We start from the raw sequence: 118,121 nt of genomic DNA, 5'->3' as shown, positions 1-118,121 counted from the left end.
GGGAAGAGACAGTATTCTCCCCTTGTTTATCCCTCCGATTCTCCCTTATATCCACTTGACACTGAGCAGATGTGCATATTTTGCACTTGTAGCCTTTATTTGTTTTGGCTGAGAAACCAATTTTTATTTAATTATTACATAATTTTTTGGTACTTTTGTACCTTGCAAGAAAGGGATTTACATCCTGGATACCTGCTCATCCGAGCAGTACAGCCACCTCTTCTTCTGTTTAAATATTTCTGCACTCGCAGATATTAATGAAGTCACTAAGAGAGAGAAAATCTGAGTGCTTAAGCAAAGTTCAGTTGCAGTCACCATTAGGAAAAAGGCAGTATCTATAGTAATAGATTAACAGAGGTCAAAGTACAAATTACAGATGCTTGCATTTTTAATAAAGTACAGTAAACACACTTCCCTTGACAATTACATTTAATAGTGCATTTTATTTACATAAAACATACAATACACTTTCTCCTGCCTGTGAAATGTAGATCAAATTGTACTTCAATTACATGCTAAATAAAAAACAGATAAAAATTATTATTATGGCACGTCAACAAATACATAAACAAATAACTCTTTAACACAGGATGAGTGTTAACTTTTCTGTAGGCCACCTTCATCAAAGTGCAAAACGTTTGCTAAAATTAGACTTAGTCAAGAGTTACAAGAGTTGCTGATATTGAAAGTTTCATTGTCCAGAAAATATTACCCTGAAATTATTTGTGCAGATTGTGCTCTCACTGAAGGTTTTTTGTGTACTTTTTTTTTGCTACTTTTAATGCTATTTTCTGAAAACCTCATTCCTTTTGAACTGCTATTTTGTATAGTCCTGACTGGCAGCTAAAAAAAAACCCTAAGAGAAGTGAAATGTAAACAATAGGCACCTAAATAGAAGAAACCCTGATAAATTCTAGGTCTTTTAAGTGGCCATGATGCCTTCCTGTAGTAAGGCAAATGCATTTAAGAGATGATTTTTAAAAATATACTTCTGTTGCAGGGAATGGGTTTAACTATCCCTCAGTACTAAAGCCATGGCAATATGTTACTATATCTACTTTATGCCGTTACTTATTTTTGACATGGTGCTCATGTGGGCTAAACATGCAAAACCATGGCAGAATCTGGCCTTGAACTGATAATGGAGGAGAAAATACTGCAATTTCTGTTGTTAGTTAAGAGAACCCATCTATACATTTCTTGGAAATAGCAGAAATTTTAGGTTCATAATTTACCAACTATTTTACCGTTTCCTTCTAGAGTCTTGTCCCCCCTCCCCACCTTTTAAAAGGATTTCTATTAAGTACAAGACTTTTAGTAATGTTTCAAAATTAACTAAGCGTCTACAACACGAGGACCCTCCCAAATCCAGTGACAAGTGACCCCTTTCATCTCCTTTGTCATTTCTCCAATGGCAGGTGCATTGTGCATCAATTACCTAGGACATTTGGAATCTGTTGTTGCTTACATTTGTAGTGGCAGTGCAGTAGCAGCGAAAAGGTGTCGTTCTTAAGAAATGACCTTGGACTGAAGAAAAAGGAGGCGTTGCCACTGGAAACGTTTAAGCACGGCGTGGTTCTAGGCGATGAGACATCTGTGATAAAGTCCTCTGGTTGTCAATCACATTTAATTGCCGTATGTAACTTCGGACATCCTGATGGTTCTTATTTGCCAGAGATGCATCAGGGTCTAATGAAACAGAAATGAACGCGCCTTTGGTATTTTTAGTCAAACTGAAATCTGTGCAGAATATACAACTTTCTTGTCACCACTAGCAAAATCACTTGTTTCATTTTTTAATATATATACTTCATTCATAATCAGCCTTTCTTGTCCAGGCTCAAGATTACTGACAGAATTAAAAACAATGCAATAGGACTGGTATAAAACATACAGCCACCTGGCAATAAAACTGAATTATGAAATACAGAATAATGTGCAACAATATTCTATATTAATATAAAATAATATAATACAGAAACATGTCATATGGAGAAACTTTATACATTATTTTAATAACTCAGATAACATTCACAATGGATCTATAATGTCTCAAAATTGTACAAGTTTTTTTTCTCCTAAAAAGACCCAGTCAAAAATTGATGTCAAAGGAAGCAGACTAGTCCCATGGCATTAGAAAAAAATGGCGCATTTGAGTCGAGATAATGTAGATGTTACAATACTTACTGAAAGGCTGGCTTCGACAGAATTTCACTGTTCTGACAGTGTTGGAAATCATGCGCTAAAAGGTAAAAATAGTAATAATTAGATATATATAATTACTAGCTTGATACCCATGCTTTGCTATGGTATTTAACTACTTTAAATCCAGATATAATACTTATGGGCATGTAACATTTTTTTGCTGATACACCTGTCCATGAACTTTGAAGGTCGCCATGAAGCCATCTTATAGTACCTGTTTGGTCTCAAATGATGTCATGCTGAAGCAGCCATTGTACTTCCGTACACGGTCCACGAAATGGACATGGTTGAGGTGGCTGCCCATTACCAGGCTGTAGAGAAGCTGGGGCAGAGGTTTGAAGAGTGGAAGCTGCACCTTGCCATTGTTGCAACACATGCCGAGGGTCTCCTCCTTCCACTTGAGGGCATTGCAGTACTTGCATTTGTGGGTCATGGTAGCCACAAATGCCTCATAAGCCACATCAATATCATATGCCATGCCTGAGTAATCCTTGACCTTCCATGGAAGTGAGTGCCTCTCTACTCGTCTTCCAGGATTGCTTTGCTCATAGAGAGACTCTGCTGCTCTATGCACCTCAGGGTGATCTTGGTGGTACTTGGCCACCGCTGCTCGGTGCACTGCAGGAGTATGATGTGCATATTTCTTTGCCACATCTCTAAGTTGCTTCCTCCTTTTAGCATTGGTGTCTGCACAATGTCTGCCAGGAGGCTTCTTGGGGGCAGTAAAAGGTGATGCCTGCGAGAGGTGTGAGGTGGAGTTAGACTGAGGGAGGTGTGGTGGCCACTTCATGTGGCAGGTTCATGTGAGAGGCTTGCATCGAAATGGCCCCTAGAAAGGTTGTGCACCATCTTCACATGAACATTTAAAAACTCAGTTGCCATACTGACTTTTAAATAAAATCCCTATTCAGGAGTCTTGTACCACCTTTCTTCAACTGTCTGCAGTTTCCTTTACCTGATTTTTACCTCAGAACACAGAGTTCCACAGCTGACCAATCTGGGGGGGAGGGGGGTACAAGTAGGCAGGAGCCTGCCAGCCACACAGGGAAGCCGTATCCCTTTGGGGAAACACATTTTATCCTTTTTTAACCTCTTAGGGGGTGAATTTCTTAAAATCCCATTTTAGTGGGAGTTTACATCATGAAAGGAATGTTCTCCCCAAATTTCATGTTTCTAGGTCCAGGGGTTTGGGCTGGGCGTTGATGAGTCAGTCAGGACACTTGTCTTTATATAGAGAGATGTGTGTATACGTATACACACATTCATATACATATGAATGTAAGTATATGTGTGTACACACACACACGCCTTGACCTGGCTAGCCTCATCTCCAGACTAGCCTGATCTCATCAGATCTTGGAAGCTAAGCAAGATTGGCCCTGGTGGTTAGGATTTGGCTAGGAGAACACCAAGGAAGTCCAGGGTCACTACATGGAGGCAGGAAAAGGCAAACCACTCCTGAATGTCTCTTGCCTTGAAAACCCTACAGAGTCACTGCAAGTCAGCTGTGACTTGACAGCACTTTACACACACACATTATAACCAACAATGGCTACAAGTTAAAATTGTCCTGCACTTGGAAAACTAACATATCAGGAAAGGTTTTAGCCTTGTATCTTCCCTGCTGTGCTCCTGTCCATATGTAGAATGTGCAGGAACATGTAAACATAACGGACTTAGATCCACTTAAATATTCCTGCAGGCAGAAGAGAGGATGATTTCCCCTCTGCCTCTAACTCCCCCTCATGCTTTTCTTGCTGGTACCCTGTCTCCTAGACAGGACATTATAGGGGGAACTTTGAACTGCAGCAGCAAGAGGAGGAGGTGAGAAAGCTGTGCTTTGTGGAAGGAAATCTCTTCTGCCTATGGAAATTACTGGAGGTTTCAATCCTTGCTGTCCTACTTGCATTTTGAAGTCCAGGACTATACCACACGGCTTTCCTATACAGATAAACCAGCTCTTAGAGGCCTTGTACAGCAGCATTGGACATAAGATTTTCCCTTGCAGGCTCAGCCCAAGGTCCACCTAAATATTCAGCATTTTGTTTTGAACTGTGGCTAAACAAAGGCTCCCAGAAGCTCACAGGGAAGGCAAAAAGCCGTGATGAGCTTCGCCTTTTCTTGTTCTCAGAATCTGGTATCCGGAAATACACTAGGAGTTTCATGGCTGTTTAGATTTATCTTGATGAATTTGCTTAATCCTTTTTTATACAACAATACTCTCAAGTTGCTCAGTACTGAATTGTTTTTTTAAAAAAATTCCTGTGTCAACATAAATATTCTGAAAACCATTCTGTATCAAATAACTAGAAATAGAATATGATGGTTCCATAATTTTGACCTTCCTCTACAGAGAAAAAATCCCAATGTTCCTTGATATTAGTAAAAACAAGAAGTTAATTTATGATCTCGTAAGTTTCACATGTCCATCACATAGCTGATGCCCTCTGGGGCTTTTCAGTACTGGGTTTTCACAACAGTTTGGCTTTTTAATCAGGTTTTCCTCTCCCTTACACAGAGTATCTTTTACTGGTCATTACTTTCCCAGTTTTAATTTGAGTAGGTCCTGTGTTTTTCCAGATCATTTTTGTGATGGGTCTGAAAATCTATAGGGAAACCGTTTTTAAAAGGAAGAGTAATAACCATCAAACAATACTGTGGGTAAGGAAGGGGGAAACCTGTAGTTAAGAAGCTAAGCTGAGCAAAAATCTGGAGTGGTAAGCCCTGGGTTATTGATCGCACAGTCCCTTCTCTTAAGTAATTCTACTTTAGAGTTGATTGTTTTTTATTTTATAAGAATATAAAATATAATAGCTTTCTATTACTATATAGAATAGCTTTCTTACTATATACTTTCTTACTATATAGAATAGCTTTCTATTACTATAATTCTTTGCTGTAAGAGTAAAGGGGAAAAAATGGTGCTAGATTTTGAGAAAATGAAAATAACAGGTGGCATGAAAGTACCAGGAAGCAAAACTGTTGTAATGCTGGATCTCTCAATTTAGCGTTGGTTTGTGCTTTTGAACTCTGTTACTGGAAAGCTGTATCATCCTAAATTTGGATATATCCAAAATAGAATCAACTGTTATGAATCAAACAGAATCAACCATGAAGGACAATGATTACTTTGACTGTGCAATCCTAAACAGAATTATATAACTCTTTGAAGGCAATGGGCTTTGACCTCTGAACCCAATGAAATCAATGGGCTTAGAACTGTGATTAGGACTGCATTGAGCCTGCTATAAGCATGCCCACATACAGTTATCCAAGTTCAGACTGTGCACAGCCTCTAATAGTGGCACCAGGCCACTGCATTATTTCCTAATCCGTTCCTCGACCAGGCTTCAAAACATTATCAATATTCATATGTACCATACAAAAAACGACTAAGGCTTTAAAGTCACATCGTTTTTGCATAATCTTTATGTTCCAAAACAGAAATAATGCTTGCCCCCCTCTCCCCCTCCCCTCATATGGTTCAGTGTGTGAACTTCATTGTGCGGATCCATAAAACCTGAAAACCAATATGCACAAATTCCCTAATCCTCATTTCACACCTCAAGGATGAAGAATCTCAGTCAAAAGAACCAGTGGTCGGTGGTGCTATTCCATCGTGCCATGGATGGAAGAGTTTGTGTGGCAGATCCTCCTTGGAACAGCCCACGGCTGCCTTTGGCACGGGCCATAGTAGCGATACTTAGGGAGGTACAGTATATAATGAGGCTAGTTGCTCTTCCTTCAATGCAAAGGTTTTCCAAAGAATGCTCATCTATGTCTGTGTGCATCACAGTCTTCCAACAAGAAGACTATTGGGAATACTTGTGAGTATAGCATTGCTCTGGGGAGGCCTCCACTGATCCCAAGTACTTCTTTGGCCCACCTCCGGCCCCCCACATGCTCCGAATTCTGCACAGGATGGGAGTTACTGGCTGCAACAGCAATGCACCCGTCTCTTGGACCAAGCAGAATGGACAGCCTGATGCTGAGTGCAGAAGCAGTTATCTGGATACTTTGAAGCACTGGAATAGGTAAGTCCAGATGAAAAAGGCAGTACTCCTGTGTGTCTGAGTCCTGCAGGACATTGAATACGTCCTTGCTACTGAGTATTTTAATATATGCAATGTGTTTTTAATTTATTAGGCTACTGGCATTTTAGGGTGCTTTTGCATATCTTTATAACATTTCTTGTACTTGCGCTGGTTTTTGAATCAAGTTGTCCCTGGTTGTTATTTTTAATTATTGTTAAGATTTAAAACCAAGAATGTGGCATATAAAGGCACCAAATAAATAAATATGTTTCAGCAGTTTTTCTCACTCTTGCATGGAAATGCACACCTCTCCAAATCCCTCCTTTTAGAAGAGCTCTGCCTTCTTATTATATCCGTCTATCACCCTAACAGTAGAAGTGCCAGATATTTGAATGCTTAGAATTTCCCAAGAAAACCCGCTAGACTGAAGGGTGAGTCTGTAAATGAGGTGATGCAAACAAGTTTGGAAAATGCTGAGTGCAGGTAAAAAATGAAAGCAAAGTTGGTTTGGGCAAAGATCAAAGGCCAGTCCTCCCAAAGAGCAAAAGAGGCATTCCAACCTAGACCTAGACAGCATCACTTCAGAGTGCAGGTGGGTCGGAAACTATTCCCTGATCATCAAAAAGGATATGTCAGAAAGAGATTAAGCCAGAATCCTTTCCTCCTGTCATTTAGTTTTTTGTTTTCAAGGAGTTTCTTTAAATGGAGGGTATTTAATCATCTAACTCTCCACAGGAGGTACAGATTTACCACCTCAATTGTGTGATAAGTGGCCTTGAGCAGTAAGATCTTTATCACCAGTAAGAAAAAACAAAGGTTATTGAATCTGTTGTTAAATGCAGACAGTCCTTAAAGGCTTCGGGAGAGCTGCTGTCTGCTCAACATGCCGTATCGAATCCATTTGCTAAATTAAAATAGTTTTTAAATGGGTGTTAAAACAGTACAGTGCCTCGACCACGACACAGTTCATACTGGCTTGTATGTAGGATGTTGCCCTCTAGAGGCTCATTCTGAGATAATTTTCACTCAAACAGTTTAAAGAAAAAAAGATCGAAAAAAACGTTCTCTTAACTGATGGGTATCGAGGAAACCTGTTTTCTAAGGAAGTGGGGAGATCAATAATTGTCTAACCATTGGAAACAAAAATAATACCTGCCAGCGAAATTGGCTACTAAAAAAATAAATAACAGAAAGATAAATAATAGTGCGATGAGAGATTCTACGACGGCTTCACTTGTAGATGCTGTAAAAAACTAACAGGAAGGGAAGCAGGAAAGAGGAAGGGAAGGAAGGGAAGGCGGAAAGAGGAAGGGAAGGAAGGGAAGGCGGAAAGAGGAAGGGAAGGAAGGGAAGCAGGAAAGAGGAAGGGAAGGAAGGGAAGCAGGAAAGAGGAAGGGAAGCAGGAAAGAGGAAGGGAAGCAGGAAAGCAGGAACTTTTATCCATCCAGGATAAATTTTTTTCCTGGATGGATAAAATTGAATTATCAGCACATTTCTAACCTCAGAGTTATAAATGTGTTGGAACCCAAGGCTGTTTGCAACTCTGAACTGATGGTGATTCTGAAAGCTCCCCGCCTGCTCCTCAGCCGCCCATCTTCATGACACCGTGGGCTGAATTTGCAGATGCCTCTTTGCTGCTGTTCGTGTGAAAAGCAGGAAGGCAGTTTTAAAAGTTTCTGAACTGAGAGATGGCTATGCAAGGTTGACATTCCAACCATTCTATGCTTTGCTGTGTATGTTATTTTTTTTTAAATATCCAAAACCGACCACGGATTTCAACAGGTTGTGAATACCACAGAGAGCTAAGTCTTCACCTTTATATAGTGCATTAAAATAGATTTTTTTAAAAATGCACACTACATACCATTTTTTCAAAGTTTACTAGATTATCGATGAACGTCTTGTTTCCTTCATGAGTAAATGTCATGTCTGCAATGTAAATAAAAGCAGAGCCCATATAACTATCAGCAATTAAGTCGTGGCATTAAATTCAAGACACTTACAACGTGCACACAATTTCTCTGTTCAGATACCCAATTACACAGCATTTGCACATAAAAACAGTAACATTTAATGCTGTTTGTAGATGTGCAGAAAGCTTCCCCCAGCTCCATCTTAACCATTAAATGCTGACAGTGATACTTAAAGGTATTCAATATCCCTTTTCTTTTCTGCTGGTACAGTTTATAAAAAGGGGACAACCCTAAGCAAAGATACATCCTTATGAACCCATAGATATCCATGAGCTTAGACTGCACCCCGAACGCCCCATTTGTTATCTCTCATGTTACTGTTCAGTCATCTTGCTGAATTTCCACGCATTACCTTTTATAAGTAAAGGCATAAATGGGATAATGGGAGGTTCCAGCTTAGCTACGGTGAGTCTGTAGGCCCGATGATTTCTTGAAGGGTCCTAAGAAAACAAAAACTGCTCAGATGCTTGTATTTGCAAACAATACTTGTTAATGTTATTACACAGCAATGGCCCTGAGGCCCAATTTTCAGAAAAGACTTTCTTAAAAATAAGGACAGCCACAATTAACAGCATCAGTTTGTTTATTCTGCATAAGTTCTGTGCTCCATAAATTACAAAGTCATTATTTCTGTGTGTTATCAAATGGGAAAGCAACAGGTATAGTGGAAAAACAATATGCATATCTGAAGAAAATTCTCTCTTTTTTTTCTCTTTTGTGCCTCTGCTGAGTCATGCCTTGAAAAGCTGTAAAACCATGACTCTGTAACAATAATGCATGATAAAATCTAAAGCCAGAATGTACAATCAAGCAGAGATATAAAGGGACGATACAGTTGTCAAAATTTCCCTGATCGACTTTAAGCAGGGCGCACATTTACTCAGAATAGGTTCCCTGAGAGCATAATTTATTAGTCATACATGCCTGTTTTATCAGCACTATAATGGGCTCATAAACTCCTTAAAGTCAAACAAGGACACATAAAATGTTGAAAACAGAGCAATTCAGATCAAACCCTCGGAAACAGAACGGATCCGTAAGATTCTTGTTGCTATTTACCATTAAGCTTTCAAACTCTGCATAGATCTTCTTGAACTTGCTTGGAAGTTTCTGTCAATAAAAACATAATAATAATTAGAAATCTTGTGTCAAGTCAAGGTTGATTTGCCCTTGTTTTTTCAGCTAAACACTACTCCCCCCCCCCCCGCCCCGCTCCCGAGTGTAGCACACCCACTTCCACATGCAAGGGCAGGCTTAATTGTCAACACAGCTCCTTCCACACAGCCTCGAGATGGAAAAGACTGTTCCTTTGCCACCCTGTTTGTAACAATGCAGCAAAGAAAAATACAGTAAGTCGCCTAGCAACCAGATTATAAATAGAGACCCATGAAGCTTGGAGCGGATTTGGATCCCAACCGGCGGGGAGGGGGGGGACGGGGACGGGAATACCTAGTGTGGATAGTTTTTCTTCTTGGTCCTCAGTAAGTTACGTGTCAGCAAAGGAATCCAATTTTACAGTCTGGATCTCCCAAAAAGATTTTCTGGTGGAAATGTGCTCTCTTTTTATGGCATTTTTATTTAACAAAATACCCAACTAATCCTGCAGTCATAGCAATCTGGCTACATCGTTTATAGAAAACCACTGCACACATTCTATACTTGTTTTGCAGCCAGGAATGCTAACTGGGCGATGCATTTTTATCCCACTCTCTCTAAGGAGCAAAAGGCAGCACTTATGCCCTCCTCTACGTTGGTCTTCCCAACAAGCCTGTAGAGTAGACTGGGCCGAGAGAGTGTGACTGGCTCATGTTCGCCCAAGTGAAAATCAGGGCAAAACAGGAACTTGAACCTGGATCTCTCTGATTTTAAAGTTCTGCTTGGACAAGTATGCCATATTGGCACACTAACCCTCTTGCCTTGGTTATGATTAGTGAAATATTAATGCCGGTAGCCAAAGGCTTCTACAGTGCAATCCTAAAACAAGTTACACTTTTCTAAGTCCACTGAAATCAGTGGGCTTAGAAGGACGTAACTCTGTTCAGGAGTGCATTGTTAGACTTATTCTTCTTGACCACCAGTCCCTAATGATACATGGCACACTGCTTTTGAAACTGAGAGCCAAGCTACAAGTGACGAATTACACTTGCCAGGCAAGTGTAATTAATCACTTGTAGCTTGGCTCTGAGAGGAGTTTCAAAAGCAGATTGTGATGTGGTGGCTGTGAATCAGCCAATCAAAGGAGAAAAGGTCAAGCATTCCACTGCTATGCCGTCACAGGAGCATAAATTCAAGTTAGATCTAACAAAACAGCAACTAAGCTAAAGGACAAAAGTTACTATTTGGAAACTTCCAGTGCAATCCTATGCAGTTAGTCCAATCTAAGACTACTGAAAATGGCCAACTAAGAGGTGCACAGAATGTATCCAACCACTTAAGGAGGTAGGGTCGGCCCACTGCAATTGTTTAGGAATGCTGGTTGCCGATGAAGGTCTTGTACAGCACTGCTACTGCCTGGCGAGCACTTACCTCCCAAGTCAGGGTCAGACGGCTCACGGCAACATTGCTTAGCCCCATGATAATAGCAAAAAAAGAATTCAAGTTTTTGTATTCCTTGCAGCTAAAACAGAAGAGATGGCAGAGTCAACAGAAAGGAGAAAGAAATCAAGAAAGAGGAAAGATAAGGCCTTTTTCGTTTTGCAAAGAAAATCTAGTTTTGCACATGCTCTTAAAAGTTAAAAAACGTAGCATGTGCGAATAATTCGTGAGGAAAGTGAGGCTGGTACGAAGACGGAGAATCACAGACAGACAGTCCTGACACACGGAACAGTCTCTGCAGTTCCAAATGAGTAAAGCCTCCAGAGTGTGGAAATACAGATTACATCTCACAGGGGAACACAGGATGCAGAAGCAGTGACGTGAAGAGTTAGTAACTGGGTTAGTCCCTGGGTGAAAACTGCCTGCCTAAGGGGAGGGCACTACCTGGTCTCACAGCTGGCAATGAAGAGCTGAAAGAGATGGCAGACACAGAACGCGTCAAACCAGTTCAGGAGGTAGAGCCAGCCCAGTGAATAAAGCAATCATCTAGGAATACTGGATGCTCATGAAGGGCTCGGAGGCATGCAGTTTCAGCAGATCCCCATATAGCAGGTGGGTACAGCAGCCGGACCACAGTCTTCGGATGCATATGGAATTCAGTGGTTCCAACTGAAGGCATGCACATACGTGTGGGCCTGACCAAGGCTTTTAATGAACAAAATCTGCACTCGCTTATTCTGAACAAATTGTGGTGTATCTTCCTTTATTAACTCACATTCACTTTACATTTTTGCTTTTACAAAAAAGAAACCTCTGTTGCCATAGTAGCAATTTTTATTGCAAGAAAAAACTCCACAATACTAAAATAGTAGAAAAAAAACCCCACCACATCGCAGTTTATATTTGGAAAATCTTCACACCTTCCCTGGTAGGCTACCTTTTGCTCTTTAGTTCACCAAAGCAGTGATCCAACAAACATGAAAGCCAACAGGATATCGTCAAGTGCCCATATGAGATTAATCTTATTGTGACACCAGGAACCTATCTAATGGTTCACCTCCTGAGCAGAATTTTTCCCTACTATATTTCTACTTATCAAGCATAAAAATTATTTAATTTTGTTAAAATATGTATGAAAATTGTTCATATCATGTATTTAGTAACCCCCATCCTCATTTTTGTGCTACCCATTAGGAAAAGGATCCCATTTTCATTCTTCTGCATATGTGCTACTGCCCTCTACTGTTCAAAATGCGCAACACCTGCTGTGTACAAGCAAGTTTGAAGCATGCAGTTTCATACAGGTTAAAAAAAGAGGAATGCTCTTTGCAGTTTAACTGGCAATGCTCTCAAAGTTCATATCCTTGAGGCAACACAGGGTCTCACTAGTGTTGCAACCCTTGATAATCAGGTATTTTCCATATGGGATGCTTTCGGTACCTTGGCGAGGTCTCTCAGCACTTGTATAGTTAAATTCTGCTTACACTGAAGATGCTTTTATCTTAGAGAATGTAGACCTTCCGAATGGTCCCAGAATTTTTTTAAAAAATCACTGTATAATGCTTTATACATTTGAATATTCCTATTTACATGTTATCACTCATTTTTGTGATACTCCAAAGACAGGGCAGTGAAGTTATTAGAGTGTGTGTTTGTGAGCAACAGAGGTTCAATTTCATCCTGAACTACAAAGAGGACATGTAGGTCTTGAGTAATTAACCACTCAGCCTTCCCAGACAGCTCAAGAGAATCAGAATCCAATCTGGGGTAACAGATTCACACAAAAACAAGCAGTTATATCTATTCTCAGAAACCCAGACTGATTGTGTGCATGTAAACTGCTCTCCTCTGAAAAAAAGTGGTTACCAGGTTGTGGCTGATGCAAGCTAAATGTGCAATCATCACAAATTGCACATTTGACTCCTCTGGATGTTTGGATCTTTGTTGATACGGTTGACTGTACTTACTGGGCAGCTATCTTAATAAACTTCTTCAGGAGCTGAACACGTTTGCTGAGCTGGGAACAGAGACAAATCTCAGTGACTACCCAGAACTGGATTTCATTAAACCTTCGTAGAAATAGGTCCAAATTTGCTGTGGTCTTTTTAAAATTGTGCCTTCCAAATGTGTGGTAGACCAGTTCCAGCTGGAAAAGAAAAAGCGAGAGGGACAAATGGGAGGTACAGAGATGATCTGAGTTTTTAAAAACGGAGGGACAAACTGATTTCCAAATGAAATTTGCAACATTCTTGTTGTGATCCAGCTGATAAAAGGCTTCTCCAAACAAAAGCTGCCACCAGGAATAAGCCATGGATTCATGCATTCCCTCACCTTCCCCCCACCCCATGTGCTGATTCCTGTTGTTCCGGATGTCCATTAGCCATAATGTACCAGGCATCTAAACTGGACAAGGTACAGATAGTCAACATTGTCCTCTTTGTGGTGCCTTCTCTTCGGGTCCTCTGGCTGGCAACACTCAAGTTACAGGGCTCTTTCTGTGGCGCTTCCAGTCCTTGGAAATGGCTTCCTAGAGTGGGTGTGGAAGGTGTTTTTACTCTCTGAATTCAGGGAGGTGTGTAAAAATGTTTTACTTCAAAAGACATTCAGTGGAGGGAAAACCCATTTTGGCAGATCTGGCTGTGTTCTTATCTTGTATGTTGCTCTTATTTTGTGTGGCACTTCTATTTGGTTGGAGGGTTGTTAAGTTGTTTTTATGTATTGTGCATCTTGTCATTGCTTTGTGAGCTGTCCTGAGCTTTTAGAAAAATAAATTAATAAATCATGAATTGCCCGCAAGCTGTGATTTGAAAACCACGGCTTGAAGTTAATTTGCAAACTCTGGTTTGGAGGTAGTCCTAGTTCGCACTAATCAAGTGGGGAGGGTATCAGTGCAGAAGGGGAGAGAAGAGAAGGGTAGCGGGGAGCTGCAAACCCAGAGTACTTGAGTGGTCTTGAGGTGATAATTTGAAGGATTGCTACCATTAATTCAGCTAAACCTCCAGGCTGACACTCTAAGATCTGCAGACAACCAGTGAGATGTATTAAAAGCATAAATGTTGACTGTACATTAATGATTTATAATGCTTTCAATCATAAACATCAAAGTAATTCAATAGTTATCTTGTTGCTATGTTTCATGTAAATAATTTATACTGTCGTCAGGCCTCTTGCTCTATCTGAAGTCCTTTCTATTCAACCTTAGAAGGATTGCTGTTCAACCTCTTGCAATATAAATCCAGAAAAATCTCTAACACGGTATGTTGCAATGTATGTTGTGAAGCACACTGTTTGATAAAACATACTTCTTCGTGACACATTCAGAGGTGTACACCCAACTAAGTGTTACCCCAGAAGAGATGTGTGGTTTGTCTTTTATCCAGTCTTCTATTCAGCCTCTTTAGACTGCAATTCTGAGTGCTACCTTATAAGCAAAAAAAGCTGAACAGTTAAGGAGCAGGCTTCAGTAATGTGTTAAAATGTGATAAAAGCACTGCCACTCCATCTGAAGCATACAGTCTACCTCTGCAGTCTACTACCCCGTTCTGCTCCGAATATAAGCTAGGCCACATCAGCTGATTCTGCACATATTGGATAATGCACTTTCAATGCACCTTATCAATTGTTTGAGGTGGATTTTTTGTTTCGCACACGAAAAAATCTGTTCCAAATGATCTGTAAAGAGGATTGGAAGTGCATTATCCAATGTGTGCGGAATCAGCCATCCTTAGATGGAAAAACTTGACATGGAATAGATGGGATACATGAGTTCTTATTACCTCATGCACACAGTTGAAGAGTTCCCACTCATACACTGTCATTTGGTATGCCAGGTCTTTAGAGCTCATGAGCTCAAACGTTCCCATAGTTCCGGTTGAGGGTCCTTCTTGTTCCTGTAGTGGTGTCTGTGGATGAGAATGATGATGCTTTGAGATATTTATTCATCTGATCTCTCCTTGTCTCTTAACAACTCTCTTTTTAAAATGTAGTAAAAGTGAGAATATAAGGGCTTCTTCCAAAGTCATGGGTAACCCCATTACAAGTAGATTGTCATGTGAGATGATCTCTCTTTTTCTCTCTCTCTCTCACACACACTCATGTCTATCTTACAACATCTAAACATGTTGTGAAGCAGACACATGAGCGATAATCACCTATGATGATGTCCATAGAAATCTCACTTTTTCCCATATGCAGAACTTTTTAACATTTGTCAGACATTGTTTAACACTGCCATCTTAAGCAGAGATTCAGCCTTCGAAGTCCCTTGATTCAAAAGGCTTAAGAAGGCTTAACTGCTTGAGATGGCACTCAAAATAACTTGACAATCAGCAAAAGTAGTTAATATGTGTCTTTGAAAGTCCTTGTTCATACATGGTATTTAGAAGAATGATGCCTGAGGCCTGCCGTCTCCACACTGAGGCCTGAAGTTCTAATCAAGCTCCCAAGTGGCATTTTGACAGGGCTCAGAGATGCTTTGGTTTGATTCTTATTCAACACATAGCTTAAGCCCCATTTAGCCTTGCACTTTCTTGTATAGTTTAGGGAAGGCTTCTTGTTCCACACGTGGTTTTTGCTAAGGAGGTCTCACGCTTTTATGCCGCCGCAATGCTGTTTGTAAAGTAGTAAACGGCTGAATTTTATAATCAGCACAGACAAGACTTTAGGTTAGCACTATTTAATAACAATTCTTACAAGATGATTTCCAGACCCAGAGCTGGGCCCTATGAGTGATTCCTGCATACATAGAAACATATGGTATCCCTTGTAGAATAAGAAAAGTACACATGTGATATACCTTGTGGAGCAAAAAAAATGTACCATCTGCAACCAGCAGGATCCAAGCTCTTGTGAACAGAGGGAGCTGGCAGAAGTGGATCTTTCCCACCTTTCTGTCACCCCTGCACTTCCCATAAAGCTGCTGCTGAGGACTGGAGGACACTCAAGATCAAAATACCGTATGGGGCGGGTCTATTGCTAAAGAACTAAGGAGGAATCATACAAAGTTACACATGCCTCTCACTCTTGCTTAAGAAGAACAAGCTATGTGAACAGAACCAAACCTCTTGCAGCAATTTCGGTTAGTTCTTGCTCCGGCTTCCCGAGCCACGTAGTATATTATTCCGGAGGATTTCCCACTTCCCTCAGGAGTAGCCTTTTCAGCTTGGTACATGTAAATTTGAATTGGTATGAGTGTACCAAGGCTGAGAGCCAAGCTACAAGTGACAAATTACACTTGCCTGGCAAGTGAACAGACTCACGTGTATTCATCCCTGTTCACTTGCCATTCACTTGCGCTCCACTTGATCAAACGGAGCGCAAGTGAATGGCAAGTGAACAGGGAGGCATACACATGAGTCTGTTCACTTGCCAGGCAAGTGTCATTCATCACTTGTAGCTTGGCTCTGAGAGACAAAACAGAGGTCACGCATACCAGAAGGTATGTGTAAGGCACTCCTCCTGTATGCACACTAAAAGATAACAACTGAAAATGGCTAACAAGAGTTGGTGAGATGCAATTTCTGAACAGGGGATTGTTGAATGTGTGCATATCTCATTTGCTGTGGAGATATTTGTTAACTACAGTAGTACTGCATTTTGAAAAGAAGCTCTGTTCAGAATGCCAGCCAGGAAGAACAGCAATAAAAATAGGAACTGTAGAGCACACAACAATATATATAAAAAATAAAAATAACTACATCTACATTACCATGCATTTTGTCCCAGTATAGAAAACTGTATTTTACTCACAATTTCTACAAATGAAAACAATGTATTTGTATGGAAGTTTAGCAAGAGAAACCAAATAATATATTGTGTGGTTTGTTTATGTATTTTACCATGTGTGTAAAATACAACACCTACCTTATTAAAAGAACAAGGCAAGCATAAAAATCCTCTTTTTAGTTTTAATGTTCATAAATTGAACCCCTGAAAAAGGACCCATGCTCTCTCTCTCTCACACACACACACACACACATACACATAGGGAGATGCAAACTATTTTGCGGGTCTGCCACATTAGTCTGTGCATTTTCAGAGAGAACTCCGCATATGAAACAGAAAATATAGCTAATAGCTATTATTACTGAATAAAAGGGGACCTTTAGCCATCATTTTCAGTTTCGTCACCAGTAATTTCAGTTGGGACCCAGTGATAAGTACGGTTATACTTCTAGTTGCTTGTTATTCCAGGAGAGGGCAGTGCAGTTCACGGACAATTTCCCCCCTCCAAATTTTCCATACTGCTGGATACTAAATAAGTACCAATATAACCAGAAACATGTGCCATTTGTTTAGCAGACTGATTCTTTCTTACTGCTCAACATATTTAGAAGGATGCTGCCTGAAATGCGCTCTCCCACCTTCTCCTTTAATGTGCTGGCCATCAAGACTGCACCTTCCCAGTCTGGGCACTCCTCTCCTAGACACATCTATGTATTGTCATAAAATTTGAATTAGGCGTAAAACAGGAAAAATCCACTGTCTTAGGTCCGAACTGTCTGTTCTTGAATTGTAGAGTCTATCGAACATGTTCTGCTGCACTGCCCATTCTACAATAGCATCCGATCTCACTATATAGCTCCAATCTTGTCAACTTTGCCGGGAAGATCTGTCTCCCTCTTCTTGCAGACTCTTCCCAGGAGATAACTTGCAAAGTTGCCAGATTTTGCCTTCAGCCGTGTGGGATACACAAGTGGCTGACTGAGCCTCAGTAACTTACTTCCCTGTTGGAGGAAGGTATCATCTCCCTGCCCCCCCTACAACCTGCGCCCACAGTTCTTTGCTCGTTGCATTGCATGTGACCACCCTATTCTTATTTTTATTGTTTTTTTATTCTATTCTTCGTTTACTCTCCGGAGCTGATTCTGTATCAAAATAAATTGATTGATTGAATTGCATGAGAAAACTTCACTGTGCATTAAAAACCTATGTACATGAGATTTTACACACTTATTATAGGCTTGCTTTGAAGTCATGCCCACACATTAGTAACGGTAGCAAATACGTATGTGGTATGATTTCGATATCAACATCCCCCACCCAGGCACAGGGAAAAGCCTGGGGACAAATATTATCCAGTCTGGGACACTAGGATCAAACAATTGAAATAAAAGCACAAAGAGTTCGACTGGCTTATGGCCAGGCTGTAAACCTATAGTAGTTTTTATCCTAGCTAATCTTGGTACTCTGTTTCCTAAGGCAGTATCCTCAGAAGCCCTAGCACCATCAGGAGCAACGGGATGCATCAGTGGAATGTTTTTAAAAGGTTTACAGCAGCTAGCAAAAGGGAGAAGCTACTTCTTTCTTTTAAAAACTTATCTGTTCAGTTACTGACGAAAAAACAGAGCACCGAACAACTCCAGCTCTACTCCCTTCTCCCCTTCCTGCACTGTGGCTCTCTAGGTGATAGATCTAAAATGATATAATTAAATTATACAGCCACAATGGTTTAAACAGACAGGATAACTCCTTGGCAAATAGTTTGTGGGTAATCATAAGTGATAAAAGCAGTAACCGGTCACACACATTTGTGAACTGGTTATCACTGATCACCATACACAAGGGCTTATCATTTTTTCTCATGTGCTGGCAATGCCCACAAGCAGGAGACAAGCTTTAATAATTGGTCCTAAATGCTTCTTGCTCTGGCAATGGAAGTACCAGGGTCAGACTCTTAAAAACTCTCTGATGTTTTCAAAATAAGGGAGGACTTACCGGGAAAGTTCCTGGCTGGTGGCCAGGAAGGGGCAGAGCATCACACTAGCTCAATGAGGGCTACAGCAGTCACTTGAGAGCCAAGCTACAAGTGACTCCTTACACAGGTTGGACACTTGTTAGCTTACCTCAAGTTTTGATGGGAAATGTAGGCGTCCTGGCTTTACAGCTTGGCTCTCCATTACAGCTGCAAGACCAGGACACCTACATTTCCCATCAAAACTTGAGGGAAGCTGACAAGTGTCCAACCTCTGTCAGGCGTCACTTGTAGCTTGGCCCTGAGCTTAGTCCCTTCAGCCAAAACAATGACTACTATCAGTTCACAAGTCCTCTCTTCCTGCACTGGTTGCTAGCAGTGCAAGAGGAGGAAAACAGGGCCGATTCCAGATGGCTAACGTTCACGCGGAACGTTGCGCCTCGTTGCGGGGAAAATGCGAAATATCGCGTTTCCTTGCGCGAGTTTTGCGCGACGTCGCGCAAAACTCGCGCAAGGAAACACGATATTTCGCATTTTCCCCGCAACGAGGCGCAACGTTCCGCGTGAACGTTAGCCATCTGGAATCGGCCCTGGTTCATTATTGTTGCTGAGGGGTCTGAGTTCGAGTGACCCCTGGAGAGCTGGTTTGCAGCACCACAAGGGCCACCCAGCTTGGCTTGCCCACTTAACCTTCCCAGTCCACCCTGATTCAGATCAGAATAACACACTTTCTAAAGATTTTGCTGGATCCGTTACAAACTATTCCAAAGGAAAAGACAGCTTAAAGCATTAAAAATTTGAGTGTACGCCAGGTAAAGTTAAAATATTTAAAATTACATTCATTTTAACAGCAGGCACAGCATACAAAATTACACATTCAGACCAGGAGTGAATAAGCCCCCTGAAGGCACTCATGCTAGACTACCCTCAGTTCGCCCAAAGTGTCCCCTGACTTTTCAGACAACATAAAGTGGGGAAGAGGAGACCTAGAGACCGGAAGTATGGGTGCAGATGCACATTATACCCCAAACAAATTTGTTTAGCCCAATAGGAACAGGGTTAGTGAATGGAGGTAAGTAGCAAGGGACAGTCTGTTTGCTGGGAAGCTCGGCAAGATTTTCTAAGCTCATCATCCTGTATAAGGGCTGTCTCTTTCATGCTGTGTTGTCTAATTTTATGAAATTGAAATTATTTTGAAAGAGAAGAGAGCCAAAAGAATCCAGCACCTTTGTGGACTTGAGGAGACACTGGAAGAAAGAACAGGTTATTCAATTGAACTGACAATCTGTTGCAAGTTTCTGCTCACTGTTATGTGTTAGCTGTACATTTTGTTGCATTGTTCCATTTGGTAGAAGGCTTGAGTTGAAAAACAATTATTTTAAATTAATCTGTCTTATAAGTTCTGTTTCTGATTTAGCTCCATAGAACCCACAGAGGCAGAGTTTATACACGCAGAGATGATATGCTCCTGCCAAGTCTCTCAGCCAGCATGCTGGTTAACCAAGTGGCCCCGTTAACCAAGCACTGATTAACAAAGCTTTTACTATATTTGCATCTTGTCTTTTATTTTATATGTGAAAGCAGATGTTGTTCTAAGACACAGCTTTGCACCTGAAGCAATGGCGTGGTTTTCTTTTTTTTGCAGTACCTCTGAAAGAAATGAAGTCTACAAAGTGGCTTATTAGAAACAAACCAAAGGGCAGGATCAAGGCTTGGAGCTATAAGGATCCGTGCTAACACCACTTGGCTATGAAAGTTGCTTTTAATGAAGTTAAAAAGAACAGAAAAGGCACAGTTTTTTAAAAAAAATCATCTAAGTCTATAAAAGTGGACCCCCTTAGAGGATGATGGAATTGTTTCTGGTAAGCTCTTGTAAACATTTTCTTGTGTTTATGGAAAACCAGACTTCTTAGAAAATGTGAACATCTTTTATGATTTTAGTTATTAGAGCACTGGGATGCTATTTTAAAAGCATTGTGGCTGTATCATACCCAAACCTATATAATATTTCATCTCATTGCATGCAACTGCTTTTTATAATTACTAAAGGAAAAAAAATATAACACAGTGATCGCCAATCATTTTCACATCAGAAACTGGGGCAATATAATTCTTGCATATCTATAGAGGGATCTGATATCTAGTATGAAATGGGGGATAATAAATGCCCTACTTTATAAAATTATTGTAGTATCTTTATCCATTGTGACGGTCTTCTACAACCCTCTTGTCTACCATGTGCTTTGAAAATCTAGAAAAAACATTTTATTATAAAAGGCTGAAAAGAAGAAAAATGTAGGTTAAGAAAGATTTGTGTCTAGGATCTAGTTCTCAAGAAAGCCTCTGATCAAGGATGCTTGCCAGAGCCTATCATACTTACATACCAGTGAGTCAAACTGGTCTCGAGGGCACGCAAAGAGACGGCCATTAACACTGAGAGTTGTAAATACCGAAACATCATTGGGTTTGAATACCACCTTTTCTGTAAACATAAAAGCATAAGAGGTATGTTGCAAAATTTACAGTTTTCAAGGATGTTAGCAACAAACTTAAGCAGTCAAATGTACCACTGGTATAAAAGAGAATGGCAGACCGGGACAGAACATTACTGCATGGGAGTTATCTCTAGTATAAACTTACAATGCAATCCTAAGTAGAGTTACTCCAGTCTAAGCCCACCGATGTCAATGGGCTTAGACTGGAATAACTCTGCTTAGGACTGCACCGTCAGTCTCATGACTGGACTATCAGTGCAATCCTAAGGACACTTTTGGGGGGTAAACCCCTTGGAACAGACCAGAGTAAGATTCTAAGTAGGCATGCTTATGATTGCTGTCTATGAATATTCTGTTGCTAGGGTCAGACTAAATGATGAACTGTGTCAAATTTCCTAACAAACCAGGCTGGCACCAGACCAGAAATTTCAATCTAGGGTTTGCAGTTAGCTTGTCAACCACAGTTTGTACTAATTATGGTTTGTTGTGACTTTCAAAATGGTCTGGAATTTGAGTGTGTGTGAGAGCATAGTAGTGGTTGACATTGTAGATGATACCAAATTTTTCAGAATGGCGAAAACCAAGGTGGATTGTGAAGAACTACACTAAATTGGGTTAGTGGAAAACTTTGTGGCAAATGGTTTAAAGTATGTAACTAAAAGGCACCTCCATATACAGAAGCAGCAAACTGCTAAATACCAGCACTGGAAGGCAAAAAAAGGGGAAGGCCTTGGTTTCAATGCCCTGTCTGTCAGCTCTAGCGGTGTGCACAGGGAAAAAAATTGGTTGATTCAGTTCTGTAATTCCGAACTGGAAAACAAATTCGGAATTCAGGGAATACCGAATTCATTCTCCAGTTCGGTTTAGTAATACAGAGCAAATTCAGTAAAATTCAGCCGTTGTTTCGTATGGAAAACACAATTTGGAAATTTCTGGTGGCCTGGGTGTGTGTGTGTCATTTTTGACCAAATTTCACCAACTTTGCAGGGCACCTACTCCTAACTGTTCTCTAACAACCCCCAAGTTTCATGAAGGTTGGACTACAGGGGGCCATTTTATGCCCCCCCAAAGAAGGTGCCCCTAACCACCTCCCATCTCCATTATTTTCTATGGAGAAAAATGGATGCTATCCAGGAGGCTGCAGGGTGGCATTTTGCAAGCATTTGCAAGAATTTATTTGGTAATACAGATTTAAGTTTGGTAACACCCAATTTCACTGAATCAGGTAAAATTTGGTAATTTTTACAAAATACCGAACTCAAATTGCACATCCCTAGTCAGCTGTCTAGGGCAAGTGATTGGCTACTGTATGAAACAAGATGCTAGACTAGCTGGACCACTAGTCTGACCCAGCAAGGCTTTTCTTCTATTCTTATGTCTGAATCAACCATATTTTGTTAAATAGCATTGGCCCTTGCAATTATCTGGACACAGAGATGGAAATAGAGGAACGATGAAGAAAGGTTAGTGGACAAACTGTAGTTTACATACAATCATAAGGTTTCTTCTTTCCTGTTGAAGATTTGCTTATGCTTGTGAATTTCAATGGCTTCCCTGTGCAGTCTGACAAAGTAGTTGGAAGTATTGTCCAGTATTTTGGTGTCTTGGAATAAGATACTGTGCCCTGAACATAGCCTAACTCAAACAGGGCACAGTATCTTATTCCAGGACACCTTAAGAATGAACAGAGCATGGTTTCCAGTTCTGAAAAACACCAGGCTAACAAAACACTCTATACCCAACAATAGCCCTGCAGAGAAGATTAGCACATCAAGCACCAATCCATATGCAAAAGAACCTCCTCAGTATACAGTGAAGCCTCCCGCCATTAGCATTCCACACCCTGGGAAACTCTTACAGGATGACTCAGCTCAACCCCACCCCTCCTGAGTAGATATAAATGACCTGCCAACATCTTTTCTACACTGTGACACTGAGAGATCTCTGTCTTTTGGTGCTACACCTCTGAAGATGCCAGCCACAGCTGCTGGCGAAACGTCAGGAACTACAATGCCAAGACCACGGCAATACAGCCCGGAAAACCCACAACAACCATCGTAATCACAAATGCCCATGTTTATGTAAAACATAGACAACCCTGAATGTAAGATAATACCCCTGAAAAAAGGGTATACACAAAATGTTTTCTGTTACTGTAAATAATGATAATTTGTAGGCAAATTTCAGATTCCCCTCTCTTTTTCTTGATGGCACATGAAGGAAAAAGCCTATCTTCCTTTCAGGTAAATTAGGGTATTTTCAACTGTGAATGCAGTTCATAAACCTGTCATAGAACAAGGGAAAAGCAAGGTTCCTAGACCTTATGGCCAAGAATTTATTAAAATATAGTAGCAATGTTTGTAACATGGTTGAAAACCTAGAGAAGACCTGGTGAGTCATTTAGGGATGCTGGTCTTTTTTGTTCTGCCTGTTTCTCTGTCTCCTCCTCTAATCTCCCTGTTCAGCAATGCCTCCTTGTGATGAACTAGGAAGAGATCAGGAGGTGTGAGAATGCCTTAAATGTGGGGGTATAGGAAAGCCTGGGCCAAACTGCAAGTCTTCAGTCTTGCATTCAGAGGTGTTAAGATATATGGCCTGTGATAATCTTGGGAATGTGAATAAGTCACTATTTACCCTGTTAGAAAGAGCAGAGAGCCTATTTGTACTTTCTGGTGGAGAGAAAGGCTGAGCCTCATTTCAAAAAATAAACAGCACAACTTTTTCCCTGCCACAAGAATATTCCCCACCTTTATATCGGAGTGGGGACATTTATCAGCACAAAGCTACCATGGTATACAGACGCAATTTTTTAAAATTATCTGGGAAGGACTGAACCAGACTATGACATCAAATTCAATTGGCTGCCAACTAATTAAATAATTTAACTTGATTAACCATGTGCCCGTTGCATCAATTAATTAGTTAATTAAATTTAAATGCATTTTCATATTTGAGAAACCTCACTGTAGGTGGCCTTTCTGAAGCTAACATGCAGTTTAATAAACAAGCTTCACCCCTCATGGAAAAATGGCAAGGCCATCTTTAATACTATCTTTTGCATTCTCTATGACTATAACATACCAGAACCAAAGTAGCCTAAAAAAAAAAAAACAAGTATGTCCATAATGAACAGCCCACCAATTAAAATTGGCTTCCACAGAGTAATCAGCTAAGATTAATGTAATGATAAAATCAATGAAAGCTTAAGTTTACAGATCATCCAATAATGTAATTAGGCTACGTACCTACTGTACAGAGTATGTTGTTATCTGAAATGTGAGACTTCTGATTGCATATGGTGAGGGGGGAGGTGAAACATGAAAATTCAACCTTGTCTGCCTATGAACTCTTCTGGAGGGAGGGGGGGCAGGGGAGAAAAAGTCTAGTTTGTCATATGTTAAAATTAATTTGAAAAAGTCTTTAAAAACTCAGTGTGAGTCTTTCCATTCCATCATGGTCTGCTGCTTCAAGGTAAATGAGGAGTGTTAAAGATTATGCAAATGCCTTACCTCCTCCGGAGCTCATCTTTACTAATATCAAGCCATCTCCAGAGCCCAGTTTGTCAGCCACTGCACTGATGACTTCTTTAACAGAAGATAGCATGGGGATTCGGATAGTGGTATAGGTGTGATCTACGCAGTACACCTTGAACAAAACTTCAGACAGAAAGGAGAGACCAAATTAGTAAACAGTGGACAGACAGTATGGTGCAGATTACAAAGGACCTCACTTCATTCCTAATGTATCAATGGCCATCAAAACATACCAAAGTCTTAACCGTTGTGCCTAACTCACAGTGCAATCCTACGCAGAGCTACATGCTTTAATTTCAATGTATTTAGAGGTATATGCTTAGGATTGCACTGTTAAACTAAGGCAAGACAGGAAGCAAGAGTTTCGACCTGACTTTTCACATTCCACTTCACTATTTTAAATTACTTATTTTTTCAGATTTTTATCCCACCTTTCCTTGAAGGAGTCAGAGCGCCATATGTGTTTTCTCTCATGCTCCAGTTTTATCCTGATGATCATTGTATGACTGAGTTCAATGAGGTAAGGAGGACAGAAATGGTTTAAATAAAATAAAATAAAGGAACAGTGACCAGCCCAAGTTTACCTACTGAACTTCACAGTGTAATAAAGATTTGAATCCATGTCTCCCTTGCCCTACTTATCACTCTAACCACTACACCAAGAATATCTTCATAAAATGTTAGCTCCCAGTTATCGATAGCTTCCTGCCCTTTGTACTTATTTGTTATGCAGAGGGCCAGAGAGATTAATCCTTCTGGCTTTCCTACAAAACTATCATGTGAAGACCTTAAAATCATGCCATAGGTGTGCATGTTCCTACCATTTTTCATAGTATTTGCTCTGAGCGATCCTGCACTGAGCTTATATTATGACAAGTAAAAGTGCAAAAAGTAACAATGTAGCTGTAAAAAGAAATGGCTTAGAGGTTTTAATATGTTTGGGGAGTACGGATACTATGGGTTATTTTAAGTCTTAATCTGAGGCTGATTCCGCACACGTTGGATAATGCACTTACAATGTACTTTATCAGTCGTTTGAGGTGGATTTTTTGTTCCGCACACAAAAAACATCCGTTCCAAATGATCTATAAAGAGTACATTATCCAATGTGTGTGGAATCCCTTAATCTTACCAAATTTTGGAATATTTAGATTTGAAAGATTAACAGTGAAATCCTAAACAGAGTTACTCCAGTCTAAGCTCATTGATTTCAGTTGGCTTAGACTGGGGTAACACTGCTTAGGATTTCCCGGTCAGTTTCTTTCAGAGATTGTTCCACACTGGAGACAAAATGGGAGTCATCCATTAAAACCCAACCTTACTAATGAAATTCAACAGAAATATTGCTGCTAAAATAATATTGCTGCTTTTAAAAAAGGGTATAAATGGTATAAAATACCATGAAAAACTCTGAATAAAAATGGGCATTTGCCAAAGAAAATGGGACAAAACCAGTCTTCCCAGCCAAATATGAAAATTAGAAGAATAATACATATTTATGCATCTCTAAATTTAAAGTTGTAATCCTAAAAATACTTTCCTGGGAACAAGCCCTGCTCAGTAAAGTGGGATTTCAGTGGGATTGCTCCTAACAAGAGATACACCCTTCGAAGCCCATAGACTTCACCGGGCTTAAAAGGGTGTAACTCTGTTTAGGATGGCTCTGAAAATCACTCAGAAATCAAAATAAAAAAGAGTCCAGTAGCACCTTTAAGACTAACCAATTTTATTGTAGCATAAGCTTTCGAGAATCACGTTCTCTTCGTCAGATGCATGGAGGGCAGAAGGAAACTGGTCAAATATAGAGGAGGAGAGGGGAGGGGAGCGGGGGAGGAGGAGAGGGGGGATGTAAACAACTCCTTTGATATGGATATGCAGACAGCTCCTTTTCGTGTGGGGATCAGTTTGCTTGTGTAAAGGTTCAAAGGAGTCAGAAATCAAGACGCTCATAATAAATTGTTGAAGTTTATAAAAGAACACTGCACACTTTGTTTTGACTGAATCTTTGGAATGGTGTACCTTATTAAAAGATATTTTGATTTAGACTACAGTAGATTCTGGCTGAAGTTAGTTGATCTGTAGTGCAGTTAATGATGAGGTGTCAGTTTGGTCCAGAGCTTAGAGAATCATACCTTCAGGCATTAGTCAGGCTTGGGTGGGCCACCTGAGTTTCATTCCCCATTAGCACCACCAGGGCTTTTTTTAAGCGGGAACGGGGTGGAAAGGAGTTCCAGAACCTCTTGAAAATGGTCACATGGCTGGTGGCCCCGCCCCCTGATCTCCAGACATGTGACCATTTTCTCCGAGGGCAACCCACTGAGTTCCACCACCTCTTTTCCCAGACAAAAGCTCTGAGCACCACAGTCAAATGATCCTACACACGCACTTACTTTCATCACTTCCCCTGATGGGCTGCCGTTTCTGAGTCCTTTCATCACTCGTATTAAAGTGCTGCAAAAGAACTTTGTGCTGGAAAAACAAAACACCATCCTGGTAAGTGTGAGGAAAATTTTCTCAAATTTATTGTACATATTGATGATACTCATGAGAAAGGGAGTAACAAAATATCCATATATTTGAACACCTGCTTGTGGCATTGCTCTGGATACAGAAGGGCAGCTTCACCTATTACTCTTTTAATGTGTACAAATGGTTTACACGTATACATACATATGTCTCTCCATGACAAACATGCGTTTTCTAAAATGATATGGATACATATGACAGGATTGACTGTGACACGTGACCAAGTCAATGTGTGATAAAGTTGTAGCTGGCACAGGAACACATGGTAAAAAAGGTGATATTTTGATTATCTCATTTTCCCTTCAAGGAGGAAATAAATAAATCCCTGCTGTTATCTTCACAAAGGCCGCTGCTAAAGAATGCCTTTGTTCCTCTTGTCCATAGTTGAGTCCTACTCTCAAACTACTATATCGCAATGGCTCTCCAATGGAAATGTGCAGTAGTTGATAAAATGAGTATTTTTACTCTTATAACCAAGTATTAAAAACTCTTACCTTTTTCTGAGGCGCTTTAGCATCCTCTGATCTATCAAAAGCAAATAAAACATTTACTGAAATTCTTTTCGAAGATTTGATCAGCAATCTATCAGTTTAATTATGTGTGCTTTACAAAACATTCAGACAAAACTTTCAAAACTTTCAGTCACAGACAGTTGGCACTCAGATGTCACAACGAACTGGGGTTTTTACTACGTCTGAATGCAGCCCCTAAGGTACTTCCAGACAGATGAGTTAGTGAGAGTTGGATGTGCTGACTGAAGTCACATGGGAACTCTGCTTAGTCGCTGCTATTTTGCTGCCACTAGCATCACAGCAGTGAAGGCAGAATCAACCTTCCTCTTCCTCTTCGGGATGCTTCCTGTTCAATTCCTTGTGCTGGCAAAACAGCTGCTGGAAAAGTTCCAGCTAGAATGCTCTAACCACATGACATGTAAACATATATAACAGTACACTAGGGGGGGAAAACCCGCTTCTGGACATGGAAATTTAGAGTGGAGAATGGGGAGAGGCTGTGGCTCAGCAGCACAGAATATGCTTTGTATGGAGAAGGCCCCAGGTTCATTCCTGAGACACTGAATCAAGAAAGGATCAAAAGAATCAGGTAGCAGGTGATGTGAAAGACCTCTATCCTGGAGGTGTTGTGTTATCTTCTGGGCATGGAGCAGGGGTCACTGGAGCAGAGTGTGTGTGTGTGTGTGTGGAGGGGGGTAGTTGTGAATTTCCTGCATTGTGCAGGGGGTTGCACTAGATGACCCTCGAGGTCTCTTCCAACCCTATGATTCTATCTGAGATCCAGCAGAGCAGCTGCCAGTCAGACTGGACAAGACTCACCTTGATAGTCTAGTGATCTTTCTCAGCATAAGGATGCTTCATATACTTAATATGTTCAGAAGCAACAGAGGAGGGTTGGTTCTTAACCCTTTCTCTGCCCACTCTCTGTTTAAAATTGCTACAACCCCCTCCACTTTCTCCCTCACAGGGCTCAAAAAGCGTGTGCAGAAACTCTTATGGTGCCTTCACCACCACACTGTCTAGTAATACAACATGCGTAACATGTCTCCAATGAGCTCCAAGTCCCACCCACTCCAGCCCATTGTTCCACTTCATTGGCTGCTCCTTGTGAATGGAGGAGAAACTGAGAGTAACAATGGTGTGTCATTAACTGTGTAATACCAAATGTTATCAAACAGAGAGGGGAACCAGAGGAGACGTTGCTGTATGTTTCAGCTAAATTCTTCATTGGTGGCTGTTCTGAAAACGGGAATGCTTTATTGACAGTGGTAGAAATTGCTGTCAAATCATAGCTGACGTGGAGACACCTGCTGGGGTTTTCAAGGCAAGGGACTAAGGGCCAAGCTACAAGTGACGAATGACACTCGAACAGCAAGTGAACAGACTCACATGTATTCCTCCCTGTTCACTTGCGCTCCAGCGTAAGTGGAGCGCAAGTGAACAGGGAGAAATACACGAGTCTGTTCACTTGCCGTTCAAGTGTCATTCGTCACTTGTAGCTTGGCTCTAAGAGAGGCGGTTTGCCATTGCCGGCCTCTGTAACACTGGTCTTCACTGGAGGTTTCCTATCCAATTAGTAACCACAGCCAACCCTCCTTACCTTCTGAGATCTGACGAGGTCAGGCTTGCCTGGGCTATCCAGGTCAGGGCATAGCTAGTATTAGATATATATTAATGGTTACACTTACATTTGTTTCATAGTTTTTTCCAGCTCTGGGAGTTGGTCTTTGAGTGCTGTAATCATCCTCGTATCATCTGATACAGATACATAAAACTCCTGTTAAATGATAAAAAATAATCTTCAAACAATAATTCAAAAAAATTGTTGATTTGTCAAGATATAATATCATGGTAGCCATGGTGCTGAGGAAAAGGGAAGTTAACTTTTCTACTCTAGTACTGTTTTCTCAATCAAACATGATCCCCATGTTGTGTTTTTAGCCCCAGTAGGGAAAAAGACAGGTACCCTTCCATGGCTGTCTTTTTTCCTTACTGGGGTTAATTAGCACCCAAGAAGGAAGGTTTCAATTGGGAAAATGGCACAGGGAGAGAAAAAGAGTTAAAACACTCTCAATCCCTATCAGCTCCTCCTTCCATTGCTTTTCAAAGGCAAAAAGATAAATAAGAGTCCCAATCATGAAACTCCAGTATCAGATGTAGTTTGACTCTGTAAACATATCCAAACAATATGATTTGTCACTGTTGTCTTGCAATCCCATCAATAAAAGTATTTTTTTCTTTGATTATCAAATAAAGGGAAGTTTAATATACTTTCTCAGCTTATGGTGTTTTTTTAAAAACCACACCATGCATCGAATATTTTTATTCTTTCTGAAAGATGTGCTACTAGCAATTACTAACTGCAGTTTCTCTGCGAAGGAACGCACATTGCTCTATCCAATTAATGTGTGGGTTAAACATACAGGTCCCATATCTTCATAATGGCCGTATTATAACAACCATTCTAACCTGATACCCTTCATATTACAAAACAGACACCGTTTTTCAGTGAGCTGGTATCTTTCCCCCCCTTACAACTGCAGCCATAGTATAGAGGGTTGCAAAATTCTTGGCAGATAGAAGTATCTCCTTGGAAGGCGAATTCTGGTTGGGGAAAAAAAGCCTCAGTACAGTACTTTTGCCTCTCTTAGAGTGAACAACTACAGCAGCTGTGTCCGTACCTCCAGAAATGCCAGGGCAGCTTCATCTTCTTGCAGGAGATCTCCATATAAAACACCCCACTGCAGAACTAGGCGGACCACTCGCCGTTTATTGTTTAGGGCATAATCCATTTTTTCTTGTTCAGTGCCTTGGGAAGGCTGGCCGTGGTAAGTGTCAAAACGTCAAGGAGAACATTCAAATCAGCTACTTGAAAAAATGTCCTAGAATTTCCCACACAGGACATATTTTCAGTACATTATTTCTCAGTCACTAGGAAACGTAACTGCCCAGGAGGAAATCACACAAAAACCCCAAGATTTTCATGTGTTCCCTGGTTTAAAGATTTTTTTTTGTCTTTAGATTCTTGATGGGGGGTGGGGTGGGGAGGTAACCTAACAGCCATTTCATCTTAAATGACAATTGATCAACTGTTCATATAATGAGGAATCGGTTCAATTTTTAAGTTATCTAAGTTGCCAATCCTCTTTCTGTTGTTGAAAAGAGTGGGAACACAACTTTTCCTGCACCATATATTTGAGGCAATGTCTGATGAAAAGTTCCATCCATGTAGGTCTATACATCCCAAAACCAATTTGTCCAATTCTCACCCTACTGCTCCCCCAAAGGTGAAGCAAAGAGGATCTAGTTAGGTGTATGATCTAGGCTTATTATTGTCACCAAGAAGGCAAAGATACAAATCAAAAAGCACAACATGAGCACTGAAGATAAAATGAATAATGCAATGTTATTTATGATTATGATTATTTATGGTTATATAGTTGTAATATCATAATCTATGACACAGTAATATTATTGCACTAACAATTTCAGTAAGCAGAGTTTTGTGTTCTTCAGATTGAACTTCTGATTCCTGCCTTTGTAACATAAGCAGCTGATTTCTTCTGTGGGCTCAGTGTCAATACACGCCCCCCCCCCCAGACACCTCCAAGTGTCTATAAAGCACCATGACTGAGACACTAAGCAGATTGGTGGGGAAACACAACAGGACCTTGGAAAGATTTATTTTCCAATTTTAGTTATTTTGTGAAATATTTAAGAAAGTACAAATTCATCTTTCCCCCCAAAACTGGAATCCCAGGTGAGCAACAAGGTTAAAACATTGAACATCGGTTACAAATAAAATAACAAAAAATAACTCATGGAACAACTAACATTAAAAAGCTCTTCCTCAACTCTTCCATGAGGGCCTTCCACAAAAAAAGGGGCAACCATGGAAAAATCCCATCATGAGCAGGAGTCAGTTGACTGCACCTGGAGCAGGGATACGAAGCCCAAACCTGCTGCTGCCCCATATGCCACAGATGATCATATTGGCATCCTTCAGGTATGTGGGTCATAAATAACTTTAAAGGTAAGCACCAGAGCCCTGCATTACCAATCAAGAAATAAATCATAAACAATGAAAACTTTGCAAAATGTACTTCTTTGTTGACTTCATTTATTTGTTGATTGATTGCTTCCAGAGACTCGAGGCAGAAGTGGAAGTGGCAATTGCCGTTCTGGAGTAGTCTCCACAGCCAGTCCCCTTAAGAGTACATTTTATTATGCCAGCCTTGAGGTTTTTATTTAACATGTAATAATCACTTGGTTTTCTTACCATAATTCTGTTCATCAGCATGAAAATGTGGGGAGGTGTTCCTAAGCTTTCTTGACCACTGCTGCAGACCAAGTGAAGTAGGGCTGGTTTAGGTTTCCAATACCAATACTTTTATTCAGGGCTTTTTTTTCTGGGAAAAGAGGTGGTGGAACTCAGTGGGTTGCCCTCGGAGAAAATGGTCACATGGCTGGTGGCCCCGCCCCCCTGATCTCCAGACAGAGGGGAGTTTAGATTGCAATCTCAACTCCCCTCTGTCTGGAGATCAGGGGGCGGGGCCACCAGCTATGTGACCATTTTCAAGAGGTTCCGGAACTCCGTTCCCCCACGTTCCCCCTGAAAAAAAGCCCTGCTTTTATTGTTGAGTGATAGCATTAGTTTGGGACTCCGGTAAGGAATGGTGGTAAGAGGAGACAATGCATATATTCACTGCCTCTCCCGTGGGGGTAAGTATCTGGGGGATGCTGTTCTCTTTTATTACAATGAAGTCAGTCCCTTCATATTCATCTTCCTCTAGGGCACTTTCTCAGAGCATTCATTCATTTAAAATCCCTCAGTGTCATTTATTAAAAATCCCTTTGATGACTTACAAAACAATGGGAAACCATAAGACGTAGTGGTTACTACATCTTATGGTTTGAGTGCCAGATTTGGATCTGGAAGGCACAGTTTCAAATTCTCACTCTGCCACAGAAGCTTATTGGAGTAACTTTGGGTTAGTCACACACACTCAACATAACCTCCCTCACGTGGAGATAGATCAAGATGGGAAGCCATGTTAGTCTGTCTGTAGCAGTAGAAAATGGCAAGTGTTAGTAGCACTTATAAGACTAACAAAATTTATGGTAGGGTATGAGCTTTCGTGAGTCACAGCTCACTTCTTCAAATACAGCGAGAATATGAGTCCATCTGTACTTATATCTGGGAGAGTGGAGTGATTTCAGAAGCCGAATGACAATAGCTGGTGAATGACAATAGCAGGTGTGATTGGATAGGGTGGGGTAGGCAGAGGGGTAGTGGATGTGGAGAAATCAGTAATGAGACAGAAAGTCTAGGTCTCAATTCAGTCCAGGTGGATGCATTAGCTTGAGTTTCGTTATCAGTTGCAATTCAGTAATCTGTCTTTCTAATCTCCCTTTGAAATTCCTCTTCAGGATAACTGTTACTTTTAGGTCAACAACAGAATGTCCTGGAAGGTTAAAATGTTTCCCCAATGATTTTTGAATGTTTTGGTTTCTGATGTCAAACTTATGTCCATTCATTCTATGTCAAAGGGACTGGCCAGTTTGTCCAGTATAGATGGTGGAAGGGCATTGCTGACTCGTGATGTCATAAATCTGAGCAGGATGAGCAGGAGTATGAACCCGAGATGGTAAGGATGATGTTGTTGGGTCCACTGATGGTGTTGCTAGGATCTATATGAGAGCAAAGTTGGCATCTTGGTTTGTTGCAGGCCTTGGTTCCAGAGTCCATGTTAATGTTAAGTAGTTTATTATTATAGGTGAGTTGTCATTTTAGGTTAGCAAAGAGAAGAAACGAATACCAGCAGGGTGAATAATGGTAGTGATGGGCAGAAGAAAAAAAGACCCATCTGACATTCCCCCCCTCCCCACAGTCTCTTTTCCCATGCACATTCTGGACCTTTCAAGAGCAAAGAAGAGAAACGGAACTCTAGATAGTTTCAGAACAGCATTTTCAAAAAGCAGCCAATTCATTCAGGTATAAAATTCTGTCATTTTTGAAAGGGCAAGTTTTGACGGGGAAATGGTTTGGCATAGCCTTAGGTTTATTGCACGTTATATCATCTATCTTGAACTCCAATGTCACGGTCACTAAATATGAGCCTGCAAACATGGGTTTGACTTTTAGTCCTGCTCTGCTCAGAATGCAATACTAGGCAGATTGTCTGACTGGCTGCTAGATACAGTGAGATGCTCATGAATCAAGGGGAAATTGAATGCAGTGGTATCCTGGGCCTTCCAGGTGGAATTAATGGCCCAGAATATTTTCCACATATGACAGTTCTGACAAGCAGAGAGCCCAATATGAAGATAATTTTAAAAATAAAGTGCTTCCTTCAAATCAAAGCATGAGAGGTCTGATATGCAATTTCTGATATGACTCCAGAGATTTTCAACTGTTCAAAGGGGAAAAAAGAAAGCGAGATAAATATCTCTGATCTCCAGAAGATACAGTAATGTGTACAATATAACTAAAATGGTAATTTAAGGGGGGGTAAACATTTAGGAAGTAGGGCTTAATAAACTATAATTTTAAAATGGTTTTCTTTAATTCATAATAATAATTAAAAAAACCACTAGGAAATTAGACATTCTGTCAGGACTCCAACTACAGAGATTTGGCTGCAGGGATCTGGGGATATTTATAGCGACCAACATTTTAGTTTAGAAAATATTTAGTTAAGAAAAAGGAAAGTTAGACAGATGACTTTATGAAGGTGGAACTAAGAAATGATGTGGCATTTCAGCTTTGGTCTCTATAATATTTTAGAAATCCAGAAACATTTCACCGAGTCAATCTCCTCATGCAGTTTCACTGTGCAAGCACTGTAATTATTTAATATCCTTTAACCTGCTTATTAAGTGACTCACCACAGGCACTAGTAATTTTTCCCCTATTTCCATCGTTCCTCTACTTATTTTTAATTCTGCTGATAATTTCTCCCATGCAAATGCTATCACAGGAAAACCCAGGGGGAAAAAAAAACCCTTTCTTAAATGTTCAAGCTGCATATCTATCAGAATAATAGCTGTATGTATAAATAAATGCCTGAGAGGTTGTAATTTCTAAAGTATTAATCAACAATGATGTTGTGACTGAATACTGATTTCAGCAAATTTGGTTGCTTAAAAACTGAAGCAAGTGATACCTCCTTCAATGCAATCAGGTATCTAATTCCATTCATGTGTAGGAACCCCCAACCCTGTGTTTATCATCATGGTGGAAGGATATGCATGGGTGCAGATGCATGTAAAATGCTAAACTTGACATATATCTTTATACATACAGATAGAAATACATCTTTCTACTTGTTGGCCACATTTTGCTTTAACTAATTTTTGGAAAGCTATGAATTCTAAAAGAGCAATACTGACAGAGAAGGGTGCAGTTCTATCCTATAAACCTTTTATCTGTTTAACTATCATGGCTTCTCCCAAAGAATCCCGGTTATTGTAATTCATTGAACATGCTGAGAATTTTCCACAAAGCTGTAATTCTCAAGGTTCTCTGGGGAGAGGGAACGAGTGTTATACTAGCTTAACCCTGCGGTATACGTGGTCAGGGTACCTTATGGTCATACCAATGAGGCAAAATAGTGGCTCCTCAGGGTTGTTTCAGTTCAGGAAAACAGCATGAGAGGATAGACCTCCTTGCCCCTGCCCCACAGCCTTAATATGAAGCAAGGCCCTATACACCAGAAAATTTAATTTTAAAAAATGCTGCAAGCTTTATCCATGGACAGTGCAATCCTATGGAGTCTAAGTCCATTGACTCGAATGGGCTTAGACTGGAGTAACTCACCATAGGATTGCACGGGGAGTGTAGTTGAGCCGTTACTTTGCTTCTTAACCTTCATGATAGACCATGCAACAGCATTCAATACATTATGCAAACTGATGTAGGAATCTGTTCTAATTAATGGTCTGTAATGCTGACTGAATTTTAAATGTTTTAAATTGGTTTTATGGATATTTATTGTGGTTTTAAACGATGTGATCCGCCCTGAACCCGCTTGTGGGGAGGGCAGAATAAAAGTCTAAAATAATAAATAAATAAATTTATCTACCCCCTTGCCACTCCAAAGGCTGAGCTGCTTTCTCAAAGTTTCTAACCTACCAGTTGAAAAGGCAACAGAGGGAGAGAGAGAAAAGACAAACAAGTGAGGCAGGATGAGCGAAGGTGAACCCGGCTTTCCAAAATCCTTGTAGTCACATACTGGAACAGCATTTCAGCTTTTGAAAGAGCAAGTGGTGATACTCGCCGATTCTCCCTCCCGCTGCATACCCTCACTAGGCCCCCATGCTGTTCCTGGGGGTCTGCCAACTTCCTAAGAAAAGTTTCTGGGGGTTCAGTGGGCGGCAGCAGGAGGGGGAAGCAGGGAAGTCCCGTGCTGTGAAATCTGCAGATGGCTAGATACATACTGCTGTTTGTTATTACATCCAGCGGTTAATTTTTCTCTATTAAAGAAAAGATATGGTTTAGTGACACCCATCATAGTGGAAAACACAAAACGTGGGAAAATATGCCCCAAAGTTGTTTTTTTTATTCCTTGTCTGCTTGGTTATCATCATACATGGAACTGTAAAACCAGTACTTCAGTGAGAACTAAATCCTCTCACCTTCTGGAAACCCAGTAAGATAAACCCATCTGCTTGTAATCCATGTTCTCAAAGTGTGCAAATTACAAACAGTCAGAAGTAATTCAATAATAAAAATAGGGCACACTTCTAAGTATGTAAATACGCCAAACTTCAGGGGCTGTGTGCATCTTTTTGAAGGAGAAACTAAATCCAGCCACTCCATTTCCTTGGAACCTAGTCACTTTCCTACCTCCGCTCTTCCTTCTCCAGTCCTGGGCGCGCACCGTGACACACTGCATCTAATTCAGAGGTAGAGCAGACGTGAGCAGCATGGGTACAATTATTCAAATTTAACACTATTTGGGGAAAACTCTAAAAATGGTTTTCGGATCTGGGAGGAAGGAACGCCTAGGAATTAAACCTGTCAAGTTATATATTGAGACAACAGTGCTCAACAACAAGACAGTATGGGGCATCTAGACATATTTTAAATTGGTCCCAGGACCGATGAAACAGTCTCTTAGGAAGCAATCCTAAACAGATTTACTCAGAAGTAGGCCCAATTTTATTCAGTGGGGCCTACTGCCAGGACTACAGCTTTATAGTGCAATTGTAAGCAGAGATTCAACCTTCTAAGTTCATTGAAGTAAATAGTCTCGAGGGCTGAAACTCTGCTAAGGATTACACTGTCCACGAACCTCTACTTGTCGCAAACTAGGGCTATGTTTTTCTGATTTCATTACCTGATCAATTGCAAGGATCTGTGCAACTGGCATACTCACCTCTCAGGAAGCTGATTTTTGAAAAGGAAAGCAAATTGGTTTTTTTTTTAATTTCATTTTTTTAAATTAAAAAAAGGATATTGAGCCATCAAAGCTGGACAAAGCTGATTATTCGGCATGAACACACAGTGCATCATAACAAAATCATGAACACCAGGATCTGTGAAAAGAACACCAAGGTTATATTTCAAAAAAATGCTGTACCATGATAACTTTCTATTTGAGGGCACCTCTAGATGATACTTTTCTGCATGTGCTCATTTTAACACGCTCCCTGCAGTCACATGGCAACTGTGGGGAACTGCGTCTTTTATTATTTATTTATTTACCTCATATACACCCTGCCTTTCTCCCGTGTGTACTCAAAGTGGCTTATATTATTCTCCTCTCTCCCATTTTATTCTCACAACAATCTTGTGACGATTTTTAAGCTAAGAGAGGGTGACTGGCCCAAGGTCACCCAGAGAACTTCCACGGCAGAGTGGGAATTTGAACCTTGGTCTCCCAGATCCTAGTCTGACACTCTTAACTGCTACACCACTCTGGCTCTGCTGTTCATGGATTCTCCACACAGACCAGCAAAATCAGTGAAATAATTCCTCTCCCACAATTTTCACACAAGAAAATTGCATTGTGGCAGTGCAGGAAACCAGCCCCCCCCCCCTCCGCCCAGCAACACTGTTCCCAGCCCATTTGGGCTCGCCATTTTAAAAAAGAAGCAATTCCCCACAGATGTTAAAACGAATGCATGCCCATGTAGAAAACTATCACTTAGATAGGCCCACAGTGATAAGTTTTGTTGGTTCCCTAAATAAGACTGATGATTCAGCTTGTTCAAATAGTTTTGTACTGATGATTAAACATATAATGTATTGGGGAGCTGGTTTGGGTCAAATTGCACTGAACGTTCCATGAATGAGTCCTAAAGCAGTTGGGAGCCTTCTCAAAAGCAGGCACTCACTTTTTCCTGCCCTTTCAAAACCACTCTGCAACCCTGATTCAACCTGGGGCCCCACATGCCTGCTTTTGAAAAGGTAACGAAAATTCTTGGGAGTTCATTTACAGGACTCCCAATATCTCATGCATTTTGGTCCTGATGTGTACATTTGAAAGGCAATACAAAACAAACATACGGGAGAATATTAGGTGTACCATATATAAAATATCCAGCTAACTGAATTTTTTGAGAATTCAGTGTTGAGTTTCTGTTGATACACAGTATAATGCCCCTGAAATATATGAATTTCAGTACACATTTGCGAATTATGCAAAAACCTTGTACATGTTTTCGGTAAGAATGTTGCACTGATTACAGGTTGGTTCGCGGGAACATGTAATTTTACTCAGAGCCAGATGTATTCTGATGTTCTGTGGGAACACAGAAAGACTGCAAAAATGGTTCTGTCTATGGAATGCCCCTCACTGAGTGTCCTGGGGGCCATCCTAAGAAGAGTTATACCCTCCTTAGTCTATTGGCTTCCATGTATGTAGAAGGATGTACCTCTGCTTAGGAAAGCACCATTAAACACTTTTTACCTCTCTTGAGCAGGGCCGTTTCCACACTACTCACCTTCATCTGGAACGCAGCAGGACGTCGTGAAAAAACCATGGAAGATAGCGTCTTCTCATGCAAGTTTTGCGCGACATAGCGCAAAACTCGCGCAAGAAGACGCTATCTTCCGTGTTTTTTTTTCACGACGTTCCGCAGCATTCTGGATGAAGGTGAGTAGTGTGGAAACGGCCCAGGTGTGAAAAAACACAATGCAAATCTAATGCGTAAGTATTAGGTTACTTTATGTGAAAAGAAGAAAGGGAGTTTTAAATGTGCTTGAACTGGGTGTCTGATAGCTGGGCAACAATGCAGATTCATGACTGCATTTCAACCTTCCTGTGCTTTACGATGTACTTGCAATTTCAGTCAGCTTTTTAAAACAGAGCAACTTTCTAACTTTCTTGGTTTGGAGACATGTGAAATAAGGATGCCAGACAGAAAATACTGTGCACAAATTGGAAGTACGACTTGCGTGATTGATCAAAGTGGCAACATTTATTGCAGAATCTGGGTTACTTTAGTTTAGAATTTTGACCTTTAATAAAACCATAGAGTACATTCAGCTCTGAGTGATGTATCTGGATCTAATTCTGATTTGCTCAAAGATTATTTCCCAGAAAAATGGCATTGTAAAATCCAAAGCAACATAAAAACAATTCACTACAGTTAGTCTGTAGTGTGTGAATTGGTTATTCTCTGTACAATGTCAGTCTGGTGTTGCGATTGTGTCGGAATAGGATTGGGAAAACCTTCTTTAATCATGAAGTTCATTGGATAATCTTTGGCCAATCACTTTAACTTACCTCACAGAGATTATATGTAGATAAAATGGGAATGGAAGAACCATATATGCCACTTGAACTCTGTGGAAGAAGGGCTGGATAATGTAACAGATAGATTGATATTTTCCCTTAAAGCTGTTTCATGTATTACGTTGGCTGGTCCTCTTTGAGAATTTAACTTTTTACAGAACTGTTCTGTTTGCATGGGAAGCATAATCCATGCCACAAGTAGACATCGGTCAGTTTTTAACAGCATTATAAAGCTGCTATGATGTCATGAAATGTTTGCAAGTATTCTAACAGTGTGATCCTATGCTGAATTACTCCAATTTAATCCCATTGATTTCAATAGGATTGCACTGTAAGAGTTCATCTTCCTGAAAATGTCTTTCATTAATGATCTGGGATGCTAAAAGAGGACACAGGAATTACGGAACCTAAACAGAAACAGGATAGGTAAAGAAAAAAAGGAGCAGTGAGAATGAGAAGCTGGAGAAGGTGAATGGAGAAAAAGGAAAAGAGGAAAAAATGGCAAAATAGATGTTAAAAAGGCCCTAGAGAGATGATGAGGTATATGCAGTTGGCAAGAAAGGGGGGCTATGAGTTGTTGGAAGAAAGGAGTGGACAGCAGTAAGAGCTTTGGAACATTGTGTGTTTGGGCCAGATTGAGCTATGGGGCCAAATAGATATTGCCAGGGGTCATTTAGTAGAAAAAGAGCTGGAGGAACTCATCAGCATAACTCATTAGCATATGCCATGCTCCTTGCCATCACCAAAGTGTGTCATTAGCATAACTGATTCGCATGTGCCACACCCTCTGACATCACCTATCCTGGCTGTTTTGAACCCAATCCTAGCCATTCAAGGCTGAAATTGGGCCCAAAATGGCAAAAAGGGGCTGAAAATGGCTGAAAAGGGGCCCAAAATGGTCAGGATCGGGCCACTGCTGAGTGGGAGAGTGATCTAGCACCCATCAGAGGCCCGATTTGGGCCATTTTGGCCCCAATCCAGGCCAAAGGGCCCAAAATGGCTGTCAGGTGGGTGGGGCCACCTGTCATGTGACCCCTTTGGGGAACTACCGGAACTGCTTTCCTGTGCGTTCCCCCTCAAAATGAGCCCTGGATATTGCTGAGGGCTACTGTTTCATGTTTTCTTTAATCATCCAGACAAATCTTTGGTTGCAAACCTCTAATAAAATCAACAACTGAAAAGTCTAAAAGCCTTGTGCTTTCCTCATGGAAATCAACTGGCTCAGATCAAAATATTAGAGTCACTCACGCCATCAAGTACTTAAAAATAGCTTTCAGTTGAGTCTTCTGCACGCCATCCAAATAATCTTATTCAAGGCACTGTTCTTCTGTGCATAACAGAACTGTTTTAGATATTTCTTTTTCATTTGACTGCAAACATAAAAATGTAATTAGTCATTGCAGATGTTTGTGCTCCTGTGACTGAAAAGAAAAAGAGAAAAAACAATGGCCTGGCTGAGATCCTTTGGACTGATTACAACTTCAGCTGAAAGCTGTTTTAAAATACTAACGGGCTGGGTTGACCTAATATTTTGATTTGGTGGCTGAAATTGCAAAGTTCTATGTTGACAAACGGAACACTGCCCCAAGATACTTTGGAAAATGATTTCAAAAGAGGATGTTTTATTTTTACAAAATGTACCCAATAGAAATTAAAAATCTGGCACCAAGTTTTTAAGTCACTGAAGCAAGGTTGTGTATGAACTGATGGAGGCTGCCTTATACTAAGTCAAACATCTGGTTTATCTAGATCCATGTTGTCTTTTCTGACTAGTTTCATATGAAGAACGGTCTTTCTCAACATCTGCTACCTGATACCTTTTCAACTGGAGATATCAGGGACTGAAGCTGGAAATACCTGCATAGAAAGCAAAAGCTCTACAGCTAAGCCATGGCTCCTGTTCCAAAGAACAGCATTCAAAGTGGCACACAGCCTCGATAAAATAAAACATCCAGTATTGTATTTTAGTCATTATGGGCTATTTCTAATGTCTACAGAAAGCACCAATTGTGCACATTGCAAATGGAAGCTTTGGCTGCAATTCTGCACAATTAGATTGTTTATATCCCTAGGAAACAGAATTTAAGTAGGCAGCGTGAAGGATTGCAGCCCTCCCTTCCTGTATTAATGTACAATTGCAAAAAGGCTTTGAATCAGACTACCTGTTCCTTCGTTTGATTCAGGACGCATCGTTTCTAGGAAGTGTTCTAAAATTTTCTCAGGAGTTCCTGACATCACAGTGTACCTAAACGAGGAAATGGGAAACTATTGGTTAAGAACAAGTTTGAGCCTTAGGGAGGAAGAAGCGGGAGGATACAAATGTATCAGATAAATAATACTTAATGTAGGTAAAGTTATTTAGCTAGACAACTCATATAGACAATTTTTTTATGTTTTGATTTTTAGCACACCTGAATGATTCTAAATTTCATAATGCCAAGTAGTTTTAACACCTGGCTTAGGCCTTTTCCGCACTGGCGATTTACTCCTCTCTTTTTGAGTGTTCACTCCTCAAGGATCAGATTCATTTGAGCCACCTATCTTTCCACACACAGCTTTTAATCCCAGTGCAGGTGCAATCTTTTTTTGTCTACATTGCCCTGAAATAAAGAGGGTTACAGAGTGAGGTGTGGATGTCACTGTTAGCATCACTGTCGGTGTCACTGCTATGACATCAATATGCTGGTGTTTTAAAAAAAAAAATCCCAGACACACGACAGCCATGCTATGAGTACCCATTTTTGTTTAGGATTTATGACCCCCTCCCCACTGTAGTCCAAACTGGATAGCCTTGCCCAGGCTGACCCAGAGTTGGGAGGCAGAGGCCAGCACCAGGGGGGCAAACCAACACAATGCAATAACAATGACATTACGATATTATAACTTCATTACATTTTCTTCAAAAAATAAGACACATCTTCGAAAAGGAGGGGAATGAGGGAAAGAAGATGGGGAAGAGGGATGGATGAGCCGAGAGGGAGAAACCAATAATTGAGAAGTGGCCTGCAGAGAGGGGGAAGATAGAACAGTGGGCAGAGGGGGGGGGGAAGAAAGGAAATTCTGTATGATTGAAAAAGCTGACTCAAAACGTCGAGAAAATCATTGCAGAAAAATCACCTTCAGAAAATTTGAAAATGCTCACTGAAATTTGAAAGGGGAGTTAAGTGTGCGGAATTCAGAAGAAAACCCAAAGCAGCGTGGGGCCAGAACGGGTGAAAATCGTCCATGCAGAAAAGGCCTTACAGTGCAAGCCTGCAAGTGTTTACTCAAAAGTAAATCCCACTTTATCCAATGGGGCTTGTTTCCAGGTAAGTATGCACTGGATTGCAGCCTTAGGTTTACTGTCTTCTGTTTCAGATTGGTTGAGGATAATCTGGGACTGAAAAATTACAGGAGAAATATGAGTTAAGGACCTAAGAAGAGTCATATGGAATCAGGCCACCTAGAGTCCAGCATCCTGTTTCATACAGTGGCAGCCAACCAGTTAAAGGGAAGAGTAAAAAAGAAGAACAGGGAATTGTTTTCCAATTATCGCATCAAGCACTGGCTGCTTGCTAAGAGCGGAGTATTCACGTCCAGGCAGCATCACGGAGAATGTGGCCCCTGCCATAATCTTGCGGTAAACCACTCAAAGCTCCTCCCATTAACCAATCCTGAGGGTTTTTTTAAAAAAACCTTTTTTGCTTTTGGCTTCCTATACAATGCTGTTACTTCTTTGACTATGCATTTGTATCTGCATTTTCTTTTTCGAGCTCAGCGTGAAGTGATGTTTTGTGTTGACCTAAAGCTGGAAAAAACATGGACTAATCAAGTGCTGCAATGAGACTGATAGAGGTCTCAGAGCTGCCACATCTGATCTGGTTCAGACTGCATCGGAGAATGGCTGTTCCACATTTCTATTTCCTAGCTGAACAAAGGGATTTCTTGCAATGCACCACCCGGTGCTCATAACTTTGCATCATTTTACTGCATTCGAGTGCGTGTGGGGGGTATGAAGCTGCCCCACTGCAAAAAGAAGCTCCCGCTGAGAAATAAGTGGTGGAGCTGGCCTCTGGGAGCTCCTCTGCACTTTGAGAAGTGGCCGTCACACAGTTCTTTTAGCTGCCAGCCCTTTGGGAAGAACTGCATTGATGTCCCATGAACACAACTCCTTGTTAAACCAAGCGCACATTTTGCAGAGATATTCTCTTGGAGAGTAAAGCAGAAAGAGAGGCAAAAAGAGTTTACTTTGCTGTACTTTGATTATGAAAGCAAAAATGAAAACACTGGCGGTGAAAACTAGTTGGGAGGTGACAAGCTCTCTGCACGAAATCTGTTACCAGAGCATGTGATTGCCCAGGAAGACAGAGTTGGTAGGCTGATCTGTGCAGCAAGCTCTTCAAACAAAATGTCAGATGGCGGAAGCAGAGACAGAGAACTGCTGAATATGAAAGGGACCCAAACAGCATTTCTAGCAATGTGCTTCCCAGACTAAAGCCAACGTATCTATAGTGAGAGGGACCAAGGCATCATATCTTACACACTGGCCCCAGATGTGTAGAAATGTCTTGTGGTGGTGAGCTCGGAGCTGCCTTCTCATCTTTATTGTCTCTGTTTCCTGATAGTAAGAGCATATAGAGTTATACTGGTTTAATGGCCACTCTTTTCCCAGGAAATTCTTGGGATTGTAGATCTGGGAGTGGGAGAGAAACTGAGGGTTTCTCATTGACTTGCCAACTCAATGTTGGAAAATTCCTGGAGATTTGGGGGGCGGGGTGGAGCTTAGGGAGGGCATGGTTAGGGGAGGGGTCTCAGTGGGGTAAAATGCCACAGAGTCCTCCCTCTAAAACAGGCATTTTCTTCAGGGGAACTGATCTCTATCAGCTGGTGATCAATTGTCATTCCCCGCCTGGAGGATGGAAACCCTAGCTCATGAAAGCATAATTTGCAGTATTGTTTAGGAAAAATCAGGCCGGTTGGTGGCATAAGAACATTACTTCCTAATTTAGACAAGATCTGTAATAGAAAGAAAAGTAAGTTTTTGAGATAGCATAGGGATACGTTCTGTTTCCTTTTTCTGCTGAAACTCAACAAAGATGGCAGTGATTCCAGGAGGGGATTTCTGGAAGGCCATATAATAATTCTAAAAATCTACTTATAATTGAGAGCCAATAACCAAGAACTAAATTTGATCCAAAAAGAGCCGAATATGGATATGAAAACCATGAGGGTTGCCACAACCAAGAGAATAAAATGAAAAATGTGTGCAAACTGGCCAACAGCAGCAAAGAAGAAGTCAGCTGAAGGAATAAATAACAAATAGCAGCAACCACACAAATGTATTTCCAATGTGTCAAAAATTGCAGAAAATGGGAGGAGCATTTTGATATGAAATTGAAAACAAATGTAACAAGCAGTTTCAACCCAGTCCTAACTTTAATAACTATGTAAGAGGGAGCTAGAGAGAGAAACGAACACGCAGAGAAATCAATGGAGATTTTGAAAAATTAAATATATATTTGTATATAAGTTGCAAGATAAAAAATTGGCTAATGCCAGTTTAAATTGGTGCAGTTGCATTGCCTCAGGATAGCTGAAAAAAACACCAGGGGGAAAACCCATTAAAAAAATCTGGTCCCAAGAATTCGCAGGATACCACTTGCCTGACTCTATTAACTAAATCACTGCTTGCCCTAACAAACAAGATGTTTGCACAAAATGTAGAAAGAGCTTACAGAAATCAATCTGTGCAAACTGTATCATTATAAAGCTGTACCATATGGTGGACAATAAAATACCATATTAAAATAATCTCCAAAAATAGTAATAGTAGTTTCATGTACATGTTAGTACTTACAGAAGAAACCTCAAAGTAGAATGAAAACACAGAGGGGGAGAAGGGGAAATCTATGCCACATTTCATGGTCATGGTAGCATGGATTTGCAAACACCTGAGTGTGCAATGTAACTTTACTTTTGGGTCCACACTTCACAGCAGAGGGACCATAGCTTAGCAAGGGTCTGTAGGAAGCTCCAGGATCCCTCTCTGTCATCAATGAGTGAATGATCTCTGTTTGATATTTTGAAGAGCTGATGCCAACAGAAGAGACAGTAATGGGCTAGTTGGATTCACAGCCAGTAGACATAGATGCTTACTGGCCACTCCAACAGTCTAGTATCCTATATCTGTCTATGAACAAGAATGGGCTCTGTGGAGGAAAGGCACAAGAGCAATCAGAAAATACTCCACTTCTGTCTGTTCATTCTCACTATGATGTGATCATGTCTGTGGTTGAGGCCCAGGAACATGAAATCCAGTAGTTGGTCCAAAGAAGACAAAGTAAAAAAGAGATGCAAGAATAGGTGCTGGAGAACAGTGCATCTGGTGGTAAATTGGCTGGGAAAACTGAGTCGGATAGATAATGATATATTGGAAGAACAAAGATCCGGGTAGTACCAGGATGCATAGGACATAAGTAGTATGGCCAGGTTCGGGGTACCAGACCAAAATGGCAGTGACTTTGACAGAAGAACAAATGGAGCTTAAGCATCAACATAAATAAGTGGCCACAGCCCTCAAAGGCAGGAAACTGTCAGCACAAGGCAGACTTGGCCAATAAGGTGTTCCTTGACAATATGAAATGAGCCTCAAAGGGATCGTAACACTAATACAAAAACACATGGTTCACTTCCACTATGGTTAGTTTGTGAAGGCAAGATTCAAATTGCTGATGATCACTTGAATCCCCATTTGCTTCCACAAGTAATGGTTTCATTGCTTCACTGTGCTAGGGAACAAGCCAGGATTAATCCCAGGTCTCATGCAAAAGCAAAACCATAGTTAAGATGAACTGTGGTTAATAAACCAACTTTGGATAGGCTTGCCAACTCTGGGTTGGGAAACTGTTGGAGATTTTGTGGTGGAGCATGGGAAGGGGAAGGACCTCAACTGGGTATAAAGTCCACCCTCCAAAGCAGCCATTTTCTCCAGGGGAACTGATCCTATAATCTGGAGATCAGTTGCAATTCCAGGAAATCTCCAGGCCCTACCTGGAGGCTAGTAACCCTAACTTCACACCATGGTTTCAGATCCTGGTTTGGGGGTCGCTAACTAACCATGACTGGTAAAATGTTCAGTAAAATGTTCAGACAAGCACTGTAACCACAAATAGTGAAACTAAACCACAGTTTCACATGATGTCCGAACTGAGTCATAATCAGAAAAAAACCTTAGCCATATATTCCTCCCGTAGAAGAAAAATTGTCCCTCTAATACAGCCAACTAGTTTCTGCTGCTTTAGGAAATTTGAGTTATGAGAACGGGATGGCTGTACATTAAAAAAAATCTCAAAAAATCAACATGTACTTGTATCAGCATCAGTATTTCAGTCCTCCACTATGGCAACTAGGTAAACAGTTTCAGGAGGGTAGCTAGCTGTGTTGGTTTGCAGTAGAAGAGCAAGATTCGAGGCTGGTAGCATCATAAAAACCAACAAGATTTCCGGAGTATACGCTTTTGACAATCAAGCTCCCTTCATCAGATACAAGCAGGAATAGAGATTCTTGAGCCCTTATAACCCAGTCAGATGGTGGGAGAGGTGTTGCAAAGAAGGAAGTCAGGATGCAGAGGTACAATGCAAAATGTGATCAGCTTGATTAGAGAAAGGGGTAAATGCTTAGCAGTAGGAAATGTAGAAAATTAGCATCTGTAGTAAGATAAGAATTCTACATTTTTATTCAGCTCTGGGATATTACAACAAGTTCATTCATAAAATCCCCCTGGACTGAATAGGGACATAGGATTCTTATCTTACATCAGATGAAGATGAACATTTTGCATTGTACCTTTAAAGATTCAGTGATCTCTTCCTACTTGTATCTGACAAAGGCAGCTTTGATTCTCAAAAGCTTATACCACAGAAATCTTGTTGGTCTTTAAGTTGCTGCTGGACTTGAAGCTAGGTCAACAGCTCAATTTGAACTACAGTTAATACAAACAAGGTGCTTTTCAATAGTACATGCCCTTTAAAAAGTTTATTTCAATGGACTCTATCTGAGCAGTTTCATCTACTCCGAGTTGTGTCAGTTCTTCGGATATTTCACCTGAGGCTTCAAATAATGGGGTTTTTTTACATTAAAAAAGAGATTTCATAATTGTCCTCAAGATGAAAGCCAACATATCCCAATTCTTCCTAAATCCATCACCATCTATAGGAGTTGGGCCCAGCAACGTAATGAAGAGTGAATAATGGACAGTAATGCATTATGAGAATTGGAAAATCCAAAATTTAAAATATATTCCCTTAATAATTACACCATGTGCTTTTTTAACTGTTCCCAGTAATTACCCTGCTTAATTATAATACTGTAATTACAATATTTCTGTTGCATACAGTGAACATATACAGTGAGAACTATGTATAATTTATTGTGGGAAGCTGAAGGACCCAGACAGGGATGTTTGAAGATGATGTATTATGCACTGCCAGGCATGTGATTAGCTGATCATTTTTTTTCACATCTGACACACTGCATTCTTCCACAGACAGAAAGAACATACAATTGTTTAAATCATAATATCATTAGAAATGCATAATTGCAGCCTAGAGTTGATGCTATGGAATGAAAACATACTTGTGTTGAAGAGGCTGTGAGTTGCCTTGATGGGAAGCTCTGCTTCCAGCGGGGACCTTCTCTAGGACCAAGACATCTTGGTCATGCTCCTTCAGTCTTACAGTGTTCGCCTCAACATCCTGAAATACAATTTTAATAATTATCCTCTAGATATAAATAACTTTTTAAAAAAGAAACATGAATGGATTTCATACACCCTAAATAAAGAACTGAACAGCAACGATGTAAAGGTTCTACTTTGCCAGGGAAGGGGAAAGATATGGGCTCCAATACAACGGAAAGTTGTACTTTCATCTCAGTGAAATCTAGTTCAAGCTAGACTGGGGACACTGAGAGATCTCTGTCTTTTGGTGCTACACCTCTGAAGATGCCAGTCACAGCTGCTGGCAAAATGTCAGGAACTACAATGCCAAGACCACGGCAATACAGCCCGGAAAATCCACAACAACCATAGTTCAAGCTAGTTCCATCAAATCCAGCCCCCCCCCCCCAGCCCTTTCTAGAGCCCGTTGTATTTTTTGCTACAACGGGCTTTGTTGCTAGTTTTCAATAAGATGTAAGGGGGCCAACCAGAAACTACTGCTTCATTTTTCCATGTCCATCCTCCTGCATCAAATCTGATGCATTCATATGCAACCCTTTAATTAGTGGGAAATGAATATCACTTTTCTAGATCAATCTTTTCACAGTTCCAAATGATGCATCTACTGTCTACTTTTCTGGTATTGTAATTCTTCTTTTTTCAACTTGTAGGTGCATTATGATTCCTTGCAATAAATGCTTAATAAATGCTGGATAATAGTATTGGTACTGGAACAGCAGTAACAGCAGCAGATTGTAGCCATGGTGTTGGATTTAGCATTTCCACAAGGACAGATTTGGGCGGCTATTTTGGGCTGCTGTGGGAGGGGGAGACATAGAAGTCATGTTCTGTGGGGAAAAGTCCTTCTGTCCATAGAAACACTCCATGGCCAAGCATGAATAGTATAGCTCAGATACAGACCATATTTTCCAGTGACAGAATGAAACTTTCCTGCCTCCTTGCTCCTACTTCAGCCCACTGATCTCCATGAAATGCTGTTACTAGGTGATAGGGGACCCAGAAGAATGGCAAGAGGGGATGTCTGCAGCTGATTAAGTGGAATCCATGAAAATTGCCAATTTAGTCTGGATCCAACCCTATACAGGTATGTTCAGGGGTTGTCTCAGAGAGACTGCACTAATTTGCCATCTTGTTTACATCAGCAGTGGAGCAGTTTCTGCATGCCACAACTTCTACTTAGGTAGGTACACAATTGTTTGCAAGTATTTGAGGGTAAGCTATTAAGAAGGGGAAATCAATCGGTGTCCTCTTTAGTCCACACTTACCCTGAGTATTCTGTTAAAATCTTCCTTGTCTACCCTCAAGAAATGGCAGTTATCTTCCCGTAGAACAATGGAAGCTGCTCTTGGAGCATCGTTTACTAATGCTAACTTGCCAAAATCATCGCCTTCATGTAGGGTACATACCACACCCTAAAAACAACAAAACATTTATACAGAGAAACCATAATTTAGAGTTCATTCCATTGACAATCCACACGCAAACACCAGCTTTCCAAGCCAAATACCATAACAAACACATCTGGCAGGAATTCAACAGCCAAAATAATGACTAGATAACAATACATGGCAGCTGGTTATTACTAATACTAAAGAAAGGCAAGGGCAGGAAAAGAATGGGATTTATTGCTTGAAATTTTATTCAGAGAGAGAGAGAGAGAGAGACAGACTTCTGGCTCCACTGTTCATGCTAAGTTGCTATTTTGTTTTTTTGTTTGTTTTTAAGTCAATGCTTTTTTAATCAGGTTTCTTGAACAACAGAGTTTCTTTGGCAAAGACTGCCGGCCTCTGATATATAGATCATACTTATGAGCCAAATATTATTAGTCACAATGTGGCTTTCAGTGATAGAGGAGTTTATGAGCTGTAGTTTTTTCTTAACCGCAAATGAAAATATTTTGTTTTGTATTTAAGGTGTCCATCCTCTCTCTTTAAATGTGAAAACATTTACAATTTGCAATTTACAGGCAATATAAAATACAGTATACACTCATAAATCCATTTATTTATACTGTTTGTTGTAATACATTCTTTTAAAAGGTAACAGGTTTTTAAAAATGACACTGGGACTGTTATAAAACAAAAGTAGCTTACAACAGAGAAAGTTATTTGTGCTTAAGTCCTGTTAAAATTAATGAGATAAAATTAGAGTGGATAGCATGAGCAGGGTCTATTTTTATAGAGATTTATTTACTTGAATGTGACTAATTAAAATGGCAGGACTTAAAAACTGAGGCATACAAAAAATATGCCCAGAGTTGAAAATGGCAGTTCTCTGATACAACAATTATATCATTTTGGGAGGGAGGCAGCTAATAACAATCTTAAACAGAGTCATAGCCTTCTAAGTCCATTAAAGTCAGTGGACTTTAAAAGGACATAACTCGTCTTAGGATTACATTTAGCCTAATTATTTGTACTAGCATATGTAGTTGCAATGGTTCATAGAGCAATAGCATTATTGTTGTGTGTATGTCTCATGAGCTTTTAGTGTTGCGGATAATGTTAAGACTGTCACTGATAAAAGCCCGTGAATACTTTGTAACTTCATCACAAAGCCATTGAATATTCTAAGTTTGCATTCATGTATCTAATATAAGAAGGGTAATGCACTTTGTATTATAATGTATGAGGACAATGATATATTATGGGTTAATAAAACTTAGAATGATGACTCACCTATCAATATCAGCCTTAACAGAAATAAAGTAAGTGCCACATGTTAAATAGTGGGAAGAAGCTATCAGATCTCCAAAGAAAGGGCCTTAACTAACAAATTATCCACTTCAGAACAGTTGTACATGAATTACTGCTGCAATGAAAATGATCGATCTGTGTACAGGAGTTGTCAAGCTGACTCACTAAGAAAACAAAGGCATGCAGCTTATGAAAAAAAATTCATGGGCGGGGGGCGGGGGACAACAAAGAGATAATTATGAATGTATTTTAAATCAATGAAATGAAAAGTACATTATTAAACCGATATGATGTCTGACCTTACTGAAATTAACATTTAACATTCTTATTTCAAATATGCCCTCATTACTAATTAAAAGATTATTCTTAAGTCATTTCTTGAACTTTAAAAATAATACATGAAATTTTTAAAAAGATAATACCTTGCCATAAATTACAACGTTTACCGATCCCTTTAGAATAATGTACCAAGAAGTTCCTTCTTCTCCTTGATTGAATACTAAAAGAGAGGGAGAAAAGATAGATTGTTTCGTGGCCCAGTCTCTCTTACAAGGTACAATTTGAAAATAAATTGATTTTCATAGCCTATCATATAAACTTTGCAATAACTGTTGTTGCCGGCTTTTAAATAAATGGTTTTAGAAAAAGATAGACATTTTATTCTGAAATAATTCAAAATCTATGTTTACAGAAACGATGTCACTTCTAGGGCTGTAATCCTAAACAGTTATTTTGGATGGAAGTGCCACTAGGGACATCCGAATAAACTTCAGATAAAGAATTTGAAATTCCACTTCTGTTATTTGAGTGTCCAGTGGGTGTTATCTACTCATTTCCAAATTTTTCTCCACAAAGAAGGAAAGAAAACGGTGGTTTCCAACAAAATCAAATCCTTTACCACCATCTCCAGTTTTTATGTAGCACAAAACAGCCAAGCTATATTCCTGTGTTTTCTGTGCCCGGGATCTGAATTTTGACTTCTAATACAAAAAGGTCATTTGCTCAATACAACACACTTCTGAAACTCGCCGCCAAACAAAGGAATAGTGGCATAGACCACGAGGGGCTGCTGGAGAGGAGCCTGGCCCCGCCTACACTCTTTCCCCTCTCCTCACTGCAGGCGCCCCTCACCATGACGTGTCACTTGGCCTCTCCCCCAGACTCACCTCCTGGCTGCAACTTCACCCCCTGGTAAGCCTGCAGGCCCCTTTCTAATTAAACAAAATTCATTTGGCTGACACAATACACTCCTGAAATGCGTAAAATTCACTTCACTTACAGACAGTTCCTGCTTTAGGATGCGATTCAAACACTAGAACGCCTGAGAGTTCCCGCTTTACCTTAAAGCAAGACCAAAAAAAATGTGTTTTTACAACTCTGACTTGTGAGATTCCAACTGTGACTTGTGTGAGGTCATCTGAGTAAAACAGCAAAGCAGCATCAGAAGTACAGTTCAAGAGAAGAGAAGAAAATTTAGGTAAGAGGCGTTCCAGCTTGCACTGAAACGAGCCATGCAGTGGTAGCCGTAGCTCAGTAGCAGAGCCCATATTTTGCATGCAAAAGATTCCAAGGATCAATTTCTGGCACCTTCAGTTTGGGCGTTTTGCAAAAGGCAGTTCCCCACCTGGGACCCTAGAGAGCTGCTGCCAGTAAATGTCGGCAGGTCTGAGCTAGATGGTCTAACTTGGTTAGCTTCCTACGTCCCAAAGAGAAAAGAGTATATTCACTATTACATTACTTGTTTGATTGAAAGAGGAGACAGAAGAAATAGATGATTGCAGCTGAAAGGCTCCTCTGTCAATATTAGATTCCCTAGACTGGACAGGCACTTCACATAAACTAAAGGATACTGAGGATTCTGTGTATCCAGGCTTTTATCTGTGGGACAAAGGCAGTACATTTTGGCTATCACAAGCAAGCACCAGCTGAGGATAAAGGGTTCCTATGTGGTCAGCAAACAGTGCTGTTGAGTGGAGACTGTGAGGTTGGCAGGGCCAGCATGGTGTATGTTGCTATTACCACCCCTTTTTGCATCCCCATGGAAGTAAACATAAATCAGCCCCAACTTTATTAATTTACCACAAATGGGAATAAATGCAAAGAGACTCACTGTGGTAGAAAGATGAGATAACGCCTTGATGTGAAGAAGTTCTTCATATATAATTTCTAGGTCATCCACAGTTCTCTGGCCTGGTCTGTTAAGCAAAAAATATACACATTGAACACACAGAAAAGAATGCCACAAATCAAATGTTTTAAGTATACTGCCTGGCATACAAGATCAAGATAATTATGTAGTTTTAAAGTAACTTGAAATTTTTAAAAAAGAAGAATTCTGCAGTGTATGCTGAACAGATTATATTTTATTCTACATGCTCTGGGATTAGTTCACTGTATTTACAGCACTGTGCAACAGTTCTGTGTATGTATAATTTATATTTATGCTGCCTTTTGACTACTGCAGATTAAAAAGTTAAAATACATCAGCAATTAAAGATAAAATAAAAATACTAAAATACACAAAAATACATAGCAAATGCTTTTACAGTAGAGGGTAATAACTTGTATTGTCTTTTTAAAAAAACTACTGTTTTCAGAGCCAAACTGCATATTGATTAGATCTGACTTCTTATTGAAATGGAGCCACAGGGAGGGATCTGCTAATATTCTGGGGCGGTGCTAAGGACAAAGCTGTTTAAGGGCTGATTTCTACATTATGGAATATTCAAGTTGAGTTCAGGGTCCCCATATTGGGTCCTGAGTAACAGTCGCATCTGAGTTCCTTAGTTTTCACATGTGCAATGTCTGATTTAGATTGCATCTGTGCAGCACGTGGAAAAGGGGCTTCAGCTTTCTCTCCCATGCTATTTTCCTGACCTGAAATCATACTATTTGGCTCACTGTGGGAAAACCACAGGAAAACTAATGGGTTTTCTCAACAAGCCAAATAGTGCCACCTCCCCTAGAACACTTTGGGTAAGGAAAACAGCATGGCAAGGGGGACGGGGGCCCTTTCTCCAGGTATGCCACGGTCACAATCAGAACTGGGCACAGCATGCAGGGGAATGGAGGCTTTCATGTTTGTAAATGCAGAGATTACATTACTGAAATCTAGTGTTCCTAGAAGGTCTCTTTCACTTGCTAGCCAAGCCAGTGATGACTGTTAGACATTGCAAAGACATTGCAAAGCCAGTGATGACCGAGACATTGCTGAATACAGGTATGACTTAAAGAGTTGCAGCTTATTGATCCTCTTTTCACATAATGCAGCCGACGCTGGTTCGGTCATGAGACTCTTGCAGGCTATCACATCATTTACTAGATATCTAGTTCAAACAGGTGATGGAACACATCTGCTGGCTACTGGGGGTTTTTTTATACCTGTTTATTTCCCTTTTCTGATTTTTATCGATTGGGATAACCTTTTTGAATGACTTAAATTCCAGCACAAACTTACCACAGTTTACCTCCTGGGTACATTTTCTACATGACCCACAACTGCAACTGTAAATGTTTGCGAACTCTAACTGTTGTTATTCTTACTCTCACATTCGACTTCACCCTCACCAAGCCTTAAGCGACAAGGAAAGGTGGGATATAAATATTTAAATAAATAAAATAAGGGCTTTGCTACTAAAATCCGAAGTGTACGAGCCACAACAGGCAGTGCAGCATCTGTTTTAAAACAATTACCATAACAATATTAATATTAACAGGGCAATCCTATGTCATTACTTTGGTCACACCATCCCTTTCTGAAATTTACCAATAACAGCCAGTGACAAGGAGCAAAGACCAGAATGCTTAGCCTTTATGACATCAAGCTGTCAATTGTACCTAGAATAACAACAACAAAAACCCACCAGCCCATCTCTCAGTAATAACAAGAACCATCCTAAATAAGGCTTCTCAGTTGAGGCATTACAGAAAACTATCATTCATATAGACTACATCCTCATAACAACTTTCATTAATGCTTATTAATAAAAAAGGGAGAGACTGGCCAAAAAACAACACCCTATGTATTTTTAAAGAAACACACAGGGGTGTTGTGTTCCTCCAACCCTGATTCTCTGCCATAGTTTCTAACTAAAGAGACGTATTAGGCTTCTGATCAAAACATTTTCTCCACTTTTTGTTTTCTTGGTGTGTTTAAGTGAGAGAAAATTAAAGATTTTGCATGGGGAAATGATTTCTATTCCCTTTTCGTCCAAGGAGGTATTCCAAAACAACCCAGTAACCCAACCCAAACAACCCAAGAAAGGTTAAGCTGAGACCCAGTGACTGGCTCAAGTCCACCCAGCAAGCATCACGCCTCGGAAGGTATTTAGATCCCCCCATCTGACATTGTATCACATTCACAATGAAGACTAATAAAGGACAGTGCAGCAAACAATAGTCTTGCCTGCCTTAGCAGCAGCCCTCTGACATGAGATCTTTCTTCTCTCTCTAGGACCTCATGAAAGTGAAGCTGAACTTGGGCTAACTAGCTTCACAAATCCCCTTTCACACTGATTTCAGTTCAACTGAATGCTATTATTCCCTCCCAGCAGCAGACTGGGAAATGAAAGTGGCCCTGGAGCAAGCCAAGTTGAGTGGCTACAAGCCAGAGCTGCAGCATTTCAGTTCGGCGGTGCAAACAATGCTTACTAGCACACCCATCAGTTCCTCCTGAAAAACGGCAGCAGTGCAGGAAAAGACAAATGGTGAATAGATACCAGTTACCACTGCAGATGAAGGGCCCCTGGGGCTCTGGCAAAGTTGCTGGGGCTTGGCTTGCTCTTGGCTCCCAGCGGTACTCCACAGCAGTGGCCCACTGGGAAATTTCCCTGTAAATTTAATGGCCAGTTCACCCCTTCAGAGTCAACACTGGTTCAGAAACTTTACATTTGGGGAGTTTTTTAAAAAAAAATAGCTGAAAATTGAATATATAAATAATGTATAAAGCTTATATAATGTATAAAGGAGACCAGGAGAGAGGCAGAGAAGGGTTTGTTGTGCCCGGCAATATTTTCACGCAGCAGCTGCAGTATTTCTGATTTGCCCAAAAGAAGTGGGTTAGAAATTCTTATGTAAATATAAGCAGACCTGGAGATATCATACAAAATACAAAGTGACTTTATCTTACACATCTGTCCAAAAAGCTTTTTTTCTTTTCTTCAAGAGTATCTTGAAGAATCTTCAAACTTTTCTGGAAGCCCACAGTTGAGGCCGGGAGTCTCGAAGCCCACAGTCCATATAATTTTAATATTTCCATAGTATTTAACTTGAAGATACTAGGAGTGATATCTGGCCTAAAATGCTCATGGCAGAAAAACTGAAAAAAAATCTGTATTGGATTTTAACATCTGGAAGCTAGATATTAGTGTAATTACCTGTGATTAATGGCAAACTTTTGGGAGGAAAAAAAAAACCTGAGATTTTACTGATTTTAAAGAGGTTAGCATAAATTGGTATAAGGGGGGGGGAAAGAAGGTGCTTCGGTACCAAATGAAAATCCCAAGTTGTCTTCAAGGACATCCAGTTGCACAGCATATAAAGAGAACCCCATCTTGAGCTTACAGTAGAATGGAACAGTGCAGCAAGATCAAGTGAGTCTAGGCAATTTCTTCATCAGATGTAACTGGGGAAAAAATCTGCCACTGCTTGAACCTTCCTCTTGAAAAGGAACAGAAGGTCTTCAGGACAAACAGTTAAGCTCAGCTTGTGTGGAATGTGGAAGACTCCTGCCAGGAGATGATGCCTCAAGCAGGAAAACGCTGCAAGCTCTTGCTCTATCTTCGCCTTCTCTATGCTCATCTTACTTTCTAAAATGCCAAGGAGCTCAGAGCCTTACAATACTCCTTTGGGTAGGTTAGGCAGAAAGAGAATATGTGTGACTAGCCCAGGGTCCTACTGAGTTTCACGACAAAGTGGTTATTCAAACCCAGATCTTCCTAGTCCTAGCCTAGGATTCTAACCCCTATACAACACTATACTCTTGGGGATGAGTAAATTATTGTCAAGCACCAGTTGCTGGAGTGGAAGAGAAACAGGCCGGCTGGGCTTGTTGTCTTTTCTTTGCTGCCTTATACAAATGGAGTTTAGCAATGGCTCCCTCCTTCCAAAGAATTGTGAGGCATTATTTTTCATTGCTGTTCATAATAGCAAAAGCACCTACACTAACAGCCTAGAGGTCAAAGAAATGGCATTTGTAACATGTGAGTGACAGCATTCCTCTAATGAATCTACCTTTTTGTATGTGTGCCTTTCCTGTAATTTTTACTAACAGTACTTCATCAAAGCAGGTTTGCGTAAAGGATTTCTTTTGTGGCTTTGCTTTTTCGTGTGTGCAATTGTTGAAGAATTAGCCAAGACAGAGTAAGTTCCAAAATGCCAACTGCATACGATATATTGTTGAAGAGGGTAAGTATTCTGATTATGTATTCTTGAGCTTTCCTTTAGCATGTGTGAAAATATCAAATATCAGAAGTGGCAGGCAGTTGCAGAGGAGTTCCCCTTTTTCCGCTTCTCCAGGCGTCACAAGAGATAATACCAACCCTCACAGCTTCTGTAAGCCTATGTGGTGCCCACTGATGTAGATTTCTAGAATTCCTGCTGTGTGAAGACCTACTTTCTGCGGCAAACTCATCGGGTGAGCAACGGTCTGTTACAGCCGGGGATAATAAATGGGAGGTAGATGGAGAACCAAGCTGCACATTAGCAGAAGAAAAGAGAGTTCAGGAGAAATTATATGATCAATAAACACCGTTGACTGTTTGAGTAGTCCATCAAGGTCACAGACAACGAGTTTTTCTATTGCTGCTATGTGGACAAGAATAAAGAATGCCCCTTAGAATCAAGCAGCCACTGTGGTGCTTTCTGTTCAGCAGCCGGCTCTTTTCTGCTTGAACAATAAATGTGGATGAACTCCAATTCGCAAAGAAAAAGAATTCCAGGGTGAGAGATCAAGGTGGCATCCTATACATATATACATATATATATATATATATATATATTAGATTTTGGGGCACATCACTGCAGACTGCTGTACAGGGCTTAGCATATTGTTGGAGTTGCATATTTACAGATCTGTCTAGATCTGCAGTGATGTGCCACAAAATCTAAAAGGTATAGAAAGGCCACAAGCACTGCGTATGAAGACATCATTTGACTAAAAGATTATCCATGTGTAGGATGCTGGGTGAGTAATCTCACTAGCTGCTGGCGGCTTATAATGTTGTTAGGTTCTTGCAGCTTTTACTCTTTAATTAGTCACCTGGAGTCTGAAGCGATAGAGTGGGGTATAAATATTTTAAATAAATTAATAAAGAGAAGGGTTTAGCTGCCAGTTTCAACTAAAGCAAGCCCATTCCAATACTATCGTTCTCTCAACCAACACCACTCCATAAGATAATCTACTTGTGTCTCGATGGTTGTTGTGGATTTTCCAGGCTGTATAGCCGTGGTCTTGGCATTGTAGTTCCTGACGTTTCGTCAGCAGCTGTGGCTGGCATCTTCAGAGGTGTAGCACCAAAAGACAGAGATCTCTCAGTGTCACAGTGTGGAGAAGATGTTGGCAGGTAATTTATATCTACTCAGGAAAGTGGGTTTGGGCTGAGTCATCCTGTAGGAGTGTGGAATGCTAATGGAGGGAGGCGTCACTGTATCCTGAGGAGGTTCTTTTGCATATGGATTGGTGCTTGATATGCTAATCTTCTCTGCAGGGCTATTGTGGGATGTGGAGTATTTCGTTAGCCTGATGTTTTGCAGGGCTGGAAGCCATGCTCTATTCATTCTTGAAGTCTCTTCTTTCCTATTGAAATTGTGTTTATGCTTATGAATTTCAATGGCTTCCCTGTACAATCTGACAAAGTAGTTGGAAGTGTTGTCAAGTATTTTAGTGTCCTGGAATAGGATACTGTGTCCTGTTTGAGTAAGGCTATGTTCAGCCACTGCTGATTTTTCAGGATGGCCAAGTCTGCAGTGTCTTTCAAGTCCTTTTATTCTTGTCTGGATGCTATGCTTTGTGGTCCCGATGTAAACTTGTCCACAGCTGCAGGGTATACGGTATACTCCTGCAGAGGTGAGGGGGTCTCTACTGTCTTTTGCTAAACGTAGCATCTGTTGTATTTTTCTGGTGGGTCTGAATACTGTTCGTAGGCTGTGCTTTTTTTTTCTTGTGTTTCATTCATCCATTTTACTTATGATGTGTTTGGCAATTATCAGACCCCTTGAAAAGGCTTGGGAGGTTCAGACATTGAGCCTTGGAGTACCAGCACTAATAGATTCTACCCCAGGCTGTCACTGCTTAACGCTGCAAAGAAGGAAGAAACCTGTTGTACTTTCTCACCAATAAATTGTGTTAATGGGATGCAAAATTGTAGTGCCCCTTCCCTTTGCAATGCAGCTGCTTAGCAGAATACAGATGGGAAGGTTACATCTATGCCATACAGGTTATATTTGGGGAGAAGGCATGGTTCCTCTTTAATCTCTGGAAGTTGCTGCATGTTTTCTTTTTCCACACACAGTACTAGTTCATTTATGGCACAATCCTAAACAGAGTTACACCCTTTTAAGCGCACTGACTTCAATGGAGTTAAAAGACCGTAATTCTTCTTAGGATTGCACAAGGACAACCAAAACATGCTGGTTCAGGGGCACTTGAAAAACTTTAATGATTCACTCTTTATTTATACTCTGATGTGTACCTAGAATAGGCTGCCTTGGTGCCTTGCTATAACTAGATCCCAACCCACATCAAAGAAAGTGGGGAAAGGTTGCCAACAAGCCAGAGAACAACTGCTTATAGCTTTGCTTATTGTGACGAGGCAGATCAGTCTCCAGAAAGGCAAACTCTAGTCTCCTGAGATCTTTTCCTGCCAAAGGGTTGAAACATACATCACTTACTTATTTCTTTAAAAAACTGAACACCACCTTTCTACCCAACGGGTAGTTCACAAGAAAATCGAGTAAGATCGTGTAGACATAGCAACAATCATCGTCACAAAAACATTTTAAAAAGGCAGCATCCCAAGATTAAAAATGCAGGAAATAAAGCCCAGTGCCTCAAATGACAGACAAGGCACCCATGAAACATCTCTTGGCATTCTATAGACTGAAGGCAACCCCAGGAGAAGCTGTCACATGACTTCTGCTGCCGAACATGTATCTTTGGTGAGGAAGATACATGTGTGATGCAGAGCTTTAGAACCAGTTATGCTGCTCGGAAGCAAGAAAAGCAGAAGCACAGCAGGTGGCTATGGGAGTCGTCCATAACTCAAGTAGGATATAGGAACAGCCAAACTCGGCTGCAGTAAATTCAAGCAACGCAGATGTGTAAATGGTTTGGCTTTCTACTTTCATGAAATCTGTGCAATGTTTTTAAAAAACACCCTCCCGTTTCAGAGAAGAGCTCAGCGCTTACAATTCTATTCATGTTTCAAAAGATAGCGCTGCTTCCTCAATTTCCACTCCACATAAGCAATATAGACGTTAGACAGTCTGACATTTTCTGCTTGCTTAGGTTTCATGTAGTTACTGTTTCCCCTGCTCTTTTAGGTCCCTCTGCCTTTGCTCAAAATTGGCACTACTGTTACAATCCAAATCCCGTCAGAGAAGAAAATTACACCGAGGAGAAGCTGTTAGCCAGCAGCAAACTTAATACTCACATAGTGCAGAAGTTAAAGGAGCAACCTTACTGGTCATAAACTTAGGAATCTAGGATCACGGAAACTTAGGATCAAGATTTCTATAACGCAGCCTTTTTGCACTGGATCTGTATGAAGTTTTGCCAGGTAACACCCCTCACTGCACAGATACTGTCTACTAAATGTCAAACAAATGGGTTAAAATTTCTTGCTTTGGGGATTTCAGACACAGTAGTAGAAATCTGAAAAAGCAACAAGCCATAACTAACACAGCTGCTCTTTTAAAGGCATGTTATAAGCTTTAAAACCAACTCTGCTTTGCTTTAAGTTAATGGTTAAAATCAAGCTCTAGAAGCCCGTTACAGACTTTTTGTGAGAAACAGAAAGAGATGAACTAATGATCTGCACTTTTGAAGATTAGGGAGAGGGAAAGAATGTCTAGATGGAAAGGAAAAGCAGCTACTTATGCTAATTTTAGAGGTAATATATAATATGTAACGTTGTCATACCTCTTTAAATGGAAAATTGGTATGTATTCCTATCCATATTTTTTTCTTTTTTCTTTTTTCTTTCTTTCTTTATCTTTTTTGGTCTTTTCTTCTTTGAATTTATCTTTTAGAAATATGTCTTTCCCCCCTGAATTGATTTATTTAATCATGGGGGATCAGGGTGCCAGTGTTTGCAGAACTGATCTTTTGGATATCTTACATCCAAACTAGGGAGCATTCCACACAGGGCTGTAAAACGGCACTCCTGCTATGAATGCAGCAGAGAGTGAGGGCCAAGCTAGAAGTGACGAATTACACTTGAGTGGCAAGTGAACACACTCACATGTATTCCTCCCTGTTCACTTGCACTCCACTTGCTCTCCACTCGATCACGTGACTGAGTGGAGTGCAAGTGGAGTGCAAGTGAATGGGGAGGAATACATGTGAGTCTCTTTACTTGCCATTCAAGTGTAATTCGTCACTTATAGCTTGGCCCTGAGATGCAGGCAAGAGGGGGCAGCCTCCACACATTACTCTCTGCTGTCCCTTGTGATTGGTCATTGCGGCCCAGAAAAATTGAGTCAAGAAGTGACACTCTTGCCCCCCTTTCCCACAGCCACAGTTAAAGTGACACTGTAGATCAGCTGTGAACTAAAAATAAAAAACCCTCAAAGAAGCCCATGAATGAGCTGAAAGTGAGGGCAGAAAAACAGCTTATCTCTGCCATTTTGAAGGTGCCACCACCACCTGCGTAGAGTTCCTGTGGGCAGAGCTTTGATATGGACATTCTGCCTGCAGCCACCATGCTATTGCCTTTTAAATTCAAAGCAAAAGATGGAAAGGCTCCGCAGCTGCACACAACACACTCTAAAGGTGCTCAGTGTAATATGGTGGCTCCCTCCAAAAGGAAAGACATCCCACCGGCCACACAGAGCAAATCCACCTCCCCGCCCCCGACCATGGAAGTCACCTGGGTCAGGCCTCTATGGTTTATCCATGAAATGTCTGGAGCTTGGGGTCCTTCTCAGAATCCTCAAAGAACCAAGCAATACGGTAAGCAAGAAACCAACCCTATACTTAGCACACAACAAGTGCTGATTATAACTACCCTTCTCAGGTTAAACTGTGCTGGATTCATAGTTTTTAAATGTTTACATTTATGTTTCAGTGAAAGCTAAACAGCATTAATGCTAACAGCTAAATCAGCAAAATACAGATTAAAACATAAAAAATGCAATTGGGATTGTCATTCTTGAACTGATTTTTTTTTTAATTGTCAAAGTAATATTTCTTTTAAATTGTCAAAGTAATATTCTTCTAGTAGAATGCTGCAGATGTGTACATCTCACTGCACACCTCATTAGAAGTTGGCCTTCTTGTTTGCTACGTTGAAGAAAAGAAGCTAATTTTACATTTATCACAATGTGTGTGGGTTTTTTAAAACAAAAACCTCCTTCCCAATAGTAACAAGTGTCTGCCAGTTTTCCCTCTTTCAGCTTTATTGTTTTTTAAAAAAACTACAGACATTCTTTCATCATTTGACAGTTAAAATGTTGCAGTTAATGTAATAAATAGAGAATTTTTTAAGTTGCCTGTCAAAACAAGTGACACATTTTGCAAGTGAGTTTCAGATTTGAAACAATAGAAAGCACCTTTTAAAAGCAACAGCTTTATTATACAATCAAATGCTCAAAGTAATCTTTTCAGCAATTTTTTTGTGTGTGGGGGTGGTGGAGGAAATTGCATTATTTCTTTCACGGCAATTATGTGAGTTTTGCATCCTCTGAGAGAGTCACAACTCAAAGGCAGCAGCTGTGCCGATTTGCAAACTGGGTGTCTTTTCCAAGTCAACTTCCAGCCAATGTACTATACCTCTTGTACATTTTAGTAAAATGATTAAAATATCTAGTTAAAATGAACCTGATTCTCACCAACAGCAGATGGAGTGGTAAGGCAACCCTGTGTCTGGGCTGTACAACTTTAGACTGTAGAGATTAACATGAAGAAATCCTCCACCCTCCACCTTCTGAATTCCTACACAAAGAAAACCTGCACTTCAGATAGTAGACCTTCTCCCCAATACCTTGCTTTTTTATGTTCTTTCTGGAGGAGCACTATGAAGTTATATCATCTAGGTACAGGTTATCGCCTCACCTGCCATTTTCAAAAGCCTGGCCTTAGTAAAGATATCCAAGATTCAGAGATGGTTCAGAGCTCTTGACATGGTCAAAAAGGCCATTTGGGACTCTTCTTATATTAAGATACATAGGTCCTGTGGGCAGTATTAATCAAACCTCGCCGAGGTGATAGTGGAGGCAATGGGAGGCAGGCAAGAAAGATCAGCTGCCTACAGGAGCTTGACTAGCTACTTAATCTCTGTATGTCAAAATAATTTAGAGTTATTAGATAGTAATACTTTTGTGAAGAGACACTATACCTTTTGGCTTGGCATTTCTTGTTCATTTGTAACTTTTTATACTCTTTCTTAAAGTGAAAATAAATCTTGGAGATTAGTCTTCCCACAGAAGTAGAACATTCCAAGCACTTGATATCAGAACACTCACAATCACAATTTTTTTAATGATGGTATTGAATTATTGAAAGTGGTCAGCTGGCCATATAAAAAAGCTGTGTGAATTGTTGTTGACTACTGTAAATAGAAGGAAAGAAATGGAGGAAGGGAGAGAGCTACTAAAATTAACCACTGGAACAGAAGAAAGGACCAGAAGAATTGAAAGTAGCAAATGTTACACCAATTTTTAAAAAGGGGTCCAAACAGAAACCAGAAAATGATAGGCCTGTTAGCCAACATCTGTCCCAAGCAAAGTAATAGAAACTGTAATCAAATATTATTAGAGACATAGAGGAACAAAGCCTGCAGGATTAGAGGATGGGTTCTTTTATGGATTAAAAAATGGTTAAATGACAGGAAGCAAAAAGCAGAAATAAATGGACAGATCTCACAATGAAGGGAAGTAAGAAGTGGGGTCCCACAAGGATTGGTAGTGCGAACGGTGTTATTTAATTTGTTCTTAAATTATCTGGAACGGGGGCGGGGGGGAGTGTAGTGGCCAAATCTGCAGATTATATGAAACTATTCAGGAGGACTGTGAAGTGATGACTATGAAGAGCTCCAGGAAGATCTCCACAAATTGGGCAACAGTGTGGCAAATGAAGTTCAATATAAGCAACTGTAAGGTGATCCATATTGGAACAAAAAATCCTTCAAGTATATGCTAATGGGTCTCAATCTGCTGAGACTGAGAGGGAAAGAGACCTTGGGGTTGTAGTGGACAACTTAATGAAACTGTCAACTCAGTGTGCCCCAATAGTGAAGAAAGGCAAACTCTAAACTGGAGATTATTAGGAAAAGAATTGAAAATATTATATTATAATGCCCATGTATAGATCTATGGTGCAATCTCATTTGGAATATTGTGTGCAATTCTGGTCACCATATCTCTAAAAAGACACTGCAGAGCTGGAAAAAGTACAGAAGAGGGCAACCAAGATGATTAGGGGGTTAGAGAACCTTTCCTATAAGGAAAGGCTGAAGAGTCTGACTTTTCAGTTTAGAAAAGAGACGACTGAGAGTAGAACATGGCAGGGGTTTATAAAATTATTCATGGAGTAGAGAGGGTAGACAGAGAGAACTTTTTCTCCATCTCCCATAATACTAGAACTTGAGGGCATTCAATTAAGCTGATGGGCACTAGATTCAGGATAGACAAAAGGAAATATTCCTTTACACAATAAGTGATTAAAATGTGGGATTCACTGCCAGAGGATGTAGTGATGGCCGCATGGATAGAGAGAGTAAAAAGAGGATTAGACAGAGTCAAGGATAATAGACAGAGTCTATCAGTGGCTACTGGCCATGGTGACTAAAGGAAACCTCCACATTCGGAGGCAGCAAACTTCTGAATACCACTGCCAGGAGGCAACATTCAGGGAAAGGCCTCAACCTCTGAGCCCAGTTGCCGGCTCTCCACAGCAATTGGTTGGCCCCTGATCTGATACACTAATCATTTCCTGTTCCTGCTGCTATTCTCTCAAAATTGCTCCTCAGCAACTGTCCCACTCACAGCAATCAAAGACATTTTGAAGGTGAAGTCTAATATGTATCCCAATGACAACTTACTCATACCTACACAATTTATAGTCCAATCCAATGCCATGTTACTCCAGTATAAGCCCTAATGGATTAAGTATGAAGTAACTCTGCATAAAGTTGCACTGTTACTCTGAGAGGCATTTTCAGTTGTCACACCTATGAGTCTCAAAAGTAGCACCCTATTTGTGAGCTTACGGTTTTCTAAGAATCATCCTCATGTGGGCATCTGGTCCAATCTGAGAGAGAAGAAGCATGGTGTCTTGTAGCTCTTCATCACATTCTTTCTTCTCCTCTTCAGTTGGCATAGAGGCATCTTCATGTTCATCATCCAAAAATCGATAAAATAAGTATTTGTCCTGGAAGTGCTGTTCTTGATCCACTGGAAGCACCAATATAAAGTTTATTTGAAGTTAACCAATTATCATGGGAAGGGCTGATACATGAAACAACATAAAATCAAATCGACCAGAAGAACAATTCGGAATGGGACTACAACACTGGCAATTGCCAAAAAGAATATTGAATGAGACAACACAACACATCGATGACATGACCATCACATGTCAAGAGTTAGTCTTGGAATGCTCTTAAGAATAAACAGTTTTTGATTTTAGATTCCCTGAAGCCTCTTCTACAAGGACTTTAAAATGTGCCTTCCTTTGTGTGGGGATTGCAGCAGTCTAAGATGGTGGCTTGATGTGTAATTTTGATTAGAATCTCAGAATCATGGAGCTGGAAGGAACCTTACAGACCATCTAGTCCAACCCCCAATGCAGGAACCGCCGCCTAAAGAATCCCCAACAAGTATTTGTCCAGCTGCGCCTTGAAGACTACCAATGAGGGGGAACCCACCACATTCCTGGGCAGCCGATTCCACTGCTGAATTACTCTTAATTAACAGTTTTATGTTATGTTAACTGAGAATGCAACTGTCTTGGTGGTGGTGGAGAATGCCATCAAGTCATAGCAGACTTATGTCAACCTCTGCTGGGGTTTTCAAGACAAGTTCAGTGGTGGTTTGCCTGCCTCTGCACAGCAACCCTAGTCTTTTTTGGAGGTCTCTTATCCAATTAATAACCAAGGCTAATCCTCCTTCGCTTTTGGGAGTCTGTTGAGATCTGTGCTGTTACAGCAGAATAAAAATGTCGATGTACTGGCAAGAGAAATCAATAGGGAATAAAGTTTGTGCCTTTAAGAACAGACTTATGGGAATTATAGTCAGATGCTCCTTTCAGCCCTTCTTCCCTTTGGGATGCATGGGACATATGAGCCTTTTATTGCCCCTTTTCCTGCCTTTGTCTCACTAATTACTTCTCCTCAATGAGGGATGGAGGAATCCATCCTTTTTTACCACCGGTACTGAATAAATTATAAAAGTATTTACTTCGTTTGAACCATGTTTGCACTGATATGAACTGTGAGTAGAACTTGTCTGAAAGCTAGAATCTTTAATAACAACAACAACATTCGATTTATATACTGCCCTTCAGGATGACTTAACACCCACTCAGAGCTGTTTACAAAGTATGTTATTATTATCCCCACAACAAAACACTCTGTGAGGTGGGGGGGCTGGGGGGCAGGTTGTAGCTTGGCCCTGAGAGAGCTAAAAGCTGTGACTAGCCCAAGGTCACCCAGCTGGCTTCAAGTGGAGGAGTGGGGAATCAAATCCGGTTCTCCAGATTAGAGTCCCGCTCTCTTAACCATTATACCAAACTGGCTCTCCTCACTTGAGCTACTACCCCCCCCCCCAGGGACGGCAGCAACTCAGCTAGTTCAGGGAAAGTTTCAACGCACAGACATTAAAGATTCTAGCTTTCACACAAGTTCTACTCACAGTTCATATCAGTGCAGATCAGATTTGCCTAGGCTATCCAGGTCAGGGCTGCAAGTGTCTTAATGCAGTTTTTGTTTTTAAAAATGCCTCTATTCATATATAAGGCTGTGCCAATTTCTACCAATTCCCCCCTCAGGATTTGGGAGAGCCCTGGAAAAAGTGCTGGTACTCAGTACCTATGAGAACCATCACAAAAAAGGCCTTGGTCTTACCTGTTCCTTGATATATTTATTACCAAGTACTTCCCCAGTTAAGACACACTTACCTCAGCAAACGATTAATTTTAAAAGTTTATCTATTGCATGGGACTCAACACAGTTTCTATGAAAGTCATTTCAAAGATACTGCTGTACATCAACATCACACTCTAATCTGATTAAGTCATGGAATTCAAGAATGGGGGTAGGTATATGAAGTGGTAGGGGTTTGCAGCTAGTGACTTACAAAATTAAATGAGAATAAGACAAAGTAAACAGGTTGTAACTTGCTACACAGTTACAAAATTGAAGGTAAAACTCATCCCTCACCTCCAATAAGTGTCAGGTTTACCCATGTACTCCATCATTTTTATGGATAAAAGGAAAATGTGGAACTTGAGCACACCACCTAAAGGTATTAAACATGTTCATGACTGCTAAGAGAGGACAACCTATCCATTACCAATGGGAATCCAATCAGTTGCACATCACCCTATCCATTACCAATGGGAATCCAATCAGTTGCACATCACCCTGTACACAGGGACTCATTAATCTCACCAGAGAACCCAACAACAAACATTATTAAACACATTTTGGTAATATGCATTTGTGTGTGCATTTACACATATTAGTCATGTTAGTCAGATACAGATATTTTCAGAACATGCTGCATTTTTGACAGAAATATAATCTCTTTAGAACTCCTAAAGAATGTAGCCAGCAGGTCTGATGGGAGGAATTTTCTGTCAGGCCAGGGCTCTTCTTACCGTGATTGAGAACGCCTTCTTCCAATAATACTTGCCACATGCCAACAGCCTGCGTACGTAAATGAACACACGAACTTTGCTGCATTATCCAGTCTACTAGTTCTGTTCCAACACAGCATTGTCTGAGGGAGGGAAAAATGGGTTTCATTTTTAATGCTTATAATGTACCAAATGGATATAGGCATTTTGTAAGTCATAATAATTTACCAGTAAGCTGAACCAGGTCAGGAGAAAGAATCTACCTGAGGCAGTGATCAGGAATAATAGCGCCAAGGAGCTCTGCTTCAGCTGCTTTAGCCACAGGAGACATGACACTGGTTCATTCCATACTCATCTCACTAGAAGGTTGGTGGGGGCTGAACAACACCCCTGAAGCATTTCTGCAGGCAGAAGAATTTCCACCCACAAAGTGTGACTTGCTTGTTTCCCCTCCTGGTGCAGCCCAGAATGACCTCCTCTTATTCAGGGGGACAGAGGACTCCCCAGGAGTATCAAGGGGCACTTGGGGCCACAGTGAGGGGGGAGGCAAAAAATGTCCTGGCTTTTTAGAAGTGGTATAATGGCAAGCTATTTACCAGATGATGCTATTTACCTCCATGCCATGAAAAACTTCAACTGCCCTTCCCCACATATTAAGCCTCTATTAAAGGGATGGAGCATTTCAATGGGCATACACTCTACACAGGATTGCACTATAAAGCTACTGTTTCTGTAGATTTAATTCCCAATGTGAGCACAACAAAAAACAAAATATTATCTTGTTTGGTACAATTGCCCATATGGCAAAAGCATCCCCGTGATTTGGCACAGGACACGGAGCACAGAGATTCTTTACTCAAGAGATATAGCAGAACTAATTACGGCAGTAATTTATAATGAAATTGGCTGTGTTTATGAGAAAGGTTTCGTGGAGCCCTCTTGGCTGTCCCATGCCTGGTTTTATAGTTCTTAATTGAATTCAAGTTCCAAGTTAAAAAAAATTGGGGGGAAAACCCTCTTAGCAAAACGTTCAATTTTTTTTTTTTTTGCTGTGGTTAATTTTTAAACTATATCAATATTAATCAGTGAAGTCAGTCAGTTACATCTCTGCTTCCTGACAAAAAGGGATCTGTGCTTCTGGCATGCATACATGGCCCACTTAACAACAACAGCCAAGTTGTGTGTAATGAATGACTTAGAATGAAGTGCTCTGGAGCAATACTTATACATGATGTGAAATAAAGGTAAAGAAGTACTCCAGCCTTGCTCAAAAGATACCATTCCCAATATGGTCCATGCTTCTTAGAAAATTTAATTAATATTTTAAGTTCCTTCCAGAGAAATATCACACAGACACTTAATTGATATGACTGCTATTGTGCAGGCTCTAAGGTATGAAAGGTTAAAAAAATAGGAAAGGTAGTACCTTTCCTGGAACCAACTTCTGCTGATGCAAGAAAACTACGTTTTATTGGGTTTCATGACATTCTGTATCGGATTTAGAAAGGTTAACTTTCTATTCTCTGTCGAAGAAAAAATCAGTTACCTAACTATACAACTGCTTTCATCACATAGTTCAGACACCACACGCTTGTTGAACCTGTGTACACTTTTAGAATTCTGGGAAAGTCAAATGGGTATCAGCACAAAATGGCTGCCATGGGGGGGGGGAACAATCACAAAATGGCAGCCACGGAGGGACTAATCACTCTGTGTCAGGAGGTTCCAAGCCACACATTCTAGGCTATGATGGAGGCAGCTGCCTCTGAATGGCTGCTTCCTGCAGCTGCAAATACTTTTCCGAGCACGTCCTGCTGCCTGTACCAAGCACACAACAGAAAGTCTGGATAGACTTTTTTCTTTGAGACACTGTTTGGTTTCAGTTTCCAAAAAAAGGGGGGTTTGCACTCAGGGATTGTATCACGTACATGATGAAAAATTGGCACTAGCTGCTCATTTGTTTTCCTGTGCTATTAGGCCCTAAAGGGGCTTTTCCAGAGCTGGCACCTCATCTGAGGAATGCCCTCTCCTCGAAGCTTGTTTGGCGCCTACCCTTTTAGGTGCCAAGTCAAAATATTTCTTTTACCCAGGCTTTTAACTAAGGGGAGTGATCTTTTAAATTGTTTTACAATCAGCTTCTAGCCTGAGGACTCTTAAGTGGATTCTTTAGGCCACCAAATGTTTTATGCTCTGGGATTTTATATCCTTTTATACATCTGTGCCTTTACGTACTTTTATGCTTCTGGTCTTTTATGCGCTTTAATGCTTCCGGCTGATTTTTAATGACTGTTAAAACGAATAATTTTATGCCGTTGTGCTTTTATCTTCTTGTATTTTTGTGAGCTGCCTCCAGCAGGTCTCTGGAGAGGTAGCATATATATAGTCTAAATGGAATATATATAAAAATGCACTCCAAGGTAAATTGGGGTTGGAGTTTATTGCCATGATTCTGCTCCATACATTCGTTTTCATCCTATTTTATTTATTTATTTATTTACTTCATTTATACCACCACCACCCCATTTCTCCCCAATGGAGGCCCAGGTGACTTACATAATTTTCCTCTCCTCCATCTTATCCTCACATCAACCCTGTGATGTAGGTTAGGCTGTGAGCATGTGACTGGCCCGAGGTCACCCAGCGAGCTTCCATGGCAGAGCGGGGATTTGAACCTGGGTCTCCCAGATCCTAATTCAACACACTAATCACTATTCCACTATGAGTCTCTTTTAAAACCTCTTAAAAGGGTTGTTTCTGAAATGATGCAGGACTGTAATATCGCCAATGAATTTGTTAAAATAAATACCCGGAACCTCAAATTTAAATGAACAAAAAATAACCGGGGTAGGTGGGAGTGATGCTCACATTTGAAATTCCTGAGGGAAGTCTGCTTGGCCAGTTCGTTGATGAAATTTCACTGTCAAATGAAAAGTTTTTTTTTTTAAAAAAACCCTCAAGTGGCTTCCTGGAAAACAACTTATCTTAAAGAATTCTGTTGGTGCTATGATGGTATGATAACTTTTCCTAAGTATAACCCCTTTTTAAAAATGAACTTCTGGTTCAATGATTTGTGTGTTATGAGGGTTTTATGGATTTTATTTTTCTAGCCATTGCAGGTCACTTTGGGTGCAATTGCAGCAGAGCATGAAACTCACAGGTTTTAAAAGATTTAGAAAAAGAGTATTTATAGCTTTACAAAGAACTACAGCTAGATGAAAACCCACTTAGATCCTATCATTCTAAAGAATAGATCCGTATAATGCAAAAGATTGCAGGTGGAATGAAACATATCCTTTAATCTATTTTGCTTCTAAGCAATTAAAAAATCAGCTCCTATTTTCCCAATCACATTTATTACCAAGAACAGAAAACTATCTTTGAGGTATTTAATTCAATTCTTTCAGTTCCTAAAAAGGACGTGATCAATTGTTATGAGACATTAAAATCCACAACAGAAAGAATGTGACTTCAAACTTCCCTGCCTTTAAAACTCCTATCCTGCCAGAACCATCCCGATAACTCATTTCAACAAGGCACTGCTGCCCCCACCAGGATACACAGAAGCATGAACTATAAACAGAAATTTATGGTAAATAAACTTACCAAATCTGTCACATGCAGATACTCAGGCCACAATTCAAGACAGAACCCCATTTAAACATATCATCAGACACATTCAGAAACCCTTACCTAAGAGGTGTCCCATGTGATAGGTGTCACACTTAAACCAGCTTGCTTGGCCTAGGCATGCAGAATGGATAACATTGCACATATAGTGGCTGAGGAGCATAACACTGATAACTATGAGTATGAATTCCTTGGATCTGGACCTTCTTTCTGCTTGCACTCCTCTGTGTCCACTGTGCAGGTGAGCCTTTGCTGCAGAGCATAGGTCCCATGGGCCCTAGGTGCTTCTGCTCATGCATGACCAATGGTCTTTCGAGAAGCCAAAGAGTACCTAGCACAAGAGGATCGTGCTCCATGAAGGAGGACTGCCTCTACAACAGAAGAAGGGCAGTACAATAAGAAACAAGGTACAAGATCTCCCTATGTATATAAGTTAATCTTAACATGCCCGGCACCACATTGAAATCAGGCCAGAGTTTTACGTATTTATTTATTTACTTCCTTTATCCTCCACCTTTCTCCCCAATGGGGACTCATAACAGCGTATATTGATTTCCTCTTCTCCATTTTATCCTCACAACAACCCTGTGAAGTAGGTTAGGGTGAGAGTGTGACTGGCCCAAAGTCACCCAGCCAGCTTTCATGGCAGAGTGGAAATTTAAACTTGGGTCTCCTAGTTCTTCTGATCACACTGTCTTAAACTGGCTTATGATGAGAGAGCTCCATGGGCTAACCTCTGTCTTGGTTATGATCACAGTATCACCCAATAAATTCTAGTCTTTGGAGACCTCCCAGGATGACAAGGCTCAACTACAAGTCACGAGATGATGGTTTGATTTGCCCATGCAAACATCTCACACATACCTGTATGTCTTCAAATGATATTTGCGATCTCTTATCATGTGAGGTGCTCGGGAGAGGATTGTGTTCCGTAATACCTTTCCAGCTCTCAGGATTTTTTCTGATGGAACCTTTAAGTGTGATGAGGAAGCAATAAAGGAAACAGTGAGCATATTTAAATTGCAATGGTTTCTTGAAAGTTGAAATAGTATACCAGCCTTGGTTATGACAACATTCTCTGCATAAATATTTTTCTACAATGTCAGAGGGAATTGTTAACACAAATTTTGATACAACAACGGGGTTTGTAACCTAGCTCTACTACACAGATGTACCTAGTTTAGGTTGGCAACTGTCTTGGTTTGCAGTAGAGCCATAGAATTTGTGTCCAATGACACCTTACAGACCAACGAGATTTTCAGAGTGTAAGCTTTTGAGAGTTAGCCCTTCTTCAGACATCATATATTTACCTGTATATCTTCCTGCAATGTTAATATATCACCAATGCAATACCAAAGCAGTGTCCTGGTTTATAATGTTGCAACCGCACAGGAATCAAGACACTCCATTCTATAAATCTACATTCCAATGCACTAAACTCAGATTACTGTTCAGATCCAAAGTTCTGTAAGTGAAGCAGGACTGGTTTATCTTCCAAAAATGCCATCCTGCCTCTTACAATTGGATGGGGGCGGGGGGGAAGCTTTCTGATGATAGCTACATCTGTCTCCAATTGCAGCCAACGTGGGGAGGAGGTGGGCGGAAAGTGGCTTCCAGAAGCATCCAGGTTAAGAGATGGCTTTTTAAAAACCAGCTGGACAAAGGGAGGATGGCCAGCTGTCTAACTAACAAGGGGCAGATGGGATGGCCAAGAACCCAAGGGGTTAGATTGGAGAAAGTTCTTTCCCCTTCATCAGAGTACTAAAAGCAACCACTTATGCCACTTGGGCCATCAACCAGCCCTAGGTAACCCATCACTAGACACAGTATGGGGAGGGGCTGTGGTATAGTGGACAAGACACAGCTTTGAATACAGAAGGTCCCAGTTTCAACCTCAGGCATCTCCAGTTAAAAAAGACCAGGCAGTAGGTGATGTGAAAGACCTCCACCTGAGACCCTGGAAAGTCCGAGTAGACAGTTCTGACCTTGAGGGATCAATGGTCTGTTTCAGTACAAGGCAGCTCCATGTGTTCAGTGTGACTGTCACTATTCTCCTAGTTTACCTCACATTTGCTTATGAAATCTGCATTGCTATCATCTATGTACAGCTGGGGCCTCACTTCATATCTGAAAAATACAGGTCAACAATAAACTGTGTACGTATCAAATCTGCATAGACCTGTGGTAAACCCCTCAAGAAAACAGTGGAGAGTAAGATTTGATGGTCTGTTTGTGCTGGCACAGTGGAGGAACCATAGAGGAATTTTCAACAATTCCCCTTCCCACTTTAGATTCTCTATGTCATGCTGTTGTTTTGGCTTTCTTGGACAGAGATGCGGGGGCTACAAAAGGAAAGGGAAATGGCAGTTATGGGACATCACAGACTCCAGCTCATACTCCAGAGTATTTAAATTGTGCAATAGGATTATAGCAGGGAAAGAAATTGCATGGCACGATTACTCTGGTCGCATATTAATAACATCTCAATATTGGAAATTCATGAAGTATTTCCATTTATCTAGCTGTCTGGACCTGTAGCATGTCTATCATCCATTACCTCTGTAATGGTTTTAGCTGGACGAAGTGGGATGTGATGGTCAATGAACGGAGTCTGAAAAATAAAATTTAAAGAAAAGAAAGTAATATAACAATGCTAATAAAAAAATAGAAGCAGGTGGTTAAAAATGAAAGTAAAATGAACTTACTAAGACTTTAAAGACTTGAAGGCTGAAAGGATGTCAGCAATTCTCAGAGCCTGATTTTGCCTGTTGTAGGATATCATACGGTGGGATCCAACCTTCCACAAATGCAACAGGGTCAGAGAAAGACCCTTCTATTTTCATGTGTACCCCCACCCAACCTCCTAAAAAGCCCTTTGTGAGAGTCAAGGGAATCTCAGGAACACTGTAAGATATGGGCCGTTTTCACACTATTAACCTGCTTCCGTAACATTGTGCAACGTTGCGCAAAAAACGTGGAAGATAGCGTCTTCTTGTGAGAGTTTTGCACGACATTGCGCAAAACTCTCACAAGAAGACGCTATCTTCCGCGTTTTTTGCGCAACATTGCAGAAGCAGGTTAGTAGTGTGAAAACGGCCATGGTATCTGTAGCTCTGTAGAGCACATAGAAAGCTCCGGATTCAATTCCCAGAATATCCAGTTTAAAAAATCTCCAGCAGAAGGTGTTGGGAAAGACTGTTGACTGTGTAACGCCCTGGAAAGCTGTAGCCAATTCAAAAAGACTACACTGAGCAAGATGTACCAGTGATCTGTCTCAGTATCAAGCAGTTTTATTTGTATTATGAACTGTCGGAATCCTGGCCTCAACCATCATATACCAGGGCCTAATTTGGCTGAAGTGCTTTCTCTCGGCCTCAGGCAGAGAGGGGCTGGTATTGGATACTACCCTAATCCACCTCCTCTCCTCTAGTTTTACTTCCTTTTGAGCTGGGAGCCAGAGCTGTTATGTGCTCCTTGGCCTCCTCCCTCAAGCCTTTTGAAGGCCCTAGCCAGGCCTGGGACATGAATGCCGCCCCTCTACCCAGCAGCCCTATGGGGGCGTGGTCCAGCCTTCAGGGAACAATAATGCATTGTGAGCAATCTCTTCCTTGTTGCTACCCTTCCTTACCCTAGGGAGGAGTTTCCCAACAGCTGACTGTCAGACTATTGGCTGATTGTCACTGGGTGCCTTAAAGGTACAGCTGCCATTGATCAGCTGGCTGGTATGGAGCTTTTTATAAGGTTTCTCAGAGGGGTTGCCAGGTGTCCAGTTTTCACCCAGACAGTCCGGTATTTTCTTGGACTGCCCAGGGGAAATGGAGTGAAAATACTAGACATGTAAATGTCTAGTATTTTTGTGAGTGGGAGAAGCAGCTGGCCAAGGCAAGCTGGCACTGGGCAAGATGCTGCTATGGCTGGGCGTGCAAGAGTCTCGTGGCCCTCAAGGAGAGCAGGGATTCATGCTCTGCCTCCCTGCCTCCTCTCCTTTCCCCCACCAAAGGGACACAGCCCCAGCCCCAGTGGGGGAGAAGAAGCTGGGTGCACAGGTAGGTGGTAGAGAAGATTCTTCCCACTGTGGCACCATGGCCAATCTTGAGTGGGTCCCCCCGGGCAGAGAGATGTGTGCATAAAAAGTGAGTGCAGAGTTCATGGGAAGGGAAGCGTAGCCAGTGGTACTTGCCAGGCAGCTCCCCTTTCCTAGATCACCTGCTAGAAGGATCAGAAGCAGCAGTGATAGCAGGACCCGCAGGAAGCTGCCCAAATCTGGGATGTGGCCAGAAGTTAGAACTGGGGGAAGCCAAGAGGCCACATGCGCCCTGGCCAAGTCTGGGCACTGAGCAAATGAGGAGGGGTTGGGACGGCACTGGAGATTGCAGTCCAGGGAAAGAAGGGTGGATGGCTCACCTTGCTACTGTAGTTATAGTTTCAGGGTGATGGAGGAGCTTTCCTGGCCCAAGGAGGATGGATGGCAGAGTAGGAAAAAAACAGCTACCAGCTGGAACCTCTGCTCACCCTGGGCTAAAGCTGCTGGCCATATGCTCCACTGGTTACAAGACGGGAGCCTTCAGGGCTTGGGCAAGGCAGCCCTTCACTCCTCCCAATCCCGGACACCTCCCCAAGGTTTGCATTGCGGTCAGGAGCACACACACATGAAGATCTTCTGTCTAGTGGGTACCAGGGCCTCCTCTCTCCTCTATGTCCAGTATTTCTAGAGAAAACATCTGGCATCCTTATGCCTCAGTCACCCCACAGGGCCTCAAGGCTGCTGGGTTTGACCTTGTAGGGTATTAAGAAGGAAGGGAGCATGGTGTTGTCTCCACCAACCCACTCTGGCATGAACCTTTTTGGGAATCACGTTAGATCTAAAAGTAGTGCATACATTCAAAAACAAATAAATGCATTTTTAAAAGATCTATCCCCATCCTATTTGGTACTGAAGAAATATTAAGAAGCAGGCCCAGTCCTGTGCTCTGATCACTTCTGGTTGCCAGGGCTACCTTTTGGAGTGTCTACATCGGCTGTCCTCTATGCTTCAAATTATGATTTATCTTTTCGGAATGTGTGTGTGTGTGTGTGTGTGTGTGTGTGTGTGTGTTTGTAAAGAATAAATAAATTTCTAAGTAGTAAATTTTTACATATTCGTAGAACACAACCAAGTTTTGGATTACATGCTTTTTGTTTATGACAGGCCTCTCACAAAAATGGAAGAAGGCAACTTTTGCTGATTGCCCCTTCCCACAAGGCACTTTGCTGATTGCCCCTTCCCCCTTTGACATTCAGACATGATGTTCTAGGGGGCCCATGGGCCCATGCAGAAACAGTTTCTAGGAGAAAGGATGACTGTAGCAGGAGGGAAGAGATGTGAAACTTACCATTTTATTCAGTACATATCTGCTTACTCTGCATAGGATTCAAGCCAGAATCATTAACGTTGAAAATAATGGGATCCTTGTCTGCACATGATGTGGAAATGCAATAGTCTGATTTCTTCTGCTGGCTTGAGTTTGTTTTATGATGTAATGCTGATTTAATACTGTTGTTGGGTTATTTCAAATTGAGGAGTGATTGATTTTTACTGTTGTTTGAAACAGGTTGCAAACTGCCTCAAGGACTTTCCTGGAGAGGCAACCAAGAATTGATTGACTGAGTGATTGGTTTCTGGAAGAACAATTCTAATCACACAACAGGAAAGCCCGTTACGATCAGTAGAGTCTATGTCTGAACCTATGCAATTGAGATCACGTTAAAAATATTTTGCAAATAAATATAACACAGACAGTAAATCCTTTTAGAGTCCTCCCTTCATTCTTATTCATCTCTGAAATGTTTGATACCAAGCTGTCACGACTATTCCATGTATTTATTGATTATTTCATTGGCTTTGTATTATATTTGATTCTGTAGCATCAATTTCCAGAACTGATTGCAGGGCAATTGCCTGTACTCTTTTAACAGATTCCATGATTGACTCAGTTTTTAAAAGATTTCCTTTTCCAATTTTTCTGCCAAAGCTGAAAGAATAATTGTGAAGATTCAAGGAATTCATTTTGCCATTTTCAAAATGCAAGTGCCAAATGTGCTGCTCGCATGCGCTCGACTTGTCAGAAGAACTGAACCTTGAAAAGGACTACCCTGTTTCTCACCGTAATTACCTTTTTCCAGCAACTGTCCAACTGCAAAAACTAATGGAGCATGTTTGCATGTCTTTCTGCATTGTGATGGAATCCCAAAGAATACATGGCCAGGTAACAAGACCATCTGATGCGTTTCTGACTTTATCACACCTTGTAATTCAACTCCACTTTTGACACAAATCATTTTATGCAGTCCCAGAAAACGTTCTCATATTCTAGCATCCAATACAGTTCTCTCACACCTTTTTGTTCTCCATTTTAGTATTTTACTATGGACTTTATGGTTTGTTTGCTTTTTAATTTCCTATCTGGTGAACCTCTGAGAGGACTGGATCCAGGCCAGCATTTTGTAAGTGCCTTTTGTCATCAGAACAGAACTCTCCTGCCTCCTCCACCCCAATGCAGCGCAAACAGCTCCCCAAAATGCTGCTGCTGAGTGACAGGGTATCCTCAGGAATGGCATGAGGTGCAAATCAGAGTCCACAGAAGGAAGGGGGAACTGGTGGGAATTGCATCTCTGCTTCCATTAGCGGAAAATTTAGCCTGGATCCTGCCCATAATTTTGAATCTGCTCTTATGTACTATGACTCTGCAGGTGAGTTTCTGTGCTGATTTAATGTTGGTTGTTTCTATACTGTTTCTCTAACTAATCTGGCCTGTTTAATTATTGGGTTTTTTAATGTACTTGTTCTTTTTGAAGGTATTACTGTGAGCTGCCTTGAGACAAGTGGTGTATAAAACCTCTAGATAAACAAATGAATTTAAATATATACTATGGTGGCATGCCAGCTATCTTATACTCATTGAAAGTAGAATGACTGATCAATAATTTTCATATGTCCCTTAGTCTATGTGTAGACATAGATCTTCCTCAGATCTACTGTGGAAGAAGATGTTGCTATAAATGGCTCTATTAATAACATATATTCTATTCTATTCTATTCTATTCTATTCTATTCTATTCTATTATATGGGAGCGAGTTTGGTGTAGTGGTAAAGAGCGCGGGACTCTAATCTGGAGAACTGAGTTTGATTCCCCACTCCTCTGCTTGAAGCCAACTAGGTGACCTTGGGCTAGTCATGGCTCTCTGGAGCTCTCTCAGCCCCACCCACCTCACAGGGTGATTATTGTTGTAGGGATAATAATGACATACTTTGTAAACCGCTCTGAGTGGGCATTAAGTTGTCCTGAAGGGCAGTATATAAATCGAATGTTGTTGTTGTTATATTTTTTCCAATCTGACCACATGGCTCCACAAGATCCCTGGTTCACAATCGGCCTTATGGAAACCAGTATCAGGATGAATAATTAAAGCAAAAAAAAGTTTTAAATTAGTATGCGTGCACACACGGACACACGTACAATAGCCACTAATGAAACAGATTCATATTAGAATTAACGTTGCTTTTCATAAGCTGACAGGAATAAAACAGGTTTTAATTCTGAATTTCCTAAAAGTGAAAACCGAGTTGGCCTGCTGAGATTCTCTGAGTTAGAGATGAACACAGAAAATAAAAAGAAGCCACGATGTTAGTTTTGTTTTGCTAGCAGAATGTTAGGGGCAACGATTCAACTATTTCCAGTTTGCTTGACTTAACTGGATCTGAGGTAATTCTTGGAACATGCTTAATCAAAATTTTGGACAAGCAGGCTGAGGGCCACCTTAGATGAGCTGGCAGCATCAGTGTATAATTATTGGTAGTTCAACTGTTTAGGTGTAAAGTATAGCTTGGGGTGGTTCTTTTGGTTTTTGTTTTTTTTTACAGAAAATTAACCACAGAGGTGAGTGGAGCCAATGAACCCACTTGTCACTTTGTTATGTCATGTTGCTTTAAGAGTTTTCGCCCAGCCTGGCTCCAATACCAGAAATGAACTTGAACTAGAACAAAAGTGACGATAGCTCTGGTAAACAGCATCATAACACAAAGAGAAGAGTTTAGCAATCCTTACCCAAGTGTGCTGTTTTCATGGGGAAAAACAGACCTCTGCTTTACATGTGAATGGGCAGACATGAAAATAAACATATATGGTTCCTCAAGATGTCTAGTTTAGCTTCATGCAGTTCAGATGGACTCACAGGTATCATCTGTCAAGCAAAGACGTATGCCAAGAATGTCCAACTAGCAGCTAGAGTTTCTGACACTCTTGATAAAGTTTCCCTCTATATTTTTGCTCTTTTCTACTATTATAAGAGTGTAAGAGAGGAAGAAGCTGACAGAAACCTGAATTAAAAAGAGAGAGATTAACTGAAAAAAATAAACATAAGAACATAAGAACATAAGCAAAGCCATGTTGGATCAGGCCAGTGGCCCATCCAGTCCAACATTCTGTCACACACAGTGGCTAGAAATCCAGTGCCATCTAAAGGACTGTCAGTGAGGCCAGGACACCAGAAGCCCTCCCACTGCCTTCCTTCCAGCACCAAGACAACAGAGCACCACCTCCCCACAAAGAGAATACCATCTATCTCCTGTGGCTAATAGCCACTGATGGACCTCTGCTCCATATATTTGTCCAGTCCCCTCTTGAAGCTGGCAATGCTTGTAGCTGCCACCACCTCCTGTGGCAACGAATTCCATGTGTTTATCACCCTTTGTGTAAAGTAGTATTTTCTTCTATCTGTTCTAACCCGACTGCTCAATAATTTCATAGAGTGCCCACGAGTTCTTGTATTGTGAGAAAGGGAGAAAAACACATCTTTCTCGACCTTCTCTAACCCGTGCATTATCTTGTAAACCTCTATCATGTCTCCCCTCAATCGTCTTTTCTCCAGGCTAAAGAGCCCCAAGCGCCTCAATCTTTCCTCATAGGGAAAGTGTTCCAACCCTTTAATCATTTTAGTTGCCCTTCTCTGTACTTTTTCCAGTGCTATGATATCTTTTTTAAGGTGTGGCGACCAGAACTGTACACAGTACTCCAAATGAGGCCTCACCATCGATTTATACAGAGGCATTATGATACCGGCTGATTTGTTTTCAATCCCTTTCCTAATAACCCCTAGCATAGCATTAGCTTTTTTTATGGCAGTCGCACACTGTGCTGACGTTTTTAGTGAGTTATCTATCATGACTCCAAGATCTCTCTCTTGGTCAGTCTCCGCCAGTTCAGACCCCATCAACTTGTATTTATATTTTGGATTTTTGGTTCCAATGTGCATTACTTTGCACTTGGCTACATTGAACCTCATTTGCCACATGGATGCCCACTCTTCTAGCCTCGACAGATCCCTTTGGAGTGCCTCACAATCCTCTCTGGCTTTCACCACCCTGAACAATTTCGTGTCATCTGCAAATTTAGCCACTTCACTGCTTAATCCCAATTCCAAATCATTAATAAACAAGTTAAAAAGCATTGGACCCAATACCAACCCCTGTGGCACCCCACTGCTCACCACCCTCCACTGTGAGAAGTGCCCGTTTATGCTCACTCTCTGTTTCCTATTAATTAGCCAGTTTTCGATCCACAAGAGGACTTGGCCCTTTATCCCATAGCTACTGAGCTTACTTAGGAGCCTTTGATGAGGAACTCATCAAAGATTGAAGATTGAACAAAGTTCATTCTGAAGAGAAAGGAGGATTTGAGAGAGAGGAGTGATTGTGAAATGAAAGATTGTGACACCTCTGTTCAAAGTTATTAACATACACTACTTTATTTACTAAAGGTTGCTAAACATCCTGAAACCAATATGCTTCTTGTAAAAATAAAGATCTATTTTATTGTTAAACCTAGAGTTATATGCTATTACCATACAACAGTCTCATCCTCAGGACCACTCAGTCCAATGAAGGAGTCTTAGAGCTTGGGCACCATATTATGGGAAAGGTTAATTAACTGAATTGGAATTAAATTCCTAGTGGCAGCGTTACATACCCAGAGAAAGAGAAATAACAAGAAAGTTAAAGATACTCCATATCTAACCGCACAATTAAAAGAGAGGGTCAGTCACAGCTCAGAGCTCTTTCAGTTCAACCACCTCACAGGATGATTGTTGTGGGGATAATAACAACATACTTTACAAACAGCTCTGAGTGGGCATTAAGTTGTTCTGAAGGTTGGTATATAAATTAAATGTTATTATTATTATTAATGTACAAAGCCCTAACAGCTCACCAGATCAACTCAGCACATTACTTCATTGTATCAGCACTGAGAATCATTGCTTACCGATATAGCCCTGTATCTCAGCTTAATCTCTAAAACTGGTGAATAATTTATTAATAACAACTCAAGGAGATCCCAAGATGGAATAGAATTTGGTTACTAGTAGCAGTACCACAGGTTTGAAAGACAAGATTACCCAGATACCGGTCTTCTACAGGTCAAACCATACGAGACAAAATACACTTGAATTACACTCGAATTACATTCAAATACACTCGGATTTCAAAATACACTCGAATTACCCGTGTAATTCGAGTGTATTTTGTCTCGTGTGGTGAGACCCTACTATTGTTTCACACTTGAGTTCATTTGGACATTCATCAGACTAATAAGACAAGCAAATATAATACAATTTTCTGTTCCGATTGCCATTTATTAAAGCACTAAGTGTGGTTTTATTTTAATTTGTTGTGTTTTATTTTTAATTATGCAAGGTTATGCAGTCTGGTCTTCTGGGATAGGGAACAATACAAGCAGCATTTAATTGCTTTAATTATGTTACAGGATCCTCAAACAAGCAACTTTTAGCCTAGTGCATAAATGCTTTCCCTTTCCACAAGTGGCTAGAAGTTACAAAAACAAGTTTTTACAGGGTCTGTTCCCTTGTAAAGGAAGAATCCTGTAGACTGACAATCTTTTTACAGTATCTGCTTATTTACGAAAGTACAAGCTGAACTGGAGAACTTGCAAACAAGATATTCTAGCCAGTAAAGCAGTATCACTTTTGAAAGGTGACAGTATACTTCAAGGATCCTTTTGCCGGCTGGCTGCAAATGCTCAGATTTATTTTTTCTCCTTTGCCTCAAACAATCAAGTTGTTTGCCACTATCTCTCTCACCCTCTCTCCACTACCACTTCCTTATTTCTTATTCTTCTGGCAATGACAGTCACCTACAACAATATTTAAGGGATTCCTAGGTCACTCTCAAAATAGATCTTGCAATGTAGCATCATGAGATTTCATGTTTTTTCCCATCTTGGATCCAAGGAGAAAGGAAGGTATATAAATATTTAAAATGTTTTTTTTAAATAATCAATTTTCCTCACTTTCATTGGTTCTCTGATTTTTTTTGAAAACCTGGGGGTTTCCTGAGGTTTGTAGACCCCCACCCCCAAACAGCACGTGGCCAATTTGTGCAGGTTTTTTTAATTTACAATCTGAGTCCATGTTCAGAAATTGAATTTAACATTAAAGCATGTCTGCATCTCTATTGGTTTATATTTCCCCCCCAAGAGATGCATTATTATTTTCTTGGGTTGTGGCTAAACTACTCTTCCCTCTCCCCGGTTCTGTACACTGCCCAAGGCATACTCAGTTTATCTTGGCAGAGAAGTCCTAAAAGAAAAGGGACATTTGTTCCTCTGATTCTGCTTCAGAGATTTTAAAACAAGTTCTATTTCTCTGTTTCTTGCCAATGAATCATCTTGATACTTGGATGGAATATTTTTCAATACTAATTCATTCAAAATGGAAAAGGAAAGGGGATTTTTACAGGGCAACTCTAAGCAGAGTTACGCCAGTCTAAGCTCATTGAAACCAACAGGCTTAGACTGGAGTAACTCTGCTTAGGAATTTGTGAATGTCCTAAAGGAGCCCTAAGGTAGACACATGTTGTTCTCTGGTATGCTAGGACCAGTGCAAAAAAATCTGATCATTGATGAATGAGCCAGTCCAAGAATAATGAGCTGCAGACACCATTAAATCCTAAAACTATCAACTAAAAGGACTGTGGTTTCTAAAATACTATTACAAATCTAATTTTGAAGTGGAGCAGAAGCTTCGAGTATCTCTAACATTAGCTCCAAGAATGGAAAATATGCCCTGTGTTCTAATCCAACGTCATTCACACAGAACACACAAACCTGTTGTCATATGCACCATGTATGAGGAAGCTGGAAAATAATGGAGAATCAACAATGGTGTTGTTGTAAGAGGTATCCATTAGGATAGCTTTTCCCATAAGAAGTCCCATTGATTGCAGTGGAGCTTTGTTATGGGCGAGAAAGGAATAAAGTTTGCAATACCTCATCTAGCTCTGGGGCTTTATTTATTATTTTTAGGTAATATTTGTTAGTCGGATATGTTTATCTATCTGTCTTACCGGTGTTTTGACTGACTTCAACAGTGCTTGCTGCTTACTTATCCTGAACGGATCAAAATTAGCTTTAAAAAAAAATTTTTGGACTGCAGTTATCACAGTGGAAATTACAATCAGCATACAATGTATAGTTATTAACTTCATCCTCAAAGTGTTTATTTTCATTCTTTACAAAGATGAAGAAATAAGTACCATACTTTTAATAAAGCAATCATAAAAGCATGTATATATTGTGACATCTGCAAGGTTAGTAAAGGTTAAAAAGATGCATCAAAAAGATCAAGCTCTCGAAGGAAGTAGAATAGACAGACGGGAAGTGGCAGACATAAATAAGGAAGAACAAACTCTTTTCTTATGCAGCAGCTGTTTTAATACTCAGGTAATTGGAGTGGAAGTGAAAAGTAAAGAGATGGTTCCTGCATTTCTTTCTCTTCTAGAACTAATAGTTCTTTGGGCTATAGAAACGGGATGGATACACCACTCAACAGCCTCCCGCCTCTAAAATTAATAAAATAAAAATTCTAGCCACAGAGATTAACGCAGAAATGTTCTCTCTGCCCAATAAGTTATCTAAAAAAATGCATTTATTAACTATAACATGTTTTTGTTATGGAAGCAAATGAGTAATTATAACAATTTCTGATTTTAAAAAGGAAGTGAATATTCTAAGAAAATATGCCACCTAATGTGATCATGGCAGAACGCTCATAATTCGGCTGGGTTTACTCTTTCCTGCTTAAAATTTTGCATTTTTTGCAAAAGTAGCCCATGTGCTGGATATTTTGCAAGTATAGTTCCATTTCTGTCATTTAAATTCAATGTAAATGTAAACAGTATTTAACAGTATTTTACATTTGAGGACACAACAGCTTGAGGCCACATCTGACAATCACTCTTACAGTGTTCCCTGCAACTTCATTCTACTTGGTTGAAGTTTTTGCTGACAGCGCTTTGTTGTCCATTGAATCAGGGAGGTTAGCACTAGCGTGACTTCAGGTCACCTCACAGTCAGAGACCTGCCACTGGGGGGGGGGGGAGCAAAATTGCCTTACTTCTATCAATGAAAAAAGTTGATAGGATGGAAACCGTTTAAATGAATTTTCCACAAATACTTTTTACATGTTGGGATTCCCCTCTTCCCACTCCCACGATTAGCAAAATAAAATGTGATTTACCTTATTGCAGTGTTTTGAGATTGAACACAGACTGCTACTAGACATATTGTCCTTGTCAGGCATCCCTACAATGAAATATGGAAACTATCAGAGTAATACTGCTTGAGGATAAGATTTGCTATCAAGGATGATTCATTCTTAGAACTTATATCAGAGAAAGGCCTACATAAGGATCGCTGCTAGTCCAAGAAGACCTTTCTAGAATTATTTTTTTTAAAGGTATCCTTTCACCTTTGCTTTGACTTTCCCTCAGGGCTTCTCCGGCACCATATAATGTTAAACCTTAAGCTCTCGTTTGCATTTGTGAAAAACTGGGATATTTATACATTTAATAGAATTGTTAAATATTGTCTCACAACCACAGAATGGAAGGGTGAGGCCTAACTATGGTGGAACAGACTGGCGTGTGTTGCCACTTAAAGGGCACAGGGCATCCTGGAGTTAGCAAAGAGGCATGCAAGGCATAGAAATAACTTAATTGGAGGGAAAGCCACACATTAACAAAAGGGTAAGATCATTTTGTGGAAGAAAACCACTTTACTGGTACTCTCTCTATTTTTTTTTAAGAAGAAAATGGCTACATGAGTACTCCTAGGCTTGAATGGTACAATATAGAGTGCTCAGAATCTAAAGAAGTAAAAAAAAAAATCTTCTAAATGATGCAGGCATAAGAGAAGATACTGATTTGCTTGGTAATAATCAAACCACCATCATATACAGTAGGTGTTTGTGACAGCAGGGCCAGATCGAGGAGGGGAAGGGGGGTAGTCTGCCCCCAGCGCCGCCAGGGAGGGGGCGCTGGGAGCAGCTGCCAGCTGCCGAAGCGCGCAGGCGGCAGCATGGGCAGTCTCGCAGCCCCCCGTGCTGCCTTTCGCCTGCCCCACGGGACAGGGGGTGGCCGACTTCCCGTGCACCCCCTGTCCTGCAGGGCAGGCACATGGCGCGGGCAGCCTTGCAGCCCCCCGCACTGCCTTTTGCCTGCCCTGCAGGACAGGGGGCGTGCAGCAAGCCAGCCACCCCCAATCCCGCAGGGCAGGCGAAAGGCAGTGCGGGGGGCTGCGAGGCCACCCGCGTCATTCGCCTGTGGAGAAGCGAATGGCGCAGATGACTTCCCAGCCCCGCACGCTGCCTCTGGTGCCCCGCGTGATGACATCACCAAAATGACATCATCACGCCGCGCCGGCAGCACGCGTGCTGTGTGTGCACGCAAGGCCGGACCCTAGATCCAGCCCTGTGTGACAGTCACATTATACGAGTCAAAATGTACAAAATGTTTGATTGATGAGGAAACGCAATGTTCTCCCTTCTTTTGAAAAATCCATTGGATCCTACAAATAACAATTATGCTCTTCTTGGGCTACAGCTCTGAAGTCACCTATTGCATTCATGGCTGAGAATGGCACGAAGTCTGAAGGGCAACCTTAGAGAGTCATGGTGGATAATCCATGATCATGCAGGCCACCCTCTTTGGACTTAGGTATGGGAGCTGGAGAGATGTTCAAACTCCTTCTCCGTTTCCTTCTCCCAGTGCAATATGGGAACATCTATACATTTCTCCTTACACAGCAGACAGCAGTCCACAGGAGATTATCTGCATCGGGAAAGTGGTGTGGGAGCAGAGGTAAAATATTTTGTACCACATTCTCCAATACAAATTGGGCACTGGTGTGGTTGCTTTTACCTTAAAAAATGTACCATGATCACAGATCTCCCTCATTACTAGCAGGATGAGGCTTAGATTAGACTTTGTATTGTATCTTTCTCAGCACAAATGCAAAAGTTGACACCTCTGACCAAATCTGCAGCACTCTGGGCTACCTAAAAACCTCTCCACCTGTACCACATCTTTGATGCAAATCTACGCCCCACATAGCTGCTTTTAAAACAACAGCAAAAACAACAACAAAAACCAGTGGGACATCTCCTCCTGTGTATCACTTTTGTCCCTGGATCTAACATTTTACCCACAGAACCAGGTGGTGGTGGGGTTGCTTCCATAGGATTTGGATGAGCTGAACAGAAGCAAGTGATAGACTAAGGAAGCCATGCTTTACAGGCAAAAAGCCAGAAAAAGTCTGGTGGATCAAAATTTAATTACACTTACTGTCATTAGTTGTAGATTTTCCAGGCTGTATTGCCGTGGTCTTGGTATTGTAGCTCCTGACGTTTCGCCAGCAGCTGTGACTGGCATCTTCAGAAGTGTAGCACCAAAAGACAGAGATCTCTCAGTGTCAATGTGTGAAGATGTTAGCAGGTAATTTATATCTACTCAGGAAGGTGGGTTTGGGCTGAGTCATCCTGTAAGAGTTTCCCACGGTGTGGAATGCTAATGGGGGGGGAAGCTTCATTGTATCCTGAGGAGGTTCTTTTGCATATGGTTTGGTGGTTGATATGCTAATCTCATCTGCAGGGCTATTGTAAGATGTAGAGTATTTTGTTAGTCCAGTTTTTCAGGACTGGAAACCATGCCCTATTCATTCTTAAAGTCTCTTCTTTCCTGTTGAAATTGTGTTTATGCTTATGAATTTCAATGGCTTTCCTGTGCAATCTGACAAAGTAGTTGGATGTGTTGCCCAGTATTTTAGTGTCCTGGAATAAGATACTGTGTCCTGTTTGAGTTAGGCTATGTTCAGCCACTGCTGATTTTTCACTGCTGAAAAATGCCAAGACCATGGCCATACAGCCCGGAAAATCTACAACAACTAACGTTCTCCGGCCGTGAAAGCCTTCGACAATATAACTTACTGTCATTGTTGGAGCCAGTTTCCATAACACCATAAGGAGGAGCCAGAAGTCCTGACATGTATTGACGATATTTCTGAGGGAAAAAATAAGAGACATAACTTTGATTAATCACTTTGATATAAGGGCTCAGGGATCTCCATTCCTACTTGTATCTGATGAAGGGAGCTTGACTCTCAAAAGTTTATACCCTAGAAAATCTTGTCAGTCTTCAAGGCACTAATGGACTCAATTCTTGCTGTTCTACTGCACATCAACATGGCTACTGACCAGAAAAACTTTGATTAAACTTACTGAAGTTTAGAAATAGAACTCTGGAGCCTTATATGATTTCACAGTACACAATAGTGTTTTTACCCTGACCTGGATAGCCCAGGCAAGCCTGATCTCATCAGATCTCAGAAGCTAAGGATGGTTGGTCTTACGTTAGTAATTGAATGGGAGACCTTCAACAAAGACCAGGGTTGCAGAGGCAGGCCATGGCAAACCACCTCTGTTCGTCTCTTGCCATGAAAACCCCACCAGGGGTCGCCATAAGTCAGCTATGACTTGATGGCACTCTCCCTCACCACCAATACTGTTTTTGCAAGTTTGTTCCTATCACAATGTCCTATCACAATGAAAGTACCACACCATCATAAAACATTTGTTAGTTTCTTTTTCTTTACATTCTCCTCTTTTGCTAATGACAGCTATCCTTCAAGCCTCTCCTCCAATGGAATGACTCTTCTGATGGAAAAAGCTTCCTCTGATTGTCTTTGTTGAAAGAGGTCTTTCTCTGATGGAGGAAGACTTGGTGGTAGAAAGGAATCATAGGATCCAACTTAATGGGAAGGAGTCAGAGGATCCAACCCAGGAAAGAAACTGGTGAAGTATATGCAGGTACGACACTTACAAACAGTTTGCTTGGAATAAAATAGAAAACTAATATGGTTTTATGTCATGGAGAGGTGACAGCTATTAACCAAGATCTATTATTCACTGCCAGTAATAATACATTGGTTTTCTGTCTTGTTTCATGTTCCTGGATAGGATACAGTATCTAAGTTTCAGGACAGGATTGTCAAGTCCTTTTTATTTTAGTGGAAGATATAAACAGAGACTTGCCACAGCTCAGTTACTACCAGTAGATAATGACCCAGAGGTCGTGGAGGAACTTCTCTGAACAGATGCAATATACAGTAAATCACCTTAATTGTAAATGGTATAATTCCTTGATACTGCTCACTACCAGTGAGTGCTTGTGCAGTGCAGACATAATCAATGGAGCCCAGGGCTTAAGTAACTTTCCAACTAGTATTTCAGTCATATCCCAGTATTCAGGAAAAGAAAGAAGATAATGAAACATTCTACTGATTTGTCTAAATCTATACATGTCTGCTACGATGCTGATAAATCATATTACACTGTTGTCATTTTAAGGAACATATAAATTTACCTGATTTAATTTTTACTAAGTTTGTACAAAATAGAATCTTATCAATTGAGCTCTGAGTACGTAACTTTCTGTCTAGTAGTTCAGTCATATCTCAGTAATTGAAAGTTATAAAATATCTAAGCCAAAAACCTAGCTGATGATTTCAGCTATCCAAGGATATCATGTAACCATAAAACCTCACTCACAATGAAATTGGAATGAAAAAATCTTCTGAATTTATAGCAGCATGTATTCACGTAAGCCAGGATCCAAACACAGAAAAAAAAATCTATCGGTCTCTTATCTCTACCATTCACACTAGAAGATCCTGGGACACAATCCCCCAAGTCTAACAACCCATTTTATGTAGATAGTTCTGAGCCTGGTCCAGAAGCATGAAACTGCACAGGCCAAGAAATGATGCATTCCTGGAGATTTCCCTTGTTGGGTGGGAACAATCATTGCAGACTCATTTTTGGTTCCTAGGCCAAATCCACACTTCCTTTTTGTTTCCGCACCTTTTTCGCAACCGCGGCACTGTTCAAGCAGATACTCACACGCTTTCCCATTCCGCGTGTTCCCCGCCATCACTGCACTGCAATTGCACCTCCTTTCCATACCACATGATAATGGCGGAAATCTGTTTTTGCCTGGCCCTTTTTTTTTTTTAAAAGGGCTTTCATACTGCATTTACACAATAAAGAAAGGTCGGTATACCGCAAAACCTACTTTAGCGAGCAGCGGTTTGCGCGGGAAAAGAAACAGATGATGGTCCTTTATCTTACCATCAGTTACTTTCCGCCCTCGGCTTTGAATGGAACCTGGTTCCCCCCTATAAATACTCTGGCTTTTCCCTGGCTCTGCCTACATAAGAGTCGGAATATCGGTATAGCGCAAAATTAACTTTTTTTTTTAAAAAAAGGGGAAGTGACATGCGCCATCAATGCTGATGACAGAGGAGGGAACCATCCACTATAACGCTTTACTCAGTGGCGTGTGGAGAACTGATTGTGCCACGAAGATGCACTGGGAGGGTGAATGTGATGATGCACAGCATAGTAGCGGAATGAACCCAACTGCCATGACTGCGCAAGATAAGCGGATGGTGAGTGCGTGTGGATTTGGCCCAATTCACTATTCAGTTACTGATTCAGAAAATGTGGTATGCTGCCTCCTCTGTAACCTGCTCAAGGCAGCCCACAACACAAAACAAGATAAAATAATAAAATCATTAGAATTAACATGTCACTAAAAGCCTAGCCAATAAAAACCCTGAGCATAAATATATATAGAAAACTTGGGGCATAAAACCTAGAGGAAGGAGAGACAAGATGTTTTCATGGCTTGGAAGAACAAGTGTTAATAACTGTCTGCTTCATTTCTGTGCGGATGTAGAACAATAAAGAATTAATACTTATAATTAAAAACAATGCCAAAGTCATTTGAATAATATATCAACATTTTCACTCACACTTCAGATAGAGTATGAAATGCTGAACACTATTGTTATGTAATTTAAATGGCTGTCCAGTCATAATCCGACTACAAATAATGAGAAGCCAAATGTCTACTTACCATTTACGAAACATTATATTAGATCTCACTGAGTTTAGCCTTCCTTCACAGACACACAAAAAAATAACCTCTGACTAGCTTTGACACTCTCACATGTAGACCTAACTTCTGTGTATTAAATTCGCCTTGCCATGAATAGGAAACCCGCAGAGCAGAGAAATGACCTTACACTTTTAAAAAATGCCCATTTCTCTCTTCCACTCCATGACCCTCATGGTCATGAACAACTCTGTCATTTTTTCCAAGACAAGGATTTATGGAGTTTTCCTTTGTACGGAGAAAGTATTGAACACTAGAAGAGCAGGTCTTTACCAATGAAATAATGAATTCTTCTTGTAACTGTGACCTGTAATATAAGTAGGCCACACAGTTGCTAAAACTAGACCTTAAGGAGATGTAAATTTCAAAACTACAGATAGCCAGTTTGGTGTAGTGGTTAAGAGTGGCGGGACTCTAAACTAGAGAACCAGGTTTGATTCCCCACTCCTCTGCTTGAAACCAGCTGGGTGACCTTGGGTCAGTCACAGTTCTCCAGAGCTCTTTCAGCTTCACCCACTTCACAGGGTAATTGTCCTGAGGATAATAATAACACACTTTGTAAACCACTCTGAGTGGGCATTAAGTTGTCCTGAAGAGTGGTATATAAATCGAATGTTGTTATTATTATTTACTTTACTATTTATCAAAATAGTTGTATCTTGCCTTGCAGCTTACAAATCACAGCAATGTAAGACATAAAACATAAAGCCCAAAATAACCCCCCTGCCCTCAAAAACTTTTGTAGTCATTACTCCATTAAAAGCCCCAGCAAACAAAATAGCCTTGCAGAGTCTCTTGAAAATGTTGCTCTATTTTTCTCCACCTGAGGGAGCCTGTTCCTCCAAGGGGGAGCTACTACTGAGAAAGCACAGGCTCAGGTTGATGACAGACTGTGGTGTAGTGATTAGAGTGTGGGCTTAGGACAGAATCACAGAATCATAGGTTTAGAAGGGACCTCAAGGGTCATCTAGTCCAACCCCCTGTACAATGCAGGAAATTCACAGTGACCTTCTCCCTCCGCCACACACAGTGACCTTTACTGCATGTGTGTGTGGGCAGGGGAGGTAACTGGGCATCCCAGGTTTGAGCTTCTTCTCTGCCATGGAAGCTTGCTTGGTGACCTTTGGCTGAGTCACATATTCCTGGCCTAATCTACCTCAGAGGGCTGTTTGCAAAGATAATAAGGAAAAGAAAAGAATACTGTAAACCACTTGGGGTCTCCATTGGGAGAAGGGCAGGACCATGTATGATGTGAATAATGCCAGATGGGTGTGAGGGGAATCAGCCAGTAGCTGGCAGCCTGCAGAACACAGTTGGAGATGTTTATGCTTTAGTAATACTGAAATCCTGCATGGATTTCCTGCTCTGCATAAACCTGTACTTTTTGGGAAGTCCGTATCTGAAATGCGTTTAGTGTTTTGCTCACAATTTAAAATCTAAAAACCTTACAGAAATCACAGATGACTGATAGGTATTAAGTGAACGTGGATATTTTCTTTGCTGGCTGTTTTGCTGAACTGAGTCTACACAGTCCTGTTCCCTGATAATCCAAGATTACATTGGCATTTACAAAGAATTATCCAACTTCTCAGTAATGTTCCTGACAAAACTTACAAATGAAAATCAAAATTAAAAAATCAAGAAACATACAGGAACATTCACAAAACAAGAACTTTTCAAACATAGGTTAGGTAATAGCGGCAGAACCCCGCCCCAATCCTCCACTAATTCAGCACAGGGTAAGCTGGAAAAGCTAAAACTTATCCCGATAAAGGGAGTGAACCTGAAGGAGTGAAACCAAATGGTGCAGTGGCTAGAGTGTCAGATTAAAACCCTAACCCTCACTCTGCCACAGAAATTCACTGGGTGATCTTGAGGCAAACCTTCTCTCTCGTAACCACCTCACAGGGTTGTTGTGAGGATAAAATAAAGTAGGGGAGAATAATATTGTAAGCTGACTTTGAGACCACTCTGGAGGGGGGGGGGGAAGCAGGTTATAAGTGTCTAAATAAATAAGGACAGACTGGAGAATTCATAAATTAAAAAAATTATTACATCAATACTCCATTTTTTCTTTTAATCATAGCAAACAACATAATTTAAGAGAGCTGCTCAGCTTTTATTTAACCATCCTTTAATGCTTTTTCTTCAAGCATTCCTAAGCAGAGTTCACTGCACTTATAAGGACACACTTTGCTTGGGATTGTACAGCTGAACTGTTATATCTAAATTTCCAGTCCCATCTAACTTTTACATGTAGTCGACCCACCCTATTTTCAACAAATGAGTCCTCTTTGTTCCACCTCTTCAATAATTATGTAAAGTGTTCTGGAAGATTGTTTACTTCTCCAAGTGTCAAGTAACATGTCAAACACATTTTATAATTATTCTGAGTTAAATTAATGTTAGCAGACGTCTTCAACCCTACTTCCCACATACATTTCCAAATAGGTAACTCAGATCTTTACCCACGCAACAGAGTCGCTAGTTTTTAAATTTGGCAGAATGCAACTTAATCAGAAGTTGATAAAATTTAGACAGCTTCCTTGTGGTAACTCTAACATAATATTTTCAAACTTGCATTGCTTTCTCATATGACCCTTAAAGCGACGGATGGATTGGAATCTTGCCTCACTCCCTTTTTTCCCACTGCTGACACAATTATTGCTGGTCAGGCATCCAAAAGTTAAGTTGTGCCTTAATTATACATTTCCTTATGGCAAGAAACAAACTTCATCTCCTGTTTCCCCTCTCCCATGGTGCTTTTTAAGAACTGGAAATTTGGCTGGCTGATGTTCCCAGAATGCCTGTCCGTCCTTCCCTTGTGTCCCTGTCTTGTCTGTTGGAATATATGTGTGTTGCAAGGTCTGACATTCAGTCATTATGGGCTTAATGTGTTTACCTACCATGTTATTGTTTAGATTGACCTGGAAGAGAACCTGGCACAAAGCCAATAGCCTAGAAGCCTGGGAAACTGAAGGAAGTTTGTAAACTGTTATTGGTCAATAGGTCAAGTGATTTTCTTTTAGGGTCAAGAAGATGGAGGAAGAATCTCCATTCCTATCTATCTCTTTGTCTGTACTCATGGTTAGCAAGATGTAGCCTTAAGCTTTGTTATTTTGTAGCAATCCTGTGTACCTTTTTCCTTTAGAAGTAAATGATTTTAAAAGCAAACTGATGCTCTGACTCTCTATTGATTCAAGATCCATTGCACCTCTGATTTTAAGCTATTTTAACCCTTTTTCCCAACATTGTCCAGATATAATCTCTGGCACATATAACGGCCAGAGTTTAGCTGGACCAGTAGGGAACCTAAGTATTTCCCATGATTTACTTCCTCACTGAACCCTAACAAGGAACAGTATAGCTTCATTTTCTACACTGGCAAGAATGAATGCCCTTCCCTCGGCAGTTTTGGAAGGTAGATACAAGCAAGTACCATATGTAACAGAACATGCAGACGCCAAGATGATAAAATTGAAACCACTGAACATATGATTATAGAGTGCCCCATATTTAATGAGCTGAGGGCTAGCTTAATCATCCCTCTATTTAAAATACCTAACATGAGAGCCCAGGTGACGTGGTTACTATCGGATACAAATGACTCCGTTACTCTTTCTATGGCAAAATATATAGGGGCAATAGTTAAACATCAGAAACATGATACCAAATAAGGTTCTTCCCATTTTAATTTCTGCTTAAGGCAATAGCCATAGGAGCAGTACTAGATAGATAAACATTTTGGCAGCAATACTATAGCTTCTTCCCATGAATAAATTCCACTGAACACAGACAGCCTTCCAAGTAGGAATGCGTAAGAGTGCACTGCACTCTTATCCAAATAAAAAATCTACAAATCAATACTTATTTCAAATTCAGGAATTTGCATAAAACTTTTGACTTTTTAAGCAACCATTAAGGCAGATTTTATTTGCTTAGCCTAATGCAGGATATGCAATATAAAAGAACGCCACATAAGAGATATTTAAAAATATCCTGCAGATTAACTACACTGTCCATTTACAAAAGAGATTTTCAAATTCAGCATTCGTCTAAGAACCGCATGCTTTCAGCTTACAACATCATGTTCAACAGCATCAGCTCATCAAAGAATTGTAAACCTAGCGTAACACCGATTGTTAAAGCCACAGCCAGTGACCTGCGGTGCCTTTAGTTCTGTTTCTTTAAATCTACCCATTTCTATACGTCATGAATGATGCAATTGCTTAAAGATCAGGCTTTGTATCTGGAGAAAGTGCAAAAAAATGCTGAAATTGCTGAAGTGAAGGTTCCGTCCTTGTTGAAAAATGAATGCGCCGTGCAAGTTTATACACCACTTTCTGTTGTAGCTGTGGCCTGAATCCTATGATAGCTTGCAAGGTACGCACATCTGACGTTTACAAACAATGGCAACTTGCTCCCAAAATGAAGCTGCAAATCTGATTGCTTTTGTGTATATACAGTGTTCATAGATACCCATCCTTGTTTTTTAAAAACAAGATCTATTCATCACATTCTGTATGACTACACTGTTACTCTGAAATCCTGTTTCAGCGTTACTGAATTTCCTTCCCCAACGTAATGCAATTTGGCAAAAACTCTTACATAACAGCTTTTAATAAGACAGCGGCATATTTTTAGTAACAACATAACTTTTTTATAAGCTCATCCAACATATGCAAGAGGACTTTCTCTTGTGAGCTGTGCTATACATTACAAAAGATGGCCAGTGATGCCATGAAAAAGGAGAGCAAGCTACGCAAATAAGTTCAGAATGCTATTGCACAACCACCTCATTTGGAATACCATGAACAGAAGACGACAATTAAGATGGACCATGGGGTTGGAGTATCTTTCCTATGAGAAAAGGCTCTAAAGAGTCTGGGGCTTTTCAGTTTAGACAAAAACAGTGTAATCCTAAATAAAGTTGCTCCAGTCTAAGCCCATTGACTTCAATGGGCTTAGACTGGAATAACTCTTCTTAGGATTGCATGGATAGACAGCTATGGGGGAGCTATTACAGAGGTTTATAAAATTATGCACGGGGTGGAGAAAGTGGAAAGAGAGAACTTTTTCTCCCTCACCTGTAATGCACAGGGGAACCCAATGAAGTTGATTGGCAACATACCCAGGATGTAAAAAAAGTTCTTTACACAATTGAACTGTAGAAATCACTGCCAGCAGGTATAGTGATGGCCACGAGCATGGATGTCTTAAATGGGATTAGACAGATGCATGGAGCATAGGTCTATCAGTGACTAATAGCCATAGGGGTAAAAGGAAACCTCTACATTCAGATCTGACTACCAGTGCCAGGAAGCAACACCGGGGAAGGCCTCAGCCTCACCCTCCATGCTCTGTTGTTGGCCCTGCAGAGTAACTGATAGACCAATACATGAAATAGATGATACTAGAGGGTCTGCTGGCCTGAGCCAGCTGGGCTCTTATGTTTTTGTGTCCTGCTGTCTTCCAAAGAGAAGTTCCTTCATTCTTCTTTTTACATGTAAATAGAGGAATCCACATGCAGCCGTTTTTAAAAAGTTTTTAATACGATAGTTTTGCTTGAATTTGCAAACTCAATTTTGAGACCTGGACAACTCTGAACATATAAAATAAAATAAAATGTATACAGATTTTAAACTCATCATGTCATTACGTGGTTAGTGTTAAGCACTAAAGTGTCTACTGTCATAGCAGTGACTGAACTAATATCTTTCTCCTGGATTACCCTAGAAGCTCAGCATCAGCATCCAACTTCTTAAGGGATCAAAAGGCATTTCAGCCATGCAATATTAGCAGGAGGAGTGATTTATTTTGATAATTTCAGTAATGAATATGACTTTCTTCTATGGCTGCCAGCTCTGGGTTGGGAAATTCCTGGAAATCTGGGGATGGAGCCTGAAGAGGACAGGGTTTGTGGAGGGACCTCAGTGTGGTATAATGCCATAGTGTCCCCCTTCCAGAGCAGCCATGTTCTCAGGGGAATTGATTTCTGATTGGATTATAATTCTGGGAGATCTCCAGGCCCCACCTAGAGGTTGGCAACCCAGAACAAACCATGGCTTGTTTAAGTCTTAACAACAAATGACGATGCAGTGCTATATAACAAGCATGGAAATCCTCAGGCTCAACTGCTGCCTCCTGTCTTTACCCATGCCATCATCATTATTTATTTGGGTTTGCAACAAACTATACTTAGGCATTGTATCCAGTCTACAGTTCGTACTTGCCTGCCACGTAAAGTATGTGAACATGTGAGCCAAGAATCCCCCAGGATCGGTGACACAGCAACAAATTATGCTTCTCTGTTACATCCGAATCAAACATATGAAGCAGATGCTGGTGTGTATCCAACCATCTGTGCACTCTGCAAAGTGGGCCTCGTTTGCTTCCTTCTGCTGCTGCAACCCACCAAGCACTCCCAAAATGTTGTATTTGGGGGAGGATCAGTGGGACCTCAGGAACAATACATGTGGTAAAATGTGGGAGTCAGCAGCGGGTGGGAGTACTTGCCATCCCTCTTCTACAAGCTGAACTGCTGTTCTGCTAGAGGAACTGCATTGTTGGATACATACCCCTGGCAGCGCTCCATAGGTCTGCATGCTACTCCTTATTTCCCTTCCAAGAGCCCACTCCTTTCATCATGGATCCTCAACGTGGCACCCGTGGGCATGGTTCCTTTCCTGGTGCCTGCCAAGTGTTTATAGAAAGTAAGCAGGGCCGAGCGGGGCTTTTGCCCAGCAAGGTTTCTGATTGCCCACTGGAGACCTGAATTTGGCCACAGCTGGCACCATAGCACAAGAATCTTCACAGCATGACCAAAGGTAAGCTCACAACAACATCCAGTAAGGGTTGCCGGCCTCCAGACGATGGCTGGAGATCTCTCAGAATTACAACTGATCTCCAGATGACAGATCAAGTCCTCTGGAGAAAATGGCTGCTTTGAAAGGTGCAGTCTATAGCATTATACTCTGTTAATTCCCCTCTCCTCCCCAAACCCTGCTCTTTCCAGGCTGCACTCCCAACATCTCCAGGAATTTTACAACCCAGAACCAGAAACCCTAGAAGAAACAAGGCATATTCACACAGGGCCAAACTACAAGTGACGAATGACACTTGAACGGCAAGTGTATTCCTCCCTGTTCACTTGCCCTCCACTTGCTCTCCATTCGATCCACTTGCCGTTCAAGTGTCATTTGTCACTTGTAGCTTGGCCCTATATCTCCTATTTAAAACAAATGAGATGAGATCCCACCCCATCCTGCTCCACTGCAAATGTTTATAAAATTAAAGTTCGGCATTACCTGTCCAGGTCAGTTTAGCAAAATCACTACCAAATACTTCTAAAGATGCCCACCAAAAATCTGCAGATGTATAATTTCCTAATGCAAGCATCAGAAGAAAAAATAACTCACACAGTGTACTTGCATTAATAAAATATTGTCTTCTGAGATTTACAGAAGACGCACTGGCATGATTGTAATTTAAGACAGTGCCTATTCAGTACATGAGAGTAATTAGTAAGCATTTCTCCAAGACAGGGTTGAATAGGGAAAAAACTGCATTGCATTACAGATCAATCCCATTTACCTGAAAGTCATAAAACTTTCAGGTAAATGGCATCGGCATAAAATCCTAGACTAGGTTTTTCAGTAACAACACTGTAGTTACTGTTATCATTATTAAATCAAATCTAAATGAGAACAGAATTAAGGGACTAGAAACATACATACACATGAAGGGCAAGATTTCTGGAAAGGCACCAGGTCTCGTTTTCCAACTCTCCATAGCAGAATCTCTGCAATAAGCAAACTAGATGGGAGGTATTAATGTCTTTGGGGAACAAGATTAATTCCAGAAGCTAAATCAGAATCTTTTAATATGGAAATATGTAATAAAACTACATATTAAAATTAACTGTTTTCCCTGTAGTGAAGCAATAATTAATATGTTTTTTAAAAATACATTATAGCAAGTTAGGGATACCAGCACTTGAGTGCAGGCGGGGAATTCCCCCACTCATCTGGTCAGGAGGGGGGGAGGCATGTCTGCCACCAGCAGAGCATGAGGCGAAATGATGTGCATGCTCCAGAGGCCCCAGTGATGCACTTCTTGTTTTCAACCAAAAGCTACGGGGACCCAGCGGGGCCAAATCAGCCCCAAACATAGTGATTCAGACTCCCTCCCTGCCTGCAGACAACTTCATCTTCTGCTTTGGAGTTAAAGAGACCTGGAAACCCTATAGTAAGTAGATACTGGACAGCCAACCACAGTGGCTTGTGAGTGGAGGTTGTGATGGTTAGTGCCTGGTGGTCACCTTCTGTTTATTGTTACTGCACAGATTGGCCTGCCTCTGATTTTATTTATGTTGTAGCCCTGGAGTGATAGGGGGAGGAGGAGGAGGGAGAGCAGAGGGAAGAGACCTCTGAGATGAAAGGCCCTCTGAACTGAATTACCCTCACACTCTGGCCTCTCCTTCTGTTTAAACCCCAGCCACCACATTTTCCATAAAAAGGAGGACACAAGATTTATTGGCTGGTCGCATGTAGTTTGTAGTTTGGATGGTCGCATGTAGTTTCCCTAAAGAGCTAGTGCATGTGACTCTAATAATGTGGTACTTACTTAATAGTAAGGTGATTAGAAAAGAAACCCCTTTCCCATAGCTCTTTTTGACTTGACAAGACAATACACAGAAGACTGAACAGAAAAATCATCAAATATTTATTTACTGAAAATAAGATGAAGAAACAGTTTAAGGTTTGTGTGGAACAAATAGTAAGACAAACGCACAACTAGCTCACAACCCCTCTCCTCAGAGGTTGTGTCTTTCCTCCAGTGGGAATTATATGGTTGAACCTGAGCCTAAAGGTGCCTCTAGACTATACAATCTCCACAAATTCATGCAAATGAACAGAATTCCATGTGTGTGGACCTCTGATAAGAGGTACATTTGTGCCTGCAATCACATTTATATCATACCCACGAATTAACCTCCATGGGTTTGACTGCTGATCCTCCTCCTCCTTTTTTAAAAGATTGCATCCTATCAGTCTCTCCCCCCCCCCGCCCCTACAATCCCTCCCTCCTTACTGTTGTGCAAATCAATCAATTCAAAGTCTCTCTTTTATTTCCTTTAATTTTAAAGTTTGTTTGGGGGGAAGGACGTCTCTTTTTTCCCTCTCTCTGTTTGGGCTTTTGTTTTAAACAATAATCTAAAACATTTTCACAAGCCAGGGGTCTCTGCTTAAAGACTGAATGGGCAGAGTTTTGGGGAAAGGTTTCAAGAAGAAGAAGAGGAGGAGGAAGAGGAGGAGGAAGAAGAGGAGGAAGAAGAAAGAAATGTAGTTGCAAAATAAAAAATTCACAGTGCTTTGCTTAGTCCTGCAATTCCCCCTCTTCCTCTATTCCTTTTGCATTTAAATCCTTCCCCTTCTCTTTTACCTGGCAATTTTTTGGAAGGATCCTTTTTTCACCTTTTGCTGGGAGTGTGGAACTGGAATTCCCTGTCTTCTCCTCTTTCCTCCTCCATGCAGATTCTTGTCCTTCTCCCTTTCACACACCTTTCTCCCCTCTTTTTTTGCTCTTTACAAACTCAATATGTTAACTGTCTGATGCCCCTGGGTGCAGTTTGAGTGAAACTGCTATTGTGATCTGAATGGCAAATTTTTAAGAAAAGGATGTTCTATACCAACGGACATATAATTCTCTGAGCGACGACAGGGAAGCACAGCCATACATCCAGGACATCAAAGGGATGGAGGAGACACATGCAGTGCACAGTTTACTTCAGTACACAAGGTTACTGCCCAAAATCCTTACTAAAGCCCCAAATAAAAGCCTTACTCAGCTTACACTGTTATCCACAGCCACAACATGCCCTGAGAGAAAGTGTATGATTTCTCCCTATTTAAATGGAAGAGGCTTCCCTCTCCCTTCCAACAAAGTTCCAGGAGCTCTCATTGGCTGGCCAGTCTCTGGGCTTGCTTGAGGGCAGAATCCTCAGGATTGTTTCCAGTGCTGGAAACAGGGAGAACTTAGGGGATGACTGCCACAAGGTCAATTGTTATTATTCATACTGTGAAATGTGATTTTAGCTGGTTTTATGTACGAAAGCTGCTTTGTGCACTGTTGAGTAGGAGAAAAGTAGGATATACTTTCTTTAAAATATTTATAACCATTCTTATCCTATACTCCAAGGCTTGGATCCTAAGCCTTGCTGCTAGTTGTGCATGGTGGGGCAGTCCTCTTCAGAGCGTGTTCTTCTGGCTGTAGGCTTTTCTCAGCTCATTGAAAGACAATGACCTTGCATTATCAGAAGTGCCTAGAGGAATGCACTCTACAGCACAGAAAAGTTGCCGTATGAGCTCATATCAGGATAGACGGTCCTTCAGAGACATGGGCCCTAGGTCACAAATGGCTTTAGTGAGCACCAGTACTGTGAATTGGACCTGGAAGAGTTGCAAGACTTCCAGGAACAAAAAAGAAAGAAAAGGCATTGCACAGTTGGCCTAAAGGCAAAGAAAATTCCTCTACAGGCCATTCAAGATTCTAGCAGATTATTAATTCTCACCATAGCCAAAGGGTAGACTTAACCCAAGACAACTGACATTGGATCTGTATGGTTCTCTTTTCTTGAGACCTTCTTTTCCTATATAGTTCCAATTAATTTAGTAATGCTTTGTGCAGTGGGTGCACTGGTTCCTTGGGTTTCAATCAAGAGGCAAAGAAGCGCTGGACGCTGAAACCATGCCAAATAATTGGCAGCTTGGCTAGCAGACAGGTACACCAAGAGAAGACTGTAGGGTTTAAAAACTCATCACCCAGGAAACTAATGTATGAACAATGACCAAACAACAAATTGCTTCGTACTGTTCTGCTTCAGTTAATTTATGGGAAGAAATTACATCATGTAGTTTTCCAGGTCAAGATTCAGAAAGATTCTAATGCCGTATCCTAGAGAAACCCACTGAAGACTGGGCAGAGATCACACCTAGGAGAGAACGGGGAGGGAAAGTACATTCAGGGGGATGGGGGAGAAAGGGCATTGTTTGCACTATTTAGTCATTCCTGCTAAAAAGTTAAAAAACAACACAAACAGCACCATCCTAAGCAGAGTTACAGCATTCTAAAAGCATTGATTTCAATGGGCTTAGACAGGTATGATTCTATTTAGGATAGTACTGAATGTCATTTATGAGATACCAGCACACTTCACAAAGCCCCAGGAACTTTATATGCTATTGAAGTCAGAAAAGTGACTATAAAAATAACATTAGGGGATGCAGTCATTTTTATTTATTTCCAGAAACTCCTGACTAAATACATTCACTTTACAAATCAGATGATGCATTATCTAAGTGCCTATGCTGAAAACAGAACCTGGAATTGGAGAAGTCATGCTGTGTCCTTTCTACCTCCTTCATTATCTCTGTAGTAGCGATTCGGCAATCAGAACATAGCAGGAAGTTGAGGAGATGATGCCAGCAGCATGAGAATGGCCCTCTTCAAGCTCTAACAATTGTCAAGCTCTTATTTGCAATGATGAAGTCAACAGATAGGACTTGAAAACACACAGAGAGCCAAACTATCGAATCGGGCAGTGTCCTGCTTTGCATAAGAATTTCTTTTCTTACAGCCATACATTTAAGCATCACTTTCACAGCAGAACACCCTGTGTCAATGAGAAGGTTGATATTTTTCACAAGGGGAGGTATTTCTGGAACTTTCTGTTTATTCTTTAGAAAAACCAACTAAACACATAAAGCTGCCTTTTCAGACCATTGGTTTATCATTGCCAGTATCGTCTACTATGATTGACAGCAGGGACACTGGCAGAAGTCTTTCACATCACCTACTACTTGATTGAAAGAGGGACCTTCTTCAGTTTCATTCAAAGAAAATTTGTATAAAATGTATTATAGGTGGTATGTGGCACTGGAGAACCTGGCTAAAATGTATGCGGACACATCCAATAAATGTTGGAAATGTAAAGATAAGATAGGTACATTCTATCACATGTGGTGGTCATGTGAAAAGGCGGCGAAATATTGGAAGATGATACATGGGTTACTTCAAGAAGTATTAGGCATGACCATACCTTTCAAACCTGAATTGTTCTTATTAAATATTATGTTGGAGGGGGTTGAGAAGGAAAACGGGTATTTGACGCTTCATATAATTACAGCAGCAAGAATAACATATGCGAGGTATTGGAAGAAGATAGAGGTACCATCAAAAGGAGAAGTGATAGAAAAAATCTTAGAAAGCAGAAATGGATGTCTTAACAGAACTGATAAAAGAACAAAGTAGAGGTGATTTGCAGAAAAGATGGGACACCCTTTTATAGATGGGTCAAATCAAAATATGGAACAAGAAATTAAGTATAGGATATGAGGAGAGGAGAGAATACTTACTAGAATCAAGCAGGGTAGCCTTACAGGAAAACTAGTTTTTGAATAATGAAAAGAAGATATAAAGAGGAAGGAACTGTAGAGATGGAAAATGAATATAATATACATTTTGTCGTATATTATCGCCTTTGATTTCCTATGATGTTGTGTTTGATATCCCCTGATGCTATGTCTGTGTGTATATGTATGTATTCTTACTGAAATTAATAAAAAAAAGAAAGTGGGACCTTCTTACACAAAACTGATGCTATACAGCCGAGCCCTGATCATACCTTGGTAAAGACACTTGTTACTTGGGCCTGGAAGGTCCGTACAACTGAAATCCCCAGACACTGCTACAAGCAAGGCTCCAAATATTTCTTAGGAAGTCCACACGCTTACAGCTTAAATGTGCCTAGGCTCAGTACAGAAGAGCCAATCAAGGTGTGGGCAAGGAGAGTTCCTTGCCCACACCTTGTGGGCAAGGAACATGCCCTCTCATGTATTTAGTTGTCTGCCCAGGGCACTAAACTACTCTCCTTCCAACCATCCTGAAAACTAAAATGGAATCCATGACCTGGATTCTCTAATAACAATACAAGGTATTGAGCAAAGGCAGACAATGTAAATTCATCATTTCCTTAAAGAGTGACATTTTATAAAAATGTCACAACAAGCTTTTTGACAGTGCAATACTAGAGTTAGACCCTGAGCAGTTAAACATTCGGAAGCCACTGAAGGGTATATAAGGGGGTAATTATGTTTAGGATTGCACTGTGAATCACTGAAATTCTCAGTAGAGTTCTATTTATTGGTTCTCAGATTCTTTTTTCTCAAGAAATTCACAGATTATCCATCTCCCCTACTTTAATAGCTTGTGAAACTTGAAACTATAATAATTCTAAACTGGAAAAAAACCCCTCTCCTCCTACATTTATTGTTTTATCATAAAGGAATTGAATTATTAGACCTCATTCTCTTTGAAACAGATGACAAGTCCTGAATTTAGCACAGCTAAAGACGTCCTTACATGATACTTCTCACAACAGCCTTTACCAAACAACCCTGGATGCCTTTTTAATATTCAATAAGTCTTTTTGATTGCTAATCCCACAAAGGGAAGCCAGTTTCCGTTATGACTGAATCCAAAAGAAAGCCTTTTCTTTGTTTGATTTCCTTTCAAAGAAGGCTTTTAATCCTTATATTTTTAACTGGAACATTAATTTGATGAGGTCATCAGCAACTTGCTTAGGATTGGCATGGTAGTTATCTACAGGATTCACAGATTCTGAAATTGGTAAATATTTGGCCAGATGCTCAAAGTGTCTATGAAAGGCGTGGACTGTGGGGACAAATTACAGTCCTTCCTTCCATCATACCTTTTAAACACCAGGGGACAGAGTTCTGTTTATTCTTCATTTTGCAGTGCTTCTTACAAGCAAGAAAGCCCTTCTGCAGCTTATCGAAGTTGGGACCTTAATTAGTAGGTCTCATGAGGTTGTGTTACAGTCGGCCTCTAAAGGATCCAATCCCCTTACCCCAAGGGGATCTAATCCTCCAGCCTCTCCTTTCTCTTTCTCTTTCTCTTTCTCTTCCTCATCTATTCAATTTCTTCTTCCTGCTCAATTCCTTTGCTATCTTCATCCTTCTTTTTATTTCTTGTCCCTTACCTGATGACTTCATGTTCCTCATTGATCTGCTTCTGCTACTCCCCTGGCTATGCAGAGGGAGATCTGGCCAATGCAAGGTGTTACATAATCACGACATAATTCAATCATGTTGTTAGCCATTCTGCCCATCTTGTGGCATCCTTTCTTTGGCTGTGCCATTTTTCCTGGCTCTCTAAGGCTCTACCATGTGCATCCTACTCTACAAGACAACCCCACCCCCACCAACTTCACTGCTGCCAGGCCATCTGGAATCTGCTGTCCTCTCCAGGCCAACCTAACTGCCACCAAATGCAGTGTCTTCCCATGGGATTAATTTGCCATGGCCAACCATGTTTCACAACATACTCAAGTTCCACTTATTTCAACTGGGCATTCAGGCTCACAATTCTGCATGCTGTTTCCTTAACAATGATTCTCATATGCATATTCCAAACTCAGTGGCACATATTTGACCACCTGCCTGTGTGTATTAAATCACCACCCCCTAAAAAGCAACAATATTTATGTCTAATACTTCAACTATTGCATCATAATCTCCATATTCTACAAATGGCTATGAGCTGATGCTACACACTTAAGGATTATTTATTACCCTTCTTAAACCGGCCGTATGATTCTGATCCTAGCTCAAATATATTCTGCAAGGCAAATGGCTCAACTTGCCAGTAACTTTTCAAAGGCAGGGACTCCTACTGCTGCTGAGCAGCTTGAAACCGTATGTGTCCTGGCTGGCTTCCTCTCTGCCTCTTTTAAATGCTTTGTTCTAGGCACAGAGAGGTGGAAGATGGTTCCTACCTCCTCCTCTCCTCAGAAGAAGATTTCGTGTAAAACACTGAATGATATCATGGAGGAATTGCCCAGCCAAGAAAAAGAAAAGATGTTCTTAGAGGATCAGCTCTCTGGCAAGAGGTAAAGGAAATATCAAATGAGATGCATGTATAATATATACATATGTTTTGCCCACAAAAGAAGAAAGAGCAGAAACTCGTGCTGTCCACTAAGGACTCCTTTACAAGGACAGAAACCTAATTTTCTTTAAATTTTACAATAATTGTGGGGTTGGTTGGTATGGAAAATCTGACATGAAGAGAATGATCTCCAACAGAGCTCAGTTGTGTATGATAAAGGGAGACACTGGTGAGATTTTAGCAATGGGTGAAATGAGGAAGAAATAAGAAAGAAGTAATAGCATAATGTTCCAAATGCAGACCTTCGTTCTGCACTGAAACTGCAGAAAGCTTATCTACAGGTACCTGTTTAGTCTTTGTGATGGTACCAGTCAAGTTAATCTTCCTGCATCAGCAAGGATTAGATGAGGGATTGGCAGTATCAGCACAACTCAGAATGACAACTGCAGGGAATACTGAATTTAGTAAGAATCCTATTTTCTTGAATACCTCTTCCTGTACTACTTCTGGTGTAACTACTGGATAAAAATCTGAAGAAATGCAAGAGGTTTCAGAAGAGTTCATGAGGTATTCCTTCTGTCTGGAGGGAGCACCAATTTGGAAACCTTATGGAATCTCCTAATGTTTTGTGATTGACTGCCCCTCCCCCCCATGTCGTGGTGCCCAATAACTGTTTTCAAAATACCAAAACTGCTCAATCATTCCACAAGTTTGGAGATCCCTGATCTAAAACATAAGAAAGGTCAAAGACACCTACTTATAACTTTTCAGTAACCCTGATGTTTTCCTTCTCTCTCTTCACACACATCACAAAGCAGCATGTAGAATCAAAAGAAAATCTACATGTGAGTAATACTGCTGCTGCTGCTGCCACTGCTGCTGCTGCTACTAGGGCTGCCAACTTCAGGATGGAAAATTCCTGGAGATTTGGGGGTGGAGTCTAGAAGGGAAGGGAGGGATGTCAGTGGGGCATAAATGCCACAGAGTCTACCCTCCAAAGCAGTCATTTTCTCCAAGGGAACGGATCTCTATAGTCTGGACATAAATTGTAATTCTGGGATCCTCTTCAGGCTCCACCTGGAGGTTGGCTACCCAAACTACTACACAGCCTTTGCGCGGACACTTTTGTAGATTCAAAAGTTGTCTTTTTCTTTTCTCCATGGAAATGCACAATATCACATGTACTTGTGAACACAACTCATAAAACGTATGCAGCTTCTACATATATTGTTTATTCTTTATACACGCAGTCCCTACTGTTTCCCATACATATGCATTTAAGCAATGCTTTCCACATAAACTGTTCCAAAACTAAATCACATAAGGCATTTCTACTTTACAACATGCATAGAGGTTTATACTGGTGTCAATTTTATCACTTCTCCAAAGAATTTTGGGAATTGAGATAGCTAATAGTTCTTTATTATAGATCCTAATCTTACTTCATAGAACTTCAGTTTCTGGAATTGGGAGAAGGAATAAACTTCCTTCTCGTGGTGTATATGTGCCCGCTGAATGGTTCAAGACTAGACATGGGAACAAACAAACAAAAATTTAACGAACCAGCGGTTCATAGGTCGGTGCCAACGACGAACCCGAACCAGCGAACCGCAACGAAATTTCCCGCTGATGAACCAGTTCGAGGTTCGTGGGCATCAGAACGGCCCCCATTGGACTTAGAGAGCCCATATTCACAAGGAGTGTTTAGCAGGCTCTCCTCCAGCCAGCACCCAAGTTTGGTCAAGATTGCAATAGGGATCTTGGAGTGAGACCCCCTCCAATCCGAGGCCCCCAGGAAACCCCATTCGATACAATTAGAGCCACCAGTTGACATTGGCCCAGTGTACAAGGGGTTGGCTGTCAGAACTGCCTATCAGGGTTTGCAGGGATGAGATTGGAGTGCCCATGGCTACAGAACACCCCCTTCCCCCTCCCTCCCCCAAGGTATCTTCTCCCATGTAACCAATTGTAACCAATTTGCAGCTCCATGGTTGGAAGGAAGACCTGCCGATCAAGGTAAACTGGGCTTCAATTCGGGTTTCCAGGGTGACAGGAGTGCAGACAGAGTTAAGGCATTCCCCCAGCTCCGTTTCCAAGGGAACTGATTGATGGTGCCTGACTGGCTTCACGAACCGTGGGCAAACGCAACAAACCGGGCTTCCAATGAATGCTGGTTCGTTGGCCATGGACCCTCACGAACCACCGGTTCGCGAACAGACAATCAGGCGGTTCGTGGGTTTTTTTGGTTGGTAATGCGGTTCGTGCCCATGTCTATTCAAGACCATGTAACTTATTCAAAATAGCTGGGATAGCTTTCCCATTTTTACAAGTCAAAGGAATTCAGTCTGAAAAGGGTGGGAAACCATTCCTTCCCTATTCATTACTCTGGAAATCTTGTTGATCTTTAAGGTGCTACTGGACTCAAATGTTGTTGTTCCTTCCCAGCTTTTTATCCAATCACACTTCCAAGCTGTTTTTCTTCTAGAGAAATTTTAAAAAATTCCAAGGTCTCTATATCTTTTTATTTCCTGAGGAAAATAAAGTTTAGAAGACTTATGTGATTTTGAGCAAACAGACAAAAAGGGTTAAACAACTCTTCTTCTCCCCAAATCTGTCCTCCACACAATCTGAGGCCACTGGCAGCTGCTTTACCTGATAAAAGATGGCCTTTGGGAAAGAGTCATGGTACTACATGCACGGTGTGAATCAAAGTAAAGTTCAAAGGGTTTTTAGCTGAGAAAGAAGTTTTACAGAAAATCCATAAATTCACACATCCATATTACAGAAATCTATGAGTGATTATCTAGAAGAATGGCCTCTGAGCATTTAAGTAACTTTACCATAGTATTTTTGTTAGTTAAGTTATCTGTACTTTTATGAATTCTTATTCTTCCTTCATATTTTTAACAAACAAACTGCCCATTCATTTCAAATTAACCTATATTGGGGATCACTTTTTTTTCAAAATGGTTTTTTTTTTTCAGATTTCAAAAAAGTAGCATAGTCATGCCAGTGCACTGCCCCCACTCACTTGCCAGTGAGGGGAAAGGAGGAGGGAGGCAGGGCGGGGACCACCGGAGCATGCAGCAAAGTGGCATGCATGCTCCAGAAGCCCCAATGATGTATTTCCAGTTCAAAACCAGAATCTACCACCTCAGAGGGGCCAGATCGGCTCCAAAAGGCAAAAATCATTCAATTTTTTAACAGGAAGTGACATAATGAGGGCCTCCAGACCACATGTGAGGAAGAAGAATCAGGGGGGTGGAGCCTGCCTAGTGACACCCTTCCCCTGCTTTGATGGTAACAAGGGCTGGCAACCCTAAGCATCAAAGATATTTTTCCACACTACATTGTTCAATAGATGACACAATTATTCCAAATTTTATAAAGATTATGTGCTATACTATACAGCAAGAACAATTTCCACAACAGTTTCCAGAAACAAGCCACTGGGAAACAGTAGAGCATTTATAACCAAAAACACAATTTAGCAGTTTCAGTAGTTTCACTTTTCAGGCTGATTCAAATGAGAGACAGGGGAAGGCTGGGTTACATGCCTAAACCTTTCATTCTGTTGTAGACGAATACCATTGTGCTTTGTCTTTTTTTAAAAAAAAACCCCTGATACATAACAGCCATACGCTGAGTAGACATTTTTGTTTAGCATTTATGATCCCCTCTCCCATAGCAGTCCAAACCAGAAAGCCCCACTTGGGCTGACCCTAAGCTGGGATGCAGAGGCCAGCAACAAGGGAGCAAACGGACACAAAGCAATAACAACCACATTTCCATGTTATAACATCATTAAGTTTTCTTCAAAAAAAGGTGCATCATAACAATATAATGACAGGCTTAATTTGTGTTGTGGTTACATGGATGTCTTTTAGGCTTTCAAAGATTACCTATGCTTTTTGAGTAAAAAGTCCTGTTTGGGGTTACTCTGCACCAACACTGCACATGTGCCATGTTGGGTTCCTTTCACTTTCGTTTCTATTTCCCACTGCTAACACCTTAGTGCTGGGGTGTCTTTGTCATCATAAAGCATAACACAATAATGTGATTGAGCATAGATGAAATTTTTTAAGGGGTTGTAGTGATGAGACCACACCAGTGATGCTACCAATGATGTCCACACCTCACCACATAACCCTCTTTGTTTCATGGCAATGTGGACAAAAAAAGATGGCATGCACACTGGGATTAAAAGCAGTGTGCAGAAAGGTAGGTGGCCAAAACAATTCTGATCCTTGAGGAGCGAACACTCCAAAAGAGAGGAGAAAATTGCCTGTGTAGAAAAGGCCCAAGTGAACATTCTGTGATCTTTCCCAAACCAGGGAAATTCTGGTTCCTGGACAGGAAACAAATGAAGGACATCATTTGGATGATCCTGAAAACAGTGCTGATGCAAAATACCCATGTGGAAGCAACCATTGTCTGCCTTTATGACTTAACCAGCACAATCCTTTGCTTGTTTACTCTGGAATAAACCTCTCCAGGTTCAATAAGGTTTATTCCTAGACAGGGCTTTTTTTTCTGGGAAAAGAGGTCAGTGGGTTGCCCTTGGTGAAAATGGTCACATGGCTGGTGGAGGGCAATCTAAACTCCCCTCTGTCTGGAGATCAGGGGGAGGGGGCCACCAGCCATGTGGCCATTTTCAAGAGGTTCCGGAACTCCGTTCCACCACATTCCAGCTGAAAAAAAGTCCTGCTCCTAGATAATTTGGCATGGGATGGCTGCCCAAATCAAATGTACAGAAGACTGACACAAGATATTTATCCCAGCATTCTGTTGCTTTGCCTTTGCTCAACATCTATATACAGATGCTACGAGGAGTACAATAAATCTGTCGTTGCTGCATACCACTTTGCAGTGCTGGTTGTGTTCATACCAATATGAAGTTGGGGGGGAGGGAGCATAAATCTCCAAACAAGCAGTCGTCACATGTCAGCAGATCATAGTAAAGTGGAGCATCCTGGCATGGGCTTTCAACTGTTTGGAGCTGTTTGTTCGCCCCAGTCAATGGAATGCATTGGGCTGAAAAATGTCCCATTTGTTTTTGCAAAAGAAAACTGATCCAAGGAACTACTAAAGTGAAATGAAATAGTTATCTGCAGGATAGTGCAGACAGGCTCCATTGGAAAAACATTTTTACTATACCACAAACCAATACAAACTAAAGGTATAAAGGTAACACCAAAATAGCAAAAATGTTAGCGGTTAGTAATAATTACTAAGGATAAATAGTTGAATCAGGCTCTGAGTATAGTAACATTACTGACTTCTGCTACTGCCACATATAGATTTTTTTGGAGTGACGTTTTACTATCCAAAGTTAGATTAGAACTTGGCAATACTATATTGTTATGTTTTCCACAGTCTTCTCAAAGCCTTAGACATGCCGAGTCTGAAGTTGTGCTCATGCACGCAGTAAGATTCTTTCTGAAATAATTATTAGTTATCTTTTTCATGTGAACAGCTCCTGTTAAGAAAACTACTCTTGTATGAGCCAAGGATTAGGCCAAAGTATGCATGAAATTAATTTTCTTTCTGATGTGTACTGAAGAGTTCAATAAAAAAGAGGGTAACATTTCAGCAGCTTATTTGTTTTTGACTTATCTGGGAAGATTCTTTATCTGGAAAAAAAACCACAAAGTGACCTCCAGTGTTATCCCTAGTCTTTCTTTTTCTGCCACAGTTTAGGGTTTTTTTTAAAAAGGTGATATATTTGAATGGTTGCATACTGATAAGCGGCATATTTCCAGGCACTGGATTGGATCCAAAGCAAGGTAAAGCTGGCTCTTGCTGCAGCCTATTAACTCTCCAATATTTCACTTTTGGGGTTCCAGGGTTTCTCAAGAACAGCAGAGGGACAACAACAGCAGAGGGACAAAGTGGTGATTGGCAAAAATTGCTTTCCCACCCTCTGCCAAAGGAAGTGCTGTGCTGTTAGTACAACTGATGTTAAACTGAGGGAATGCCCCTTCAGATCCAACCCTCTACTTGTTTCTTTTTCCAAGAGAAGGGCAAACATTTGTAGCCATGAACAATATTAAGAGCATGGAAAGGGAAGGAAGAAAAGTGGAGAATGGTAGGGTATTTGTACACCAATTCATGCATATTTGATGGTGGAAGTTTTGCCATGGGAGATGTGAAGACTGGGGAGAATGGTTGGAAATGTGTGGGGAGAGCACTGAAAAAAGAGCCTATGAAATATTTCTTTTTTGTAATTAAAGAACTGTTTCAACAGAGTTTCACCCACTCAGATTCATTATATTGCCACTGAGTGGCATTATGATGTCATTAGTTACACTGCCAGCAAGTGTTCAAACAAGCTGGTAAGTCCCCCCCACCACCACCTGCCACCCCCCCCCCCAACCCTACCAGTTGCTAGGGGGGACTGGCAACCCTAGTTGTACAGTATGGTAATAGTGCAATCCTAAACAGATTTATGCTCTTCTAACTGCCACTGACTTCAATGGACTTAGAAGGATGTAAGATTGCACTGTAGGTATTGCATATTCCCTCGTCCATAGACAGCAGAAATGGCATCTGAGGCATTATTAAAATTCAAAAATCACTAACTAGTTTATTTTAGAGGGGAAAGGTCAGGTGAAGTCAGGGGCTGAAAACTTCTGAAGTAAAATTCAGAACATGCACAGACTTCAGTTCTTACACTCTTCACTGTTACTTAAGGCTTATGTTTTGAGGCTTTGGTTCCCTTATTTTTTTCCCAAGAACTCTATTATACTTTCTTCCAATATTCTTTTTTTCTTCTGGGGTTAGGAAGGCTGGAACCCACTTTCTGTACCCCAAGCCCCCTCTCTTCACACATCAGTGCTTTCCTTCGGTTGTTAGCTGAATCTGAAGGTCTCCACAGGCAGTTTCTAATCACACCTGACGAGGGATCTCTCCATTCTCCAGAGCTACCTCCATTTGACTGGGTAGGGAAAATCCACTCTCCTTAGAACATCTACCCCTTTCTTTGGGAGTCTGCACCTACTTCCTAAACCTCCTTGCCAACATTCCCAGTTCACCTGCCAGTGTTGAAACTTCTCTCCGTGAGGACTCTTCTCTCAACTTCTTCACATTGGATCGCTCTGCTAGGGCTGAAAAAAAGATCCTCCTCTTTACAGCTCATGCTACCCAATCAGATCCCTTGGAATAGCATGCCACTCAAAGCTCTCAGATCCTCAGAGGGATTAACCCTTAACAACAACAACAACAACATTCTATTTATATACCGCCCTTCAGGACAACTTAATGCCCACTCAGAGCGATTTACAAAGTATGTTATTATTATCCCCACAACAAACACCCTGTGTGGGGCTGAGAGAGCTCCAGAGAGCCGTGACTAGCTCAAGGTCACCCAGCTGGCTTCAAGCGGAGGCGTAGGGAATCAAACCTGGCTCTCCAGATTAGAGTTCTGTGCTCTTAGCCACTACACCAAACTGGCTCTCAACGGACCTGTAAATGTGTGTACAGCCCTCTCAGGCTTCTTTAAGACATGCGGATCGTCAAACATATCAATTCTTCCCAAAATGTCTCGGTTTCTTTTAATGGGACTTCAAAATTTCTGAGAAACAAAACATCTAAACCTAACACTGGGTTCAATGAGATGCAAACTGAAGCTCTGATTTAATTGGGAGGTAAAACTAGTGCTGGGAACGATTCCATAGGGTGCAGCACCCTCGCATAAGAGTCTTTAATAATAACAATCCATTACATAGTCAACTAAGAAAAATATCTGCCTGCTCCTATATAGTAAAGTATTTCCAGAATTAAATGGGTTGTGTATTGATATTGATAATATTTACATATCCACTCCAGTAAAAGTCAAAATTCTATAACTGCAAAAGAAATATATACACAAAGGTTTCCCCCATTTCTAATAATAAAATTATTCACAAATTAAATATCAGATCACCTTAAATGCGTTGGAATAATAATTTACATAAATGACATGAAGTATCAGTTTTAATGCCACTGCCATTTTAATCAACCACCAGCTTACTCTAAAAAATTATCTAGGAAAGAGATTTAATTTTTGACAAATCAGTCATTAATATTAAGTTTTATTAAATCAGGTGACAAATAAAACAGACAATAAAGCAAGCAAGACTTGATCCAGTCATTTCTTAAACAATTCATATGAACATATACTGAAGAAGAGTCACAGTGTACAAACAATGCAATTTATGCAGAGGTGGGAACCAAAACACAATACTATCCAATTTCAGGATAATTAGCATGTAAAAATATGAGCCATCCACCAGCCCGAGCACCTTCAGGCGAGGGGCTGCCAAATTTCAATGCCTCTTTGCACCAGAAGTCCCATGAGGAATTGTGCTTTGCTCTAATTTTGGAATCTGGAAAAAAAACAAACACCAGGAAGGAAGTTGTAAAAAAGTTGTATGTATATATTTATTTGAAGAAAAAAATCCCTTCACAGAAAAAGGAAATCAGCGAGGAAACAAAAGAATAATCATGATATATTAATAATGGAACTGAAGCAAAGGTTTGCTTTAGCATTGTATGGGGATTAGTAGTAGCCGCTCCTCCCCCTGTAATGTTTATGCAGTCTCAGCCAAATCATGACATCAGTGCTCTGTGAAATAGCTTTCCTATCTTTGCTTCACGTGATTGGCTGCCAGTGCAGGGAAATGTTGTGCTAAGCCTGCTTAAGTATGACACAAAGAGAGGATACAGGCCTGCCATTTTGAGTAGCAGCCTACTTCTGCCAACTCTGCGACTCCTGCAAATCTCCAAAAATATTATCACTACACCCTGTCTGTGACTACCCAAACTGACTTCTGGAATTATCACACAGGTAGAATTTAGATGGGCAAGCTGGTGTGTTCAAAATATGAGTTAATAGGTCTACAGTATATCACTGTACAGTTTGACACATGACAAAATGGAGGCATGTTGTGGATTGCTTTACAAGCTTGCCACAGTGAAACAATCTCGTGACAACTTCAAGCCAAATCCCACACAGATCCACTGTGCCTTTCAAGCCCACCAATACAGCCATTTTAACTGAGCCCTTTATCTCTCTATATTGCAAGCTAAACTATATGAATAAAAAATAAAATTGGGACTGTACAGGAATATGCCAAGGTAGTAAGTACTGGTTCCCACATGCCTTGTCAGCTGAACAAAAAGCAATGAATTGGTTGGACTTGTGATGGACAAGTTTTTAAAGCTGTACAATTTTAAGGATAGGATCTGCCTATGAAACTGTTGGTTCTACTGTGGTTGTACTGAACTTGTATACTGGGCCATCATGTGTGCTTAATACTAAGAAAATCTAAGATAATTGGTGATGGCCTTCTTTAAATGGAACTTTTCCTACTCATTTTTTTTCTTTTTGGTGAAATAGAGGTATTTTTGAAAAATAATAGAGGTATTTTTGAAAAATTTACCCTATAAATTCTCTTTTCTGCTTGTCTTTCAAGGAGTTTCAATCATCCTATTGCACTGTGCTCCACGACAAGCAACAGGTCCAATGCATGTCTAAAGATCATTACCAAGACAATACATCACAATGCCTCAAAGGGTGTATGTACTGTCTAGGTCCCTAACATGGTACCCATGTGTGCTATGGTGCCCACAACACCTTTCCTGATGCCGGGCAAGTGTTGTTAAAACGTGGTTGGAGACAGGTGGTTTTTTTTGTCCAGCAGGGCTTTTGATTAACCATTGGGGATCTGATTGGCCATGCAAATTTTTAGATTTGCTTCAATAGTTGCTACCATCACAGCTCAAGGATCTTCAGTGCATGACTGATGGTAAGCTGTGTACAGGTAAGAAAATATTTTTAAACAACACGTTCAGTTTAAAAGGCATCTTGTTAAGCACAGCTTCTGCCTGAAATGTTGAAGGGCTGCTGTTAAGAGTTATGAATGACCTCACTCCTTGATATTCTTTTGTTGGCTCTGCCTCTTGTGGTAGCCATTTTGTGGCCACGCCCAGGGCTTTTTTTCAGCTGGAACGGGGTGGAACGGAGTTCCAGAACCTCTTGAAAATGGTCACATGGCTGGTGGCCCCGCCCCCTGATCTCCAGACAGAGGGGAGTTTAGATTGCCCTCTGCGCCTCAACCCCTGATCTCCAGGGGGCGAGGCAACCAGCCATGTGACCATTTTCTCCAAGGGCAACCCACTGAGTTCCACCACCTCTTTTCCCAGGAAAAAAGCCCTGGCCACTCCTATCGCCTATCACCAGGTGTCAGAATTCCAAAGGTGCCCAAAGGCTCAAAAGATGTACTCTGGTGTACTGGACAGCCTCAGATCTCATAACTGGTGAGTATTCAGAATCAGTCCAAAGATGCTGACCCTTTAGAAGGCCTGGAGTACTTGAGCCAAGGATTCTACACTGCTTGACAAATTGACATTAGCCAAAACAGCAGTAGTTAGGTGCAACTAAAAGCAAGTAATGAATAATAATGTCCAGAGAGGACTTTGAATTTAACCACACATGAAAGAGAAACAAATGAATAACTACATCAAGGCTCACTGATAACAATAGCAACACAAGTGAAATGTTTCCTCTGATATCCTTCTCACCACACTCAGCCGTTCACATTCAGGAAAACATACAAGATGCTTCATTAGAACAGGTACGCTCTTACTAATTCAAGATATCTTTGCTCTAGTTTAAGAAACATACCCTATTCTTTATTTCACGCACAATGCACAGATAGTGAATCTGAGGGACAGTTGCCGCATTCCTTTTACAGCCTGCTATGAAAACGTTTGCCTGCTTCTTCATTACAGTTGTATTGTACCAGGCTGCAAGTATGCAGTGAACACAGGGTGAAGAATTAAATCTTTTTTTTTAACCAACCAAACACATTGGTACCTTGTACAGCTCACTGCTATAGTAATTTGCCAAATATGAGAAGATGCTAGTGGCAGTTCCATGATCACATAGTTACCATAAATCTTAATCTTTACAGACCACTGCAGAATCCAAAGCCCACAATTTGGAGCTAGGTTAGTTTCACTACTTTGCCTATGAAGATGTTGTCTATATTACCAAATTGCCTTGAGAAATAACTGTTTTGAGAGCCTCTATATGTTTTCCCTCCGTTAAGCTCTTCATTAAATCCAGTTCTCAAGACTTCGGCAGTGCCATCCTAAATAAGAGTTACACCCTTCTAAGTACATCTACTTCAATAGATGTAGAAGGGTATAATTCTGTTTAGGATTTGACTTAATGTGCTCTAGAGATTCTCTACCCATTTTCCGTTTATATCTAGTGGACCGTTTACTAAAAAATTATTATTATACTTAATTATTATAGTTATACTTATTATACTTAATTATAAATTGTTCTTCTTTGCAACATGTTTGAAATTCTACTGATAATCCTTTCAACACTAATTTGGTGAGGGATGAAAGAGACACTGTTACATCCATCAAAATAGGGAACTTTCCACATAATACAGAGGGGGAGAGCATTTTACTTAACTATTCCCATCATACCATGTCAGGAGAGGAAATCAAAGCATTTCTAGCTCTTGTAACCCCAGAGTGGAATTAATACCACCACTGCTTAATGGTTACTATACAGAGATAAAAAGGAAGGGGTTATGCTATCTCTGACTTCAGATGTGCAGGAGTGCCGGGTAATCCCAGCCCTCCTGAGGGAACAGTCCAAAACCTTTCACCTCGCCAGATGGAGGCATAGTGCTTTTCTCTCAGTTCTTATGGGCACGTCTCCTGGGCACTGCAGCATTAACAGGTCTTATATCTATTGTGTATTCTGAGTATCTAATGACAGCTCTGACAATTAAAGATGATGAACCATCTAGCATCATATTAACAGAATGCTATGGCAATACTACGGAACAGCTAGAAAAACCACGAAACAATCACCAAATAGGATTAGACAATATATTGCTTGTACACTAAAAATACATTTTGATCTGCATTTTGTCACAGGCTGCACATGTACTCTTGAGAGACAAGTAATTCATCGTGATGTATTGACTAAGGACACCTATAACTATAACTATAGTACAGTTTAAAATAATGATCATTTACCCCAGTGGTCTCAGAGTCCACGTGGGAACTTCCAGAAAAGTTTCTAGACTTTCATCTTGATTGAATGACATCGTAAGTCCAAATCTAACTTTCCTCTCAAGGAAAAGGGCAAGTACTTCATCTCACGGATCTGCCACATATTCAGTTGCTAAAAGAAACCCACCCAACAATTCACTTCTGTTTTAATTCAATTCAATTCTGTTTTAACGTAAGCTACAGCAAATATACACATTTCCAAAATAAAATACATGTTTTTCAAAATTTGTTGAAAGCTTGGCAAGCTGAGAGATCAATGGACCAATCCCAGTGCATATATAATGAATGAAGAATTATAGCTAAGCACACAGCTTTAGCTAAGGGTTCCATTATACTGATTTATGTATGGCAGATGTTTTGATAAACAATCATGTATGCACACTAATTTAAAATGGCAGCCATGGTAGGGCAGCAAGCGCCATTA

The 118,121-nt window shown here is 40.8% G+C and overlaps 1 protein-coding gene across 7 annotated transcripts; it reads right to left on the bottom strand.

Annotated features, from left to right (window-relative positions):
- Positions 1–472: 472 nt before the first annotated feature.
- Positions 473–87,691, bottom strand: RAPGEF4 (Rap guanine nucleotide exchange factor 4). Of its 7 annotated transcripts, XM_054970903.1 has the most exons (27): positions 87,619–87,691; positions 84,874–84,938; positions 73,861–73,914; positions 72,168–72,274; positions 67,698–67,819; positions 65,089–65,272; positions 52,773–52,857; positions 51,942–52,002; positions 51,085–51,161; positions 49,232–49,378; positions 47,864–47,982; positions 41,413–41,495; positions 36,968–37,046; positions 30,188–30,338; positions 29,195–29,283; positions 27,489–27,519; positions 26,859–26,937; positions 24,445–24,591; positions 20,825–20,922; positions 14,524–14,649; positions 12,715–12,893; positions 10,739–10,829; positions 9,272–9,322; positions 8,565–8,652; positions 8,104–8,168; positions 2,188–2,242; positions 473–1,689 (listed from the first exon to the last, which is right to left on the bottom strand). In XM_054970903.1, the coding sequence occupies exons 1-27, from the start codon at positions 87,674–87,676 to the stop codon at positions 1,562–1,564; spliced, it is 2,619 nt and encodes an 872-aa protein (XP_054826878.1). In that variant the 5' UTR covers positions 87,677–87,691; the 3' UTR covers positions 473–1,561. The 7 variants fall into 7 exon arrangements, with proteins under 7 accessions (XP_054826878.1, XP_054826879.1, XP_054826880.1 ...); XM_054970904.1 differs by lacking the exon at positions 84,874–84,938 and having other exon boundaries at positions 87,581–87,691; XM_054970905.1 differs by lacking the exon at positions 84,874–84,938 and having other exon boundaries at positions 20,825–20,891; positions 24,447–24,591; positions 87,581–87,691.
- Positions 87,692–118,121: the final 30,430 nt, after the last annotated feature.

The sequence above is a fragment of the Eublepharis macularius genome, chromosome 2 (assembly GCF_028583425.1).
Source record: "Eublepharis macularius isolate TG4126 chromosome 2, MPM_Emac_v1.0, whole genome shotgun sequence".
In the NCBI taxonomy this organism is placed as follows: Eukaryota; Metazoa; Chordata; class Lepidosauria; order Squamata; family Eublepharidae; genus Eublepharis; species Eublepharis macularius.
The sequence above is the reverse complement of the archived record's forward strand: the minus strand, read 5'-3'. Positions and strand labels throughout refer to the sequence as shown.

Bases quoted from the DNA above. Each gene is read 5' to 3' on its own strand.
- RAPGEF4 (XM_054970903.1), bottom strand. From the start codon at position 87,676: ATGTCAGGACTTCTGGCTCCTCCTTATGGTGTTATGGAAACTGGCTCC. The intron at 30,339-36,967 runs ATATCCTTTTTT...ACGTTTTGACAC, and splicing joins TGTCCAGCTTTGATGGCTCA to TTACCACGGCCAGCCTTCCC. The intron at 8,169-8,564 runs GTAATGCGTGGA...TTTACATTGCAG, and splicing joins TATGCCTTTACTTATAAAAG to ACATGACATTTACTCATGAA.